Source organism: Tetrao urogallus, assembly GCF_951394365.1.
Source record: "Tetrao urogallus genome assembly, chromosome: 9".
Lineage (NCBI taxonomy): Eukaryota > Metazoa > Chordata > Aves > Galliformes > Phasianidae > Tetrao > Tetrao urogallus.
Genome location: NC_136822.1, coordinates 13,327,104 through 13,457,211, shown reverse-complemented (window position 1 = coordinate 13,457,211; position 130,108 = coordinate 13,327,104). Strand labels below are relative to the sequence as shown.

General features: G+C 47.1%; 4 protein-coding genes across 4 annotated transcripts in view; 1 reads left to right on the top strand and 3 right to left on the bottom strand.

Moving 5' to 3' along the window:
* Nucleotides 1–9,200: 9,200 nt before the first annotated feature.
* P3H2 (prolyl 3-hydroxylase 2) lies at nt 9,201–63,000 on the bottom strand (the record flags this gene model as incomplete). Its single annotated transcript, XM_079539567.1, has 15 exons — nt 9,201–9,293; nt 10,004–10,144; nt 10,337–10,412; nt 10,877–10,994; nt 11,481–11,631; nt 11,708–11,803; nt 12,129–12,256; nt 14,499–14,593; nt 14,985–15,025; nt 15,246–15,335; nt 16,514–16,656; nt 17,536–17,667; nt 20,118–20,307; nt 21,154–21,300; nt 62,557–63,000. The coding sequence occupies 15 exons, from the start codon at nt 62,998–63,000 to the stop codon at nt 9,201–9,203; spliced, it is 2,085 nt and encodes a 694-aa protein (XP_079395693.1).
* A 32,690-nt stretch (nt 63,001–95,690) lies between these two features.
* Nucleotides 95,691–104,217, bottom strand: CLDN1 (claudin 1; the record flags this gene model as incomplete). Its single annotated transcript, XM_079539755.1, has 4 exons — nt 95,691–95,853; nt 95,979–96,063; nt 96,210–96,374; nt 103,995–104,217. 4 exons carry the CDS (start codon nt 104,215–104,217, stop codon nt 95,691–95,693), a joined length of 636 nt encoding a protein of 211 aa, XP_079395881.1.
* Nucleotides 104,218–116,450: 12,233 nt separating this feature from the next.
* On the top strand, nt 116,451–122,809 carry CLDN16 (claudin 16; the record flags this gene model as incomplete). Its single annotated transcript, XM_079539958.1, has 5 exons — nt 116,451–116,594; nt 120,312–120,414; nt 120,672–120,836; nt 122,144–122,335; nt 122,670–122,809. The coding sequence occupies 5 exons, from the start codon at nt 116,451–116,453 to the stop codon at nt 122,807–122,809; spliced, it is 744 nt and encodes a 247-aa protein (XP_079396084.1).
* Nucleotides 122,810–129,335: 6,526 nt separating this feature from the next.
* Nucleotides 129,336–130,108, bottom strand: part of TMEM207 (transmembrane protein 207) — a gene marked incomplete at both ends in the record, with an annotated part of 3,944 nt that continues 3,171 nt past the window's right edge. Inside the window, one exon of the mRNA XM_079540000.1 lies at nt 129,336–129,481. Coding sequence (XP_079396126.1) covers nt 129,336–129,481 — 146 coding nt within the window. The remainder of the gene's footprint in view (nt 129,482–130,108) is intronic.

Genomic DNA, 130,108 nt, shown 5'->3' with positions numbered 1-130,108 from the left:
ACCTTGTGAGTGTCCTGACCTGCAAGCTGTCTCTCTCTCATCCAGCAATCCCACTTTGAAAAGCCGGGATGGTTAGAATAAGTTTTAAAAAGCCCCATTTAAAAAAAAAAAAAATCAAAAAAGAAAAGACCGAAGTCGCTAAACCCCAAACTGACAGCTCATCCCAAAAACCAAATGGGAATTGGTCTGCTGAACATTGCACTTAAACAGCCTCTTCCCACAGAGCTCAGTGCTCTGTTCATGTGTAATATTCTCCAGCGGAGACAGCACGTGCACTTTGCTGGACAGGCCAGCACTTACGACCTCCTGCAACCCAATTCTCCTAATTCCTTTGTGTTCTACAGGGAAAAAAAACAAAAACAATCTGCTGTCTTCTCATCTTGAATGTAGACTTCCTTGCATTTCCTGGTTTACTTATTTCAGGATATAAATACAAATACAGCCGTCAGTAACTCAGACTTGTCCCCCACCCGTTGTTCACCATTCTGTACTGCTACTGACATTTAAGCTAGGGAATTAGGCTTTGCAACATATGCTGCCTGGTTAGTTTAGCAGAAGGATTTGCCTGCCTGTCCTCCAGTTGAACAGAGGACAAAACAGAAGCTGCACGCTGATTGCAGGGCTTTGGCCACCTTAAACCCAGGCAGTCCTTCACATAGATCTTGTTAGATTGGTTTCCTGCCAGTTAAAGGTAGAGCTGTCCTTAGCGATGCCTGCAATAACTGGAGTCTGTTCTGTTGCTGGTGACTACATGATCAAGCAACTGGAAGTGGAGAGTAAATAAATATTTGTATCTTTTCCAACAGCCTTGGAACAAGCACCAGTTCTTTGGTACTGCTACTGCAAAAAGTCCTGTTTACATGAACTGAAATGATTTTTCTCTTTTTCTTCATTGGTTAAACAGCAGCTGTGCTCTGAGGCATTTCCTCTATGACTGCCAGTGTCTGTGGACAAGCAACTGAACAGAGTATGTGTTTTCACATTTATATTGGCCAAGGTAGTGAGGCTGACGTATGGAAACAAATCTAAAGAGGCTCAACTAAGCACGGCTGCTTTCAAGTTGGCTTTTACTGCTAACAGTAAGTCTGAGGCTTGTTTGCCGTTTGGTTCTTTACTGGAGAAAGATAGAAAAAGCAGCTTTTAAATAACTTGTCCTCTTACCTTGTTACAACCAACGAATCTGGTTTCAATGCAGAGGTGCTTTTCTGGGCCCTGCTGTGTGCCTCTACGTGGATGTAACACGGTTAGCATCCTCTGTCTGTCCTTTGTGCCAGGTTGCATTCAAAGACTGCCTTTTGGTAACTGTGCAAGCCTAGTTTCGGATGCAAGATGGTTACCTTGTAAAGTGTGTATATATATATTTTTGTATGTGTAATTTGTTTCCTACAGCATAACATGCCAATTTTTTTAATTTTTTCTTGGGCTACTGGGTGTGACAGAACCACAATAAAATGTTTTTTCATTTTTGTTCTGTTTTTTTTTTTTTTTAATTATTATTTTTATGCCAAATGCTTACAGTATACTTTGTAACAAATGACTCGTCACTCGACAAATATATTTGTATTTTTCATACTGAGATTCCTGTGTTACTTTGCAGTTGAGGGGAAGGGGCAGGCAACTGAGAGCCTGTTTTATCACTTTGTTTTGTAACACTTCAAAGAGGAGCGTCCTAGATTTCAAAGTATTTAACGTGCTCAGTGTGAAAACTTACTATGTCTTTTTTTTTTTTTTTTTTCCTAATATGCTACAAAAGAAGCGAGTCAGCCTCCTGACTCCACACGAGAATTAATTCAGCAGGGCAGTGTTAGGCAGGGCAGTGTTAGTGTGGGTACTCTGTAGGTTCCTGGCAGGGAACCAGGTTTGTGCCCTCTGTGGTTTTGCATCTCCATTGTGTAATCCTTCGGAGCTGCTTCAGTATTGTAAGATATTGATGCAAAAAGTCCCTTCGTTCTAGGAACAAGCTTCTGACTTCTATAAAGGTTAATGCTGTGCCCGCAGTCTGGGCACAAAATCGTCACTATCTGCTTTTCAGTTCAGCAGTGAGATGGAGCTTTGCTGCTGCATCACTAGTGATTAAAATATATGCTGTGAAAACTTTTCTATGCACCACTATGGAGCGCACTTCTGTGTAACTGGAATCTTCAAGCGAGTTTGAACAGCTGCAGCTTTTACCCTCCCCTGTAGAGCTGTGATTTTGTTGTTGGTTTTTTGTTGTTGTTGTTGTTTTGATACATCAAAGCCTATCGGTTAATTGAGCTGAGAATTTACTGATGCTTCTGGTAATGACAGTGTTTCCTCTACCAGGTCTTGTGTCTGTTTTGGAACGCCTTGTTGTTGAAGTCAATGAAAATAAAAGCCAGATTGAAAACGACATCCCATTCCCAAGCAGTTTCTTTTCTTGCCTGTGCGCCTCCTTGGAAATGAGCAGGAGACTTTGTCGCTTATCCAGCTGAGCAGCTGGGACTGTGACAGTGTCTCCTGTGTGTGCGTGCCCTTTAATCCCTATAGGCACTCCTTGGTGGCTGCTTCTGCAGTCCTAACTTGGCCCAGCGCAGGGGCTGTGGAGATGGTTTTGTGCTATCTCATATTGGGCCCATTTAGTTGCACCAGGAAGGTGTCTGCCTCCCTGCAGATACTCCAGAGGGAAAATTCCCTCCGTGTGCTTGCCTTGAGCTGACTTCCCTTTCTCCATTGGAAGTGGGTATGTCTGCATGTTTGAATTTTGTGCTTCAGCTTCCACCTTTGGTCTGTCTGGAGTGTTGAGTCATATGGAGCTTGACAGTAACACCATCAGTGGCTTCTGCACAGAGCTCATATCTGTCTCCCATGACTTTCTGAGGTTGTGGAAGGGCTCAGGAAGGCAACAAAAAGCCTGTTTAAAAACAAACAAACAAAACAAAACCACCCCGACAAAGATCTCTCGAGAGGAAAACTCCATTCTTCCCTATGGGAGTTAATTCCATGCTTACCATTACCCAGGGAATACCTCTCTGATTTCCTTCATTTTCAGTTGCTTCTGTTGCTGTTCTTGGCCAGAGAAGCTCCTGTCTTTGGGTATTGCTGCCTGGAGGCATCGTTCCACTCTGGGTTCTGCTGTGACAGCCAGGGGGTACTCAAATGTGGCATTAAAAAAAAAGCTAATAAGCTGCTCTCAAAGAGAGAAGTGCTGCTGGGAATGCAGGAACTTGCTGTTTCAGCTCCATGCCTCCCGATGAGCTAACTGAATCAGGTAAAAGAGGATTTTGGTTTCTGTGAACCAGGTAAGCTTGAAATGTGTTTGCTGTTGATTGCAGTAGCTATGAACCATTGCTGGATTAATAACTTTGGCTTATATTACAGCAAGGGTTTATGTGCTGAGGAATCCCACGCTGCTGCTTTTCACCAGCCATATATATATGGATCTGCTGGAATCTTGTCTTTGGATAATGGGATAATTCCTTCACAGGTATGAAGGGTTTTTTGTTTTTCTCCTTTACTACCATAACCACTGCAGCCCTTGGCTCTTTTGGCTGTGCCACTTCCTCCATCGCTGGGGCTGCATGCTCAGACACGAGGTGGGTGCATCCTGGCATGCTTAGTACTTATCTAAGGCAGCTGGGCTGCTACCAACCATGATAGCATGTGAGGGGGATGCTTACATTGTCTCTTCCAACAGCCAGCAGCTGGAGATGGGGGGCTTTCATTCAGACAGAGGCTTTTATTTTTCCTTTTTTTTCTTTTCCCCTTCTTCTCTTCTCCTCCCCTCCTTCTTTTCTTTTAATTAAAAAGAAAGAAATGGGTTGCTGCCCCGTCCCTGTCGTGCTGACCCATTCTTTTGCATGGGTTCCGTACCGCTGCGGAGCGCTACGGTCGGGGCACCACTGCCCTCTGCCGGGGCCGCACTCGGGGCTCCTGGGGCCGCTCCTCCTACAGCAGCCGGGGACAGCCTCCCTCCCTCCCACCCTGGAGGCTGCAGCCCTCCACGGTTCCCCCATGCAGCATCACCTCGCAGCAACCAGGCTGAAATGTGAATTTACCTTCCCAGCCAGGAACTCCCACAGCAGCACCTGGCTCTGCAGCTCAGTGTGGGGCTCCCACGGCAGCACCCAGCTGAGCCAGTCTGGGTGGGGAGTCAGGCACCCTGCCAGGGCCCACCTGCCTGCAGCTCTGTACTGTGCACCTGCAGGGTGCTGCCACCCTGGGGCTCCCTGCCAGCTGTGTGCTTTCAGAGCTCAGCATGGCTGTAGTGTGGTTTTGGGGAGGGAGAAGGGCAAAGGGGAGAGCTGCTCCTAGAGTGGACAGGTGCCCGCTGCAGTGTGGGAACGGAGATATTTTATAAGGAGGAGATGGGGAGAGAGGGAGGATGGCACATGCTGTGCTGGGAGGTGGGCAGTGCAGGTGCTGGTCTCTGATTTCCTCCTGTTTTTCCTAAATGGCACCTTGGGGATTCAGCTGCTTTCTTCCTGTTTTTCTCCTGAAATTGCTTTTGTTTGTTGGCAGGGCTGTTGGGTTTTGTTTATGGTTGTTTTGTGTTGGTTGTTTTTATTTTCCCAAATCCCTCAGCAAGCGTCTGATTAATTCAGCTTCTGATTCCTTGGAAATGGCCTCTGGAGATGGTGCTGAAGATTTCTACACATGCCATCCAACTTCTGGGCTGCATAGCCCTCAGCGCTGGAATTGGGTAAGAAATGTTACAACAGCTCCCAGCACTCTGCAGTTAGGAAAGAAAATATTGCACAGTGCCACATGGAAAAAAAAAGAAATCTGATTAATTAAAGGTGTGGGTGGGTGCACAATTGCATCGAATTATCCATGCGTCATGGCGAAATGGGAGATAAAGGCATGGATACGGTGTGCCAAGGAGGCAACCAAGTGCCACTGGTTTGGGTATGGGGGTGGTGAGAGCTTGAGGGTCACATCCAGCATGGGATTAAGTGCCCATGTGCAAAAAACTGGTAAGGAAGGCAGTGGCTAGGAGCTTCCAGCAGCTGTGCTGTGCACGGAAGGCTGAGGGCTGGTGGTAAAAGTGGTGCCTAAACCACATGCGTGCTTTGGATTTGCTCAACTGTAAGAGTGGTGACTCAAGTGGAGGGGTGGCTGGATGTGCCCCACCTGCCCTCACTGCCCCCAGGGGGAGGAGAAGCTGTCAGCAGGCAACTGTTGAGGTAGGAATTGCGGGGTCTGGCCACAGGCAGTGGCTGTCTGGGGTTACAGAGGTGCCTGAGGGGGGAGGAAACTGGCTGTAACAGAGATCCCTGCCAGGGACACCAGAAGGCAGGCAAGGACAGTTGGTGGGTATGTTGTGTCCTGTGTAATCTCATCCTTTTGCTGCACAGAGAGGTCTTGGGAGTGGTGAGAGCTGATTCCCTCCATCTGTGCTGCTCTGGAAGAGTATGAGCATCCCTGTTGCGACTGAAGAAGAGCAATGCTGACTGGGAAGCCATGTGGGACTGGTAGAAGGGCAGGGCAGCTGCCTTGTGGGTAGTGGTGGAGGGCCCTGTATCTACCCACAATTGTCTGTTGCTCCCTTCAACCCAATAGATCTTCCCAAGAGAGTGGTGAGGTGCTGGAACAGCCTCCCCAGGACGGTGGTTGTGGCACTAAGCTTGCCAGAGCTCAAGCAGTGTATGGACAATGCTCTCAGACACAGGGTTAGGATTTTGGGTGGTCTTGTGTGAAGCCAAGGGTTGGACTCAATGATCCTCGCTGGTCTTTTCCAACTCGGGATGTTCTATGATTCTAAGAGTGCCAGGTCATTGTGCTGCAGTGTCCCAGGGCCATGGTGCATGGCTGCCTAGAGGACGAAGCAAGGAGCCCTGATGGATTTTTCCCAGAACAGGAAGTATTTCGGAGGAAAACAGCAGTGCAGGGAGGGATCTGCATGGCGCAGTTGAAGGCATCAGGGAGAGCTGAAGTCAGTGAGCACCAACACCGGTTGGAGCCTGGTGAGTGTAAGGCACTTCTGCTCAAGCTAGAGTTTATGGCAGACCTCCGCGTGCCCCATCCCCTCCTGCTTCTATGGGCTGCATCAGGGAAAGGCTTCCTCTGTCATTTCACACATTTGGAATGACTGCCTCACATTGGAGCTGTTTTCAGGACTCGCTAGAGAGTGAAAAAGGAAGAAGAAAAGTGCAGTGGGGAGAGGCTGAGGGCATTCCTTGCCCAGCGCCTTGCTCAGAGGAGCTGTAGGCAGGTAACTGTCACCAGGAGACAGACATGAAACCATGCAGCTCCTGCTGCCTCACCCAGAGCCAGAAGGGATTTTTGGAAACACAAATAAAGGGAAAAATCAGTCTCCACCCATCCACCCTAGTTGGCCAGCAGCTCACATACAGCAATCTCGGTGCTGGCAGCCCTGCTGCAGCACACTGCCAGCTCTGAGGTGTTGAAACGAAAGGAGAGGTGAACAAACAACCCCAGGTGCCTTCGAGGTGCTGATGAGTTTTGTTTTCCCCTGTTGTGGCCTCCCCAGGAGCAGGCAGCTGTCTCTGGGTGCCAACTATGGGCTCCGGGACCCAGGTTGTGCAGAAATGATGGGCATTAGCTCCACCAGTGTGCAGCTGTGAGGCAGCAGGGCTGTGTGGGCCATACCCACAGTGCAGCACTTCTCTTGCAGGTAGGGGGCGAGATGTGGGCTTCCAGTTGTGGAAACCAAAGGGAGGAGTGCTTTTTTCTTTCTTTTCTAACATAATTCTTCTCCAAAGTGGGACGAGCCCATTTTCATCTCACTGCCAGTGTTAACACAGCCAGCTGTTTTGCCCCCTTTTCCCCAAGGTAGGACAAGGGTGTGGATGGATGGCAACAACTTCTTTTTTTTTCCCCTCCTTAATGATGGTTTTTCATCCCAACTCCTTCAGCATCTCCTGGCCAAGGCTCAGCCCTGAATGAAACTGCTGCTCTCCTTTGGCTCCTGGGAAATAAAGGGGACAGGTCTAACTACCTCCAGGTAAACAGACAGCTCCCAGTGCTTTGGCCTCATCACTGGAGAATTGCACTTGGAGGCATCCATTCCACCTTCTGCTGCCACAGCCCTTGGTGTGGGGTGACTGCTCTGACTCATACCAACCAGAAGGTGTCAAAATCAACCCCAAAGTGAGCATCTGCATCAAACAGCACCTCACAGAGCAACAGCCACACACAGACACGCATACACAGAACCACTGGTTTTCAAATACTTTTAAATTCTCCTATGTTGATTCTTTTATTATATATATATATATTTCCTTTCTCAGCTGTCATGCATCAGCCCTGCTCATCCAGCCTGCCCTGATGATTAAGGCCAGAAGGGGCACTCTTCTATTAATGAAGAGAAATGAAGCTGTGGGTGCAGCTTTGGGGGCTCAGTCAGGGTTGAAGGAGCAAAAATGCTCTCAAACACACATCAGCCACATTTGCAAGGCACGGGTAGGGAGCTGCTTCTTGTAGGGGCTTTGGGGAGCAGCTGGTAGCAGCCTGGCAGGGGCAAGAGCATCCCAGGGAGTAATACATGCACAGTCCAGGTTTTCCTGCTATCTTGCATTTTTCAGAGACGTGGCCGCCCTTGGGGCAGACTGTTTCCCTCGCAGCCTCCAGGCCTCTCTACTCACAGAATTAAAATCTCAGGTGCCAGGTTGCATTGATGCAAGAGACTCAAAAGCCTGCACTGCAGTTTGGTGCATGTGCCAGCCTTACGCTAAGAAGCCTGGCCTCCACCTCTGCTATTGCTGTAGAAGTTAAAGTTCTCCTCTGAAGAGAGACTTCACCAGAAGAAAATGCTGGAAAAGTGCCTCTGATTCATGGCACAGAGCAGCATGAAGATAGAGCCCTGGGTGCCCAGAGCTCTTCCTCAGGCTTCAGTGCTGAGGAATCCTGTGTTTGCAGGCAGGTTCCCAAAAAGCTGAACTCTCTGATGATGCTTTTCCAGCAGCACCATGTGTGTCTAGGGAAGAAACCCTGAAGTGAGCAGGCCCAGGAGGAGCCCCGCTCTCCCCCTCTCATACTTCGATAAAGACACGCAAGCCCAACTTTGGTGTCTCATTTGTTTTATTTGCCCTGGATTTAGGCACAGCTCAAGTTAGCACTGCAGCAGCAAACCAGCTCCTGGGAGCAGCACAGACCAGGGTCAGGGTGCAGCACAGGAGCCAAGCCCAGGGTGTGATGGGGAGGGGATAGAGGGGACAACAGACCCTGTGATTCTGCTTTCCAGCTGCCACCCATTGCTTTCCAGTACCTCCTTGGGCTGTGTTAAACAAAGGGCTGGTAAGTAATTACCAAGAGTCTTTTCTTGGGAAGGCAACCTGCTGCAGCACTTGAACAGCCTCTAGGGATGGGAGGTGAGGTCCAGGAACCAAAGCACACCAGCAGCCTGGGGGCACTCACAGTGTTCTCGCCTGCTAGTGCAGCAGCTGAAGAGGTGGAGCACATCAACCTTCCATCTTCCATGATTTCCATGGGGTAATGGCATCTCCTCCCGAGCCTGGCCAAGTGTTTATGCAGAGGGCACTGCAGGGGGTTGGAGCATGGAGCTTAAAGGTTCCTTCCAACCTAAGCCATTTGATGATGATGAAAAGACCCCCCTGAAAAGACCATCCTTGCCCCTGACAATGGGGCCAGTGAGACGAGGGAACAAGACCACAGTTAAGGCTGGAAGGTTGGAGGGGGGTAGAAGCTGAAAGAAGGAAGAGCAAAGCCTAAGTCTCCACCGCCTGTTTTAATGGCAGTGCTGGTTGAGAGGAGCAGAAAGGCACTGAAAAGACACTGAGACAAAGCAGCTGGGAGCAAAATAAAGCTCCTCAGGGAGGTAAGCTCCAACCAAGACCCTGGCAGTGGTTTCTGTGGCAGCACTGCTAGGACTCTAGCCACAGCTTAGCAAAGAGAGGGAGAGAGATCCATCAGCACACCTGAGACATTTCTCTAGCTGAGGCTAAAGAGAAGCAGCTGCTTCTGGTTGAGGAAGATAAAAGGGGTCCTCCAAAGGGTTACAGCAGGGCTGAGTGGGTCCTGACCAGTGCTCAGGAAGGACAGGGAACCCCAGCAGCAAAGACAGTCTGAGCAGGAGATGCTGGTACAGGGATGAGGGGTCCCACTGAGAGCTGTGCTAAATGCAGAAAAGGCACTCCCAAAAACTCCACGATCATCTTAACCTGTTAATTTATACAGCATCTCTGTACAAAAATAGAAAAGGTTCTAATAAGATTAACAATATTAAATAAATATTTAATAGAAAAAGTCTTTGGCCTAGTTCATAGCTCGTCCTTTGGGTTGATGTTCATTTCACTGGGTCCTAGGTGCTCCTGGTCCAACATGGCGATCACTTCGTCTGCCTGGATTCGCTCCTGCAAGAAGGGAAGGGGAGAAACCACAAAGCAGAGCCTCAGCACTCACCCAGCACAGCACACATCTCCTCCCACAACCTTCAGTGCACAAGGAGGGCATTTGTGATGAGGATTTGCTGGGCAGCATGAATCCAAGCCTCTGTTCACCTCAATACCTAATTCCTTCCTCCCTCCCTCCCAAGGTGCTGTGGTGAATGGAGCACAGCTGACATACTGCAGATCCCTTATCACCATCCACCTGGCCTTGAAAAGCTCCAGGAAAGGGGCATCCACAACCTCTCCAGGCAGCCTGTGTCAGTACCTCACTGCCATCTCCGTCAAAAATTTCCACCTAACATCGAATCTAGCTCTCCTCTCTTTCAGTTTAAAGTACTTCCCCCTTGTCTTGTCAGTATCTACTCCAGTAAAAAGTTATCTTCCCTCCTGCTTATAAGCTCCCTTTATCACCCAGGCTGCTCCCGTGCATCGGATTATTGGCCACTAGGTGTCAGGAACGGACAGCCCCAGCCTTACACACAGCCCTCCAGCACTCTGCTCACCATCCCATGCAGCATCCAAACCCAGCCTGAGAAAACTGCTCTGGAGTCCCTTAAGAGCTCCTTGTGTCCTCGTGTCCCTCGTGGGAATGGAAGTAGACACAGAGGGACCGAAGGCTAAGGATGCTCTGGGTGCCTGCTATCTCCCCCTCAAGCTGCAATGGAGAGACTCACCAGCTCTCTGTAAAGTGGGTCCAAGGTAAACCACAAAGCCACAGCACATCGCTGGCCTTTGGTAACTGCCTTCACCCCGTGTGGATTCTCACCACCCGACGAGAAGCTGACCATTCGTCCACACTTGGGCTTGATGGATGCCTGCAGGAAAAACAGGCAATGAAGGTGGCACGCACTGGCCATGTCTGCATTCCATGTGGCTCAGGGCCCTGCTGGGTGTCTGGCCCCCAGACCTTGTAGGGTTCCTGCACAGTGCAGTCTCTGAACTGACCAGGAGGTATCTCAGCAATTACCTGCTGCATTCAGCTCAGCCAGGAAAGGGCACTGACTCACCGTCACTGTTTTGGCATCCATCTCAGTGAAAATGAATTCACCGCCTTCAAAATCTGCATTCATGTAGAGGAGGGCACTGTGGAAAGAAGGAATGCCCTGTGGAGATTACTGCTCTGGGTCTATCATAGGATAGAAGGGTGACAGCTGTCTCTACTTCCTCCTACATCAGCCAGAGCAATCTTGCCCAAATACTGCTGGTTTGGAGCCACAGCTGATAATCAGCATATCAGCCCTGACCAGGAGACAATTCTCAGAATGTCCCAAGTCGCACCAGGCTTCCACCCTTCCATTTTGCACCAAAAAAGCCTCAAAGACATACAGTCCTGAAGGCCACACTGAGTCCTCCCTACCCTAAAATACTGCAGAGCTATTACAGTTAAACTCCAGCTTGCAGCTTAGCCATAATGCTTGCTGCTATCAGCAAGGATCCACTGGATGTCACTTCTGCCATCACTGGGATGCACCAGCTTTAGGGTTTACAGACTTGCAGCAGCGTGCTCAGCCTGGGGAAAAATCCAGGGGCAGCCCTGTCCTTCCTACCTGTAGTCCCGAAAGGTGTAGGCAGGAGGCTCCTTCCAGCACTCATTGGCCTCAGGGTCCAGGAGGCAGTTGTCAGCATGGATGGGGTGGCTCAGGTCGTTCCTCCTCTCCTGCTGGCCTAGGCAGGGCCATGGGGAGGAAGGGGGGAAGAAGGGTGGATGAAGCGGCAATGCCATGCTGTGTGAGATCTGTCATGGAGGCAGCATGCCCTGGCCCCGCTCCAGGTGGTGTGGACAAGCAAAAGGAGCAAAGAAAATGTTGGGGAGAAAAGGCAAACCTGAGGAGTCAGATTCGCACAGCTTTTCTTGTTTGTGATTGATGGGAAGAGAGATGGAGGGCTGGGAGACAGAAAGGAGGAGGGACAGCAAGACAGAGAAAAGAGAAGAGAAAGGAGGAAGAGTTGGAGACACGAAGAGCAAGAGAAACCCCAGCTTGTTTGGGACAGCAGTGCCCATACTACAGATGTGTGACTTCACCCAGCTCTTGGCCATCACTTCAACCACCGAACAACAGAGAGAGAATCCCAAACTCACGTTCCCACTTGCCACACCATCACCCCCCCATGGGGGACTCAACACCAGCCCAGTGCCACCCCAGGGCTCACCAGAGAGAGCGGTGCGGCACACCAGGTGTGTGTAGGAGAAGTAGAGCGTGGAGTTGAGCATGAAGTAGGACTCGACGATCCTGCGGGCCTTCTCGCTGATGTCGTAGAAGAGCCGGGCGCTCTTCAGTGGGACACGGCCCTCAAAGCCATACTGGGCAGGGACAAAGGGTGAGGAGTTAGTGCCGTGCCAGCTAGAGGGGGAAGGAGAGGAGAAAAGGGGACTCTACCTTGAGGGCTTTGAGGACAGTGGCACCTTCAAATCTCTCATTTGGGGTATGGGGAGAGGTTTTGCCCCTATAGCCATCTCCAGCCAACATGATCCCCTGCTAGGACAGACGCAAACATGGGTGATTGTGAAGCAGTTCCTCAGGAGTGTGTGGGGGAAGGAAATCTGCAATGCAATCAACTAGGACCCTCTTCCCTAATCCCCCAGGACCAGCCCAAGGAGGACTAGCAGCTGCTCTGCTGGAGCTAAGGGTATATTATCAGGATAAGCATCTGAATGCCCTCCACCAGCATCCCACCATTTGCAACGCTCAGGATCAAGGAGCAAGCCCTGAAGCCACCTCTGACAAGTCAATCATTTGTGAGACATCTAATACCGACCCCACAAGACAGCCACATCCCCCACAGACACAACCCACTCACACTGGCCACTCTGTGAAGCTCCCGGCACTGCTCCTCTGAGATGACGTTGTCCAGTAGCACTCGTTGGGTGCCATTCAGCTGCTGTGAGTTGTAGACAAACTTCACATCACTGTAGAGAAGCGGACCCCCTGATGGAAAGAGAGACACAAAACAACCCTGCTGAACATGACCCGGCCTTACTGACATCTTGTACCATGGCTGAGGGCCAGCTGAAGTCATTGGGTGTGCTTCCAGGGAAATGGCTTTACAGCAGAGAGAAGAGCTTGGCCTCACATCAACAACAAAAGAAACAGAAGCAATGGAAACACCCAGAGGTGAGAACAATTTGCTGCAAGAGCGTCAGCACTTCCCACATTCTCATTAGCAGTGCCTTGCAAATGCATCCTGAAAATGCCAGAACCCAACAGGATACAATAAGAGACACTGGCTAACCTCGCTCTCCTGTCCATTGCATTTCCTTGTGTGACTGCTGATGGCTTGGCACACAAAACCACTCTCTCTCTGTTATCCTCAGTGGGTATTTTTGCCTTTTACTCATGTAGAAAACCCAATACATGGGTGGTTTGCAATAAACATCACTTCTGCTTGATCCCACTAGGGAATTTAAGAGCCAAGGGACCCTGAGGACAATCTTTGCCTCCTGCAGCAGCCATGGAACTGCCACAGTTGTCCATTCAATGCAACAATCCCTCACTCTTGCCTGGATCATAGAATCATTAAGGTTGGAAAAGACCAGTAAGATCATCTTGTCCAACATGTAGTATCATTCCTCTTTCTCAATCGCTCTCCAAATAATAATAATAATAATAATAATAATCTGCCTTGGAAATGGGAACCAGGTGTCCTGGCTTTTATATATAGATCTCTCTTCATTTCCCAATATTATAATTAGTTTGTATTGTTCAGTGTCGTGTCACTTAACCCTTTAGTTTTAAACACAACATGATAATGATGATATTTTATGATAACATTTCCTAATCCTGACTGCCCTGAACCAAACAAGCCACAGAACCAACACCAGAGCTCCTCTACCCTCCTCCAGTCACGTTCCATTCTGCTCTGCCCTGGTTCAGAGCACATTAACCCATGGATCAGCCCCTGGCAACCACTTTCTCACTGTTCATTTAAAATAGGAGGGATGGATAGGGATTATTTAAATTTATTATTTAATAAAAGCTGGGCTGCTTTTCAAGAAGCCAGAGCACGCTCCAGGATCCGTGGTGCATTATGACCTAGCGGGCTTTTACATTTCCTAAGGATAAAATTGCAATAGGTTTGTTTTGGAAAGAGAGCCACGGATCCAGGGTTGAGATCAAAAGATCCACATGTATGCTCTGTGGGAAAAAAAAAAAAAAAAAAAAAAAAAAAAAAAAAAAAAAAAAAAAAACACCCCAAAGATACCGTGGAATTCTTTGGGCTTTTGGAAGCAAAGGAACCAATAGAAGAGGGGAGGGGTGAAAGAATTCAGTATAGAAGTGAAGCACAACATTAAAGCACACTTTTCTTTTCCTCTTCTGACCTTTTCTCTTTCCAAGAGAAAAAGGAAATAGAAAGAAATAAAGCAGCAGGGTAGACAAAAATCCTTTCCTTTCTTTGAAACGTTTCATTTTCTCTGTAAATTAACCAGCAAGAATAAAAGCACAGCATAGAGAAAGACACAGTGAAATTATTTCATTACAAAGGCAAACAAACCAACAAATACAAATAAGCAAGCTTATTGCTTGGCTTAAGCAGCTCTTCAGTGTCCTCCTACTTTATGTGCGTGGCTAAAGAAGGGGAAATGACTCTGAACAAGATACTGAGCAGCAAGAGAGAACCCGGGCCACAGAAAGCTGTGAATTTCTTCCATCCATTGGATTACACAGAGGTTCACCTGCCAGCTGCCGTGGAGCTGGCCCACAGAACACCTCCTGGCCTGAGATCCTGTTGTTTTGCAGTGAGGAGCACGTATTGGTATTTGGCCACAACCTAGTTTTTCTAAATTGTTACGAGGGAAACCTCATCTGTTAGCAGAAGATGTTATGGTATTTTCTGTGGCTGCTGAGAATGTGCTGAAATCAGTTGAAAACCCTGCCGATGGGAATTAAAACTAAGTCATTTGGGGGAAGCCAAAGTATGATGTAACAAGCCAGTCTGCAAACAGAAGTGGTTGTTAATGCAGTGCAATCCAGCCCATTTAGCAAAGCCAGTGTTCCCCAAAGCTAAGGCTGACAGCATCCTCCTGCAGCCCACACAATAGTGAACATCCTTTAAAAGCACCTGAAGGAAAGCTTGCTGCTCAGGTAGGATTGGCCATCATGCTCAGCTGCCAGTCTGTAGCAATAGTAAAAGCATTCTCTGATTTTACTGACACATTTGCATTGGACTTACCCTCCTTCAGCTCTCGATCTGGTTTTGGTGCAGGTTTCTTTGTTAGGGACAGCCGGGGCCCATCCTCTGGCTCACTGCTAATACCTGATGGGACACTGAGAAGCAAGAGAGAAGAGGAACATTGTGACTTTGGTCACAGGTCTCCAGGTCTAGGAGTTATGTTGCTTTGCATATATCGCAAGCCACTATGTTAAAAACAACGCAAATTAACATTTCATACAGATGTCACAAGTAGAAACCCAATGGAAAACCAAAGGGTTTTTTTAGTAATGGGAATAACAGTTTCCACCAGCAAAGCAGAGCTACCAACAAACCCTTCAAGAGCAATGCTGGCTTTATCCACCAACTTCCCTCTGCTCCACTGCTTGTTTTGAGGAACCCAACTGTGGGAACACCCGTCATGGCCATGCAGTGTGATGGGGTGGCTGTGAATGGCTATCTCCACCACAGCCATTCCACAGGGACCTGAATGAGGTGCTGGCTCACCTGTGCTCATCTTGGCGGGCACCGTACCTCTTCCAGTAGTTCTGAGGGAAGAAAGAAGGCTGATCTTAACTTGACATCCACACACAGCCTTCACTCCTGGCTGCCTCCCTTGCTTTGCCATTTCCCAGTAATGGACGCACCAGCCCAAGACTCAGATCCTCAGTCACCCACTCGGGACTCACTTTACAGTAAGAAGAGGTCCAAGATGGTCCTATGGCTGTGAACCCCTGAATGCCCCACAACAGCAGACCCAGGCCTTACCGGCTCCGTGTAGGTGAACCCCAGGCCAACTGCAGCCACCCGCAGGAGGTGGGACTCCAGCTTGTGCCGACGCAGTAATGCTTTTGCTTCCTGAAAGGAACAGGAGAAGAGAGGATGTTGCAGATGGAATCTCTTCCAACTTGGGATATTCTGTGATTCTAAACTGGGGGATGCTTAGGTCATGCCTTAGAGCAACCTCAGGAAGCATAACATCCCCAAATACATATAAATAGCACCATGGAAAACCTCTGAATAGCTGAAGAAGATAGTGACCAGGGGAACCCAGAGCAGGAGGAAAGCCCAGGCTGCTGGAGCAAGGGCCTTGGCTGGGCTGTGCCTCAGTTTCCCTGTCCTTCTCACAGGCAGCAGCATCGCAGCCTGGGATACTGGATAGCCATCATAAAGGTGGAAATCATCCAGACAAGGCTTTCTTTTTTAATGAAAGTCTTATAAACAAAATACTGGGCTTTATCCTACTTTGCAAAGTAAAAGCAATTGTCACAGAAAGCTTCAAACCAAAGGATAACATTGAAATGCTTTTCTCAGCATCTCTTTTTTTCCCTGGATCTGCTTTCTGAGTAGAGACAATGATTATTCTTGTTTTCTTCTTTAACCTCTCTCTTTTCCAGCACTTCACCAAATTCCCTAAGGAATGGAACACCCAATTCCTGTCCACCTCTCCAAAGGGAACGAGCCTCTGCACGGCTGTGATGGGACAGGAGGAACTGCTTTTTTGTACCTTGAGAACAGCAGCCCTGAGCCTGAGGATGAAGATGCCCTGAAGCCCATCCCTCTGGATGACTGAAAAACACTGCCTGCTTGCCTGACCCCAGCCTCATCCTGCTCACTACAGGACAGGCTGAGCACTCAACTCCAAGGCAGCAACTCGAGCATTAACACTGGCATCCCAAACTTTCCTTGGGAAAATATTTCCCAGCACTCTCTTAACAGAAGTTGCCCTCTACTCAGTGCCTCGTTGCATTCCTCCTCAACAGAGGGAAGGGAAAGCTTCTGCTTGAGGCACAAGGACGTTGCCCTCACCGCCCTTTCTCAGGCTTTGCTAAGCCGACGGTTCCATTTACAGAAGATCCTGCTCTCCAGTTTCTCCCTCATGCTCTGGACTTGCATCATAACAATCAGCATATCTCCACCTGACCCAGAAACTCCACATTTGCTTTCAAAGCGATGCCTGTGTGGGAAAGCTGCCAAGCTGCTCTAATTCCTAGCAGATGGTTTTGTTAAAACCTGTATGGGATACTCAACCTCACCTTTCTGGGCTTGATAGTGGCTGGATCCAGGGTGCCTTCCAAGAGGCCCTCATAATAAGCTGCGTTCTCCAAGACATCTTCATCATCTGGGTGGAAGAGGAGGTAGGTCCTGGCACACTCCAGGGCTTTCACATAGTCACCAACTGGGAGATAACACAGCAGGTATTAGGGGCACAGCCTTCCCCACGTGCAGCTGCTCTCTGGGGGGTTCTCTACCAACTCATTAAACCTCTCATTTTGGAGAATAAAGCTTTTTAAACAGCTGCACACTATGTGTGTAACAATACTGACTCCTCCAGCTCTCTTCCCACTGCACTGATGAATGAAGAAGCATTTGATTTGAACCTAAATGTTGACCCTCACTCATTCTGTCCTTTTCAGGAAAGCATCCACCATATGTAATAATCAGAATTCTGCCTAGGCTTTCTTTTTTAGAACAGAACACAACAAAATACCAGGCAGGACCACAGAACTGATGAAAAAGCACAGCTAATGGTGGTGACTGTGTTGAATAGTGGTGTTCCACAGCTGAGAACCTGCTCTATCAAATAGCATTACTGTGCTTTTTGTTGTACTTTCCATGGAAATAAATAGGAGGCACTACTTTTTGGAGCAACCTATGTAAATCAACTTATAATTCCTTATGGGTTTCAGAAAGCTGTGAAACTTATATATCCCCAAAATTTTAATACTGAAAACCAAATGAAAGGATCCCCCAAAAGAACAGCCTCTTTTAGAATAATCATGTTTAAGCTTGGGCTTTTAAAACCTGGCTGGTGGTTTAAAATGCTTTTAGTATTTTAATGTAATACGTAACAGTGCATTTCAGCTCATCTGAGAGGGAAAGGACTTTGAACAGAGCTTTCCCTACCCTTTGCTTCCTAATTCTTTCAGACCACGCCTCTGTATTGCGGTAGCACAGACATCATGGGGAAATATCCCGATGTCCCATGAAACAAATCATACCTGAACAAAGCCCAGCAACACACAGGAGCTGTAAGGAGCAGGAAGATGAGCCTTACCTCTGTAATAGGCAAACTGGAGGTAGTCGTAGTGGAGGGGAAGGAAGTTTTCGATGGGTGAGATGCGGCCCGAGCGCGTGGCGAGTTCTCGGACGCAGTCATGTTTGCAGGCCAGGACTTGCATGTAGTGATCTGACAGGAGAAAGAGGGAAATGATGATGCTGGCACCAGTACAGACAGCCATCACGCATCTCAGGCTGAAGGACATGCAGTCCTGGCCCAGCAGCAACTGAGCACCTAGAGAAACAAGCTCAGCTTCCTTTCCAAAGCCAACAGAGAGCCACAACCACATTTTGCCCATCCCTGAGAAGTGCTGTTCTCCTTCTGCCAACTGTAGAGGGAGCCTGAGCATCTCTTTTGCGCCCCAGGAGATGCCACCACTGCCCAGGAAAGTGCAGGGTCTGTGACAGGTAGGGGCTCAACCCCAAGAGCCAACTCCAAGGACAGCCACAAAGCAAGAAAGGTGTGAGGACAGTGCGACCACTTTCCCAGCGCCAATCAGCTCACGCTGGCAGCAAAATCCATGCACTCATTGCTCCTCAACGTTATCTCCTGGGGTAACGAAAGCATGCGGTAAACATCTGCCATCAGCACGTTTTCTGATCGGTGGGAGTACACAATTCAGGCACTGTACCAGCTGGATGATGCCGAAGCCAAAGCTGACATCTGATTCCCGTTTGGAGCCTTTGCTGCAGTGTATGTACAAATCTACTTTGCTCGCTCTGTTTCTGTATGCTATTAAAAAACTTTCAGAAACAAACACAGGCTTGAAAAAAAAAGAAAAAAAAAAAAAAAAGAAAAAACCCACCACAAACACGTGCTCAGCTACCAAAGCACTTCTTGGAGCTGCCAAGAAAACAGCCAGAGGAATTTGTGCTGAAATCAATTGGAAACTCGAAACAGCCCCCATTTTCTCCAAGCAGGTAGCCTGAGCAGCTGTCTGATTTACAATATACATCCAGGGTTTGCATTAAGGAAAGCAAGAAGACAAGGGACATAAATAATTTTGTTGTCATTTCAACCTCTTTAAGCATCCCAGACCTGCAAAAATCCATCACTGACAAGCACTGTTTTCAGTCAGCACTGTCAGGGTACCCAGGGAACAGGCTGTATATACTGGAATCAGTGCACTGAAATGCATCTGTCCCTGGGTGGGGAGGTGTGAGTGTTTCCATCCCTTGCAGAGGCACAGCAAATTAGCTGAAAAAAGAATGGGGCTTTGGAGAGATGTAAACACTCATCCTGTTCTATAGCAATAATCCATAGGTTTAGGTTAGACTAGATGGCCTTTTAAAAGGTCCCTTCCAACTAAGTCCTTCTACCACTACATCAGGCTGCCCAAAGCCCCATGCAGCCTGGCCTGAACACATGGAGGGAGCACAATCATATGTCAGTGGTTTCTCATCTTGGTAGGTTCCATTAGATTTCTTGTCGCTAGGCAAGCAGAACCATGCAAAACCAAAAACAATCTGCATCTGAGTGAAATACTTCCCATGAAAGAAGCAAAACTCCAATGTATGATACAACTCCAAGACCAAGAGCAGATAAATAAGAGCTCTGCCAGCAAACAATTCTTAATTTATTGCTCTTCCACCCCTTACAACTAGTTACGTGTAATCTTATTCCCAGTGATAATAAACAGTTTTAATCCCCTCTGGCTCACTCACATGCAAATCCAAAGATTGCATAGCCATGCTCAATTCTGTCCAGAGACTTCAGACAAGATCATACTTAGGTGGGCCTCCACTAATGACAAATCCATTCCTTTGGATGGGAAGGAATCTACGTCCTGAGCCTTTTTTGGCAACTTTCCTGTCCATTGGAGCAGGGCCAAGACAACTCAGCTGCTCTCTTCATACACACTGAAAATCAGAGTAAATATAACCAGTAAAGTCTGGTTATTAATTGCAGTGAGACTATGTACAGGGGGAAACCAAGGCAGTTCATGCTAAAGCACCTTTACTTCAGTCCTAACTGAATGCTGCTGATGCCCCACACACCTGAAAGCATTATTCTTCCAGTTCAGTTTCTTCTACTCATGACCAGAATGAGATGCCCTGGTTCCCTATCCTCTACATTTGCATTTTCTGGTCTTAATCCTGCAGCATTACTCACTAAAAGCAGCAAGGGAAGAAAAGACATTTCAGCAAACTCAGCCAACAGCCTGTAACGTAAAAACATGACAGAAAGTATGGCAATAATAGAGAGGTGGCAAAGTCCCAGACTGCAGCAAATGGGGACAAGTCCAGATACAGCAGCCATGTATGCAACAACAAAGGAAGAAAATTTGCTTACTTTTGGAAGGCCTCAGATAGGCAGGGATCTCCAGCAAGATACCCTCACCTCCACTGCTAACCCTTAAATGAGGTCTGGGAAGGGGTGAGTCCTGGCTCCACACCCTCTGGGCACTCAGGTACATTGCATGCACCTGAGATTCCTTGGGTTAGTCCTGCCTTCCCACCAGGTGCTCAATCACCAGTTCAAGCTGTGACTTAGCATTTCTGCTCCACAGCCCAAACTCAACAGTTAAAAACACTGACAGTCCATTGGGTGAGAACCAGCAAGATGTGAAAAGATCTCACCTGCAATAGCTTCGTAGAGGCCAGCCTTATATTCCAGGTATTCATGTTCCTCAAACCTCTGTGGTCCCTCACACATGATCTGGCAATCCTCATCCTCAGCATAGTACCCTTCCAGTGCACGCTCCAAGTAGGCGATGGCCAACCCGTACTCCTCCTTGTCATAGTGCCTGACCCCAGCACTGTAATCCTCCTGAGAAACCAGCAGGAGACAGGACAATAAGCAGATACAGACCACAGCAACCTGCCCCTGAACCATAGGTGCTTTTTGGAAGAAGTACAAGTGGGCAAGGACGAAACGGTCTCCTTAGTTATCTACCAGGCGTAAGCACTTGCACCAAACCACACTTAAGCCAACAGTGGACTTTTGGACCACCTGTATTTTGTAGATCTGCCTAAATGCTCTTCTGAACTCCTCTATGCTTAGAGCACCCTGAGAACCACTGCTGGATTATGCACTCTTTTCTCTGTTATAACCCTTTTACCCAACAATGACAATGAATGCCAATGGAAAAGGCAGTCAAGTTGCCACTCCAGCTTCCTAGTATCTTGTGAAATCAGAAGGTGGAGATGGCTCTGGTGTTCATGTTGGCCTTTCACCTTAGAGAAGCACAAAAAGCTGTCCCTTGTCTGTCACCATGCACTGTCACCAGCACAACTGTGCCCTGCCCAAGTGGGGGAACCCAGCCTGTAGGAAACATACATGAGCCAGGATCTGCTCATTAGTGCAAAAGAGGGCATCCATCAGAGCTTCTGGTATGTAATTGACACAAATGACCTAGGAGCTCCCTGAAGGGAGGGACTGAAATGGGGACAGAGCCATCACAAAAACAGTAGGCAGCGCTGTGAAAAACAGGAGCTGAAGAAAAGCTCTGAAAGAGGCTTAAAGAAAAGCTCTGAAAGAGAAAGTTTGTTTTGCTGTATTGTAACATGGACCTTGGCAAGAATCTCTCCATTCATAGACGATGCTCTCTTGGCCTCCAAATCTCCTTAGTCCAGACTGACACTTAACCCAGGCACCTCTTCAGCTCAGACTCACCATGTGCGGCTTGGCCTCCCGGTCGATCAAGCTGACTTTCCCCGCTGTTGTTTTGTAGTTCTCAATGTCCTGCTGTATCTCCATGTGCTCAGGGTTTGCCATGAAGAAGGTGTGAGCTGCGTTTGCTGCCTCCTCCAGCTTGTTCAGCTGTAACAAGGAAAGAAAGACCATTCAAGTTGGTGATGTACCAACTTGTTGGTACATAAACTTCTGTTTATGAGAGTTAGAACTAGATGACCTTTGAGATCCCTTCCAACCCAAGCCATCCTTTGATTCTATGATGCTATCTGCTGAGAGATGTACCTGGACACCTTTTAGACACAACTGGGCTGGGCAGTGAAGGGATAAGCAAGGTAAACCTGAATGCAGAGTCTACAGAAAATGGCCGGGGACTTGAGACCATTTATTTTGCTCAGATGTGTACAGTTGCAAAAGACTGAACTCTGCTGATAATGACAGAGAGATAAGAAGGAGTTTACCTTGATGCATAGAGTTATTTTGGGTTTTTAAGTTCATGAATGAGACCAGACACTAGTGTCATGACAGAGAAAACCTCCTAAACAAATACAGACACAGTCCTCCACACATCCACAGCTGCAGGAGCGCAGGGAGCAGGTCAGATGTTCAGGTGAACATCTGCATGACCCATCACGACAGATGCCACTCGCACAGCTGAGACACTTGCTCCTGAAGGAAAGCAATGCCTCTGCCCAACAGCAAGGTGCAGAGACAGGGGCAGAGAACATCTGCATGCTGAGGAGGTTTCCTCAAGCCCATCCTGCTTGAGGCATGCACATGTGTCCAGCTGACATCCAAAATGGCAAAGCCGTGGCTTCAGTTCAGCTGGGCAGGGGGAGTCCCTCTGGAAGCAGTAAGTACACATCAAATCACTCAGCAAATCTAATGAAGTTACAGAATTGTAGGATTGTTTGATTTGGAAGGGACCTTAAAGGCCATCTGGTCCAACTCCCTGCACTGAACAGGGATACCCACAGCTCCATCAGGTGCATTAAAATATAAAGTAGGAAGTCTTGGGATCACCAAATCCACCAGGGGTTGTGAAATTAGCTCTCTGATATCGAACGAGCAATCGCTGTCACAGTCATTACTCCCTGGGACTTGGAGATACTGGGACAAATATTAGCAGCAACATCTGCCTTGAAGAGCAGTGTGTGTTCCTTCGTAAGCCCACGGCTTTCAAAGGGGACAGCCCAGGGACTCACAGACACATGAAGACCTATGGGAGGAACAACCAGTCCACCTGCTCTGCTGTTTTGCTGCTCAAGCACAGTCCAAATTCCCAGCAAGGCCAGGGCAGGGCTGGCTGAGGATGCACGCACGAATACCTCTGACAAAGAGCTGAGATCCTGGCTCCCACCCACCCCCAAGAGCTGCTCTTTGAACACCGAAGCACCACTGTGCTGCACAGCCCAAAGAAATGCAGAAAATTTGCCTTGTGCAAACTTTAGAAGATTTCCAGGATTAGCTCTGTGCTGACAGTGGGTACAGAGAAGCTTTTACTGCCAGGAGAGGATCTGTAACAGTTCATCCCTTGGCATTTCCTACCAGCAATTCTGTTTCTTCTGTCTCACAGATACCTTAAGTCATTTTCCCAGTGTTGAACCAGAAACTGGAGCAAAGATGAGAACCGAATTCAGAGACTCAGCACCAGATCTCTCTCAAGCTCTTGATTCTCTGACTTCCCAATGCTAAGAAACTCCTTTTAATGCAGATTCTGACTCTGGGGTTTCTTTTAATTGCAGGCTGCAAAACACCCGCATTTAGTTCCAGAACTGACTCTGCCTAAGAGTGTTTCCCCAGGATCCACTCCGGAGAATAAGGCCTTGACTTCTCAGCAAGAGGGCAAAATCACTGTAAGAATGTCTGAGCAGAGACAGCACAGAAAAAACCCCAACCCTTTCCATGTAGAAATAAAAAACAAATTAAAAAAAGAAAGAGAGAGAGAAATTCTTATTCAGAAATGTATATCCCATCCTCTAAAAACTCATTTCAACATAATCCCATCCTGGAAAAAGCACATCTCAGCTGGATAGTGTCTGGTACGTATAAAGTACTGATCAGAGCATCTCACAGTGGGAATTTTCAGGTCACGCTGAGTGTATGCAGAAGCGCCACTGCAGCCTGCAATCAGAGAGGCTGTAACACAGCAACAGGTTTGTTGGACAGAGCTTCTGACCTGATCCAGAGGTTGCTCAGAGAAATTACATCCTTCCACACCACAGATGTCTCTTCTGTTCTGGCAGCATCCTGCACACGCAGACTTAAAAGAGAGCAGACACTCAGCAAGGGGGGGCTCCCATGAGAGGCAAGTTGTGTCAGCTGGTCGTGGGATAGACCATCCTTTCCAGAAAGCTGCTGAAAATTGTCACAGATCCTAGGACGGGCTTAGCTTTTCCTGGATAAAACTCATCCCCATGAGTTAGGCAAAGTCTGATTTCTAGACACAACAGGACTCCCTTTCCCTCAAAACAAGGCTCACCCCATGCCTCGTCCCACTGACTCCTCACAGCAGAGATGACCTTTTGATTTTGCTAAGCGGACTCAAAGCAGAGCATTCCAACTCAACACTTCTCAATTTATCATGTCCCACACTTGCCTTAGAAAGACTCAAGCAACACAAAGAAGCCAACAGCTGCTAAGGTTGGGGGAGTTACTAAGTGGATGTCTGTATATAAAAGTAAATTCCTAACTGGTAAGTAAGACACGTTCAGAGAGTTGCACTGACATTAATTATGAAACACTTTGGGGAAGCCTTTGCCAAATTCACTAGGCACTGAAGGATATTTTGGTGTTTAAAGGCCTGGGCTGGGACTCAGGGCACCTGGACTCAGTTCCTGGCCCTGTTGCAATCTCATTGTGCAGTCACTGGAAAAATCACTTTGTTTTCCTTGCGCCTGATTTTCCATTGTTTTAAATGAGTAACAATATTAAAAAAAGAAAAAAGAAAAAAAAAAAAGTATTTATCCTACAGGGGAATCATATTGTTTATTTAGATGCCAAGTAACCCAGGGACTGTAAGAAAAGCACGTTACACAAGCGGATTTTGATCTTTGTAGGGCTCTCTGGACATAATGTAAATGTAAAACATAGCATACTAACCAAGCCTGAAGGAAAATCAGCAAGGAAAAAATGACAACAGTGGAAGCACAACCTTGGTATGTGCTCTAAGATCTTCTTGTTCATATTACTGGGATGAGATCTCTGGAATGCTGCTGCAACTTCGCACCAAGCCCTGGGTACGTCAGCCAAAGGAGACACACCAGGTCAGAACATCAGTAACGAGGCAGACCTGGAGCACCCTGTCCATGTTGACTTTGCCATGACAACAGACAGAGCCAAGAAGGGGAAAACATAATTTTTAAGTGTTTCTGGGTTTTGATACTGAAAAACATTTTTTTTTCCATGGAAAAATTGAAGATGATTTTAAGAAACAAAACTTAAGATCAAAGAAACTGAGCAAACTGCAGATGCTTATTCCATTCCTATGAGAGACATCACTGGCCTGGACGTACCAGGCAGCACAATCTGTGTCTCAGCTGTACCTCAATGCTACTGCACAGTTGATTCATAGAATCATAGAATCATAGAATCACCAAGGTTGGAAAAGACCTAAAAGATCATCCAGTCCAACCGTTCACCTATTCCCAATAGCTCCCACTAAACCATGTCCCTCAACACAACATCCAGCCTTTCCTTGAACACCCCCAGGGTCGGTGACTCCACCACCTCCCTGGGCAGTCCATTGCAGTGCCTGACCACCCTTTCTGAAAAGTAATACTTCCTAATGTCCAGCCTGAATCTCCCCTGCCGTAGCTTGAAGCCATTCCCTCTGGTCCTATCACTAATGACACGAGAGAAGAGGCCGACCCCCAGCTCACTACAACCTCCCTTCAGGAAGTTATAGAGAGCAATGAGGTCCCCCCTGAGCCTCCTCTTCTCCAGGCTGAACATTCCCAGCTCCTTCAGCCTCTCCTCATATGGCCTGTGTCCCAGACCCCTCACCAGCTTTGTTGCCCTCCTTTGAATTCTGCCTAGTTGAGAGAAGGGTGATGGTACATGATATAACCAAGAACTCAACTTTTGACAATGAATTCCCACTCTACTGAACCTGTTATCAGACAACGGCAATTAGAATCACAGAATTGTTTGAGTGGGAAGGGACCATTAAAGGTCGCTGGTCCAACTCCCCTGCAACAAACAAGGACATCTACAGCTACAATTGCAATCACAGAATCACTGAATTGCTCAGGTTGGAGAAGACCTTCAAGATCATCAAGGCCAACTCAACCTTAACCATACTACCCTAACTCTAACAAACCACCTCTGTATCATATCCCTGAGCATCACATCCAGACGGTTTTTAAAAGACCACAGTCATAACTCAACCTGTTCCAGGTATCTTCAGCATGCAAGACACTTGGAATTTAAACTTCTTTACTGGGAGTAAAAGAAGCTTTACACACTGGGAAATGGGGCAGATCCCCCAAAACCCTGCAGTTTCTGTAGGGAACCTCAGGGAACAGCTCTGTGAGTGAGTTTGGTGTGGAACTCCAGAGAACAAATCTCAAACCACTCACCTGACCCTGAAAGGTCTCAAACCTTCCGGCCAGCCCCTGATGTTGTTTCTTTAAAAAAACTTTTCCACAGTTCCACTGCTGCTGTGTTTTATCAAAGGCTTAGCACACAGGGCTCTGCTTTCAGGAGCGGGTAAGCACAGATAACAAGGGGAATAAAGGGTTTGGTGTCGTGAAGGATTAATCTTGCTGTGTCTGTGCAAAGATTACTGCCTGGGCGAGTAGAAGCAAGTAGCATGAGATGGCTATAAATAACGTGTGACCTCGTCTCAACTGTTTTATTACTGCAAATGGAGGAGGAGGAGCTGATCAGGAAATTTTCCGTCTGCTGATGGACGTGTATGCTGGCAGAAAGGTGCCTGAGCTGCCCGCAGACCCCGTCTGGAGAACTGGCACAGGGGGAACGTCTCACGAGAAAGGAAACCTAGGAAGTGTTTGGGTTTCTTTGTTATTCCAGCAGACAGTTTTTCAGCACACAAACATGTGGATTGGTAGTGCATGGTCAAAAGAGCTGACTGGATTAATCTAAAGCAAGTGGCAGATACTTGGAAACTTAAAACTGAGCTGAGCAAACCAACATGCTTCATGGAACAATTTTTTCTTTCAATTAACCAAGAAAGAAAGCAGACATTCTAACAGACCTCCTACTTGAGCCACACTGGTGCTGTTTTATATAAGTCTTCACGTAGATGTGCAGAGTGGGCAAACCGCATCCGCCAAGTGCCAGGAGTGCACTGTGAAACACAAGAACTCTTCTCTGCCAGAGATCTTGGTTAAGATTAGCACTAGAGTGCTCTTAAGTTATAGTAAGACAAACTCATTTTGAAGCTCAGAGCCAGAAAGCACCTTGGTCCCTTCTTTCCAGCACATTGCAGAATCATAGAATTAGTAAGGTTATAAAAGACCACAAAAATCATCCAGTCCAACAACCAACTCATCCCACCATGCCCACTGACCACATCCCTCAGTGCCACATCTCTACAGCTCTTAATGCCTAGAGAGGGTGACTCCACCACCTCCCTGAGCAGCCTGTGCCAGTGCATCACCACTCTTTGGAAGAGCGGTCATCCCTCCCTCCCTCTCCAGCACACTTTTAAAAACTCTTCCCAGACACTAATAACAAAGATTTCAGCATGTTTGTGCTGCTGCATTATATGCTTCAATGCACCCATGGTACAACCAACACCTCATGTGCAGCAGGTCATTACTCATGGCAAGTGACTTCTTGCTAAGCCATTTCCCAGCAGGAAAGTCCCTTCCCACACAAATCCCAAACACACTGATGCACTGCAGAACTCATCCATGCAGCAAGCAGTGGGAAATGTGCTTGTGTTTACTGAACTTCGGCCTGACCCACTGTGAAAAACACTTCCAGGCAAATTCTGTCCTATATAAACACTTGGCTGCATTTAACACACTCTGATGATGGCTATGCTGTGTAAGAAATAGCATTCTTAATGAGGAAAAATTCCTACAATACAGTGTGGACTCTCCTGGCAAAAAGAAGAAAAAAATCAAAATCTCTACAACAGAGTTTTCAAGGTTGGGCACAACCTTTAAAACAACATCACATTCTTTTTCCTTTCCACAAAGTCTTCCAGCCTTAGCAACCCAAAAGCGTTTGATGTGGACCAGAAACAAAGCCAGCTCATCTGTGAGGAGAGAACTGAACAGATGCGACGACACAGGGATGGGACAGGAGGCACTTGGAAGAGGATCAAGGATGGTGCTTTCGCAGGCAGCCTCACAGTACCTAGGATCAAATACAAGTGTCATCCACAACACAGGGATCCACATCTGCATGGAAACAAACTTGCAGTGTTTATAACAGTGAAGGCAAAGGCGAGAACACACTGCAGCATGTCCCATCAGGAAAGGAAGTCATTACAACACCAGCAGTATGCAACCTCCTCCCAACAAGAGGATGGGGGTTACGCTCCTGGGACTGAAGTGATGAATAAATGCTACACAGGTGGTGGCTGTGCCTGACAGGCTGATGCCATCCATGTGCTAAGAAGAAAGCACAACAGCAGCTACTTCTGCCTGTGTAGCACCAACAGCACTTCCCTGCTATGTATGCAAGCATGCAGCAATGCAACTCAGAGATCAGATCCAAAATGAGCAGAATGCCCAGGGGCTGTCTCCAGATTCTTTGTTTTCCTGTTTTTCTCTATCTTCCTTCTTTGAGGCCCACAGAGCAGCAGCCTTCCAGTTCAGATGTGGATTTCCTCTTGCATCCTGCTGCACCCTGGGACACTGCAACTGCTTGATAACATCAAGCACTGCAGCAGACTCCTGACAAAGCTGCTTCCCCACTGATATCTCCATAGAAATAAAAACGAAAGCACTTCAGAAAAACACAACACAAAAATCTGAGACAAAAAGAAATCTGAAAGCAGAAATTTCCTCCCTTTCCAGGCTTTAGCAATGGCTCAGCACCTTCTAAAAGCCTTGGATGTGATGAGCTGCTGAATGCCCATCAGAGGCCAAAGCTTTCCTTGAAAATGAATCTACTTGTCTGCTGTTACACAAGATCCTCCAAGCAGCCCTGTTTGCCCCTAGAAAATGCCTGCCTCTACATGAGCATGCAAGGATTACTCACGACCATCCCAGAGTCAGAAAGCCAAGCTGATATGGCGGACAAAATGATGCCCATTCTTGCAGCCCAGGAGTTTTGTCAAACAGTTTATTGAAACCCTGTGCTGAGCCTGAAGTCTGCCTCTCCCTGCTTTTCTCTTTTGCAATAGAAAGGCTATTTCTTACAGAAGGCACCAACCACTCCCAAAAGTGACTGAGGTCACATTATTTTATTAAACAAACAAGTACCAGAGTATTCGTTTAAAAAGCAGGATGCGTAACCCTGGGGGTGGGCTGCAAACAGCACTGGGCCATATCCCAGAAAGAGCTTTTTATCTCCCTCTGCACCAAACAACTGCAAGACAGCACAGGAAAAAGGAAACAAACTAAATCCCAAAGAGAAAACAGACTCATAGCATACATACATATCCCCACCACATCCCAAAGCCTTGTAAGTCTTTAAGGAAATGTTTTTGATGACCATCTTTTCCCCTGACACAACATTTCTGGAGTATCTTCTCCAGGATTGGATTATTAACCAATGGATTATGAATCCCAATTGTTGAATGCTTGGAAACCATCATGATGGTGCTGGACAATACAGCACTGCAGGCCTCATTAAGCAAAACATCACATCATCACTCCAATTAAATGAACATCTTGAAAAGACTTTAAAAAAACTGTCACTTTTTGCAAAGAAACTTCTATGCTGATCTGACAGACGCAGCAGTCACTGGGCCAGCATTCCACTGCATTTAGCAGGAAGCAAAGCTTGTTGAGAAAGGGAAACGGTATAAAGAGGGAAATGAAAATATATCCACAGTTCTGCAGTATAACCTCAGTTGTTTTGGAAAATACGAGAAAGGTCTTGCAAAGTGCACTGCCTGTATGGGCTGCCAAGCTGGATCAGTCTAAAAGCTCCCAGGAGAGACCAGTGCACCAGGATGGAGCAAGTACATGGGGACCTTCACACAGAGCATCATCACTGCAAACAGCAGCTCATAGGTTTCCTGAACTGGGAGCTGCCTCTATACCACTGTGCTTAAAGCCACCCTTGGACCTATCCTCCACTGAGCTGCGTAATCCTTTCTGGAAGACATTTATATAAACTGCAATAAAGAAGAGATTTGGGAGATTTTAAGACATCAGTGTATTATTTCCAGCAGAGCAGATGTACAGCTGAGCAAGACTTGCTGCTAGGCTACATTAGAGTTTTCAGAAGATGTGGGGTTGTTGCAGCTGAGGTTGACTTAGGACAAAACCATACTGATAGAGCCATATTTCTGTGCTTTCTCCATCAACTTACCCAACATTGCTGAAGAAGCAGGTATTTCACTTGGAGACAACCTAATCCCATTCTTCCAAATGTTACTCTTACCCTATTCCAGCTCTGCAAGCTCTGCTGACCACTAATACTAATTTGAGAAATTCTGGCTTTGAGAACAACAACACCAGCCTCCAGAATGACATCCCCATCCTCACCCAGGGGCACAGACAGCTCAGATTCATGGTACAACCCTGCTGTCATCTCTTGTGGAGCTGTTCCAGGGTAAATCTGGCTCATACTGCAGCCAGCAGGGCCACATACCATTTGGACAACTGCCTCCATACATGACACACACCACAAGTCTCAGCTGGATTTGCCGTTTCTGAAATGAAAACACTTTGCTTGCTTTCCCCAGCCGTAGCTTGGTAATCATTGCTAAACACTTATCAACTAGACGGGCTTCATTTCCTGAGAGCCTGGACCTAATTACTCCAGGAAATGCTCAGGCTTTTGTTCAGACAACGAGAAATGGTGCTTTCTGAGCCCTCCTCTGCAAAGTCAAACTTTGCTCTGATTAGCAGAGGGTAGAGGATGGGAAAAATGCAGCCAAATCCATAGGCAAACCAGAGTGATAATTCACAGAGATGTCCTGGCTTTGCTCTACATCATTAATAATAAAAACAAAATGTCACAGCTACTTCATCTCCCTCCCTCCTTTATTAATCCTAGCTGAACCTGGAGGGCCCCTGAAGGGGTATCACTTTCCCCAGCTTGTAGGTAAGGAGTCCAGCGTCTCCCTCAAATCACAACCAGATCACAGGGTTGCCGGCTCTGATCTCCAGATTCATTCCAGGAAGGAATGAAACCAGCCCTCTAGGCTCCATCTTTCCATCATGACATTTAATCCAAGAGGGGGATGAGAGAGCCTTTGCCAAGTGACCTGCACACAGAGCAGCACTTTCATGCCTCTTGTTGAGCCACAGGGCCAGGATGTTGAGTTACAATTGCCTGTTTGTAATGGAACACGACATATCGCCTTCAAATCAAACTGCTGGTTAATTAGCGTACAAAAAGCCCTACAATTGCACAGTAATGGACTTATAAGATCTGCTGCTGCATAGGTTTCACTGTGTGAGCTGCTGCCTGCCCTGCTAAGAGCAGCCCTCAGCCAACATGCCCAGGGGAGTGGGGCTGTGGCCCTCCCAAGTGCCTCTACTTGAGTCCAATTTTTAAGCAAATCTGCAATCCAGCAGCAGGAAAATTCTTCCTGAAGCTACACACAGAGCAGGGCAGACCCCTGGCATTGCTCACAGCCCCTGCAGTGCCATGCAGCATGGGCCTGCCCACCTCAGCTCATCAGACAGCATCTGCAGGTCTCTGCAGTGGGCTTGGAGCTCAGAGAGGCTGCCGAGCCCCTTCGAGGCCCACACTGCACTGTCAGAACAAACAACAGATAGAATGCCCTGACATCTGCTGCTGAGTGGATAGACACTTTGCACTGATTCTTCCATCAGGGGCAGATATAGATGCAGCCAGGCTGGATACCAGCCACAATCCAGACAACCGTGGTGTCACCAAGTCATGATTTCACCAAGGAAAAAAATCCTGCTTGACCAACTCTATTCTACCGTGGTTTAACTGCATCAATGGACAAGGGAAGAGCCACTGATGTCATCTGTATGGTCATCATTAAAGCCTTTGACACTTTGATTATCCCCACTGGCTCCCCAACCAGTGCTGGCCTCTTCATTTCCCAGCTCTCATTGCCACAACATCCTGAAGGATGTGTGCATGCCCTGCAGGAATGAAGCAGGTATTTATTCCATCACTGCTTACTCCGTTCCGCCTGCCCCACACAGGAGAAGGAGGCTGTGGGACAGCTCTCTGCCTGACCAGCTGAGGACACAGTTGCAGTCAGCATCCTGTAAGAAGTCACTGTTTGAACACAGCACTGGGGCCGGGCAGCCTGGATTTCTGCTTTTAATTCCTGGCTCGGCTTCTGACTCGCTGGGAATCCTTCAAGAAGTCTCTAAGCTTCTCTATGGTTCAGTTTCAACGTCCAACAGCAGCGCAAACCTCCTGACTCTGGTAGCTGGGAGGCTGAATGACAGCATTTAAATACCTCAGATGACATTTCAGGACTTAAGACATTGCAAGATTTTTCTGTTCATCTAAAATTACGCACTGGTCTCCTGCAAGAGCTCCCTCAATCCTTATAAGTGGCTCTTTGTCACTGTTCCCATCCCCACCCGGGTTTCTCTTTGAAAGGCAAATACCATAAAAGACTGTTTATAGAGACACAGATCTACACAGAAGTCAAATAGGGTGAGGTTCACTACTGTTCTGCTGCCCAGCACTGTGGCCAGGAAGGGGCGGCTGCCTACTCCCCCCTAGTCTGTCTGTCCATCCATCCAACATGGGTGGGTGACTCCTGCCCTTAGCAGAGAATTGCTCCATCTCCAGTGGAAATAGCCAGGACTGAAAAGGCAGATGGTGCCAGGATTAAGTAAGAGAATTAGGAAAAGTGCGAGCATCCTTGATCAATCACGCCCAGACAGTGAGGGTTCTATCTGCACAGATACTTCACTTAAAATTTTTTGCAATTATCCACAAAGAAAAAAAGAAAAAGATCTGGTGGCTGAGGGAATTGCCAGATGTTGATTCACCCCTGCTTTCTGCAAATGTTTCCATTTGTTGAAAACCAATTTTGCAAAACCAGAAACCCTCAAAAAATTATTTTTTTTAGTAATGAAAACACTGCAAACAGCTCCAGTGACAGCACATGACGTGAATGAAGTCATAGGAACTGCCTCTCTCGCTGTCTGGTACCAGGTCTGGGTTTTCCCTAGCTTAAAGACACAGATGCAGCAGTGCAGGGATTCTGAAAGAAAATAATGCTAATTATATGTAGTGAACCTAATCATTGTTGAGTTCACCAAGTTCCTATAATTTGCTTACTGATGACCACCAGGGCTGCAACTGAGTGGGGCACAAGATGGAACTGAAGTAACAGAAAGCAGCGGGGCAGCTTGGAGCTAATGGCACCCACAAGGCTCACCCCAGGGCTCACTCCCTGGTACATGCATCTAACCATAATGTTGTCTTTAATTTCTGGTTTTCTTTTTCTTGCTTCCTATATTATTTTTCTTTAAGAATCACTTTGGACATTCTTGTCACAAGGTCTTTTTGTTCAATGCGGTGAACAACAGCTGTTCATTTCAAGAAGCCAATGGAAAACCTTTCATCTGCTAGACTACTAAAAAAGACTACTTAAAGAGTGTACTTCCTATAAAAAATGAAAAGAAAAAAAGCCTTAGAAAGTATAAATATGGAGAACTGTTGACAAATGTGTTTTGGTCATTGCTGAGGCTGACTCAAAGCATAAATCATCCCAGGTGTAACTATGCTGGAAACATTCGGCTTTCCATCCAAAGTAAATCTGGGCCACAGAACAAAGCCCACAAGACCTAAATGATGATTTGGTCAGTCAAATGGATACGTGGGCAGAGTGGCATAACTATCACCAGCTCTGCATTCAGCACTGTGGGTTGCTAGCTGCAGATGTTTGAAATGACAGCAACATTCCTCCCTTCTCCCTGGCACTGCTCTGTGCAAGGGTGTCCCTCAGGGGTTCATGCCGTGTTTGTGGGGTGCAGGATGCTCCTCATGATGAAGAGTGAATGGAAAGTGGGGATTCAAACACTGTCATGCCACTCTAACACACGGGTTCCCTTTGGAGGCTCTCCAGTCACACTGCCCATCTCTCCAGCCCTGTGCTGAGCAGTGTCAGAGCTTCTGGGTCTGCAGATCGCACCCAGCTGATCTGCTGAGCTCCAGTGCTGGCACACTGCAGAAACATCTCAGGAATGAGGCAAGCATTAAAAGAAAATATATGGTTTCCAGTGACAGCAGCAGAAAGCTCTCCAGCTGCCAGACCACAAACAAGTTGGAGGCATTTCCTTCCCTCGTCCTACTTGACATAAGACCTGAGCCAAGCTCCTTCTTCAGCAGCTCTCCAAAGACGTTTAGCATGAGACTGTCCATATGTCTGATTCCCAGTTGCACAGAGGGACTTGTCCTGATGCTGGCATAGTGAAAAGCAATGATATATGGGACAGCAAAGCAGAAAAAATGCTGTCTTGTGTCAGAAGAAAAAACATCCACCTCCAATCCTTCAGGAAGCCTAGGCTGGATTTTACATCAATCTAAAAACAGTAGCAGAAGCTTTTGACCCTTCTAGCAGAAAAAAAAAAAAAAACCAACAAAAAAACAGTGATGCTTTGTGTGAAGCATCACAAAAAACCAGTGGCTCCAGCTGAGCCTTCACACCTGGCATCACCCGGGCATGGATAGGACAACGGGCAGCTTTCTGCAGCTTGATATTCACACTATCCTCCAGGCACATGCTAAGGCTGCTCCACCATGCCTGGATACTTCAAACCAGGGCTTCAAGACAACATCCACCTCTCACTTGTTTGTCATACTGCTCACTTTTCTTTTGTGTCCAACAGGTCAACTGAGCTTGCAAGCACTTCTGGTCTCAGGCTGCACGCAGAAAGTGGTCAGACTTCCAAGTCCACTAACTGCACAAGAAAGTAGGAGTCCTTATTAACCCCCCAATGGAAAGGCTGTTATTTATTTATATTATGACAGTGGCCTAGAGAGAGCAGGTAGAATCACAAAATCCTTAAGGTTGGAAAAGACCATTAAGATCATTCAGTTCAACCACCAACCCCACTATGCCCACTAACCATGTCCATCAGTGCCACATCTCCATGGTTCCTGAACACTTCCAGGGATGGTGACTCCACTACTTGCTTGGGCAGCCTGTGTCGATCCCCCACCACTCTTTTTGAGAAGAAATTTTCCTAATGTCCAACCTGGGCTTCTCCCTGGCCAAACCAACTGAAGGCTTCAGGGAGTCCTCATGCTGCAGAGCTCAAGAATGCAAAAAAGGGAACGTTCCAGAGACCAGTTGGGAAGAGAAGGACCAGCAAGAATCACAGAATCACAGAATCACAGAATCACCCGGGTTGGAAGGGACCTCAAGGATCATGTAGTTCCAACCCCCCTGCCTAGCAGGGCCACCAAACATACACATTTAGATCAGCAAGGACAAGAGGCATACAATAAAGCTCAGCTTTTGGAAAGCACATGGGCCCAAATAATGTGAAAAGGCTTTACGACTCCTCAGGCAGGAAATAAGTGATGACATACAGTCATGTTGCTGTGTCAACAGCTGACACATCGCAGCAGGGTAATTTCAGACTCCCACATTACTTGAAAAGCTTTCTTTGAAACAGCAGCGAGGAGAGAGGGCTCGCTACCCACCCTGCTGAGCAATGGCCCCCCACAGGACCTGTCACTGTGGGTGACCCCCATCCCTAGGGAACCAGCTTACCAGACAGCTGCCGATACAACACCAGATCACCAGCCTCCCTTTCCTTTCTCCCACCATGAAAACAGTATTCTGTCCCAAAATGTGCTCAATAGGCACAATGTTGTCTGTCCAGCACACGCCAAGCTTGATGCTAGCCTGGAAATCTTCAAGATTGTAAGCTATGGCACTTCTCAGTCTGCAGCCAGCAGGATATAACTGCCCCTCTGTACTCAGCATGTCAAATAAAGTGGACCCCTCACTACTAGAAAGACACTGAGGCCCTGGAGTGCGTCCAGAGAGGAGGAATGGAACTGGGAAGCACAAGCCTTATGAGGAATGGCTGAAGGAACTGAGATTGCTCAGTCTGAAGAGGAGGAGGCTCAGGGCAGACCTTATGGCTCTCTACAAATTGAAACTGAAAGGAGATTGTGGAGAGGTGGGAGTTGGCCTCCTCTCCCATGTGATGGCAATAGAATGAGAGGCGATGGCCTTAAGTTGTGCCAGGGGAAATTCAGGCTGGATATCTGGAAACATTTCTTCTCAGGAAGAGTGGGGAAGCATTGGCATGAGCTGCCCATTGAGGTGGTGGAATCACTATCCCTGGAGATGTTCAAGAACCATGGAGATGTGGCACTGAGGGACATGGCTAGTGGGCATGCTATGGATGGGTTGACTGTTGGACTAGATGACCTTACCAATCTCTTCCAACTTTAATGATTCAATCGTTCTATTCTACAATGCTACTGCCTAGAACCTAATGCTGTCTCCCACCTGGGCAGGGCAGGATGCACTGCAGGAGCACAGAAAGGAGACTCGGTACAGGTGAGGGGGTGTTTCTGCTTATCAGGCTTGGTACAAGACTTGGTAACAGCAGAATGAACAAAACCTAGGGGTTTTATTGAAAGGATGCCCCGAATCAGCACAAATTCTACCAAACCCATCCCACCCCTAAGGAACAACTCTGTTTACAATCTGGTTTAATTTTCCAGGACTTTCTCACGTTAGAGAGAGCCACTGCACAGATGTGTCTCCCACACACTTTTGCTTCTAGGAGTGGCCCTTCCTTTGGGAGCAGTTTGCTGGGGTTACACAGCAAGCTCACAGCCCTCTGGTTGGAAGGCAGTGTAGGAGGAAGAACTCTGGGCTCATACCAGCATAGGTGCTCTGTTCTCAGTGTACTCATTTACTCCCCCTGCTTCCAGGGACCTGTCCTTCTCCCAGGACTCGTCCCTGCTGAGGCACTGGAGCTCCCTGGTTGTGTTGCCCAGCACAGCAGCAGTGCTGCATCCAAAGCAGGAGACAGGATCACAGCCCATGGCCGTGACTCACCCACTTGGCCCTGCCAAAGAAGTAGTTCTGGAGCGAGACAGTAACAAGGAGACTTAAATTAGAAAGCTGGTGAAATAAAATGAGAGAAAGCCCTGCACAATGAGCAAGAAGGTGCCTGTCTTGCTCTCGAGCAGAGAGGTGGCTCTGGCAGGGGAGAGGAGATGGATGTGCTGGGTGCAGGAAGTATCAGCGCTGAGCATCACTGCAGTCACCCCGGGACAGGCAGTATGGTAGTATAACGATGAATGTTCTTGAGTCCATGTACAGATGCAAGAAAGCATCAATACTTATAACCAGTCCAGACAGCAGCAGATCTCCTAAGTCTAAAGGTACAACCATGGGAAAGCAGATGGCACTGCTCCTGGGGGTTCCTATGCATTGTCTGTCCTCTGGGGTAAAGGCTGACTCCACAGCTTACGTAGTGCCAGGTAGAAATCCATATTTCTCTTATTTTAAGCATCATAACAAATGACCCTAACAAGGATCAACTGCTTTTAGCTGGCAAGACAACAGCTGACAGAGGATGCACATCTCATGAGCAGTTACAGCAAAAGGAAACCTGAACACTGTTCTATGCTTATGTCCCTGGTCCAGGACGCTTCCCACAAGACAGAACAGTAAATTCTGCACCCACAGCTATACCTAAAATGTTTGCCAAGTTCCAGCCCACGTCTGAGACCTGACAGCCACGAAGCAATGTGGGGTGATGTCAATTCAGGGCAAGGAGGCTCACCAAGCCAGAACCATTTTTTCACACAGCCCTTCTGGGACAAAGAAGTGGGACAAGCATTGGGAACAGAAGCAAGATGCTGTCCCACAGCCCTTGGGCCATTCCTGCACAACTGGCCAGAAGTGCTGGATCATCTCCCAGGCTGGCAGGGCAGATACTGTCATGGGAAGAAAAGGTCTGATTAGGTCTTTCTACTGCTGCTAATATCAAACCCATATATTGCTTTCACTGGCAGTCAAGCGGAAAATGATGCAAACAGGAAAAATCCCACGTGAAACAGGCTGGAATAATGTGGTGTCTCCAGGAATGTAGATCTCCGAGTGTCCTCAGTGCTCAAAGCTTTCATTTGACCACTGGGAGGTCCACGAAGCACAGGCTATCAACTCCTACCTCCAGCTCCTGGGAATCCTCCCATGCTTCCACCTCCACATTGCTGGTGAATTGGTGTCTCCTCCAGGCCACCACCAGCCCTTTGAGGCATGAGCCAGAGATGCTGCTTCTCACCCACTCTGCTCCACTGGAAGAAGAACAGCCCCACTTTCCACCTCCGAGGGCCACTAAAACACACTTCCAACTACTGTCAGGCAGCATTCAGCTCAGTGACTGATCCTGCAATGTATCTCATCTCCAGAAGTCAGAGCTAAGCAGAGTCCAAAGTATTTTTCCCTTTTCTTCTCCATGTTGTCTCCTCCTCCACCATCCTTACCACAAGAAAGGCTGAACTGAAATTGCCTGTTTATTTGCAGGAATGACTGAACAAACAAGGCAGCTGCAGGCCCTAAGAATGTCCCAGTGTTGCAGTAGACTTGCTGTAAATTCACTTGCTGTGGACTCTGCTCCCATCAATTATGCACTCAACATGCCCAGATACTGGGCCAGGACCAGTGCTCCCAGATGCCAGGACTGGATGGTTTCTGATGCTTTCAGTAGTCCATACATAGAACTGATGTCCCTTCCATACAGAGAACAAATTATCTCCTTGTTTTCAAGGAGAAACTTCCCTCCCACACATCTTCCTAATGTACACTTAGAGCTCCTCAAGGGGAAGGGAAAGGCCAGGGACCCCCATCCCACACTGGCTGAGTAGGAGGGGAAGGGGAGCCATCAGAGCCAGGACTTGGGTCACAACTGGCAGTGCTTCAGCAGGCTGTGCTGGAGGAAAAAGACAAAATCTTACCAAAAAGGGGGAATGGGGGCTGGGGAGTTAATGTCATTAAATATCTGACAGCTGGAAAATGTGAGCAGCCATTGTTTGCAGCCCCCCTCCTGCTCCTCCTGCCAAACAAGGCTGCTGAAAGCAGCAGTAATAAAGCATAAAAGCCAAGGCTGGAAATACTGACTCCCCTCTCTTCCCTGCTGCTCCCAGCATGGGAACAGGACAGCTCTAACCTCGCCCTGCTCCAGCCTGGGGGCCCCCCCCCATCTCTTATGCCCCTGGCCCCGTGGCTGCAACAGAAGCAGTTGTCAGCAGCTAGAGCCACGACCCTCACGCTACTCCTTCAGCATGCATTAATGTTTCAGGTTTGGCTGCAGGAAAAGGGAAGAAATGCAGAGTTGAAGACACATGCACCAGCGGGTGGACACCAGCAGTGGTCAACAGCTCTAGTGATATAAACAGCTTGCTTATCTCTGAATCTTCCAGTAGTTGAACTGGAGCCCATCTATAACCTTGCCACTGGTCATTTTTGAAGGTAGTTTTTGATGTTTTTTTTGTATTTCTACTGTCCAGATTTCAAGCTGAGTAATGGCAGCGATAGGGTGAAGGTCAGCCAGACACCACTCCTGGCTGGTCACAGAGGAAGAATTTTTTGGCCAAGGCAGATTTTCCCCCTTCCTACAAATTTGCTGACTGTTGGGTACTTGGAAAAGAGCAGAGTGGAACCATGCCTCCTCCTTGTGCTCAGATGCAGGTGCAGACTTCATTTAAGAAATAGCCCACTTGAGGAACACAAGTCTGACAGAACCCTGTAATTTGCAGGCTCAGATGTTCCTTAACTGGAATTGCAAAACCTGAGGTCCAGAAACAACTGAAAAGAACTTAAGACTTTGACAAGGTATTTTCACCTTGCTGTGTCTCTGTGAGCTGGCAATGTCCCTTAGGAATTTGGTGACTACGCTGCACAAGCAACTGGTATACCAGAATCTTGGGTGGGAAAGCAATAACATACACACAGCCCAACAACTTTCTTATTTGGATTAATCCAGCAAGATGGTGAATGAGTCCAATACCCAACGACCTTAAGAGCTCATTACATGGCATGTCATCAGATCACACAACTGCAACACATCTACAGCAACAGCATGACATACACACACATGCAATCAAAGTAACAAGGATCTCAGACAATCATTTTCTCACCACTTCCTCTGCTGAGTCCCACACGCTATTGCAGGGAACAGGAGGATTCTGATCAAGGCCATTCACATAAGGACAAACCACACTTTCCCTGTCATCTCCCTTGCTGGGTGCTCACCAACTCCAAGCCAAGAAGCAGAGCACCTCCCAGCAGCCTGTTTCAAAGCCATCACAGCTCTCCCCAGGCCAGCTGCCTTCCTCCACCTTGCCCTTTGTCCAGCTGGGAAACGTACCTTTAATTACATCCATTTACATTCAAACTGCCTACTGAAAAATAAGTAGATTAAAAGCTGATCTGGAAAAAGAATAAAACCTACTGCAGTGTAGCCTGCGTACTCCAACAGTGATGTAATGCAGGCACTGGGATTCCTCCCAAATGAGAGACATAGGGAATTTTGAAGCTGCACCACAGCCAGACCCACTACCTGTGATGCATTCAGCAGATGGCAGAGACCCACAGCCTCATTCATCCATTTACCTTTGATCTTATATCTTCATCCTTCCTTCCAAGTCTAAACAGCCATTTAACGACGGCGAAGGCCGAGGGTATTTCTGCAGATGGATCGCAAGGTTAGTGGCTGCATGTTTGTCTCCAGAAAGACAAAGAGCACACCGCTCATTCATACCTCTTGCTCACTCCACAGCCATCCAAGAGGCACATGTGGGTGTTCAGTTCAAAATCAGCCTCCCCACCGCAGCTCAGCACACTGGATGGATGTAGGTGGCCATGGAATTTGCAGTCCAACACCTCCCTGCTTGCATTTCCCACCAGTGGCCACAGCCAGGGCTGCTCAGCCTCCAGTTCCCAGGAGCAGACCCTGCAGCCAAGCCCAAAGCAGTGCAACCTATCCTGCATCTGGGTCTCAAAGTCCAACTGCACAAGGTAGGAAAATCCCATCAAGAAATTAAAAAGTCCTATGACATAGGCCTGGAGAGCCCTTCCAATCTATACCAGAGACAAAAAAATAGAAGGCACAGGAGAAAGAAAACTTCACACCTAGTGAGGAAGTTCAACAACATTGGGCAGACCCACACAAAACCACGTTTCTCCAGGCTTCCTGAGCACCCAGCTTTGCTTCCCCCTTCCACAGCATAGCCAAGAGGCAGTGCTGGCACACTCTTCCTTCCAATTAAACAATAGCAATTAGGCAACACATTTTTTAAGCTCTTCTCTCACAGCTGAGATTGCTGTTCCTTGAGAAAAGGCTGGCTTCAGCATGAAACCAGTGACTCTGGTTGAGTGCCAAATATGCTGGGTCAGAAAGGGGAAGCTTGATATGTAAACAACCTGGTCACTAATTACCCTGTGCCTCCAAATGAATTTCTGCAGCTTCACTCCATTAGAGCCTCTGCTTCTGCACAGCAGGATAAGCAGGGATGCTGGGAGAAGCAAGAGTGATTACTGCAGAGCCTGGATGATAGAAAAGGAACACCACCACTGGAAGTTTAGTGGACTGGACGGGGCCCTATCTGGTGGGGGGCAACCAGCCCACAGCAGGGGGTTGGAAGCAGATGGGCTTTAAGGTCCCTTCCGACCCGAGCCATGCTATGATCTATGCAGTCAGGGAAGCCATAAGCAAAATTCAAAGAGATTTCATGTTTGTTTGTTTGTTTTCAAACCACTGTGGCTGCTCCTTCTCTGCTTCAGTAAGGGTGAATATTGCCAAGGACACTCAGTAAATCTGTCACACATCCATGCTCCACTTCTCTCTCAGCTGAATATTTACAAATTTCCAAAGTGCTAAACCTCTTCAAGCTATTCATCTTCTGCTTTTATCTGCTATATCTACAGCGATTCTGAGATTTTCCTGCAGCTATCCTAAATTAATTGGGGCCGGAAATTAGGCTTCATCTGTAACCCTGGAGGTCAACCACATCATTTTGCTTCAACGTGCCAAACAGGCAAGAGGAAAACAAACACGCGGAGTTTCCCCAAGGAAGATGAATGATGAGCACTGTCCCAAAGAAATGCAAAAGCCCTAAAGTGAGAAAGTCCATTTCAAATAGTTATCTGTCTGTCTAGATTATGGCAACGCCTCAACACTTAGTGCTAGTAAGATACAGGAAAATCCACTTATCATAGAGTATCCCCATTGGAAAGGACCATTAAGATCACTGAATCCAGCTCCCGAGGTATCCTGAGGTACTTCAAAAACACTGCACGCTATTTTGGGAGAATGCTACCACAAAGGTGAAGAAGCACCATGAGAGTTTCTCCAGGGACCTCACTCTCCTGCTCATCAGCCTTCTTCCTGTGGCTGCTGGCAGCTGTGCTCCTTGGTAGGGACTCTGGTCACAGCTGTGACACGGCTCACAATTCCCAGTTCGTTCCCACCAGCACAGTGACAACCTTACTTCCTACCAACAGCTGAATAAAATATTTCAAAGTAACCCCTCATTTCTAACCCACGTACTGCCTTTAATGCACTTTTCCCCAAATCTGCACGTTCTCTTCTGCTTAACGCACTAATTTCCATGACCTCAAGAGGTATCAAATTCCAAACCTTTGCCGCAGCTTCAGGTTTTCACACTCTGCTTGCAGACACCTCATTAGCTGCCCCACATCTGGCCCAGCATACAAGGTGTTTGTCCTGCAACATGCCAGAATCAGTCAACACAACAGTCTGATTACACGCAGGCTCCAAAATGTCTCAGAAAGAAAAAAAGAAAAAAAAATAGGAAGAAGAAAAAAAAAGGAGGGGGGAGGAGGAGGGAAGAAATTAAGCAGATGGCCTGTGGAACACTGAGATTCACAATTTTCTTCCTGGAAAATTTATGGTAACCCCAGTTCCAAAAATAATATTAGGAATAGCCCTCCAGTTGGGAAGGAAGCATTTTCTGAAAGTCTTTGATCTCTCTGTTTCAGAGGAGGAACTGACACCTTAATTGCAACATACTGCTAAATGGGGTTGCTGCGTCACACCATAGGGTAAAACCATAGCTGGTATTCGAATGTTGGTGGCCAGCTCCTGAAAGAAATTTACTGTGTTGGCTTTTTTTCCCCCCAGGATCTTTTTTCAATTCACAAAGCGTATCAAAGTCAGCTCTTCCATTAAACCCTATCACTTCACCCCTAAATCACCCTTCAACCCCTACAGCAATTTATTTTGAACCCAGAGATTTATGCAAGTTTTTATCTGACACCCAAGGTCAGGCTGGATGGGGCTCTGATGGAGCTGTGGGTGTCCCTGTTCAGTGCAGTGGGTTGGACCAGATGGCCTTTAAGGGGCCCTTCCAACTCAAATGATTCTCTGATCCTATTAAATTCCAGCATGACTACAGAACATCTTAAATGTTACATGCACAAGTGCCCTCTTCACACCTAGGTTTCACTGCAATCCAGAGTTTACAGGAAAAACACCTTTCAGATAGACCTGCTGCACCTTCCTTGCCACAGCTGCTGGGGGACATCAATGGAAAATACCCATTCCCATCCCTCTCCTCCCAAAGCCTTTGTCTAAACAGTCTAAGCAGCGTGAAGAGCCCTTCATGATTTCATGATGGGGCTTCCCAGTTTTGGACATGGCATAGTCAGGTTATCATGCCAGCAGCAGAGCTGCAGCCCGGCCACGTGAGCATGCTGCAGAGCTCACGTCCTCTTATGGAAGCCCACAAGCTGACAGCACTCATTTGGAAACTTTTCTTGGATCAAGCCTTGCTTGAAACACTGGATTTTCTCCACTTCTTCCACTTTCCTTCTGTAACATGAAGTAATCATTTTTCCTCCTATAAAAACTGAAATTGGGAGCATACAACCTTAATTTCAAAGCATTTATAATTTTTGGCTTATGCAGGCTTCACCCTGCCAAGCACTACTTGCTGCCTGGAAGGCTGACAAAATGTGCTCACCATAAACAAATGAACTTTAACTCCCCTATCATACCAAGGAGAGGAGAGGAAAAAGAAGAAAAGAGAAAAAAGGAAAGGAAACTTTATCAGCTCTCCTTGATGTCACAGATAATAGAATCTATTTTTAAGGAGAGCTCATCTAAGAGGTTCAAATTACAGGAGCACGTACTCTGTGTGGCTTTTTCCATAGAAATTATTAAAATAGAGATGCATGAGTTGTGCAGCTTAACGATGCTTACATCTGAAAAGGGATTTAGGAAAGCATAAAGCCAGCTATCCAATCTGGACAGTTGGAATTTGGCACAATGATCCGACCTATATTAAGTTTCCATCCACTTGAGTACTATTTGGAGCACATTTTTAACAACCGTTCTTGTATCCCGTGCTCTTTGTTTGTAAAACAAGCTAATTTATAAAGTAACTGAGTTACCTCAGAGGAGGAGAATGATGAGAGACTTCCTCTGTCTGGATCTGATAATTCATTATCCAGCAGAGGGGAATTTGCTTGTCAGGGTGACCACAGGCAACTCAACAAACTATCAAGGCACTCATCTGTGCTGTGCTGTGTCCTACCCCATGAACCAGGGCTCAGCAAGGCAGGAGAGTCTGCTTGCAGAGCAGTTCCCCACAGCTCTGCCCCTGCTCTAGACTCCTCCTTAAGCATTCTGCTTTTTTCCAACCTGATGGAGCAGGCATCAGCATCACATCTTGTGCCCATTGGCAGAGCAGTCATTGAACATTGCACCATTAAAGGGGCTGAACACAACCAACTTTCTCACCACAGGAATGGGAAATTCCTGAACAATAAAAAGCATTAAATCAGTATAATCTCTACAAAACACACACGAACAAAAACTACAATAAAGCACCTGCAGGAGTCTTGCTTTTTTGGCCCTGAATACAACTTCTTCAGCAAATCAGTCATCTCCAGCAGGAAGTGCTGCCTTTGTCCTGTAGCCTCCAAAACATCTGTGCATTCACACGTATTGTCAGCACTCATAGGTAAGCAGCATCAACCCTGGGTCTGCATCTGCAGCAGGTCCCTCAGTAAGAAGAGCCCTTCCTGCAAGTGTTCTTCCCCAGGAAATGTTACCTCTTTAGCCCTACCTGTTTTTAAGCTTAAGCCACAGCTAATGCACCTGCAAAAAAATAAACTGTTTTCTGCAGAAATGTAAACATGAGAAGAATGTGAACAGTGTGGGCTGCTCAAGCAAACAGTGTATCCTGGGGTACCAGCAACCCCACTGCAGGATACAGGACCAGAAATGTAATGTCTGTGCTTTGGGAAAAGTGAACACAAATGAAAGAAAGTCCACTGGAGTATCAAAATCATATCATCAAAGAATACCATAGAAACCTTGAGATTGGAAAGACCTCTAAGATCACTGAATCCAACTACCAACCCATTTCCAACATGCCCAATGACCACGTCGCTCAGTGCCACATCTCTATGGTTCCTGAACACCTCTAAGGATGGTGACTCCACCACCTCCCTGGGCAGCCTGTGCCAGTGCACCACTGCTTCTTTCTTCACTGTGAGAAGAAACATTTCCTAATATCCAACTTGAACCTCCTCTGACACAACTTACAGCCATTACCACACAAGAGGAGGTGACAGTTTCAAAGGCACAGTGGCATGTCTTCATACAGAGCATTATTTCACTTGGAACCCCTCCCCAAAGGAGGCATGACTGCAAAACCTTTAAGTTCAACAGCAGCCACACAAACTCACAGAGGGGAAAAAACCCACAGCCACAAATTCTAGAGGCCAGTGAGAATTTGAGGAAAGCATCACATCTTCTCTGTTCCAGTCCTCTGAATGCCCACTGCCAGACACTCCTAGGGACCTTTACTCTAACTGCATACAGCTGTTCTGTCAGTTGCCTAAAAACAAGACAACAACAACAAGCCTCTCCCCCCACCCCTCCATGACATTAATCATCTGTTTTCCAGTGCACACAACAGTGCTGTTACTAAGAGTAACAGCAGCAATAACAAAAGCCCTGGGACAAAAAGGTTTTCTCACCAGAAAATTCAAATGTGGTTTCTACACCGCATGGTAACAGTCTGCTTATTGCAAGGAGCTTCAAAGGAGCAGGATAGCAGGGAGGAGTTTATGACACATCTGGAATGTGGCACAAGTTTATCTGAAAGGGCTTTTAACTGAAACAGAAAATTCCCAATTAAGATTGGAATCCCTAAGAAGGTTCCCGCCATCCAAACTAGAAAGTCCAGGTGGGAAAATGATTCTCTTCCAACTCTGACTCCTGAAACCAGAAGGCAAAGGAGTCCTGACGTGGCTGGGCAGCGCATGACCTCTGATTTCGTGCTGCGCAGTGCACTCTATGAACCTATGAACTGCAATAGGCGTGGGAAAGAGGCTGATGAACAGCAGTTGCTTAATTGATGCCACGGGTATCTTTGAAAGAGAGGCAAATTGATCTGTAGCGCAAGATCAGTGCCTCAAGCTCAGTGCTAGTGCAGCAACATCTCTGCACGCTAGGTTTATCATTTGTACATGGTCATCTATACATTGTGTGGCTGGGATCCTGACCTCACTGAAGCCACAGGCATTGCTGTCTGCATCAGCCTTCTCCCCAGCTTGTACCTGCAGCTTCAGCCTAACTCACTACTCTCCCCAGAGCTGCTGTGGGGCCTCCATCTGTTCCCTCACCAAGTCATGCTGGGACATCTCCACAGTAGTGCCTATTGTTGAGCAGCATCAACAAGTTACCTGATGAAATTCAGATTAGCACTTCACACCTTTCAGGATAAAAATAGCCAAAAGAATCTGGGATTCATCCCAAAGAACACTAGACAATGCACATTAAGCAGGGGATGATATACCTCACTTCCAGCCCTTCAGTTCTTCTTCTCCAGCAAGGTAAATGGCAAAGAAAAAACCCTCTCCATTTTTCTTCTGTAAGGATCCAGTTTCCATGAGACTAGGCTGCCCTGGCTGGGACATGAAAAATAAACCAGAGTTCTGCTCTTTCTCAAGGGGCCAACGAGCAGATGAAGGGGTAGTACATAATCAAAAATGAAAAAGCCAATGACTATATTTTCCAGGCTCCATTCCAGGTTGGTTGCCTATACGCAAAACCGTGAAAGTATAGCTCCTCTCTTCCTGAAAACAATCTCTTTTGGACAACAGACACGATATAGGCATCTTCCACCATCTTCCCCATCTACCCTTCCATTCCAGCACTGCATTAAGTTCCCAGCCCAGCCAGGTTTCCTAGTGTCACAGACAGTTACTTTCCAAGGCTGAAGGCAGAGGCCATCACCAGGGTTCGCCTGTGGAACACCAACAGGAGGTGCATGGAAGCTCATAGCTTCTGAAAACGTACCTAGTTGGTGTCCTAGAGGATGATACGCCAAACTTCAGGTTTCTGGCTTCAAAACATTGTGAACAAATGGCCCTCCGTAAGGGTATGGTCCATTCTGCAGCTTTCCAGAGAAAGCCAAGCTGGTATTTCTACTCTGACCTATTATTCAGTGCTGCCTCCTTGACACAGTGCCAGTAACAGCAAGGCCCATATCCCAGTACAGGGCTAAGAGCTGGAAGCAGTTACAAGATCCCATACATCGCAGAGCTGCCTGCCAGAGCTTCAGATGATGAGCTCTTGAAGTAACAGAATCAATCTCCTGTTGATCCTCAACTTTCTGTGCTTCCTGCACAGAAAATACACAAAAAAAACCCAGGATCCTCCTCTGCAATTTCCCTGAGGGAAATATCTGGGGATGAATCAAGGCCCTTAAATGCTATTTCTGGCTGAAGCCGCGACAACCAACTGGGAGGTCTGCAAGTCTAAGATGCAACCTCCATCATCTCTGGGCTGCATCTGTTTGACTCTGCAAGCATCGAGGGGGTATGACAGCATCTATGGCCACCAAGAGCCTCCTCCTCTCCTTGCAAAAATGTGCAATTGTGGCATAACCAGATTCTTAACAAGCAGTCTAACAGGAGGCGAAAGAAAGGTGAAATAAAAATATCTTCCCTATCTAGTAGCTTACAGCAAGATTTTCTCCATAGGGAATCTGAAATGTCAGCTGATCTACGGGAAGCAGTTCCCGAATCTACTGCCAATGAAAGAAGTGGCAAACCTCTATCCTGGAAGTGTTAAGGAAAGACACAGAGTTGTGCCCCCTTATGTCCTGTTTGGATTTGGCTCAGTCACACCAGAACTGGTATCTGGAAACAGGTTGCTGTGCTTATCAGAATCACAGAATCATTATTAACCCGAGAGTGGCCAGTGTAGGAAGGAGAGCCAGAAGAAACACAAATTGCAGGCGGCAATTCACACCTGCTGCCCCACAACCAGGTTAAATCAAACACTCAGTCTGCTAATGAAGAGATAATTGTTGTCTGCCTGAGTCGGCACACAGTAAAGCCTGATCCCTAGGGCACGGTAAAGCCTTCCCTTTCCACAGTTACCTGCAATGAAAATGTGTCAAGCAAAACCTCCCACCTGCACATGAGCTGGAACAGCTGTACAAAGAGGACAGAAATCAGTTTAAACACGAAAAGAGAGAGATGGACTTCAGGTCCTTGAAGAGACCCATTCTGTCTGCAGCAGGGTACAGAGCAGCCCCACGGGTCAATCTGCCATTGCTACCCTGCTATGCCTCATTTCCACTTTGCATACTTTATGGAAGGCAGTTTCCTAGGGTCTTTTATTCTAAACTGGATAATTCTAACAAGCATGGTGTGACAGATAGCAAAGCATATGCTCAAGCTTTCAACTTCTTTGGACATTTTCACTTTACTGAGGGGTGGGTGGCTGATGTCAGGCAGGCTGTGCACCCAGTCTCAAAGTGAGATCCATTCCTCATTTCACCTCTCAGCAGTTTATCTGCCACATCTGTGCAAGCACTGCTGAGCCCACCAACTCTAGAGGTCTGTCAGCCCATTATTGGCTCTGCACAGGTGACAGATGAAAAAATCATTAGCTGGGGGGGGGGGGGAAATCCACACCAAAAAAAACATCACCAGCATGAAATGGAAAGCTGTTAGATGAGCTTTGTGTGCTTATTCACTCAGTTTAGGAAACTTCCAGCATTATATCCCCTGCAGCACATACAGTAGCAGCACCTTTCCTTTCTCAGTCTTCTTCTCTTTTCCCGCTTCAATAACTTTGTATCAGATACGATCAAATAACATCAATCATTTCCATCTGATTGCTAAGTTGCTGCTTAAGCCACAAATAATGTGATTAATGAGTCTCTGAGGGAGAAAACAAAGGCTTTCATAAACATAAAGCACCAGCTAAGCACTGTGAGATTTTCTTAAATTCCCCAAAAATAGAGAGCAGCTGCCTGGCACCGATTCCCCCGGCAGCAGTAACTGCAGCGCTGGAGGCAGCTCTGGATGCTTCTGAAAATAGGAATGATTTTGTGCCAAAAATAATAATCCCTTAATTTTATAGGTGTCTGAACCAAAAAAAGAGAAGGAAAAAAAGCCTGAAAATGAGAGTGTGTGAGGAGACACATATCATGCATTGTCTGGTGTCTAAAAAGGGCTTTTTCTTTTCCTCTCTCTAGCACAGAGAAGTTGACTACATTTAAACTGAGAGTTTGGGGGTTTCGGTGTAAACCTTTTCACTTGATGATCATTTTGCCATTGATTTCTGTTGTCTAGAAGGCAACCTACGTGTGTGTATATATATATATATATATATATATATATATATATAAAAAAAAATAAAAAAGCCTACAAAAGGCCAAAATTAAAATCATCCCTGATGCTAAAGAGTCCTTGCAGAATCCAAGTGAAAGGAAAGGTCCCAGCAGCTCAGTGTATCGGCTGCTGGCAGAGGCTTGCCTCAAATTTTCAGAAAGAGATTTCAATCTCTCCACATAACAGTGCCACATATTGTCACCATCTCCTGGGATGAAATGGGCTAAAGCAACAGGCTAAGCTTCTCCTGGGTAGCTTTTCTGGTCTGTGTACCAGTAGCAGGATGAGCCATGTTGGAAACAACCTGACTGGGGCTTGGTGAGCGGCAAGAGGAAGGACACTGCTGCTCTGCGTAGGGCTGAAGTCTGTCTGCAGGGAAATGAAGCTTAGAGGGCATGGTAGTGGTGGGTTGACAGCTGGACTAGATGTTATTTAGTAGTCTTTTCCAACCTTAATGATTCCATGTTGCTCCTTCAGATTTCATGGAAATCGCGTGATTGCCCAACCCACACAGACCCTGAGATGAATCCCTAAAGCTATACTTGACTCTCTGAAGGTCTGCAAGAAGTTTCAGAGAAAAGATGGGGAAGAACTCCCACTGGAGCACAGGAAGAAGCTCTGGGGTTATTTAAAGCATGGAAAATACCCATGAAACAGCAGCTGTTCAGGACTGGCCTTTATAAAGGCCACTCCAAAAAAAGCTAAATATCCTATTTATGTTGAAAATTATACAGGCTTTCTTCATATTTAGTGCAAGGTTGTCCAGACATAGCCAAAGGAAAAGACACATTCGTATTCTATCTTCAGCATGACCACCACCCAGATCCATATGTGATCTTGGCCTTCTACCCTGTACTTAGACTACAATAAGCTGTGTTCTGCCTTCTAGGAAAAAAAAGAATATGAATCCAGACCTTTGTGGTGAAGATTTGAGTGAAAAGGCAGCCGCTTTTCTGTGGTTACTGAGGTAATAAGACTTCAACAGGGGCTTACACAATGTCAGAGTGGAAGAAATGTCAAGCATCTACTAGAAAGGTTTTAAGTTACTCAAAAGCCTTACTGATGAGATTTCAGAGCCAGCCATGCTATCCGGACACCAATGTGCAAGCGAACACGTCTTTCAAAACCACACATGGCCAGACTATTCATACAGCCTTGTTCCCTGCCATTCACGAGTAGGAGCGCGAGGCAGCAGGGCAAATCAAACAAATGACTTCATTCCTCCAGGGATATGAGCAAAGGCAAACAAAGAAGCAAACATTTACAAATTCACATCACCATATTTTTGCCAAGTTTTCCTCCAGTAGGGAACTCTGAAGGATTCAAGGAATACAACTGTTATTTTCTTTCCTAAGGTTCTTTACCCACGAGTGCACGTGAATTCCTATGTATGAGCAAGCTCTAAGATCTCCCAGATCTACAAGACTCCCAGCCCAGCTCTACAAAATCCCTTACAGAGCAGATTACTATACTGACAGATCTGTAACTGGCTAGGGCAAAGCAGAGGACACTAAGTCATATACTTCTTGGAACATGGTGCCCAGGGAGGTGGTGGAGTCACTGTCCCTGCAGGTGTCCAAGAACAGGATAAACATGGCTCTAAAGGACACAGGTTAGTGGGCATGGTGGGGATATGTGGGGCTGGACTAGATGATCTTACTAGTCTTTTTCAACCTTTGTGACTCTGTATCCTTTTAACTAAAGCAGAGGCCAGAAGCCCGTGGAAACCTTCTTTTGTAGCAGAAAGGGTGTTAATGAACAGGTTAAGATGCTCTTCCTCAGCTGCAGCAGAGCCCCGCCTGGCCTCTCCCATCTATATAATGAACCATTATACCAGTTTCTCTACACCAACTTCAAACCCAGCTTTTCAGCAAGTTTCTCCTTCCAGGACAAACTGCATCCATCACCACTTTTCTCCAGAACCCTCAAAACAGGTGAGTGCCCCTCCGTGGGAACCACCATCTCCTTTTTGGGTTTGGCTCAGAAGTATGCTCCTTTCAGTGCAGCAGCTCCTCTCCCCGTGGATTTCTCTGCGGTTTCTGTACCCTCCTCCACTTTTCTCACATTTCTCTTTTTGCTCTCCCATGGGGGAAAGACAAACTGAGACGTGCTCCACAGCTGAAATTACAGTTTATTCCACGGATGTGAAATGAAGCAGAATATCTACTTTCCAAAAAACTCACTGGATGTTGAAATAAGTATTTTTCCAGCAGAGACTTCTTTTTTCCCCTCTTTTAAAACAAACATAAATGAAAAATAGGTATGTTTTGCTGTAAAGGGAGAGTCCCTCGTAGTGCCCATTCTCACACAGCACAGAAGCAGATGGGATAAGCTGCAGCAAAGGAGTATGGTTCTGCCTGTTGGCAGCAGGTTGTGCTGACTGCAGGGATTTTGCTGATAAGGTTCAGCAAGAAAAGAGATACAAAGGCCTCTCTAGGCCACTTGCATGTTGCCAGTTTTTGAGCTGTAGCAGCTCAGAGCAAAACATCTGGAATAAAATAAAAGGTGCCAATGTCAAAAATATCTCTGTAAAGGTAATCAGACTGCCTAACAACTAGTGTTAGCTGATTGCTGCCAAAACACAGAGGCTGTAAGGTGTCTACCTCCTTGGTAAAGTGTCCACCAAATGGGTTGTGTCTGAAACTGGCCTGTGGCTCACGAAGGTCTCCTGCTTTGCAAGGTGTGAACAGTCACCTGTTTCTACCGGAACGGCCAGGTCACACTTCCCTAATAAACCAGGGAGAACTTCTGACTTGGAGCAAACTGATTCCATAAATTGGACTTGTTTCTGTAAGAGCAGAACGTTTAAAATTCATCTGTTCCTGCTTACGCACGCTCTTCCTCTTGGAGTTCAGTCACAGCGTACACAGACATCATGCAGTGCAACCAATGCTCTCCAAACACGCGACACTGGTTATGTCTCCCAGTGCCAAGTGTGTGGTGCACAATTCCTGCACATCATTTCACTTGATGAGTAAGTGAAGGATGGAGCACTGCCTCCTCACCTGATGAACCTGGGCTGGGTGGGATCAGTCCCAGCCATTTCCATCCTAGTCACAGCAGCATCCCTCTAGGACACCTGCTCCCACAAAAAACAGGGTAAACACTGCAGACTGATTTGCATTGATTCTTCCTCCAGCTATCACATCACACATAACATCTAAAGGGAAATCAGCCTCTCATATCTCCCTTAGCTTGCAACCAGCTGCTCAGCATCCTTCATTCTGTAGTCAGACCAACTCTCTTTTGCAAGGGCCACCCTAAGGTGACCAAAGCAACCTCTCCACCCAGCTAAAGTTTTCTGAACCCAGAACAAGCAGAGATGTTGGTGGTAAAAGATGCAGAATGGAAACCCAGCATTCAGTGCTGGAAACACACAGCTCAACATACTGTGCATTTGTCGTGCTTCAGCACATCATCAGGCATCAACCCAAGCCATTATAAGTGACGCAAGTCCTCAGCTGATACAGGTACCAGCTCAGCTAGGTCTTTGTGCATAAGCTGAGTCACATTCCCTTCCATTTAAACTACCAACATCCAGCTCAGTGCCTTGAGATTAAAGAATAGATATACCTATGCCTTTACACAGCACAGCACCCCAGCTCCATGCATGTCTGAGCACATGGAAAAATCCCACATGGAAAGAGCCTGCAGATGCACATCCAAAATGTGCAAGAGCAAAATTGTTCACCCCACTTAGTGGGACTCTGCTGCTCAGCACAGGCTAGCTGCAACATCAAAGAGAGCTCTGCCATCTGACTGTGCTGACTATTCCACTATGGAGCTGAACTCTAACATTTCTAACAGCAAGGCAACAGGAATGTAAACAATGTGCCCCAAGTATGCAAACCTTTCCTATCTGATACTTCTCAAAAGAAACATGAAGGGCAGGATGGCTTTTACGCTGCACTTTTGAAGATCTGGCTGCTGGCAGAGCCGTGACAGCTTTAAGCACTGTAACTTTCTAAGAACAAAATCCAGACACATGGATGGTTATTCAGGTCTCTCTACCTGGTTTCAGAAAACACTAAAGTCTAAATATGGTATATTTATGATTCTATCACCTAGTGAGATTTCAAAGCTGGTATCCAAAATTCCATTTATAAAACAGAAGCACACTGATTAAAATAACAGTGACTTGGAGCTACAAACACTCCTGTGGGAAGCCTCTTACTGCAGTGCAGAAGTCATTTTCCAGAGGTTTTGGATGTGAATGAAAACAATCTAAACAGCAGCCAGGCTGGAGCAAGCCCCCACGATGGGGAATTCCCTTGGGTTACCCTCAGACCTGAGCTGGGCACATCCCATCCCCACAGCTGCCACAGTTCTGCAACTCACATTGCACACCATTGCCATGGCTCAACTGTGTGGCACCGAGGAACAACTGGACAATCACCAGGTTCAGGTGGACACTGATGCTCCATGTTTTGTCCTAATTGCACCCAGGCCACTGGAATGAGATTCTAGTCCAGCATTAAAACACAGTGGCAGGCAGCAAATCCAAGCAGTGGGAAGCATGGCTGTAAAAGCCCAGCACAGAAATAGAAGCTGCAGGGAGTGCTTCCAGCTGGACACCCGCCGAGCATGCAACAGCAAGCACCCAGCAGCTCACAGCACAGCCGGCACTGCGCAGAAGGGATGCACAGTTGACAAATGCTGCTTCCTACAACCACACGCTGCTCTTTTATTTGCTGTTTGCCTTCCTCATAAAAGGATGCAGACTGAGATAATGCTTTTATTAGCAGGAACAATACAAGCCAAGGTGGCCAGAGGAAGAGACACCCTCGAGCAGGCTGACCTCGCAGAGTCAGCTCCAGAGAAGCAGCAGTGCTGCCAGAATCCAGACACCAGGATGCAATGCTTATGTTAAAAGAAATGGAGTGAAGCTGCCAACCAAGGGAAGAGGGAAACAAGCAGCTTCCAAGAGACGTTGGTATTTAAAGCAAAGGGAACAGAAGTGACCAAGCATGAGAGTGATTCAACTCTGTGCTGGCTGCACTGGGAGCCTGGGCATGCAGTGAGAGGAGAGGGCTGCCTGAGCACACCCAGCCGCCTCACTCCTCACCACTGCACCCGCCCTGCAGACACAGGGCATGAACACATCAGCCAAAGCAGCTCATGGTTTGCATATAGGTGGCTCTGTGGCTAACAGCAAGGCATAGCTTGAGATGCCCCAGCATCACTTGCACAGGCTGCAGCAAGCCCTGTTCCAACCCCCTGCCTTCACAAGGGACCACAGATTTGGGAACAGCTCCAGGAAGCAAAAAGCCTTTCCCAAAAGCTACGTGATTCTCCTCTAAGCAATCCTTAATCACACTTACACAACTCCAAAAGTCCTTTCACCATTTGTTATCCCTAGAGAGACTTCTGAGAACAAATTGAAATGTTCTGTTTAATAAGGCATTTCAGGAATACCAGTGTATTCAGGAAAAAAAAAAAAAAAAAATGCTTATTACACAGTTCTGTAAGGAAAAAATGGAGATAAGACACCAGGATCTTTCCTGCCCATCTCTCCAGCATTTGCTTTATCACAGACCCTGGATGACACCAACAGCCCTGCACAGGGCTGGTCTCCAGCATCACTGCAGTGCAATGCAGGGCCAGTCAGTGCTCTTTCTTTCAGACTTTCACTGAAACTTCACAGATTCCCATCTGCTTCCAAAGAGTAACTCAGGACACGGATGCCCCAGAATATATATATATATATATATATATATTATACACACATATGAGCCTCAGAACAGGCAGTGCCTTGGCAAAAGCCACTTTAAAAACATAGCTTTCTAAGCAAGGGAATCAACAGACTCCAGCTTAGTCCCTGTGCAGTCACAGCAACACCTTCAGCAAATATTTTCAAGCATATTTTCCAACCTCTTTCTCTCTGTACCACACTGATCTTTTCTGGGAAGGGACACTGTTGGCTCCATCTTCAAAGGACATTGCATCCCCTGTCCTGCTGCTGGCCTGGGCAATGCACTACAGCACACATCCTCATCACTCCCATTGGAGTCTGGTCCAGACCTCAAAGCGCTACATGTTTAAGCAGTGCCCTACCCAATCTTAACAGGCTCCTGTTTCTGTGGGGACACAGTACAGTATGAGATCATAGCCACAACCAGAGCTGACCTGAGAAAACCAGGATGGAAAGCAGCACATTGGTGTTTTTGTTGTTATTTTCCTGATCTTTTTCTTCCTCCATCACAAAATCTCCCTGTTCTGAATAGGTGAGAAGCATATGCAAGATCCAAGGCAGTTGCATGCTCCTCTTTGGTGCAAAACTCCATGAAAAGGAAAGAGCAGTGCTACTTGGAATAGCAGCAACTCTTCCTCATGGCCACGCTGTGTCCAAGCCCAGTTACACCAGTAATGTGTTATAGTAACTGTGCTCACAACACTAAAGCAAGCTCAGACACGTGCAGTACACTTTTGAACAAAGCAGCACAGCACCTTGCACTGGTCCCTGCAACCAACATCATCTCCAAAACATGCAACCAAACACTGGAAGCAGACATTTTACAAGGTGTGACAAGAGAGCCAGCATCCATGTGGGACAGTGGCAGCTGCCAGCACAGAGCTGACCTCAATGGCCAGCCTGTCCCTTCTGTGCTGCAATGGACGTGCTCCTTGGCATGGCAGCAGGAGCAGCATGCTGTCCCACACCCTATCTACTTCCCACCTCAGCACGAACACAGACTCAGCCTTTCATCCAATCTTGAAAGAACGTGTTTTTCTCTTTCTCCCCACTCTTCAGCTTTTTTTTTTTTTTTTTTTTTTCCCCTCCTTTTTTAATGAGCAAGAAGCTACAAGCAAGTATTTGGCCTTCGCAACTGATGGGCTGCAGCCAAACTCTGCCATATGTTCCAGCTAATACATGTGGGTTTTGCTTCCCATCCAAGAACAGGAGGAAAAAAAAAGGACATTTATGAACAGGGATTCAGCAGGAGCGTGTGGGAAGGAAGGGGTGGAGAGGGGATGCTATTTTTGTTGCTGTAATTATTCAGTGGCCAAACCCCTGACCCTTGACGTCAGCTCTGGAGAGTCTGTTCAACAGTCCAGTTGTCATGGGAAGGAGGAGGGCTGGCTCAGAGGTACAGGCTGATGAGGAGCAGCTCCTTGCTGCCTGAACCCACACACAGGCAAAGCCCCTGCCGTCATCAGCCATCACCCTCCATGGCCAAGAAGTAAAAACGTCAATACCTTACTGCCAATACGTTGGCTAGAAATGAAAGCATCCAAAGAACCTCACACCCTCACTCCTGCCATCAGTTACTGCTAATAAGCACAGGCCAAATTCTGACCTCAGTTTCCACTGTGTAAATGGAGATAAACTCCATAGGCACCAGCTGGGTCACTGCAGGTTCATGTAGATGAAATCAAACTCAACATGACCTCTGGTCTGGACTACATGCAGAAAAATATGCCCCATGCAAAGTGCAAAGGTCCCTACACTGTGGGCACAAGCCCAATCACCGTGAACAATTTAAATCACCTCAAAGAAAAAATAATTAAAAAAAAAAAAAGAAAAAGAAACAAGGATAATGAGCCCCAAATCCCTTGCTCCAGATGTCAAGCACTGCCTGCACCTCCAGGGCCCACTAGCAGGGCTCCTGCAGCACTCAGCACATTGGCAGCAGGCGGCTCAGTTACTGAAATGATGGCTTCTCATTACTGCCCACGCTATCCATGATGAAATCACCACTCATATGAGGAAATGGGAATAATCCTTGTTGAAACTTCAGGCACAGCTAGTAAGTACTGGGCACAAATTTGCTTAGTAGGGCTAAATAGCACTTCTCATTCACATGCAGCTCATTATCAGCTGCCATTAGTTATTCCTGTGGCCAAGGACAACAAGAGGGCTCAGCAGAAGTCAGAGCAGGACTCGCTAGGACATACAGAAGAGAATTAACAGGCAGTGCAAAAAGGCATTTAATGAACTCCAGGGTGCATAGAGCAGCCCAGCAGCGCCAAAAGGTTCTCAGGAGATGTGTGAAGGGCAAGGGGCAGGAAACCTGGGGAAGCATGGAGACAGCGCAGCAGGGAAGGGCTTGCTTCCAGATGATAACATAAAGCCTCACACAGCAGGACTTTGGTCTCTAAAGGCAAAGTGTTCGTAAGTGCTATTGGTTCACTGCTTTGTCTGAGGTGGGATAGCAGCCCAGCTCCTGTGCTGGGATGCTCTCAGGACAAGGCCCCAAACGATCCAGTGAAACTATGCAAGCCACAGCACTGTCTTCTCCATCATCCAAGGCCCAGCACTAGAGAACGCCAAGAAATAAGGAGGAATCCAGATTTACCTTTTTTCCTCTCCAAAAGACAGATAAGTTTTGCAGGCTGGGTCCCGCCAGCAGTTGTTTTGGAGTCCTGGCACTGCTGCATAGCAATGAGGTGAGAAAGAGGAACTTGGCAAGACAAAAAAGTAGCTCTGGCCATCAAATGGCTCATTACCAGGCTGCATAAAGTGAGCTTCATGGGCCTAAAACCAGCTTGCACTAACTGGTTGCATCCTTCCACCACCAGCAGCAAACCATCACAATCACTTCGTCTAACTTTTACTACAGCACCAACCTGAAGGCTGGCTGCATTTAGTTTCTGTTGGAGCCAGAGCAGAAATAATCTGAAAAAGGAAGACTGACTTTCCTGTGAAGACAATGAGGCAGCCTCAAGTAATTTCTAATTGGTTCCACCATTTCATCAAAGTGAAGAATGCCGAAATCCCCTTCCGAGCATCTAAGGTTTATTAGTTTCACCACGAAACTCATAGTAAGAGGGAATTTATTTACAGCTCCCACAAACTCAAAGCAATGTGGTATGTCACACCACAGGCAACCCCACTGGAGTCAGCAGCTCCCTTCACAGCAGGTTGGTGTAGGTCAGCAAGAACAAGCATATTCAGACCTGCCCTGAGCCCAGAACACTGACCCCACCATTAAGAATTTTCCATCCTATAAACCGAGTTTATTTTTGTCCACATAATTTTAAATGCCTGAGCACTAACATTTACCCTCTAGTGAGAGCCAGGAATGCTCTTTCAGAGAAACTAAATAAAGGGAACTTTGAAAGATTACTCCTGGGATCTATTATATATCCTGTATCTGAGTAACACCAACTTTCAAGATTAAAGATAAATAAATACCTTCAGCAGTAATAATCCTAATAATAATGATTATCTGACAGCTCTATGATAGGTCTTTGTCTGGGATGTGCCATGTAAACCCAGTGAAAACAAGGCTGACCAAACGGGGACACTGCACATAGGTGGTGGCTGGAATGACAATTGGCTTCTTGCATACAGAGACCTGTACGCAGTGGGATTTTGTACCTTATTCCACATCACTACCCATGAGATGCCACAAGTGAGATTACCACCCTTCTTCCACAGGCTACAGCACATCCCAAGACAGTACCCTTGAAGTCCACGTGGAATTGCAGCACACAGAAAACTGAACAAACTTTCATGGAAAGTTTCATCGGAGCTTGAGTGAAACAAGCCAAATTAGCAAGTAACCACACTGGTGCTGATCCAGATTACTCCACAATTCCTAGGTGAATACTCCAGATTTCTGTCAATGAGACAAAAGACTCTGGCACAGCACAACACCTCAGAGACAGGCAGCAAGGAGCTACCTGAGATGGAAAGAATTTGGTAGAGATGTCTTGAAAAGAGCCTCAAGCTCACTGCAAGTGCCTGGACACAGCCGCCCAAGTGTGGCTGATAGCAAATCTCACATAAGCACTGGCAAAAGACTGAGAGGTCAGCATGGAGTGGTCAGAGGCCTAATTTTATATGTACAGGTCCATGCCTTGAGTTTGAATGTCCACAAACGGAGTTTTAAAAAGGCAGAACTGGAGAAGGGCTATAACCTGTACTACAAATCTTTCCAGGAGTTCAAACTCCCACTCTGCTCCTTCCTTCCCGTTTATCACCTTGCCCCCCCCCCTCTGTGATCTCATCAAGTCATTGTTGTGTCTATGTTGCATTTTGGAAGTCTTACAGCAGTACAAGCAGGCAAGAAAATATGGTACAACCCAAGGACACACACCTGGCAGAACCTTCAGCACTGCTCAACTGCTGAACTGGAAGCCCAGCAGAGAAGACTGCAGTTCTCCCCACCCACAGCTACTAGAAAGATTAAGCTGCTTGTATGAAATCCATATGAACAGTGAAAGATTTTCAGAAAAAATAAGCAACTTTAAAGAACAACTAAACAGTCTCTTCTACAACACAAAAAAAATATAACCGCTAATGTTTAATGTTTGCAATGTGTGAAATTCTGATGATAACACTGTCTAGGAACTGAAGTAAAAAGACAGACATGGCAAGGAGGAACTCGGCACAAAGAATAAGCAAGACAGGGTCAGAGTCTTGCACCTTTTGCTCCATCATGACCTGGCATCACTCAGAGAAGAGCAACAGGCTGCTGAGTCAGCAGCCCCACTCTCATGGTGTGTGGCTTCCTCTTCTGCTTGCTCTCAAAGCTAAAAAGCCCAAGAAAGGGGGTGGCTAGAAACATCACAGCCTGCAGGCTAGGTTTTAACAGAAACAGGATGACTCAGGCAGCAAAGTGAGGAGGATGTGATTAATAAAAATATTTCAGAGAGCAGAGACACCCCCTCACACCCATCTGCCAAGTCTAGAGGGTATTTCATTGAATACTACCAAAGAAAGCCATCCGCATCAGGCAAACTATCCTTCTGCCTTTTGGACATGACAGAAGCTCACTGCAGGAAATAATTTAGGGAACTGATAGGATGGCACAGATTTAATGACTAATAGGTCATATCCATAGAGATAAGAATATAAGCATCTGATCTAACCATACCACCCCTGCTTCTCCGCAGCGCTCCATGCAGCAGCATCTCTAGCACTACTCAGCAGCAGGAGCAGCACAGCTCGGGGCTGCCACTGGTCCTGGATGCAGCAAAGCCCCCAAATCTAAAATCCTACCATCAGTTCTCCACCAATTCACCAGTCCAGAGCAGTGATGGAGCTGAGGCATGGGTAGAGCCATGGTTCTGCTACCCCAAAGCACCCAGACTCACACACTGCAAGCCAGACCTTGGCCAGTGCATCTGTCCAGCAAGTATCAAAGCCTTTGCTTTTCATACCCCCCAGGAGTGCTGCAAAGCTCATAGCTCGTATTTATTCAGCACCATTTTTCAAAGCACTGCATGAGTGTCAAACCCTTCCTTTTTTTCTTCTTCCCTTTTTTTTTTTTTTTTCTTTCCCTCTCCCCCCTTCCATTCTTTTTCCCTTTTTTATTTTTAAATCTACTCCTTGCTGTGTCATTCCCTCCCAAAGGGACACATCTCTCTCCTCCTGAGAACCAAACAAACACAGAGCCATTGGCAGAGGGAGATGGAAAGCACACTGTAGGCTGCTCCTCCTCAAACACATCAATACCATCATCTCCATTCAACCAGCCAGTCCTCATGTGCATGCCCACTGGCCAGGGCTTCTCATACACCCTGTAGAGGGACCAAACAGGACACAGAGCAGGATGTTCAACCTTCTCTCCTTTTCTTTTTGGTTTCAAGAAGCAAAATAGGGGTCAAGCAGCCAGGGAGAGGCACTGCCAGCAGTCATACTCTATGCAAGCCCTTTCTTGCAGCACACCCTTGCAGCCAGAAAGCCAAGTGGATGCTGCAGCAAGGTCTCCCTGTAGGTGCTTCCCAGCCCTCAGGGGACATGCCAAAGCGTTCACTCAGCCTTGGCACAGGAGGATGGTTTGCATCAGAGCACACGCTGGTGCTGGATGTAAGACATTGTGTATGTGCAAGCGCAGACAAACCCAGCATGGGACATTTTCTCCTGCATGCAGAGCTGCTGAGGCAGGTGGAAAGAGCAATCCAGATGATGTGTGACAAAGTGTTACAGCTTCCTCAGAAGGACAGAGCTGGTCCCAGCACTGCTTACAAAGCCAGCCAGGACCCCAAGAGCAGCTGGTGTGCAGAAAGAGTTAAAGAAGAGGTACTAAAACAGAACGGCTCCATTCAAACAGTACCTGCCTGACACCTGGGCACCCATGCAGGTAGCAATAACAGCCCTTTCACCATCAGAGAGGGGGAAGGTCCAAGTGTTAGAATTAACATAAACCTCCAGACACTCCAAAAGCAAATTAAGATGACTTATACACAAGAAAAAAAGGCTCTTCTCAACACGTTGCTTTGATAAGTTTACAATACATTTTTAAATGAGAGAATAAAAACATCAGATCCAGAAGTAGAAGACAGACCATGACTCAAAATCGTGTGGAATTCTGTATACCAATTTTAGCTTATTTTGTTTCCTATTTCAGAAATCTCATTCCCTAGATCAAAAGAAAGTTGTTTGATGAGCTTAGCATGAGCCAACCTTCGTGACTCTGGGAAAGGTTTTGAGTTCATAAAAATAAATCATTTTTATCATGACAAATTTAGTGTCACTTCCCACACACAGTGACACTGCACAGCCAGAGCATCTTTCAGGGTAAGGACCTCAGGAAAATTCCACTAGCTTCACTTGGCCTCAGCGCATGCCAAATTACAGCTTCAGTTCTCTCCCAGGATTTCTTTCAGGAGCTCTGCACATGCACACCAGAGTTAAAGCCAAGGCATTTCCATCCTCTGACTTGCAAAAATGACATTAAGGCAATGACAAAAAGGAACTATAGCTAAAGCAACACAGCTGTTGTATTTCAGAAGGTTTTAAAAAGCAGGAGCCGATTCACCTCCTTGTTCTACTGCTGTCAGTCACAGCACTAGCACTGCCTAAGACAGAGGTTTACTTCTCCACTGGAAGCAGATTTCAGCAGACCCCTCCTCTCCCCGCCTTGCTCAGCTGTGCAGGTCTTCACCTCTCAAGTTGCCTTTAGCAACAAAAAGGTTATGACTGTGCTTAGATGAAGCAGAAATTGAGGAGGAAATATTCCAGAGATGTTTTATACATTCGGCTTGGCATGAAATAAAATTCCCACGTGGACAGGAAGACTTACTGCAGGTACTTGCCTTATGGAGCACAGGTTCTGAACTAGAAAAGTCCCTTTAACTACCCAGCTGTGAGGTTTCTTCGTCAAAAGAAAGGGGAAAAAAAAGTAGATGAAGAATGTCATTTTTATGACAGAAGGCAACATCTATAAGGCAGAAGTGATCAGTATTAGGGAAGGATACTTCAGATGACAGAGGCTGCTAAATACTGACTGCACGGCATCACACAAAGGATTCTGCATCACACAGCGGGATGAAGACCATTGGATAGCAGAGCCTGTATACCGCGCAGCCACGCACACTCCTCACTCTTGGAGCAAGCACGGCATCAGCTCACTTTGCTTCAGAGGCAAAGTTCCCCTGCACGGGCCATCGGGGTGTTGGAGTGGAGCTCTGTGGGGATTCTCTCTGCCAAGCAGCCAAAGGCAGCCTTTTCAGAATTATACTACACAACACTAAAGCCAAACAAAAACACTCTGAGATGGAGAAACGAAGCACATCCAACCAAAAGAAGCACCAAGACTGAGACTGAGCTGCGAGCCCCAGCCTGTGCACGACAGTGAGAAGGGACAGGGACAACACCTGGGCTCGACGGAGCTGAAGGCGAGGACAGCACGTGAGACGCGGGAGGACGGAGGCGAGGCCATCCCCCGGGGCGGGCAGCGGGTGCCTACCTGGATGTAGGCGCGCTGCAGGTAGCTGTAGGGCACCCTGCGCTGGAAGTCAGCGCGCACCTCCTCGGCGGCGCGGTGCCGGGAAGCGGCTCCCAGGCGCGGTTCCTCGCAGCTCCGCAGGCAGCCGGCGCGCCGCAGCAGCGCCCCGAAGAAGGGCAGCTCCCCGGCGGACCCCGCGCCCAGCGCCGCCAGCCGCACCTGCCCCCGGCAGCGCCGCCGGCACCGCAGCCGCTCCGCCCGCAGCTCCCGCCGGCTGCGCAGCGCTCGTTCCAGGCACCGCGCCGCGCCCGCGAAGTCGCCGCCGTAGTACGCTTCCACGCCGCTGGCGTACAGCGCGTCGAAGGGCTCCAGCGGGCCGCCCTCCTCTCCGCAGTTCCCGCACGCCGCGGGCAGCGCCGCCGCGAGCAGCAGCACGGCCCCCCAAGGCCGGCACCTCGGCGCCATGCCCGCCGCACGAGCACCGGCTCGGTGGCGATAGGAGCGGCGCGGCGGTATCCCAACCCGGCTCCCTGCGCGCCCTCCCCCGGCCCGCACCTCTTAAAGGGCCCCGCGCCGCCGGCCCGCCCCGCCCCGGCCCCCCCGCAGAGGGAGCAACCGCGGCGCAGAGCATCCCTACTCCACGCTCTGCAAATCGCCCTGATGTTTTCCTTTCCTTTTTCCTTTTTCCCTTCCTTTTTCCCTTCCTTTTTTCCTTTTTCCCTTTCTTTTTTCCTTTTTCCTTTTTCTTATTTCCTTTTTCCCTTTTCCTTTCTTTTTTCAATTCATTTTTCCTTTCCTTTCTTCTTCGTTAAATTGATAACCCCTCCCTTTCCCCCCCACAGTGCAGCACTTCTTAGTGCTATGATTCTATGATTCGATTCTATGATTCTATGATTCTTCACTCCTCTTTACCGTTCTTGCCCCCTCTCCTACGTCCCAGCATCACTGCTTGCAGGATGCCCTTCTGCGAGGCTTCTGCTTAGAGCCGTTTCTCACTGTGCCCTCTTGCCCCGACAGCCTCCTGCTGCTGGGAATTCTGCAGATAAATCATCGGGGATGGTCACAGCGAATGGCTGCTGCAGCTCTTTCAGCTCCCAGCTGCGTGTACGTCTCGCTTCCTCCAGGGTTTCTCTCTTCCAGTGCTGGAAAACCCTGCCATGCCAAAATGTTACTCATGTTTGTATGAATTTTAAGGCATTCTTGTGACGAGACATTTGGCAACATGGCCCTGTGACACACACACACATCTTACTTGGCATTTTCAATAAGCTCAGTGTTGAACACCTGTCAGCAAGATGTCTTTAATATTAACAAGGTTAATTTGGCTGAAATCAGCTTTTCCTAAGTGAGATTGAATGGGCAAATCCTTCATCTCATTAGAAGCTGTTCTGTGCTTGAATGCTCTAAAACCTGTGCAGACCTGTGCACTGTGCTCCATAGGGTGTCTCACCAGGGACTGTGGCTATAGTTACTGCAGACATTTCAGGAACATCTCTATAGCAGCTGGCTATCCCTTCACAGACTGAAATAGCAGCAAATGGGAGATGTCTCAAACCCATTTGGTCCAGTTTTCATTAGTGCATAGTACCAGGTGTTCCTGATGGTCCTGCTGAGCTTTTCCTCCTGCTGTTCTTGTGGCTTCAGTCACATTGTTCCCATTCTCTGCTGCTACGTCCAGGATCAGAAGCAGGATTCAGCATTCTTTATTTTGGGCAATACAGCACATTATGGAGCCTTGTTCACAATAGCTTCACATCAGGAAAGTTTTCTTCCCACACAGCTGAAAATTTACTTAAGTTCTTGGTGAAGAGCTTTCCCATCCAGCAAAGCTTTCACAGTGCTCTTCCTTGTTGCTTTCTTGCACCTTGGCACGAAGTTTTGGGTGTCCTTCCTTCTGGAACCAAACACAGTGAAGGAGGTCCCCTTGAGAAAGGTATGTGCTGCAAGCACTTGCCCATTTAGTATGAGTTCTTATGTCCAGATAAAGCCCTTCCCAAGGAAAGTGTAATCAGCACTCCTGGGGCATGGATATGAGGTTATAGGAAGGCTATTTCAACCTTCTCAAAGGTCTCTGTGAGGATTTGCTGCATAGATACAAGACAGACGCACCACTGGTGAGCATGCAAGTTTAGATTGGGGTCATCTGTCTCCCAAACACAGTGATAAAACACCTGTCTCCTTGGCTGGGCTTTGTGAAAGATGCAGCCGAAATGATCTATCTGCAAAAGTACTGTATGTAATTCCATGTTGTTTCCACATCAGCAGCATCTCTGTGTGTGCAGTGATAACACTGAGGCCCTGCGCAGGAAGGAATGCAGAAAGTGCATAAATGAGTGGAGAGAGAACAAAACGAAACAAAATGCTTTATTTCAGCCGGCTACATTTTCTGATCCAGATGTTTCTGTCATTAAAAAAAAAAAAAAAATCCTTTTCAGAACAGTAAAGAAAAATTCTTAGTTCTGACATCCTGTAGTGCAATTCCACTGCACACTCTCAAAAGTGTTTCTCTGCAGACTCCCATTCACTCTGGCACCAGTCTCCCCCGACCTCGCTCTGCAATCCTTCTGCTTAAGGTCATGTTTTCTTTGTTCACAATAGTTTGTGCTTTTCCTCACCTTGATGCTTCATTGCTACCTAATTGCTCAGAGCTCAGCACGAGTTGGCACACAGAAGGAACCGAACCCCAGGCGTCTCAAATGCAGTTGTTGGAGCAATCACTGTTTTTTCCATGTGTCTATTCACCGCACAAATGGAAAGGCAAACATTAGATGGAAAAAAGTTTGGTGGTCCTCGGAGTGGGTTTCATCTCCTTGCAGAAGATCTGAATCATACCAATTGAGCAATGCAGCTGCTACAGCCACACCACAGTGGCACTGGAAATGGTGGGTTCACCTTAGTATAGTCCTGTGTGGCAGCAACAGCGTGGAAATGAGTTGGAATTAGAAGCTTTGCATGTACAAGGGCAGGATTTGACCCAACAAGGCAGTCACTGCTTTAGGACATTTCAACTCCAAATCAGTCCCCAGGATGCCTGAGATAGCCCTCATGCCTCTAATGAAAGGAATAATTCTAAATATGTTACAACTCACCCCGTGTTCAGATGTTGATCCTGGCCCCTGTGCAGTTGTTTTGAAAGACTTTTTCCTGCGTAAATAGATTCATCTGAAGCTTTTTTTAATTATTATTTTTTAAGGAAAGTTCTGATATGTGGGTCAAGCCACTGATGACTTGGCAACAAGATAAGAGCAGATTTTAGGATGTCTTTCAAAATGGCTTTTCAACATGCATTTTACAAGCAGACCTATGTTTCAAGCCCTCTCTGTTTCATTTGTAGGCTTGCCTTCCTAGTTAATTCATGAACAAACTTTATAATTCCCAAATCAAACACAGGTGACCTCTTCAGCCATGTACTTTAGTGAGGGAATTTTGAAACAGATGGAAAAGTACAACGTAGCCTCGTTGAAGGGCTTTGATCCTTGCATAATATATATAGGTACAGGTTTTATTGAATATATCAAAACCATTACTGAAGTACTTCATGATTTAGACCTAAAAACAGACCTGAATTCTGTCAAATGTCTCCATCTGCCCATCTCCTTTCTTTATTCAAGGAGTGGGAGTGATTGTGGATGTCAATGGATGACAGGAAATGAACATCAGAAGATTTATTGCAGTAATAATTGTGCACCACATTTTGGGACTATTTTTCTAGGAAAAAAAATCAATCGTCAGTAACAAAAATATTTTAGCTTCAGGAGGGGTGAAATAATGAGAAACCAAAGGAAGAACATTCTCTTTAAGTTATTATTCTTATTTATTGCAAGATGAATGCTCATTGCAACAGAACAATGTAAGGATGGAGAAAATAGAAGGTGCATGGCCACCCCATCTCCTCTGAATTGTATCTGTTGTTTCATTGATGACAGCTTACAAATCTGCTTCCCCACCTGCCTCTTGTTCCATTCTTTCTTTCAGTCTGTCTCTGACACGTTGCTTAGGATGGCTCACCAGTGACTTGAGTTCAGCACGGGTGAACAGGAGGTCTTTAATTTTTCCTCCTTACCCTTTTCACTTTTACTTCCTTCTAGCAATATGAAATAGACTCCTTTTACTTATTTCTAGCAATTTTTCTATTTGATCCAGGCTCAGGATCTGTGAACAGCTCTCTTTGTTTTTCTTCTCCCAAACATATCTAACCTGTGATCAAACATATGCTCTGCTTCCATAACCTACAATCAATCACAAGCACCTGAGACATCCTCTGCCCTAACACTCCTCTGACCTGACATTACTTCAGTGTATGTCCTCTCATATTGAGCTGCCAACAGTCTCTTTTTCATGACTTCCCACATTACTTTTGCATACGGATGAAATGATTGCCAACAAAGCTTTGCTTACACTTACATTGCTCTAAATGCATCATCCACCTGTGTATCTTTCCTCACACAAACTCATGGCCATCTCATATCCTCCCTTTCAGCACCCAGTGAAAGGTTTGCTTTTCCACTCTGTGCTACACTCCATTGTTAATACCAGCCTTGGCAGCTCATTTGTTTCTTTGTCCTGGCCCAGCCCATCTCTCTGCTTTGTTTCGTGGGACTTACTGTACATCTGCCTCTTTTGGAATAGGTTTTTAGCTCTAGAATCCACCATTTCTTCTTTCCTGGAGCACAAACCAAACCCCCAGAGCCATCTCTGCAGCAATCCCTCTATTGTGCCTCTCAAGGCTGGGAACATGTGCTTTACTTTGCAAGCGCTTTGTGGTTTCCAGATATTCACGTGCTGGATCTGTTATACAAACCTTTATACAAGAGCACAGTCATGTACAACATAAGGCTTGTTGCTGGCACTCAGCAGAGAAATACAATAATATAAATCGTATGAGCAGAAGACTCTTGTGTCTTCCCATGTGTAGGCAACAGTATAACCTTATTAAATTCCAAGTGCTTGTACACTTTGCTTACTCAGAAACTTGGACTGTACTTTACTGCCATTATAAATTAAAAACCAATAAAAATAAAGTTCAAAAAGTATAAAATATACAACCACAGGCGCACTGGTGTCTCAGAGAAGTTGGCCACAAGCCTACGTCTTTGAGCTTGGGTTTAAAATACCTTCATGGACTGTATTATTTAAGACGAAGACAATTAATACAACACCAAGGAGTTACTATTTTCTGCTCTACGTAGCACTTCTACTACACTGGCAGCCTAAAATGTTTCCAATATTGAGAGTCGCTGTTCTGAAGAGGAAAAAGCATTATAAATGATATAAATGGAGAAAATCACAGAATCATGCGGCGTGCTTATTTTCAGTGCATAGTGCAGAGTTAATGAGACGTGTGAATGGTTTCATTGTATAACAGTCTGAACTTTGGCTGTAAGCTATGGCAGTTTCAGAGTGTAAACAGGGTCCAATTCATGACTGGTGTAATTGGGCTGATGTCAGTGACATTGCCAAAGGACGGGTTAAGTGCTGCACGTGTGCACACAGATGGAGCCCAGTCATAGCTTTAGGAGGACCCATGCAAAAGACTGGATGCAGGTGGACTGACTATTGGCCTGTTTGAGGAAGGTGTGAAGGTTTCATCCAGGAGGGACAGAGCCACAGGTGGCATTTCCATCCAGCAAGTGCACTGTGCCCACGGTGTGAAAGGAGACAGAAGAGACACATTACACCCAACAAACCTGCTTTGAGGTTTTTTATCAGCACATTACAATTCATGAACATGAAAATCTTTGAAGTGAGCACCTGTTGGCTTTGCTTCCCAGGTCTCCTTGTGCTGGCAGCTGTGTTGCTTGCAGTGGGGCAGCTTCTGCTGGCATTAAGGACTGAGTTGCTGAGCGACACAGAAGAATCACATTTTTGCATGACCTTATGCTTATTTTTCCTACACACCACTGAATAATCTGGTCACCTTAATGCACTTATTATTTTTGTCATTGCCTTTATCGCTTCTGGTCCAGCCTCAAAATGTCATTCCACACTTAAAAATGTCCTAAAAACAATCATGTAAAATCTCTGGGCTGCCAAGCCAGCTCAGGCAGATGCTGCAACCTGCTCCAAACTGCAATTGCTGGCAACAGATTTTCATCCACAGACATTTCCCCTAAGCTGTCTAGCAACAACTGGGTCTCCAGGGGTAAATATTTCCTTTCTCCACACACTCCAGACCCCAGTATAGTGTGGGAAGAATGAAGGAAATGCCAGGCTTGAAGAAGAGGCATCTGAGAATGACATCTCTACACAAGTGAGCAGAGAAGCGTAGCAGCAGGAACCCAACATCCTAGACACAACATCAAAGGAAAGAAGAGAGCTCTGAGGGAAGCTCAAGAAGTAGCAAAAATGCACAGAGGAAACTAAGCCTGAATTTGGCCGTGGCAGCGGGTGCTGCAGAGGAACTTGCTGGAAGAAGCCCATCCAGGAGCACTGCCAGGCCCAGCAAGCAGCCCTTGGCGCAGGCAGAGTGGGAAGCCCGCGTGCAGCTCTCGTGCAGCCAGACCTTCCCCGTTTTCATCTTTATGATTCTGTGAGAAGGCAAGGGGATGTGGGGGTGTTGTGAGAGGCTATAAACAACATTGAGCTCATTTATTTCACTAGGATCGAGTTTCCTGTGGCTTCCCTTTTACAGTCCATCTTTCTTGTGCACTGATGCAGCTCTGACTAATCCAACCAAGAAGCGTAACTCAACATCCGCTGGCCAATTCTCCACAATGCAGGAGAAACTGGAAGAAACGGCATGTGCTTGTGTACCAGCCTGGGTTGCTCTGTGTCTGCTCCCTGATCTCCTCAAAAAGGAATAGAAAAATCTTAATGAGGGTGATTTGGGGCAGATCACTGACATAAAAGGTTGAAAAAGACCACTTGTTCAAGATCTTCTAGTCCAACCATTAATCCATCCCCACCATGCCCACTAACCACATCCCACAGTGCCACATCTGCAAGGCTCTTGAACTCCTCTAAAGATGGTGACTCCACCACCTCCCTGGGCAGCCCTGTGCCAGTGCACCAGCACTCTTTCTGAGAAGAAATGATTCCTAACATCCAACCTGAACCTCCCCTGGCACAACTTACAGCCATTACCTCTTGTCCTATTACAGTTATCTGAGAGAAGAGGCCGACCCCCCACTTCACTACAGGCTCCTTTCAGGGATCTGTAAAGAGCGATAAGGTCTCCCCTGAGCCTCTGCTTCTCCAGACTAAGGACAGATATAGGCCCAGATCTGGTTAAAACTAAATAGTGCATAGTGCATTTGGCAGAATCATTTTTACTGCAAGGTGCTAGATTTATATGGCAGTAGTTTTCATTCTAGAGAATCCTAAAATGCTCTGCTAATGCTATAGACATAAAACTCACTTCATTGCAGCTGCTCAGCAGACAAATTGCTGGCCCACTGCTTCCCATCCAGATGTTGAGGGGGGAATAACCAACCCAGGACATCCCCAGAAAAAAAAATATCTTAAAGGAAATTACCCCTGGGAAAGGAAGCAGAAGTTGAATTGCTAGCATTTGGTGTAACCCACAGACCTCCCAGGGTCCTGGTCTCTCCTCACATGGGTGTAATTCTGGAGATGAGGTACCAAAGCCAACTATGTGGTCTGGGGACAATTAGAGAAAAGCTGAGTATTGAAACATGGGACTGATGCATGATGGAGCAATGGTGTAAGGATGCATAATGATGCCAGTTTTCTTCTGATCTGAGAGATCAGAACCTGCCTTTATCTTTCCTGGTCCACCTTCTCCTTCCCTTGGTAGTGCCAGGAATGCCAGCTGCACACTGGTAGCGACACTGCATTAGGTGACTAACATCAGCTAGGGAGTGTATGGAATTAGCAGCAAGTCCAGATGGTGATAATGAAGCAAGAGGATGAAATATCCTGTCTCACTGAAATGTTTCCTATAATTAGAGAAATTACAGAAGAGAAACAGTGCTGAAGAACAGGAAGAAAATTCACCTCTGTTCCCAGCTGCAATGTCACTGGATTAACAGCTATTTCTCCAAGGGAACAGATTCCCAACACTCAGGATGTTGTGCAGCAGGACTAGTTGTCCTGCTTCTCTTCCCTGAGACCTCACGTGGTGAAATCCCTTACAGAGCCAGACACCAAAGGAGAGCAGCCCAGATGCTCTCAGGGCTGCGTGGCACAGGGTATTCACTACAACTTCAGGAGTTCTTCCAGGACCTTATTTGGCTGAGGATGGTTGGGTGGCAAGGGTGGAGCACATCTCAGGCTTATGCAGCCACTAAAAATAGAGCTCAGAGTGTATTTTCTCCCTCTCTCCTAGACTGCATTACTTCTGGAACAGGTCCAAAAAGAGATTCAGTATGGCAGCTGGGGGTAGAAGACCTCTGAATACAGTAGCAAGGGCTCTGTTTTCCTTCATTTTCCAGTTGCTGTAATATAGGGAAGGAAAAGTAAGTTATAGACAGTGCTGCTTTTGTATCAGCTCCCTGAATCAAAGGTTTCAGCTGTTAGAAATTAGAGTGTGCTTACTTCTTTGACCCCTCTAATTTCTGTAGAGAACAGTGATCTGGTCTCACAGGCATCCCCCCCTAGCCAAGCCTTCAGGATTAGGAGTGAAGTTTCCTCAGTGTGCCAGGCCAAGGGTGCCGTTTGAAGTAGATGCCCAGAGAAGGAGAGCTAAAAGCTTCAGCAGCTTTTGCTGCATTAATCCATCATCCACTGACAATCGGGTGGCTCAAGAGGGCTGGAAGCTTTATGGAAGAAGGAGGGAGGTTTCTCATGAGAAGTGGGATTTTAACAGCAAAAGAGATACGTGAAAGCTTTAATCCTTGTGCCAGGGCGTGTTTCTGTTTAAGAAGGTTCTGACCTTATCCTTTGTCAAGAAAGATGGCTGTGAACCCAGCTCTGCAGCTGGCTGAACTGTGTATTTATTTCTTTGAACAGCCCCAGTCGTGACCAGCCAGAAGGATAACTGAGCTGCAGCTGCTTAAGACCAGAGGGTGCTCCAAAAGAAAGGTCAGCACAGCAATTCCAAACAGAGCGTGTGGCATTCCCAAAGGGTTAACAGCTGGGAGGAGATGAAACCCTTAAAAAATAAAAAAATAAAAAAAGCCCCAAACCACAGCTGGATACTGATCTTTGGGTACCTCGTGTGAACACAGCTAGTAGCTTTTGAAATAATACATGCTTGGAAATGCTGGGTTTGATGGTGTTTGAAAGGAGCACCGCCAGCAGACTACGAGAGTGCTACTCTGACCCAGAGAGAGGAGAAATCAGTGATAACACAGTGTGTGATCATACCTATGCTCCTTTGGCAGTCTGAACAAGCAGTCTGTCTGCTGTTCTGTAGACAGCAACGTGTTACAGGACCTTCAGGAGCAACTTGTGCTAATTTTCCAAGCTTCTGGGAAAAGGGAAGCGCAAGGGGGATTTTGTGCCCCTTTTTTATGGAGTGCATTGAGTAAGGGTGGATTATTTTCCAAGCTAGACGTTTCAAACACTGCTTTGTTTTCCTTCACTGGGGATGCGGGGTACTGTTTTACTGCCTTGTGTAAATTGCTCGTTGTTTTATCGAAGTATAAAAACTCTTGGCAAGGCTACAGCGTCCCATTATCTTTCAATTGGGTGGGCAATAATTGCCTAAACAAACACAAAATCTTATTAAAACTCACAAATGCCTAGAAATCAAAACAAGAACAGGGACGTCCAATACGCTGTTATGAATAAATGAATGCGGTTTTTAACTGCTGAACATAACAAAATTTGAAAAAACACCTTGAAAGCTAAAACAAAAGCAGGTCTGACATTAGTGCTGCCTGCAGCGTTTCCCTGTTTTTCTGTCTGCTTCCATCCCTATTAGTGTGCCACATAGTTGGCTGTCAGCACTGACCAAATTCCAAGGAACTGCTGATATTTTTGCTTCCAGATATAAACTCAGTATGGATAGGTGGTGAAAGGAGAAGGTGGCAGTTTCTTGTGTTTGCCCTTGCCACCATGCCTGTGCTGGACCTGGCGTGCCTCTTCCTACACACAAGGAATGGCAACCCAGTTAACAGCTAACCCCCTCTGCGGCATTTGTCCTTTATGAAAGCTGACCTCATCTCAGACAAACCTCAGCACATTTGTCACCAGGAATTTGTGAGTCATGCCTGAGAAGCCTCAGAATCATATACTTTGAAAATAAGCTTAATGTTGTGCAAAGGTGGTTGCTGTGTGAGAAAGCCCCATTCCAGACTCCCAGAGGTGGCTGAGACAAGATGCTATATGGATGGCTGCTAAATAAAAGAAAATAAATAAGATCACTACATAAAAAATGAAAATGTACTGAACAGATCTAGGACAAATTCTATTAATGTCAGCTGCATCAGTGAGCCCTCAGCATCCACAGGCAATGCTGACCTGCTGAGCAAGTGCTACCAAAAAGTTTTCAAGCATCTATAACTCAGCCAAAGCTGGAGAAAGCAGCAAATTTCATTCTCAAGGTGATCACATCCTGCCAAACCTCCAGGCTTAGGCAGCATTTTGTTTCCTCAACAGATCAGAGAGAAGAATGCTCAAAACCAGATATCTATCCCAAATCTTAGCCACAGAAAATAGGATGATTACAGCTGAAACTTCCCTAAAACGCAGAAATGCCTGAGGCAGACAGCCCACATGGAAACCTTTAGCTCAAAGTGCTCAACAGAGATACAGAGAGATCTTCTGCTGGGAGGTGCTGCCCATTCATGCAGGAGATGTCCATCCTTCGTGCTGAAAGGAGAAGAGCTGGAGGACTGGACATGCTGCTTTCCCCTGAAACATAAAACAGTTCCCAACCATTCTTCTCATTTGAAACAGTGACTGTTTAAATGCTGCGCAAATTCCAGGTTGGGTAGCATCATTATGCCCAGTTAAATGATGATGGTGGTTTTTAATTAAACTCATAATTCTTTTTGATTGCCTGCAACATCACCAGACACTAACAAAACCCTAAGAGATCCCGTGGGGGGGTGAGGCAGGCTGTAAAGTGCACTGACCCTCCTATGGCCATCCTGCAATTGTCATCGCATGCGTCCCTTTTACAGCTGGGTTAACTGCCACTAAAGCATTTGCACAGCAGATGTTGGCTATTCTGAATGCAAGCAGGTGCATCTGCCAGGGTGGTTTATCTCCACTGAAGGATGATAGCTTCAGAACAAGGGCAGTGAGGTGCTGGGAGTCCTGCTTCAACTATCCTCCCTCTGGTTTGATTTCTTCTAATAAAAGGGCTCAGTTGGGTGAATGTGGGACCACACTGATGCCATCCCAACGGGGCCAAGCATTTCCAGATCAGGCTCCATCCCAATGCTGATGGTTTAGTGGATGCAATGATTATTTAGTGAGCACAGCGGTGATGGTTTTATAGTTGAATTTTATGATCTTAGAGGTTGTAACACTAACATGATGGCAAGTACAGCAATAATAGTGAGGTGAAAAAGTCTTTGGCTGCAGCAAATGAGGACAAACCCAAATGCAGCAGCCAGGGATGCAGAAACGAAGGAAGAAAATTTGCTTACATTTGGAAGACTTCAAGCAGGCAAGGATCTCCAGATGAAATACCCTTGCTCCCACTGCCAACACTTAAATGAGGACTGGGAATGGGTGGATCCTGGCTTCACCCCTTCCGATCACTCAGGTACATTAGATGCACCTGAGCTCCCCCAGGTTGGCCCTGCCTTCCACCAGATACTCAATCACTATTTCAAGCCATGACTTAATATTCCCACTACAGAGGACTTTTACAACCTTAATGAGTCTATAAGGGAAAGAAAGCAAGGTTAAACAAGCGGGTATGTATGCATATGAGCCCTAGATCCACTGATGGCACCTGAGCCCAGAAAGGCAGAAGTTCAACGCAGTTTCCAGCAAAGAATTCTCTTGCCAGTACGCCTCTTAATTACCCAGGACCTGTGCTGGGCTGAATGGCACAATTTCATGATCCACCCCAAGACCCAGCATTTCTGCTGGGACTGCAGGCAAGTAGCCAGGTTGGGTACCATTTCCTAGGCAAAGGAAGTTGCTGCGTAGCACAACAGGCTCACATTGTGGAGCAATAACTTAGATGTCTTCTTCCTGATGGTCTTGCATGACATCCCTGATGAATCCTGAGGACAGGCATCTAAGAATACCATGAGATCATGGTATCCTTAGCCTTATTCATAGCCTCAAGATCCTCAAGATAGCCCTTCCCATTCTCCATCCTGGAAGGATTACAAGCAATCTGATGTCCAGACCTTATGGGGTCACAGCACCACTTTCTAAAAGAAGCCTGTTTGATGCATGGCATATTTGGGGTTGTGGAAAAATTTATGAAGTGCTTGACAGCTTTTTCCAGGAGGACTTTGAGTAGATTTTCTGCCAAGAGTTTGCAGCAGTTATCGTTTGGAATATGTGATGTCATGGCATTTGTATTTACACCTCTCACTAAACCTACTTTTTACAGCATCGGTATCTCTAGGTTACTGTGAGGCACCAAGTGAAGTCACTGTAAGGTCACTCACGGGATACTGCCTCCTACACAGAACACATCAGTTTGGCTGCAGGACAGCAACAGCTGAAGCTACTTTCTGTAGCTATGAGCTGAAGAAATACAAGCAAGGAATATTAAAGTGATGAAATAATAATAAAAAAAGGAAAACACACTATAGGGAAAACAATCCTCTGGCTGGGGGCAGTTGCAAGGATTTGATAATGGAAAGAGTTCTATCACCTATTAGAAAAATGTGAAGTTCCCTGAGAAAAAAAATCTTGAAAGGCACTTTCTTTCATGACTTTAAAGAACTGCTTATATCTAATAAATAAACATTTCCTTATCAAGATATTTCTGTATCTTGCCCAAGATTCCCAAGCTCTCCTGGAAACATCTCACCCCACCACACAGATGACCCCCTTGTAATGACTTGCCTCTCAATGTCACAGGAGGCAGCGAATCAGCCTCATACCTTGCAAGAGCAACTTTCCTTGGTTAAAAAAAAGGGAAAAAAGGAAGCCAGGCATCTCTCAAAATTGTACTTCACTAAGCTGGGACTGAGAAGATGACATTGCAAACAGAAACTCACCTCTGACCCAGAAGAGAATGGAGCTTTTGGCTCCTTTGCTGAATAATTAGGAATACGGTGGTGGCGATGGGTTGACAGTCAGACTTGATGATCTTAGACGTCCTTTCCAACATTATCAATTCTATGATTTCAAGTCTTGGCTCAGAATAGAAGTACCAGCTTGTCTGATCCAGGATGGAGTAAAGAAGCACCCTGATTCCCAACAAATCACTACTTCAAGGTGACCCACAGCTCCCCAAATGCCCAGAACTTTAACAATTAAAAAAAAAATGTTTTTTCCTCCTATGCAAGATTTTTTTTTTTTTTTTTTTTTTTTTTTGCATAAAAGACACCTGGGTGATAAATACATCCAGTTTCAGAACTCACTGCTGCTTATTATTTTCCCCAACAGAAAACCTATGCCTCCTTCTACTTAAGTCAGTTGGATTTGTTCGGCCAAAAGATGCAGAGGCATTCCAGCACCCGCTGGAAGCAGTGGTAGCTATCCCACTGACATCAATGGGTGCAAATATTCCCAAGACTGGAAACCCCAAATTACCTGCATGTGTTCTGCATGTTTCTGAAGCCTTCCAACCGCTAATAAGACCATCATGTTGCAATAATAAGTATGGCTATGTGAAACATTAGTGAGATTGTGTGTCAGTCCTGGTCTACTCCAGTTGATTGGAGAACTGCCATAAGTAAATCAGGATTTGGCCTCAAGTGTGATGAAAGCTAAGGCCAACTTTTGCTTGCTGCATGCACATGGAGCAAAGCTCGGCTTGGGCCAGATTGGAGCATTGAATAATACACTCCTATTACTCCTATTTCTATAACCACTCAGAGTTTGAATGCTTCCCACTCACCTTGTTCTCAGCCTCGTGGCTACAATGGGTGCAGGGAGAAAAAAGTCATGGCACTTTGCAAACTGCAGCAGCAAAGTGCACCTTCAGAGGAAGTATTTGTAATTTATGAGCATCTTACTCTTCTATAGCTGTGGAGCTGAAGGAGCAGCATGCACTGGAGCAAAAAAAGAGGAAAAGCTCTTAGCTGGTTTACTGCCATATGGATGGTTCCCAGTGCAAGATGATAAATGAATTAGTCTCATTATTTCTGCCTATTTTTCCTGGCTCTCCTGGGAGTCTCAGCTTCAGCTTGTAGTTTAACTGAGTGTTTTGTGTTGTGGTTTTTTTTTCCCCCACAGGCAGAGCACAAGATTTCTGGATCAGGCCCTTTGGGAGATGCTGGTTTTGTGTGGTCCATGTATGAAAAGCACCTTCCAAATGGAGACACAGGTGCTCCTTGCAGAACTGCACCCCCAACACCTCTAGCAGCTATCTCTATCCCACAGGAAGCAACAGTGTCTTCCCTCCCTTCCTTCAAACAGAGCCTAGGGCAAGAGGATATAGGAGTGTATAGCAGGTATGTGGGGAACTGCTAGAGACAGACCAGGGTAGCAAACAAGAAAAAAGTTTGTGTTGCAGGAAGAACTTGAGATGCATTGAAGAGCAGTGATTGTAGGGGAACTTAAGTGATACACTGCCCCCTTCCCCAACTTTTGCTGCAGCTCTCTCTGCCCATGATGCTGCCCTCCTACCAGCTCCTCCTCTGGGGCCGATTTCATAGGGAAAGAGAAAGCAAGGGAGAATTGCTTAAAATAGATATCAGAGCAGGGGAAGGCCAAGAGAAAGCTGTGAGGATCCCTCTGGGGGCAGGCAGAACCCCCAGACCTGAGGGGACACCAAAACCCCAGAGTGTCACAGGCAAGAGCAGGCCATGGGGGAGACCTCCCACTCCCAAATGTGGGTACGCACACTTGGCTCTGGTCCTGGTTCAAGGCTCTACAACACAGGGCCAAAACCCCACCCCAAGTTTTCCACATGCACACATCCCACCCAGCACTGTTCCATCCTGCCAAAGCAGTGAGACAGTGTGGAGAAATACCTCAGCCCTTCACTCCACTGCTCTGTCTTGAAGCATCTCACTGTAACAGGGGAATGCAGAAAGGAAAATGAACTTGATTGGACTATAGGGATTATGTTTGCATCGCTCTTGTGTAACAATACTCAATGCTGTGCAAGGCAGACAAAACCCAGGATGAAGGTGCTCTGTCACAGCTCCATGCCAGTGCCCAGAGTTCCAGCTGGCAGCCCCTGGAAAAGCCAGTCAGCATTACAAGGGACAAAGCAGCCCGGCTGCACCGAGGAGGCAGAAAACATACTTTTAGAGCAAAGTCATGCCTTTTATTGACAAGTGTAGGCTTAAGGGGATTAGCAGTGCACAATGCCTCCCTTCTGGTTCAGTCGCCAGCCTTCCATTCCCTGCAAGTCGGCTTCACAGCCGCCCCTGCATTCAAGTGGGGAATGCAAGAACAGAGGGAAAGCAAGAGGCCAAATGGGCTCTATACAAAATCCTCCCCTCCCCCTCGGCTACAGGCTGGGAACTAAGTAGAGATGAAAAGCTGCTGCTAGTGGCATGCCCAGGGTTATTTAGGACATCACCAGGCCCTGTGAGCCAATGTAACCTAGGCAATCACTGCTGCTTGCCTTGCAGTCTCCTGTCCCAGCTACAGCATAACCATGTTGCTGCCTCTGCCTGCCAACCCTGCTCCTCTGCTGCTCCTCTGCTGCCCCCCAGCTTCCCCACAGCTCTGCCCAGGACGCTGAGCAGCTCCCTATCCCTGCACTGAGCAGGCATACCCTTATCCTGCTGGCTTGGGCTCGTTTTCTCACCACACAACCTTTATAACTGCATTCTTTTAGTTCTGAAGCTATCAGAGCTCTGCTTCAGATCACTCTACTTGGATTCACTGTGTGTGAAGTGTCAGTGGAATGCTGCTGCTCGTGTGCTTCTCACTAGCCTGCCACAAGGCTAACAGCAGCCCAGTGTGCCAAGTACAGCACCAGGCTCAGCCCAGGGGCCAGAAATCCACACGATGGGATCTGGGTCAGACACATGAGCTGATGGAAGAGCCACGCTTGACTGCTAGAAAACAGGGTCCCATCAGCCCCAACAAGATCACATACACAGAAGGGCACAAAAACTCTTCTGGGAGTCCTCATGAGAGATGTCATCTTTAAGTTAAGAAAGAAAGTGAATATCATTTGCCTGCACTGGAGACAGTAATATTATCATTCTATTTCAGATGTCTACAGCACATTGCAGGGATTAACTAGTTAACCCCCATAACAGATTCAAGCAAGTGATGCTTAAGCAGAAATATTCCCCATTTATATCTCACAAGTGGTGATATTACTCCAAGCCTAAACTTCAGAAACAGCAGATCCCAAATACAGGATGGGAATAGGAACTCCTGCATGCTCCTTGGACTGCCTTCCTATGTCCCTAGAGAAACCCAGCAATAAGAAAACTGCTGGGGAGTTCAAAAACATGGATGTGAGGGTCTCGCAGGGAGCAGACAGACCTGAGGGTCGCAGACAGGAGGGGGCCATGGGGGAAGACCATCCAGTCCTAGGTGCATGCACACCTGGCAGGGGTCAGAACACCACACAGCCTTCCTCTCCTCACAGCTAGATGACTAATATCTCCTTAATGTCCTGCTGAAATTCTGTCTTGATACGGTCTGAAGGATCTGAGAGACCAGTTCAAAGGGCCTGACATGCTATGCAGATGGTTGGGACAATTGGAAACAGCACCTCTGTGTTGCAATAAGGGCAAGGACTCAGCAGAATCGTCCAGACAGAGCATGCAACTCCTGTGCTGATTAACAGCCCAGCTGGAAACCTACGCTCCGGAGAGCCAGTGCAGCATCTATGCAGGATCAGCACCTGCAGATGGAGCTATACAAGCAGAGCAGGAATACAGGCAGCACCCACTATGCCCACAGGCCTGGAGAGGAACTGGGCAAGGGATCATCAGGGTGCAGGAGAGGCAATGCTGCCTTGGTCACAGATTTTGGCACAGGATAGTTGAGGTTCCCCATTTGTGCAGAGACTGTTTCCTTTGGAGGAAAAAGATGACACTTTGCTGCTGGTCTTCTAAGTGATATGGAAAAGAAAACCCAACAAACAGTGGGAAAAGTGCCCTGCTAAAAGCACAAGTCCTCATACAAATAGCCACAAAACATGTCAGCACACCTGCTCAGGAAAAGTGCATTGCGTACAGTTTAAGGCAGAGAGCAACACTGCCACAGCACGGAGCTATAAGGCAGCCTCTCCTCACCAGGCTTTGCAATCAGCGTAAATATTCAGTCTCACTGACCCAGAGAGGCTGACCCTGACCACAGGAGCTGCTAGGGGAGACCTTCTCCTCAGATTTCTGTCTCCTCCAGCAAAACCCTCCCTTCCTGAATCTTATATTTTTCTTAAAGGAAAGGAAAAAAAAACTCCACCTGCTGCCACGAATCTCTGTGATCTTTGAGGAAGAGGAAGGGGGAAAAAAAAAAAAAAAAAAAAAAAAAAAAAAAAAAAAAACACCACAAACAACCACGTTTTGTGAAGAAACAAAGGAAAAAAACCCTACAACTCCCAGACCCCTCTCCAGGCAGCACGAAGCGCTCAGCCCGGCCCCGCACGGAGCAGCCGCTCCGCTCCAGCCGGGCGCAGTTCCGCGGCCGCCCGGATGGCTGCAGTGTCCGCTCTGCTTTGGGAGCAGCGGGAGCCCAGCATTCCGGCGGCAGCTGGGAGCAGCAGGCTCACGCATCTCCAGCAGTTAGCTCCACGGGCTCGGCTGCTCCGCAGCATCCCACTCCTTGGGAGGCCACACAAGGGAGAAAAAGGATCTGGGAAGCCTCTTGAGCTCAGATGACCAAGCGGCCGCTATCACAACAGTTATAAATCCTCCCATACCCTCACCACAGCATTCTCAGGCACTCCCCCTCTTGCTGGAGCTGGGCCTGGCTTTGTAAAGCATGTCTGCACTGGCCAAGGTTGGAAGGTAAATACACAGCTGGCTGTCTTATTTATCAGTTGGGTTCATTTGGCTGGAAATGCAGCCAAACTTTAACCAGAGCAGATCAGGGCACAAACTGGCTGCCTGGCTTACCCAGCCCCACAGGAGCAGCAAACCTGCCCCACTCTCAAGCCTCACCAAGTTTGGTGTGGACCCTACCAGCTCATTCCTTAATTAACTGCTATTAACTAGGATGCACCCTTTCTTCTACACACACAAGAGCTTGTTTCTATCAGCCGCAGAAGGACATACATCAGAGGTGGATCCTGCAGCAGCCCCACACTCTGCTTTAACCTTTTCACCCTACACCTTCATGAGCATCATCCACTTCAGCCAAACCTCCAGACTCTGCCCCTCAACCTTCAGCAAAGCCCATTCCCTCCCTTCTAAGATCACCCTCCTCTTTGTGCCCTATCTCCATCACAAGTCCCTTCTTGCTTGGTAATTTCTCAAGATAAGGTTGCCAAGGAGGCATAGGAACCTGCACCCCATGCAGGGGAAAGCCCTGCAACAAGGCACATTACCTTGGCTTGCTATCATCCATCTCGGGTCAGTACTGAACAGGGAGACCCCAGCAAGATCCAAGGACTAGAAGCACACAAGCACCCTACTCACAAACTGCCTTAGCTGCTAAATATCCTGGTGTTTTATATATGTGATTGCTAATAGGCATCATGGGGCTTACCCACCGTAATGGCACAACAAGCTGCAGAGCTCACGAACCACACCTGCTGCAGCTCCCAGCTCCTCCTCTACCAGATGGAGAAACGAAAGGCACAGCTGAGATAGTGCAGATAAGGTGACACAAGCTCATTGCTGCTTCCAGATGATGCCAAGGGATCACCCATACAGGTGACAGGGTTTGTTGAAGGGATGGCACAGGAGATGCTGTGTCGGATGGGTTGGCTGAATCGCACCTTGCTGCTGGTTTCTTCCCCTTGATAATCACAGGAGCCTTGATGGCTGCTACAGATACCTGTACCTGTGCTGGCGGCTGAACTCTCAACCATTTGTGGTGGGCTCTGCTCTGCCACAGGATCACCAGCTGGCCTGTCACCCTGTGGTAACACACCACACAGGCTCAGGCTACCATGAGTTCACAGCCCTTGGTTTAAGGACCCAAGAGCCCCTGAGATGGTTTTCAGAGTCTCATGGCAATTTGGTTAAGCAATGTCACTATGTGCCTGGCATAGCTTGTCATACAGGGAGGTGTTCCTATGTTTTAAATGTGGATTTAAATAAGTTTTTTACAAGAAGGACAATGAAACACTGGCACAGGTTGCCCACAGAGATGGCGGATGCCCCGTCCCTGGAGACACCCAAGGTCAGGCTGGATGGCGCGAGCACCTGATGGAGCTGTAGGTGTCCCTCCCTGTTCGTTGCAGGGAGGTGGAACATATGGCCTTTTAGGGACACTTACAACTCGAACCATCCTATGATTCTCTGAAGAGGTCTCAACCTTTCCCAGGGAAACGTCATACCAGGGCCACATCCACAACTCTTCACCTTGTGTAGTCTTTGCATTCAAGCTGCAGCTCCCTCTTCTGTTCCCAGAGCTCATATAACCCCCCCCCATCTGTTGTTTTTACCTACTTCTAAAGCCATCCGTTTCCACTGGCAGAACAGTCGCCGGGTTTGAGGCAAAAGCAGTGTTTAGCTGCTCACACTTCTGGAATGCACCCCCAGACTCCCCCTTTTTTTTTTTTCTCTCTCTTTTTTTTTCCAGGAATGTTTTAAGTAAATTCAGAGCTGAATAGCAGAGCAAATGGGAGCCCTCTGAGCTGCCCACGTTACAGGTATGGTAATTCCAAACTGATCCTCCTTTGTGCTGATAACAGAGCTTGCTATTGTTTTCCTGAAGTCCACATGTCTGAAAACACTGCCGGTGTAGATAATCGCAGTGAGCACATGCTTTTGGATCTGTTTCTAAAACAAGCCTGGGATTTCAGCTTTTTAAAAATCATGGCCCTGATTATGTTTGGGTTGTTGCTTTTTTTTTAATGCAAAAGGAAAACTTCCCTTGGTTCAGAATGAAGAAGGATCTAGCTCTTAAACATAACGTATAAAGGGGCAGATGACCCCTCCTTCGCCTGCTTGTGATGAATGAAAGCATGAAAGCATGAAAGCTTTCAGCATTTCCCCGCTTGTTATTTTTTCCCTTTGATTTCATTTCCTTTTTCACCTGCAGAGGCCGAGAAATGTGAAAATGTGTTTGCTCTTTGACTCCAGGGTGATGCCTTGTTAGGTTAAGCTAAATCTCTGATTTGCTTTTAACTTTGCTTGAGCTCATGATGGCCATCCCTCCATCCATCTCTTTTGCTGTTGTGCGGCTGTGCAGCCAACATTGCAAATCTCACAGAGCTAAAGAAAGAAAACGAGCAAGGGCTGTGTCAGTGAGCAGTGTGCTTCCAGAGGATATTCAATGGGGATGCTCTGGCATCTTTGCTCAACAGCTAGGCAGAATTGGCTTTCTTGGGCTCTGGACCTTCATTTCATCTTTGCTTTGCAGTCCCTTTAGCATAAATGCACTTGATGCACAATAGAAAATGGGGAAAATCCAAAATATACTTAGGTTTGGACAAAAGAAAGAAAACATCTCCCCCCTACATCCTTCTCGCCCATCTCCTGGCTCATCTAGCACAAACATGGGGCTGTAAACATGTTGACTCTTGGGGCCTAATTCCCCATCCTGTGACACTGCTGCGGTGCTGCTGAATGTCCCAGTGCAGAGGGATTGTAATTACATCTCACCTTACTGAGTGTTTCAGCTTGCTTGCCTCCTATTGCCTCCCCAGACCTGCCCGACTCGTTCGGCTGCTGCTACCAGACCTGCTTATTATTCTGCACACCCACCCACTGCCCTTTCATGTGCATTCATGTTTGTGCCTAAAAGCTGCAAAGGGACATTTTTGGGGTGGGGGCGGGGAGGAAGCTGATGAGGTTTTGGTGCTGCCCCCTGCTCTGGACTCTGGGGCCAGCAAGGATGTGTGCTCCATTTGGCATACAGTGATGGCAAACAGAGGCTATGAGGGTGAGTCACGCTGTTACAAAACACGGAAAATTTAATGAGATGCTTCCTGAAACTTTAGTTCTGCTCCCACAAAGCCTGAGAGCGAGGGCAGACCAGACAAGAGCAAAAGAATGGGTTCAAGGCAGGATCCCTGAACCTACCCCCTTCTGCCTCCAGGTATAGACAGAAGCAACCTCTTCGGTTGAAGCTTTGTTCTGTCCAATGATGCTGGCTTCCAGGTGCCCTGATTCTGTATCCCCATACGTGGTAATGACACTGAAGAGGGTTCTTACAGAGGACGGACAATCATAGAACCATTTGAGTTGGAAGGGACCTTTAAAGGCCATCTGGTCCAACCCCGTGCAATGAACAGTGACGCCTACATCTCCACCAGGTGCTCAGAGCCCAGCCCCTTGACCCTGAGTATTTCCAGGGACAGGACACCCACTACCTCTCTGGGCAGCCTGGGGCAGTGCTTTGTGGCCCTACACATTGCAGTGAGTGTTGCCATTCAAACAGTGTCCCCAGACGGTGCAGCGTGATGTTTGCACCCAAATCCATAAATCCCAGAGCGATGCCTCCAACCACTGTCTGATTCAGCTGGGTTGGAAGCAACACTGTGATGTACAAGGAGCTTCTCAGTGCAGGTGAATAGCGGAGTGTAGTTGAGTCAGCCATGAGGACTGGTCGCAGTGGGTGGGTATGGGTGTCCCTGCAGCCAGCAGCAGCCTGAGCTGTCACCAAACTGTGCTATGGCACAGCACAGGGTCTCAGGAACTCAATCCCAGCCTCTCCCACAGGTGTGCCCAAAGCCAAAAATAGGGCTGAGTTGAACAGAGAAGCACGTGCAGGGGCTGGTGTCCACGTGAGAGGTGGAAGATTTGCGTTCCTCCTCTGGCTGGCTCAGAAGCTGCAGATGGGTTCCTGAGGGAGTGCCCTCACCTTGGGCTGGTGGCAGTTCTGTGTCCCCCGCTCCAGGTGTGCCTGTTTGTATAAAACACCATCATCGCATGGACCACGTCACCCCCAGTCTGCTTCACCTGGCTGGCTCCAGCAGGTGGGATTTCTCCATCGCCACTCCCAGCTCCTTGCCCTGTGCTCCTGGACCAATACTTTTACTGCACAAAATTGGCTCCCTAACTTTCTATTTAAGTACAAACACACAAGGGGAGTGGGGGCTCGTGGAGGTTTCATCAGATTTCTGAGATGCTGGCATTGCAGCAAGCCTAAGCATGACCCAGTGAGACTCTTGGGACAGCAAATTCCAGAGGAGGAGAAACTGAACCAGAACAAAGGGAGTTTGTCTGAGAACAGGAGCACAAAGAAAAGTCCTCATTGTTTTAGCTGGAAGAGAGATATGAAACTGTTTCTAAAGTTAGGTGAAGCTCTGAGCCTCGCAGCCATCCCTTATTTGTGACCCAAATTACAACGAGTCCTGGGGCAGCACCTACCTTTACCAAAATGAGTTTATTTGCATCAGAAAAGCATCGTTTAAAAAAGAAAGCTCAGGCAGATGCTGCTCATCTGGCACACCTGAGCTCCTTTAGCTGTCCAGGGGAGTTGTCCCTGCCTTGCTGCCATGTGACTGAGCTCACAACCAGTGTGAGAATTGCAGAGGGGATATGGCAGAGAAAGATGTGGGCAGCTTTCCTGCAGCCCTGTGCCAGCTCTGCTGGGCACCTTGCCTGCTCCCACTGAAACTGATCCTGACCTTAACAGAAAAGGGGAGCGTCCTCCTGGGTGATTCAACAGTTCCAAAGAGTGCATTGAGAAATGGGCAGCTGACATCAGTAAATAAGCTTGCTTTCATTTTCGGGAGTGACTGCTATTCAAGATGGGGATCGGGTGGCTTGGTTATCCAATGGAGATAGGGCTCAGTCAAAATTTTTGGTGAATGGTGAGAGTCCATAGCCATGGGCTGCCCTGGGGCACCTTCAGATCTGGAAACATGATGGCATTTTCCAGCAGTAACAGTTAGGAGAGATTGGGATCTTTTCTGGATGCAGACTGATGAGAGCTCCAAATGGAGCATGGGCTCACCACGAGTACTGTCAGAAGCTCCTCAGCCACATTTGGAGCAGTTCTATGGCCAGAACCAAGAGAGTGACCCTTTTGTGAGAGGGACCAATGCACCTCTTCCTGTACTGATTTGGGGAAGGTAAATGTGCTGTGTCTTTGATCTGCTGTTTTGCTTAATTTCATCTAGATAAATGCAGCTGTGGCCTGTAACTGTTTACCGGATGGTAACTACGGACAAGAACTTCACATCTGAATACAAACCTCAAGCAGCTGAGGAAAGGGATGCAATGACAAAGGTAGCTGTAATAGCAGGATAAAAGGAAAGCCTCTTCCCTTCCTGTGCTGTTACAACAAACAAGTGGATTTAGTCTTTTCCCCAGTGGGAACACAACATAACAATAACAGAAATCACCCCACAAATGGCAGCACTCCCAAGTTTCCATACCCTGTTAGTGCTGTTAGAAGGCCTTTTTGAGCACATGCTGTGACTCTCTCCAACCTTCTGGCATCTGCCCTTGCAGAGTGAGCCCAGCATATGTCCCCACACGTGTGCACGCTGGCACCAACACACTTGTAGCCCTGCAGGTCCTGCTTGGAACAGGAACCTGTTCCCCACTGCAAATTGTTCCACCTCACCCTGCTGGAAGGCTGCCCGCACACACAGGCACAGTGCTTCCAAAAGATGGAGTTGTCCTGAAAGTCTAGCTTAAAGTTTTACTGATTGTAACAGAATAACTGGTTTTCACAGATGAGTAAGAGCAGATACTGGTGCTCCTTTTAATTGCTACCATCAAGCTTTGTTGTACTTTCGAGCTGAATGAGTGTAAGTATACACAGATGGGTGTGGGAACATGTCCCAGATTGCACCTACCACATTCTTCCTGTCTTCTTTGGAAGAGATATCGTCATCGTAGTAACCACCCTTCACCACCCCACAGGTTTGTGGCTGGGAGCATAGAGACTCCCTTCCCACCTGCCTGGGTCAGCCAGTGCGTGGGCAGCTGGCATTGCCCCCACCCCATTCTTCTGGTCAGTGTGCATGCAGCAGCCTCCCAGCACCAAGCTTACCACTTTTGGCCAGAACTAAATTCATATGTAAGCATCTACTTGGAAAAAATAAATGTCTGACACTGAGGAGACCATAGCACCAAGGGATATGGGAAGGATGGGAGCACTGGGATCAGAGCACAGGGGGATGCTCCCTTGCCCTGCTGGGTGCTGTTCCCAGTTTCCCCACTGCACCTTAGGTACATCCATCAGCAGCTGCATCTTCAGGTGTCATCATTCAGGTGTGGTCAGTCATTCCGAGAAGGAAATCACCATCAGAGATGCAGAGAAAAAACAGCCTTTCATAGGAAATCACCTCAACTGCTCTCGAGTAGAAAAGGCGCTGCCCTGAGAGGAACCTTTCTGGTTTCGGTTTGCTGCACTGTAAGTTGTTTTGCAGATGAATTCCAAGGGGAGAGGAAGAGTGATTGTTCTGCTTTCATCAGCATTTCTTCTGAAAATCTTTCTGTTCTTCTGAAAAAGAGCGGAAAGTGAGAAGTTCTGGAATAATCTCCCATGGGAAGGCATCGATGCTGTAATCACCACTTCCAGCTCCTATTTGTCCAGATTTGAATCAAAACTGCCCATCAAAGTGGAAAAAGGACCGCAGAGGCCTTTCTGTAAATGTCTTTATGGAACCACTTGTAATGCTCCATTTGTAAATCTCCCCTCTGGCAGGAAGGGAGCAGTGCTTGCCCTGTGCTTCGTGTGGGATCTGCAACTATTCTGTAAGGAATGCTGCACCGACTGAACTGGGGATGGGCTGCGGTCAGGACACATTCCTAGGAGCCACAAAGGGTTTGCTGATAGGGATCGGGGGTCATACAGCCCCTGGCTGGGCTCCAGGAGTGACCACACCATGGCCAGAGAAATGAGAGCCCCCAGCCTCCAAGTTGCCCAAGCTTGCTCTGAACTGTTTTCAGTAAACCTCAAAGGACTGATCTTCTGCCCGTTTACCTTGTCACCAATAAACTTGTTGTAGCTCAGATGTTATTGAATACCTGGCACACAGAGGCACCTTCTCACCCCATTTATCCCTCCGCACTTTATTTGCTCTCATATCCCTATAGATACCATTTCTTTACCATCAGTAGGAACAGCCAAGTTACCTCCAGAAAGGGAGTCCAGGTTCATGGTGTGTGCTCGGGGTTACTGAACATCACCAGTGCTGTTATTGGCCTCCAGTCATGCATGAGAAAACTAATTGAAGTGCAGACATTTGGTCTGTCCCACCCTTGATACATTACTTATTTTTCCAGCTCTGAGTTGTTTACACAGCACCTGACAAAGCTAAACTGAAGCAGTGGATTGATGGTCTGGGGAATGCTGCTATTCGTATGGTACTGGAGGAATCAGGGTTAGCAGGGCACTGATGGGAATAACTGCCAGTTCACATACAATGTGCCACTGCCCCCCTTCAGCACAGCACAGATTTCATTATCCAGGTGGATAATAGGAGGAAAGGGAGGGCTAACCTCTGGAAGCCAGAACACAGATAAGCGTGCTCGCCTGTGTTAAAAGGGGGTGAGCTGGCTTGGACCAGGTACTTTAGGAATCAGCTTGAATCTCCTCCAAACCCTGTGTTTTTGGGCCCAGGCAGACAAAGCAATGCAATCTTTCAAGTGTTCTTTGTGTTGACACACACTGCTAAGCTTTGTGCATGCCAAGATAAAAAGAGGCAGCCTCCACCAGTCCATTATTCAGTGCTAGACAGCTTGATTATGATGGAAACAAAAGACACTTTTGCAATATTGACATTGTGATCTGTGGTAACCAACAAGTCCTGAGAGGCCTGCCACATTTTGAACTGCTGTTATTGCTGTAATTAACGTTTTTAACTCAATCTGATACACCTTGCCTGTCTTCCTTGGGAAAGGGTTCACACAAAATGTGATTCTATCGCAGCAATTATTGTCTGCTCCCAACTTGGGTCATGATGTCATCACATTTCAGAACTAGTTCTGGGGAAAGATTGTAAGGAAATTCCTATTAAAGCATGGTGGTGTGGAGATAAGAGCTGCTCTGTGTCAGGAATAATTCATGCCTTTAGCAGAATTAGGTGTGTACAAGGAAAGGCTTGTCATTTTTCTGCAGCCTTGGACCTTCTCTCCCCTAAAACACCAGACAGAGTTATTGTTTTGTTCCAGTTTATGAGAAATTCAGCAGAAAACCTGAAAGGTTTACTGACCTGCAGTTCTCACCAGTGCCACAAGCATGGTCCTCTTGTCTTCCTCCCCTGAGATGAAGGTTAGAGCACCAGCACAGGTGACATTTAAACTAAAAGGGAAATTCAGCTTAGACATTTAGGCAGAAATTCTTTGCTCAGAGGGTGGTAAAGCCCTGGTACAGTTGTTCAGAGAGCTGTGGGTGCCCCAGCCCTGGAGGTGCTCAAGGCCAGGTTAGCTGGGCCCAGGGCAGCCTGAGCTGGTGGGGGCAGCCAGCCCATGGCAGGAGTTTGGGCAGGGTGGGATTTAAAGTCCTTTCCAGCGCAAGCCATGCTATGATTCTGTGTACTTGCTCCAGAGTTGGCATTTTCTCAGTCTGTGGGGCTCAAGAGCTGCAGTTGCATGAGCTCAAGCGCAGCACAGGTGTGTGTAATAACTGATTTATTAACCTGGTAGGCAAATGAAGAGGACAATACTGTATCCCAGAACAAGACCAACTTGCAACACAGTAACTATTTGCTGTCTGTCTGTCTGGGCAATAGCTCACCCAAGAGCCAGTGTTTCTGCAGCAGATGCCAGGGAGGCACTCAGTGCCCAGCTGGGGGCTTGCAGTCTGTTCCCCTTTAAGGCAGCCCTGGTAGGCTCACTCCCAGCCCAGCTCCTGCTCTCCTGCCCCGTTATTTTTGCAAGGCTAACCCAGCCCAGCCCAGCCTGTTGTTGTTTTTCACGCTGATAGAACATACTGCAGCTCCGATGTGAGCAAACATGTTAGTATCAACAGAGCCTTTTCCCCAAGCTAAACATATTATGGCATCAGCAAATTACAGGGCACTGTAAATTAGACTCCCTCTTGTGCAGGCTCTTCTTGCCAGGCCAGGAGCACATCCCTCCCTGAAGAAAGTCAGCTCCTCTGCTCCTTGCATGGGGCCACATGCTCAGGCATAGTCCTGGTCCCATCACAGCGTGCTGAGTGCACCCAGGGAGCTCTGCAAGGCACGGGACGTGTGTCTCCAGGCATTTGTGCAGGGAGATGTTTGAGCACAGGTGTTTCTCTGGGGGAGGACAACCTCTCCATCCCATGCATACACTGAAAGCTGCCTTTTTTCATGTTAGCTTGTGCCTACAACTAAATGCATGAAGGGAAGTGTGGGAATCTCCACGCTGTCCCCCAGTTTCTGAGCACCTGAAATGAGGAGCCGCTCAGACAATTCCCCAGAGCACCTGCTGGGAAGTCCTGAAGCAGGTAAACAAGCAAGCAGGCTGCCTGGCAGACTTGTTATGGTGGATGTGATTTCACCAGGCCTTTTCCACAGAACTGAGAAGTGTGGAGAAATGCAATCACAGGTCTGAGGGAAGAAAAAAAAAAAAAAAAGAAAAAAAAAAGAACAAAAACAAAAGAATAATTAAAATGAACTGTTAAGCTCTTTTCTCTGAAAAAAAACAACCGAAGCAGCCCACGCTCTCCCATCCCCCTCACTGGCAGTGAGCTCTCAGGAGCAACCTGAAGCTATGGGCTCCCACACTGCCCCACGGCACCGCTCTGCACACACATCTCTACGCAACCAAAGTCAAGAAAAGTCCCCCCCAGAACACAGCACACACAGGTAAATGATTATTTACAGCTGTGGCACGGGAAGTGTTACACAAGCAGAGGGTGGAGCGTGTTCCAGCACCCGTCCAGGGCTGTGGGCAGAGAAACCTATCAGGGCTGTGCTGTTTTTACTCCCCTAAGACTGACTTAAAGCTGTTTACCTTGTAATAAGAATGCTATTTCTTGCTTTTTTTCCTCTTGGCTGAAGTTGTTTTCACAGCCCCCCTGCTGCTGTGCTGCTGGGGAACTGATACAGGGCAGGCGGGAACACAGGGCTGGGAGTGCAGCATCCCACCCTCCCACCTGCTGGACCTTCTGTGCCACTCGCAAATTAAAAATAACATTAAAAATAACAGGAGCTTTTGGGTAGCTGAGCCTCCTAGGAGGCAAGGAAGTGAGAAAGCTTGGAACCAGCTGTATTCGCCTCCCTGCCTCCTGTACTGTGGTCTCAGCTTTTTCACCATGAAAAGCTGTCTGCAAACTGTAGGGCACAGAGAAAGGCTGGCTTTGTAGCTCTCAGTTCTGGGAGTCCTTACTGGGATTGCTAGAGCATGTTGTAAGCTATGATGAGATTATTTGTTCTCAGCCTGATGTGAAGGCACAGTCCTTTGTCAGAGCAGAGACATCCTCCACCTTCCTAGAACATGATGCCTGGAGGTGGTGGGTGCCCCATCCCTGCAGACACCCAATATCAGGGGAATGGGGCTCTGAGTACCTGAGGGAGCTGCAGGTGTCCCTGTTCATTGCAGAGTTGAATCAGTTGGCCTTTAAATCCTTTCTGTCTAAAATGATTGTGACTCCTGGACAAAAGCCCACGATGCACCTCCCAGAGTTGTGATGTTGTGGTGAAAGCACACCAGGTTAAGAAAGAACTTGTGCAATGTCCCATAACATGACACACTGCCACAGCCCAGTCTGGCAGCCCTGGGCAAGGCAAAAATTGAAATAAAAACAACAAACCTTTATATGGGAAACTTTACATCAAAATTCAGGTCCCTGATACAAAATTGGGACTGACTGATGAATCAGGCAGGAACAGAAGGCAGTTCTTGTGCCCAGGGCAAAGCCAGCGGGCTGCCTGGTGCACAGACCCACAGAAGTACCCACGGGTTCTCATGGTCAGGGGCTCCTGGTGTCTTCAACAAGTCACTGTAGGAACCACAGACCCTAAAAGCACCACGTCCCTGACACAGCATGCTAGGAATCCAGGCAGGGCTTTTCTGGAAAAGCTGTAGGAGTTGGGATATATTCCAATCAAGCACATGAGGCTTAACAAAGGAGTGTTTTCCACTTTCTGCTCAGTGATGCTTGATGCCATAGTGTGCAAGGCTTCTGCAGAGACTGCAGGCAGGGTGGAAAGCAATGGGCTGCAGAAGTTCTGATTCACAGGCTGGGCTGCTGTAAGCAGGGGAATAGCAACCAGGCAAACCGAGCAGCCTGTGGGGTAGCAGGAATGAGGAAATCCTTGCAAAACTTTTGGCATTGCAGTCAAATGGGAGTTTGGAAAAAAAAAAAATCCAGGTCAGACACCCAATTGGGTGAATGGCTGTTCTGAGCACATAACTGCAGCACTCTGAAAAATGAGCACCCCTGGCCCAGCTCTGTAAAGGGCAGCTGTATTCCCCCAGCACCAGCCACCTGAGCAGAGTGGCTGAGAAAGGGAAGTCTATTTGAATGTGGTAGTATGGCTTACCAAAAGCTTAAAGCTACTTTTACTCCATTAAAAAAAACTTCTGAGTTTTTTTTGCAAACATTTCTTATCATCAGCTATCACCAGCTCCACTGGTTATTTCTGGGCTCTCCATTGTCAGAGTTTTGAATGCTTGAAAGCGCTATATGTATTCTCAGAGCAGTACAGAAAACAAGGGCAAATTTTTTTTTTTAACAAGAAATGTTTGTGTAAATCAGAAGCTGAACCTGATTAAGGCATTTGCACAGATGGTTTTCTTAAAATGAGTTGCAGAAGCCAAAAAAACCAAGAGGCTGATGCTATTCCAAAAACATCCCGAGCAATTCTTTGAAATACTCAACCAGCGTAAACGAGCATGAAATCCCCACTGACAGCAGAATTCAGCATTCACAGCTACAGCACCACCTGAGTAATAAATACAAAGTGGAAGATGCCAAGCAGCAAAGTTCCCATTGTCTCTACAAACACCATCATTTCAGTACAAGATGGCTACAGCAGCAGGATGTCAGAATCGCATGCAAAGACTGAGACCCAATGGGAAATTCTCCCAACACATGACTCCTTTTCCGTGAATACAGCGTAGATGTCTGAATGACTTCTGAAAAGGCAACTAAGCAGACCTCGTGGGACTTCAGCCCTCAGCTCATCTCCATCCTTGGGTAAGAGATACTGCCTCTTGTCACCACCCCTCACCTGGGATTGTGAGTCATATGGTGTCATGGTTCCCCTCAAACTTCACCTTGGCTTTCCAGTCAGCTAGATAGCACCCACAAACCTTATCTCCCAATGACAATTTGCCCATGAACCAAGTGAAATTGAGAGTATATCAAACAAACAAGCTGGCCTCTGACCATCTTATGCTGGTCTTCCACAGGTGTGAGTCTCCTGCAGTGCCCTATCTATGCCAACAGCTGGGACATCCCACTGTCTATCTGTAGGTGACATAATTTGTTTTCCACATTCTTCTGCCCAGGCCCCTACTCCTGCACAGCAAATGTCAGAGCAGAACTTGCAAAGTCCTTAGAGAGCACAAAAACATGGGGAAAAAAAAAATAATCTCAATGGAAATCCTTGACTAATTGACAGGTTGGAATAAGAATGACCATAGATCCCAAACTATGCCAGGCAACCAGTCTGCTCCAGGCACTGCAAGCTCACTCAGCCACATGCCTGTCTGTTTTGCTCTGCCAGCTTTAGGCCTAATTAGCTCTATTCCTTTTGTTTGTATCACAAAAGCAAACAGCCCTTGCAGACAGAAGGAACACAGTAGGCAGCTCCTTGAGTGCAGAAACAGGCTTTAAATGAAGTTTGCTTCTCATCATATGCACTCGAAATGATGGAAAGGATGAACACAAGAGTAACAAAAAATGGAAATGTTTCCAAACCAGGCAGAAACAAGGGGGGAAAAAAAGAACATCTTGCACAGAAGACACATCTGCACATCTCCTTCCCCAGATAAACAGAGAGAATGCATTGCTGAAACACTGAACATCCCTCCTGGGAGCACCACTGCTCCACACCCTGTCCCTTCCCCATTCCTGCAGCTCCCACTCCCCTGCAGGGAGCTATCTGCCTTCTCCCTGCCCCTTCCTGCTCCACCCAGGGTGCAGTCTGCCTTGCCGAGGAGCAGACCTTCTGGTTCCGAGGCTGCAATTGTAGCAGATTATTGGGTGAGTTTGTGCCAGAGGCCGCAACTGCCTGACTCACTGCAGAAGATCTGTCCCCACCTATGTGCTCCATCTGGGCAGGCAGGCTCCCAAAAACACAAGTGCCACTCCTGTCTTCCATACACTCTGTCCAAGTACTGTTTAAAATGTAAGAAAAATGAAACAATGCAGATTGTCGTTCCTTACAAAAATCCATTTATTGAAATTGTTTAAACACTTTATACAAGTTCCCAATACAAGCATCTGCTCCCTGGCACAGGGTTAATGCAAATACAAAAGCACAGACCTCAGCAGCTCTAGCATGACCTGAGCTGCCACCCCTTAAGACAAGGTACAAGGTCTTGCAAGGTCCCACTGTGCACAGGGCAATTCCCCATCGAGAAGTAGGAGCCATGTGACCCAGCTCAAGTACAGGTCAACATCAGATCAAGCCTGAAGCAAATGCTTTGGTTTCTTTAGTAGCTTTGATTTATGTTGCAGAGTCAGGTCAAACAGAGGTACAAGGCTTATGTGAAGCACTAAGGCCAAGGTTGCACACAGATCTCCCTGTCTACAAAAGAAAACCAGATACCTGATGCCTCTGAACACATTCACCATTATAAAGCCTGGTTGGAAGCAACCAGCTTCCATCCTTACATAAATCAAAGTTGAGCCTCGGAAGCTGATATCATCCTTTTAGGAACACCAGACTAATCTCCAGCCAGCCTTACCAGTGTTGGTCAGGCACTGGTGACAGACCGGTTTTAGGGTAAGGGGTGGGAACCCATGAGCTGCATTTTCATATAGGACTTAATATGCAATGATGGCTTCATCTTTACAAAGCTGGGTTTCTTCCCTCTTCGGCAAGCTTGGATTGAAAGAAAATGCTATAACCCTCAGGTCAGTTTCCTTGGAATTTGCCTTCATATCATGACTGAAAGTATTTGCAAGAGTAAAGATAGGGTCAAATGACAGTACAAGAGGTATCCACGGGGAAACATCAGGGAGTGGCACTGCATTGTTTGGCTTAACATTTTTTAGCCACATAAGGCAAACAGATCAGTAACTTATAACTAAGCCCAAACTGGAATGACTCAAGGAAAAGAAGGCAACACTTGTTAAAAGGTGACCTGCAACAGACATGGGGATATAGCTTTGAGCTCAGCCAGGCTAAGAACATCAAGAAATAACCATCAACAACAGAGTCTAAGGAACAACACAACAGCCCCAGAGTCAACAGTGAGAACAGGGGATTGTTTCTGTCTACCTCTTCCCTGGCACCAGGGAGACCTGCAGCTGGTTGGGAGTTTGCTAGCTGTTGTAGCTGTATTACAGCCCTTGGCCAATACACAATCATCTTACCAGATCTTGTCAAAAGATGACACACAGTTAAGCCAAGCTGTCTTACACTACATCTTCTGTTGGCCAACAACACATGCATACAGTTACAGATTTCAGTTTAAGTCACAGCAATTTAATTGTATCAGACCCTTTGCACAGAAAGGAAGGTGCTGAAGATGACACCAGTAACAGTATAAAAACAGTTTAGATCTCTTCAAACATTCCTACCTGTAAAGTCACTTCCCCAAAATTATGTTTCCCCTTAAGCTATTGGTCTTCTCTTTGTATATAGTGTTTCTTTGATTTCTACACACACCACGCTGGGCTCTAACTTAATGGGATATGGGGACTGAATTGTTACCATCTATTTTTAATTAAAAAAAACTTTTTTTTAAAAAAAAAAAAAGCACCAACATCCATCTAAAAACAGTATCATTTTCCCTTTTACTCCCAAATACTAAATTTAACCCAAGCTTGGAGGCTTCAATCTTTCCAGTGGCAATACCTACAAGCTTAGGCTAGCCTTCCTCCACGGGCTGGGAGAGAAAGGAGAAGTTATGTCCAGTAGCAAAGAGGATTATAAAAATATACACATTTCTGGGAGAAGAGGAAGGCAAAACCTAGAGTCTGAACTCTGCTCAGGACAGCGGCATTGTAGTGTCCTCTCCAAATGCTTTTACTACCAGTGCTGGTGGCTCCTCTTCGTCATTTCATTATACGTAATCCTTCCCTGTGGAGGGTGCATTTTTGGGGTAGCCCCGACTGGGCGGGTAGGAGGTTTCACTTCGAGGGCAGGAACAGCAGAGGAAGGCTCCCCCCAGCAAGGCTAGAGAAGCAGCTGCCCAGCCAATGAAGAGGGCCGATCCAAATTCAAATCTGGGGAGAAACAAGGAAAAGAGCAAGAGTTGTAATTCCCTCCTGTGTTCTGTGCCACCACCACCCAAAACTAAACCAAACACCTGCCATGCTGTACTATAGCATTATATCAAATGGGTCAGTACCTGGTGTTAACAGGGGTGAAAGGGTCATAGAAGGCTCGAGCCACTCTGTTGCCGTACCATGATGTGGCCACCAGTGCTGCCAGACCTGCACATAGAGGGAACACAATGCCATGTTTACTGTTAAGTAACAAACAGTCAACAAGAAAAAAAGAAATCACATCAGAAGCATGCAGCAGAACCAGCACTTGGAACAACACCAATCTGTTATTAAAAAACTGTAATGTTACTGACCTGCAATGATGAAGATCACCCCACCGAAGACAGCCATCCTCATCTTCTTCACCTGGTCATCCTCCATGCACTTCATGCATTTCATGCCAGTCACAGCAACAAACACACCAACCAGGCCCAGGAGTATGGCGGCCACCATCAAGGCTCGTGTAGCCTGCAGGCTGCCTGCACGACATCAGGGCTTGTGTTACCACAAAGACAACTCAAGATACAAAACAAGAATACAGGAACTCAGATTCCCAGGGTTCAGTAATCGTCATGGAGCTGGCAGTCACCATCCCTAGAGATTTTCAAGAAAAGGGTGGAGGTTGCACTGAGTGCCATGATTTAGCGGTATGCTGATGATGGGGGGTGGGATGAACTGATGGTCTTTTCCAAACGATTCTAGGATTCACTTTGTGGTGCTACACCGGACACAGCCAAGAGATTCTTGCTTTAAGCTCCAGGACTGTTATGCATGAGGATCAGAGGACTCTCAAGTCTCCTCTAACATGCACGGGTAACAGGGTATGCAGGAAATGACCTGGGAATTACCCTCAAACATCTTTTGTTCCCGATCATTTGAATCTCAATGGGAAGGACATATCTGTTTATCAAAAGAAGTATTCAGATTTGGGCCCTACCTTGACAAAGCATTTAGCTGTGTTTTAATACGAATAGTACCATACATATGAATAGTCCCACAGCGGGCAGCAGGAGCCCTTTTATTGCTCAACACCTCCAAGACCCATCTTTTGTACAAATACCTCCATGCTGATTTAGACTCTAAATGGAAAAGTAGCGAGTCCCAGAAGATTAAAATAAAAATCACTATTGCCACAGAAAGAGAAATTTCCCCGGAAAAGTGAACAACTTTTTGTCCTTAAGTATTTAACTTAGACTCAATACAGAATGTCTTAGGAACCTCTTTTGGTTTTGAGGAATTGTAGCAGAGGACTATGCCTCCCATTGGCAAAGATCACACTGGCCTGGGTTCTCAGCAGACAGATTTGATTTATTTCCTTATCCAGGATTTGCCTTTATGTTAACTCACCTGACGGCACACTAACCATAACACATTTACTACAGAACTCTGATTTTATGGATAATGAAAGAAAACCAATTTTAGAAATTAAGCCATTACTGATTAAAACTTTCAGGTGACAGAACAACGAAGAGCAAGCAGCAGTAGAATTAGCCTGAGCTTTTACTGCCTGGCAAACTGGGCTTGTTTGAACAGCACACCATTTCATATACAGTCCTGGAAGCAAACAGGGCTGGATAATCACAGGAGCAAGCTCCCAGGAGCACTGTGACTAAAGCAGAGCTGTCCCTGACATGAGTTACTTAGCAGCAATGTGTGACACATACTGTTTTAGCTCTATAATCCATTCCCAGGTGTGCAGCACACACCAATGCATTCTATAGGTCTGGGATCACTGGCAGGGCATGATTTAAGCCTAAGAGGTACCACAGAGCACCTGCAAACCCTTCAGTCAGCACAGTGCATCCCCACAGCACTGTTACCATGCATTCATCGGAGCTGGTACACAACAAAAAGTCTCTGGGCTCAACCTGAAGTAGTTTGCACAGCCAGGAGTGCAGTCCTAGAGGGTTGCGGAACACACACTTATCCCCTGGTGCTGCTTTATTTACTGTGCTTTGCAGGAAAATTCTTCTGAGCCAAGCCAACAAGCTGCTGGCCTCTAGTTCTACTTTAAAACAAACAAGGACCAGTCTCCACACACAGTACAACCCTGCTGTTCTGGGAGTAGCTTACAAAACCTGTTAGAAACAATATAGTACAGTAATACATAGAGCAATAGGAAGTGACACACTTTCCTAAGAAACAGCTTTCTTAGGAAACATCCCACCATGAGCTTGGCAAAGCGACATCTCACCTTCTCCAAAGGGGGAGGTGATACATCTCTGCACCACCCAGGCATGAGGCAAAACCCATCTGCTGCTTTGATTGCAGAAACCCAATTGCAAACCATTTATCACTTCAGCATAAAAATCACAACAACCATATCTGAAGACATTCTTGAAGAAACTGCTCTCCAATCTCAGAGAATATACATTAAAAAGTAGCTCCTAGCTTATAATTATGCCATTATAAAGACTTCTGCTTATGGGTTGCCACCTGGAAAACCAATTCAGCTGCCATACATTTAGGGCAAAGCCTTACACAACAGCTGCAGCTCTGGAGAGGCTGGATGGAGCCATTCACTCATACTTGACATGGGAAAGGACATTTCTGCAGCAGCACCAAATCATTCCAGCAAGTCTGCAGTAAGCTGGACTTAGTCTTACTACAAAAAAAAAAACCCAAATCCAACTCTTTCAAACTTGTACAGTTTTTGTGAAGCTAAAAAAAAACCCCTATGGAATGTTATCTGGGTGCATGCCATGCCAGCTTTGCAAAAGTAGCTGAACAAGAAAAGAAATCCACATGTTCCTCAAGGTAAGGGAACAGACTGCAAGAGTTCTTCCGGGGGGCTGCCTGCTTTCAGCAGCAGCCTGAATGCTCCTCACCCTCAGCACATTCCTCCCTGCTTTATCCACTGAGGGAGAGAAGTCATTTAGGAAACTTGGAGAACCAAAGAACAAAGCAGTGTGATATTGCAGCACTTTTTACCTTCCCACCACTTCTGCAAGTGTGTGCAGTACATCACTGTGGTTAATGATAAAGCAAGCAATTAGTTATTATGTACTCGCTTGCAACGGAGTTAATGAAAGCTGCACATCCTGAGGATGAGAGCACTAGTTTAGTATTAGCTCTGCTGTTCGCGTGGGCCTTTCCAGGTGCTTTAAAAGTGATATAATTAAGCTGCATTATCTTAAGCTGCTAAACAGGACAGGTTAGCAACAGCACTCTACAACAACTTTCTAGCTGCATTATAGTGGAGAGAAGCAGGATTTCCCCTGTGATCCAGGACCCTCGGAGTGGTGTGGCACCCAGAACTCCCACTCCACAGACCAGGAGCCCTTAGGACAGAGCAGCCCCACTCCAGGCTGGCCATACACTATCAGCAGAGGTCAGATGGCCACGTTTTGTCAGTATCAACCACTGTTTACTCAGAAGCCAAGCCTTTTTATTACTAGTTAGCAACTGAGACCTGGCTCTGAAAATGTCCATGGCAAGAAAGAAGTAAGCACTGTCAAGAGTCTTAAAACTACTGAGAAATGTTAAACATGAATCCTACACGCCACGGTAAGATATACAGCTCTTACTTGTTCCACCCACACACTGAAATCAACATTATTTACGTGCTGTCCAACGGCTTTGACTTACAATGGCATTTGGACAAACTACTCAATACAGTTTTATCTGATGTGTAACTCACATTTTCCCCTTCTCACTACTATCACACAAATAATTGCTGCTAATTCCTTGGTTACAAAAGACCGAACTGGGGTCATTTTTCAATCATCACACTTCCTTATTTATTCTGTTTATATCACCTATGCTACACAACTACTGGGAGACTTTTTTGTAATGCAAAACTGCTGTTATGGCTCTGTGTGCAGATAGCTTTCTGACAGGATGCTCATTGAGTGCCTTGTTTGCATACTTTGTATGGACTTCTTCCTTCCCAAGGGCATCCATGCAAAGTGATGGCAGAACAGGTGACAAGATCCTGCGCAGCTCCTCTAATCTCTGCAAGAGAAGCTCCTGAAGACTTACATACAGCCCTGTACTGCAAGCAGCATGTTACACCATCCACCTCAAAAGCAAGCCAAGCAGCATTCAGAGCCTTCCTACTGGGATTCCATTGAAACAGAATGCATTTCACTGAAGGAGCTGGGTTTGAAGTCCTGCAGCTGTGCCACACCAGCACAGAAGCATCACTCCCTGGATGCAGGCAGTGAGGTGAAGATCTGAGCAAGTAGTGAGACCTTCAGAGGCAGCCCAAGACCTGCTACACTACAGCCACACTGGTGGTGGACCCAAGAAGCCTGCTGATGGCTTGAAGGCTTTCAAACCCATTGCAAACCCAGCATGCTCATTATCACCATGAGATGTTCCCATCTGGTCTCCTCCAAATCACAAATCCAGGAACCTGGGCAGAATGCAGACTCAGAACCAGGCTTCCCTGTTGAATGGGAATGCTGACAAAGAGCAAGCAACAGAGGCCTTGTACTCTGCCTACTCCAAAGCAAATAACGTTCAAGGTTCTTCTACTGCCACTCAAACAGCAGGGGAAAGCTGACTCAAATCAACCCAGTCCCACCATTTCCCGATCCTCGGTCAGGAGACCCAGGCAGCCTGTTTTCCCATAAACCTGGAAATTCTCTTACCAACAGATTTAGTAGCAGACTAACTCTAACTACTAAAGCTGCTTAGCAGAAGCTGCTTGTGGAGCAATAAAGCCACTGTGTTGCAACAGACTCCCATCCCCTCTACAGACACAACACAGCACCGAACAAGAACAGCCTCGGTGGCATTCCAAGTAACCTTCTACCTTGTCAAAGCACAGCACAAATGAGACTGCTTTATCACTCCATCACGATTTTTCATGAGGCAGGAACACGGATTGAGAAACACAGGAGAAAATTAACCCTTAACCCACATGAAAGCACACACTGGTAGGCTCTACTTGCTTACTCCAGATGAAAAGAGGTGACAAAGGATTAGGACATCCTTGTCCCTCCTGCTAACTGGAAGACCAGTCTGACAGCCCCCCCCTTTCCACCACCAGCAGAGCGGCAGCAAGCTGGGGATGAACCTTTGTCCCCCCCCCCCCCCCATCATCATTTTCCCCCTTCCCCAGCTCCTGGAACATGCTCAGCTAGAGTGGTAATGTGGGAGGGAAGATTTCACATTGCCATAGTGCTGTTTGACCCAGAGGGCATCCAAACCCTTGTTTATTTTCTGGGCTGCAGCACAAAGGCTCATTGCAGATCTACTAGGTTTGGTGATGAAGTTGCAGATGAGTCTCAGCTTGTCTCAAGCACGGAACATCTCCATGCAACTCATCACTTGGTTGATGGTGTATCTCCAGCTGGAACAGCCTAAGCACAACCCAGAACGACCTCTGCTTTGAGCAAGAGATCAATTTGTTAGGTCTGAGAGGTTCCACAGCTAAAGCCTAGGCATCCCTCAGCCTCCTGCCTGCTTCCATTCCCCTGAGACCTGGAGGAGCCCAAAGCTGACCTAGCTCCATGGACGATGCTGGAGGGCTACAAGAACAATGTGCAACAAAGCCTGTTTGCAAGGGTGGCTTTTTCTGCCTCTATGTCTACATGTGGCCACGCTTTTCACCTCAGCTAGCAAAACACAGCCTTTCTATTGCCTGAATGGGAGCATGTCCCAGCCTGACATAAGCCCCTAGCTGAATGCAGTGCGGGAGGAGTGCCAGCATGGTGCACTCCAGCAGCATAGCCACATGGGAAGCTGAAGGCCCCTCAGTTGGCTAATAAAGCATGGCAAGCTTGTGCCAACCCCATCTGACACCCAACCCAAGCAAGCATGGGTGTGCATAGAGAAATGGGAAGAGCTCCCAAATAGCCACAAGCTTGCTGACAAAACTTCTCACCACTCCCACAAGAATGAATTACAGCAGGTGATGAGAGTCAATCCTTTCTATGTGGGCAAAGTAATTGCAGGATCAGAGCCTCTCCCATCACTGCACGAGGCTCAGACACCTGGTTCTGAGCACATGCACGATGCCCTGGCAAGAAAGCAGAGCCAGGAGAAGTTCCGCAGCCCACACTGCTCTATCTCCACCACATCAGTGAATACAGGAAGGGAGCTCTGCTGCACAGCTGCACCTGTACCAGGGTGAGGTTGCCAAACCGGGTAAGAGCTGGTCACATCTCCAGCCAAAACAGCGTAACAAATCACTGCCCAAAGACCTCAAGGGGAGAACAGACAGGAAAACAGCAGAAGTCACAGTGTCCTTTCAGATGAGAGAGGCTCACCTGAGAAAGCTGGGGTGTCAAAAACAAAGAGCATTTAAAAACCTTTGTTGACCTTCCTAAACAAGAAAGTATCCCCCCATGTTCCCTTATTTCTTATGCTGCCTGGAAATCTTCAGGTCCCTGTAGGGCCAGGGCCTCTGTAAGGGGATAAAGGACAGCGTTAACGACTCAGGCTCAGCCTCTGGAACCTCACTCCCCCCCCGAAGCCTCGGAAGAGCCACCATTGTCCGCAGAACAAAGGTGGAGAGAGCAGCCGCTATTGAATGGGGCAGGTCGGGAGGTCCCGGGGCAGGTATGCAGACAGGGCTCGGGACTTGGTTCTGCAGGCAGTCTCATTTACAGCAGAAAGGGCTGCAGCCAAAGCCCCCAGGCAAATTTTACCTTTCGCAACCGATTCAGGGGACAGCCGGAGATTGCTCATCCCCATCGGCATCTTCGCCCCCCGCCCCGAGAAGAGAGATAAAAGGCTTAAAGCTGAACTTACATCTGAGTATCACTGCACCCAGCCCGCACCGTGTGCTTAGCCCAGCCCTGATTACCCACAGCCCTGCACCTCGATGAGGCTGAATGGGTGCACCGCGTTCCCGAAGGGCGTAATTTGCACCTGTGGGGCCCACATTGCTGAGGGAACAGGAGACGCTGCTGGTGTTGGGTAGCAGTGAAGATGGGCAGCATCATGGAGTGACACGGCGGGGGAGGGGGGAAGACGGGGCTGGTAGTATGTGAACTTGGGGGCACTCCCAATGGGCTCTCTGTGGTGTTATGTGAAACGACACGTCCGTTTCTTTGGAAAAGAGAAAGCAATCAAGGTGGTGGTTAGCGTTATATTAATTAGGGAGGGAGAAGGATGAAGACATTCCAGGATAAACCGATCCCATTGGTCCCGGCTATGGGGGGGAGAGCGTTAGGAAGATATCGAGAAAGGATTATTTTTTAAAGCCCCTCTGGATGTTAGCATAAACTACAGTTCAAGAAACTGCCCCAGCACTCAATCCTCCGGAAACAGCCGAGATGGGAACAGATCAGTGTGACAACCACTATCGAGCAGGGTGGGCTGTGTCCCTGCGCAGCCACCCCGGAGGGAACAAAGGACCTGGCATTACCTGGGCGGACTGCTTTGCCTAGAAGCCGCAAAGAGCGCTGCCTGGGCTGGGAGCCAGCTTACCTGCCAGCCCTGTGCCTAAAATCCCCGCAGCAGGAGCGGTGATTTTCCCAAGTAACATTTCCCAAAGAACAAAGTTATCCCCTCTAAACAGAGCAAAAAAGAACAGAACGCAGAAGGATCAGTGCTTGAAAAGCTGATTTCTGTAGTGTTTTAATTTACTTTGCTGTTTAACTAACTTTAGCCATAGCCCAACAAAAACAGTCCCTGCCCGTTTCTACCGCCTCAATCTCTCTCGCACTCACGGCACACGCGAGGGACCCGACATCCCCTCCCTGAGTGCTGCTCTGGGGACAGACAAGAGAGCGGGTCCCTAGCCCTGCCAGGTCCTGCCACACTGAGGACACGCACCTGAGCCCCGATGAGACGAACAACGAGGCAAAGAAACTCAGCAGGACGGGTCACCCTAAGCCCTACACCATCACCCCGCTCTACACCCTGTCCCACTACCGGGACAGGTAGTAATAAGGCGGAGCAGCTTCAGTGAGATTGAGCCCTAACACTCCATAGGGCAGCAGCCTCAGCTTATTACACCTAGCGCTGTCGGCACGCCTGTCAGCGATACGGAGAGAGCCCGACGGCACCGACACACCTGCTCCCAGCCCTTCAGCCCGAGCCCCGACAAAACCGACCAGCGTACGATGGAAAAAACCCGATGGGACGGCCACCCCTGCTTCCATAGGCCCCAGCCGCCGCCCCCCAGAACGACCCCGACTTACTCTCCAGCTTGAGCAGCGAGTCGTACACCTTGCACTGGATTTGCCCCGTGCTCTGCATGGCGCACGACATCCACAGCCCCTCGTAGAGAGCCTGGGCCGTTACGATGTTGTCCCCCGCGTACGATGCCATCTTCCACTGGGGCATGGCGGTGCTGATGATGATGCCCATCCAGCCGAGGAAGGCCAGCACGAAGCCCAGGAGCTGCAAGCCCCCGCTGGCCATGGCTGCGCTGGGCTGCTCCGCACCTGCGGAGGTTGGTTGCGATGGAAGAACGCAGGAGCGCAACCTACAGCGCACTGGCGCCCGCGCAGCGCTGCGCGCAACTTTTAAAGCCGCGCAAAGTGCGCCCCCTGGTGGCCGCCCCCCCCAACCGCCCCGCCCAGCGGGGGTTTCCGCGCTGCTCCCACTCGGCGGGTGATGCTTCGCATCTCTGGGGCGCTCCGCCTGCGGCCATCGGGAGGGACCTGTGGAGGTGACACTGCGCCAGTCCCGTTCACGTTGCCCGGATCCATGTAAAACACCTCCCCTGCAGCCCCCCCCAGCACCAGCGCTGCGGGGCGAGGGCACAAGGCATCTCCCACCGGGCACGCAGCAAGAGAACAAGAGAAGCAATGGAAAATACCGTTTTATTTCTGATTTTAAAGAGCTTTCAAATGCTGCCGGGACAAACGATCCAAAGTTTTGATTCCACCATTTCAATAAGGACCATTCTCTCTTAGATGAGAAATGTACCTTTCCGAACGCTTCAGTTAGCGCAGTGATTTTAAAAGGTGTATTGAGCCAAAGGGATTACAGACCAGGAAGAATTGTCCTCTTTGTCAAGCGCATATTTGTCTACTGACAATAGTTTCCCTTTCTCCTGCATGAACGTTTGGGTATTGACGGTTCCGGATTCGATGAGGGAACACTGTGTCCCTTCCAGGGCCGGGAATTGGGGGGGGGGGGGGGGGGGGGGGTGGAGGCATGGTGGAACTGGGTGGTGCTGCCCGACGGTCAGCATGGGTCTGCCGTAATTCCAGCTCTGAGATAAATAGGTGATAACTACCGATAAAGGCTCTGCTGGAGGTGGGGATGGGGCTGCATTGTTTTGACACCGTGGTTTTAGAGCGTTCTGATGACTGAGGGGATTTTGCTGGAGCTGCTTCCTGAGGTTGCACACAAACAAGCAAGCTCGTGATTACCTGACCGGTACTGCGCAACGCGGGGGGGGGGAGGGGGGCAAAGGGGAGAAAACCAACTGCAACCCGACCACAGCCGACAGGGACAAAGCCGGGCTGCTTGGCTCCGAGCTCTCGCAGCTGCCCGGCTCACTGGTGTGATGAAATCCATCCTCCTCACTCGGTAGCAAACCTACCCAGTCGTGGCGTTTTTCACTTTGAAAGCAATTAGGTACCTGTGAATCTGCAGCTGAAGGAATGGTGTTTTTCTGGGACTTTGGAGTCTGGTTTTATAGGATTGGGAGGGAAGAAGAAGAAGAAAACAGCAAAGTTTTCTTTGGCAACGCAGAGATAATAAAGTAGATGCATCACACTGCGCTTTCATCAAAGGCTCTCTTACAGGGAGCAGAGAGAACAGGGTGGTGCTGGCCTTCATCTGATCCCTGGGAGAAGCAGTCCCTGATGAAGAGACACAGCAGAAACCCTCACTCAACCGGGGAGAGCAGGGCTAGGAGTGTCTAGACATTGATGTCTGGGTAGTGCTATCAGTCTGATAATGTCCACCTGCAATGCAGAGTTCCTGAGTGCTTCAGAGCACTGAACCGACTCACCCTCTCCTGACCATCCCACACCTCTCAGGTACAGCAGGCAGCTCCTTGCTGCACATGGTCAGCTCTGGGCAGGAGTGCAAGTTCCAGAAATGCTTTCAGAGGGCTTAGAGCCTTTGCCTACAGGCTCCAAATGGCCAGGAGGGGCAACAGAGCAGTGCTGTGTGGGAAAGTCTCAGACCCTCCATTGGAGCTTGCAGGAGAGCAGCGGGAGAATTCCTAGGTAGCAACCTTCTGAATGCAGTAGGAGTGAGGTTGAGGAGAGACATGCAGTGTGTGTGAAGCACACTGTCTGTCACAGTGATAGAATCATAGGATCACAGAATCATTAAGGTTGGAAAAGACCTCTAAGATCATTTAGTCCAACTGTCATGGAGCGCTGACCGTGCTGCTGGCTCCTTGATGGGAGTCAGTGATGGGAGTGGATGCAATCCACACTCACCCCATACTTGGGAAAAGCTGGGCTTAGTGCATGTCTTGGTGGCAACTTTGGGCCAGTTTGTGCTAAAGCTGTCTGGGTGTGAGGCTGGCTGCTTGGACACATAGTAGGACACCATGCATCCTCAGTTTCTTCCTCTTCCAGAAAGCCTCACAGCTTAGATTGAAGATAGCCTTATTCTGCAAGGGATACTGTGGGATTTGAGCCTGGAAATGGATGCTGTGCTTCTGTGGGGCTGTGCAGCAGTCCCATTGCCCCCTATCTCCAGTGAGTACTGCATTGAGCAGCATTACTGCATGAATATATGGCAGAGTTGGTTCAAATAAAGTTGATGTAAGGCCATACTGAGATATATCCATGTGCTGGGCTGCAATACAGGCTCATCCCCTGTGCTTTTGTACTTTCTGGGCAAAAGCTCTGTGCTCATGTCTCTGTTTGCCCATGTCTTCCCTACCTCATCCTTCTTGCCTCTTTGACCATTGAACACCCCTGACAGTTAAACACCTCATACCCAGAGCCTCACAAACCCCCAATTCATATTTTGCTTTCCAGGGTCAACTTGAAATTGATAACTTCTTAGTCATGTTTCATGAATGATTTCAAAACCCAGCACCTCTTCCTGCGGACATCACAAGCAATTTACACATCAAGATAAAACACCGAAACTCTGCATTTCCCCTTCATCGCTCATCAGCATTCTCAGTGCTCTGGAATTTGCTGAGATTTTTTACAACATTGCTAAAATCATCAGGTCTTCTCTTCTGGGCTTATTCCTTTCTTTGTGTATTAGATAGCTTTATTCTCTCTTCTTCAAATCGTTTTCTGCGCTGGCTCAGCAGGCAAAATAAACACTCTCTTACACAGTAGTCACTGTCTTTCCTACTCTGCCTAAGATTCTTTTTTCACTGAAAGTCCCTAACAGTTTTCACATGCTAGTACCAAATCTTTTTCTACCTGCCTTATGAGGAAATACCTTTCCTTTGCATTGTTAATCTCAGCTGAAAGACCTGGTTTTGTCCAAGATGTTGCAATCTCCTCTGTATTCTCTAGGGTAGAGGTATTCCTGCACTGACAGTGTTCATGATTGCCTGTTCTTAGATAAATGTGTGAGTCTTCCTTTTACATCCTTTACAAATGCAGGGTCAAGTGAGAAGATACTAAAGCATATGTATATAAATACATACAAAGTGTGAAGTTTTAATCTGCAGGCAGACATGATGCTAATTCTTCATCAAGATTTCCCTCCTGTTGTATCCTTGCAAATGCTTAACACTGTGATTGTTTTGCTCCCTTGGGCGGTGTCAGGCAGAGGACTCAGCAGAAGTTTGTGATCTGTGGGTAGTTAATGATACCTGTTTCCTTTTCTGGCAAAAACAAGCTTTCACACTTGCCAGGACTTGCAGCCTGGTTTCCTTTTTCTTCAAGACATTTATTGGCAAATGTCTTACAGGTGTGCAGAGCAGGCACGGCCACATGGACTAGGTTTCAGCAGAAAGATATAAGCTTCACACTGGATCAGAAAATGGGATTGACCAGACACTGTCTGCCCATCCCACCATCTCTGGGCACTCAGTGGTGGGGCTAATACAAAACACGTAGTGAACCATCTCCAAGTCACGCTGCAGCCCACCCTGATGGTACAGGTCCTGTTTGTCCATATGTCAGAAGCTGCTGCATATCTTCTGTGGGATTAGTCAGGGACTGTGTGGGAATGCATCCTCCCCATCTGCACTGTGTTTGACCATGGGAGCAGCTGAAGCAGCCAAAGATCACAACCTGCAGGGCTGTAGAACTCAACAGCATGAAAGTTTAACCCTGCATCAGCTGCTCACTACATGCAGGAATTCAGCACCAAGTTTTCATGGAGAAGACCAGCTCCGAATGTGGCTTATTGGCTAAAAGTCAGCAAGAAGATAGAATATCCTGCACTGGACTAGATATTAACTAGAGTATCCCCAGATGGGACTCAGAAGAATCATTGAGTCCAGCTCCTGGCTCCACACTGGACCACCCGAAATACAGCATTACAACTGGAGATTTTCCCTGCACGCCCAGATTGAATTTTCCATTTCCAGAAGAGAAGTTCAGATTCCCTCATTGGAACCAAACTTTGCAGTTCATGAAGGAAGCGCCAGGGATTTGTTTTATACTGACTGCCCACCAGGAATACTTAGTGAAAACTGGATTTGAAATGGGCTGTGTGAATTGTTCCTTCTCAAATTTTGAGTCAGAAACACCTTAAACCACTCAGTGTTTGGTCAATAGACATGACCTGGAATTCCTAATCTGCTGGAGATAAACCAAGCTAATAATCAACCCTCTTCTTGCAGCCATTCAAACATTGACATTTCCTCACTGGCTGTAACAAAGGTGCAGTTCTGGGAGTAGTTTCACTCTGCTCTTCACATTATTGATTTCTTCTGGCTCCATTTAAAACATGGTCATATTCAACAGATGGAGGTTGCGTGGGCTGGAGGCTGGCTGTTGTTCTGGCTTCTCCTCCAAACCAACCTCCAATGAGGGCTCCAGATGGGATCCTGTCTCCTTGGCTTTTTGGTGTTTACCTGTTGCCATGTTTTTCCCTCTCCCTTGAATCGGCAACCCACAAATGACCACAGTGCCTGAGAATGTTCCCCAGAAAGCCCAAAAACACTGAAATCACTCTCATCTGTAAACAAGGTGGTTTTGGTATTTATAAAGCTGCATCGTATCTGTCGTTACCTGCAGCAGCACTCATGAGTTAATTCCCAAAGCAATCCTGGGAGCTCTGATAACGACTCTATGGCAAGAAACCCATCCCATGGAGGCCAAGAGATTTGACCCGTAGAGCAGGATTTGTTTTGCTTTGGATTTTTCTGTTTTAGGATTGTTCTTTGGCTGGATATTCTGTACCAGAGGTCAGAAAGAAAACAAAAGTCAAACAGTCAAATTTATGGAAGTGATGAGCTTTGCAGTACTATAGAGGTGAGGGAGTGAAAAGCAGGGAGTTATTAAACTGGCTTCTGTGGGCTCTTGGTAGAAGGTAGCTCTATGTCATATAATAAACAAATGTGTATAACTCTAATCCTGGTGTTAGGTGGTAGGATATGCATGGTGGAATCATCTAGGGCCTCAACAGCTAAGCGACAGATGGAGAATTTGCCTTGTTGGAAGAGGTGACAGACAAAGGTGTAGAAATTTTCTTCCTCTGGGCCTCATGTGCCAGAAGGTGCAGATGCAGCACTGGAGCTTCTTTTTGTAGAATCATGGAATCATTAAGATTGAAAATGACCACTAAGGTCATCTAGTCCAACCAGCTTGGAGTCCTGGAGCAGGGAGCAAAGCAGTGTGAGTGGGTGAGACCCAAAGAGGGAGAGGAAACAGATCTGCGTGTGTGAGAGTCAAGGTCCAGACAAGTACCGTGGTCCCGACATAGTAAAATTCATCCCTGGAACCTGCATATTCATAGAAGAGTTTTCTAAGTGCAGTTACAAAAAACATCTCTCAGCTCCTCCAAGGAATGGAGTTGTAGCAAGGAACACATTTCTGCCCATACCTCTCCAAGTCTCTGCTGGGGGTTTGTGTGTGACTTTGCTGGCTACGGAATGAATTTCCTGAGATGAGTGAAGAAGTGAAGAATCCAATCACCTTCAGGATCACCCTCTGAAAATTTTTTCCTGTTCCTCAAGTGACTCTTCATGAAATCAGAAGAAAGAAGGAGGAGGAACTGTAATGGAAGGAAGATACAATAAGGAGACTGAAAGAGGAAGAAGAGGAGGTAGCTAATGATTAGGTCTGAATCCCTCTGCTGGAACTGCTGTTAAGCTGAGACTGGAGACAAAGTCATCACCATGAAGCCAGAATTACCACCATTCATGTTGCTCACCCAGTAGAGTACCTGTGAGTCTGGTTTTGGGGCAGCCTTCATGTAAAGGAAAAGCCCATGCTGTAGTCAGCCTTTTAGAGACTGATCAAAGATTCCCATCCCAATGTATGTCTGTGTCTCATCACTTTGTTCCCAAATCACAACATCTATCCATTTCCTCAGCCCTTGTGATAAGCCAAACAACTGATGCCAGGAAGATAAAGCAATCCATGGTCTTTCTTTCCTAGAAAGGCTGTGCCATAAACTGCTGCAGGAGTTGTAGATCAGGCTGTTCTAGCTGTTCACGTGCAGTATAGAAGCTGGAACATGAGTTTTCAGGTCATTTGGGGCTTCTGAACTCAGCTATTAGCACAAAATGTTAGGAAATGTGGGTCTGATGAGCCCAAAGAACTTAGCAACCTTCCCCGAGGTGACAGTGCTGAGCTGACAGGGAATGGCCTCGAGTTGTGCCAGGAGAGGTTCAGGTTGGATTTTAGAAAAAAATTCCTTCTCCGAAAGAGCGATGTTGCATTGTCACAGGCTGCCCAGGGAGGTGGGAGAGTCACCATCCCTGGAGGTGTTCAGGAACCGTGGAGATGTGGCACTGAGGGATGTGGTCAGTGGGTGTGGTGGGGATGGGTTGGGGTTGGACTAGGTGACCTTAAAGGTCTTTCCCAACATTAATGACTCTGCGATTCTATTTGGGATGTACTTGAATATTGAAGCTATTTAAAGTACACAGATTACTATGCTGCATAAAGTCTTATGAGAGGCTGGAAATGGTGAAAAATTGCTCACCATTCTCATTGTTATGTTCGACCTACAATAAATAAATTTCTGCATAACTGAACAGAACGTTAGGATGGGAATTGTAGGAACTGGTATGCTTCTGTCCCCTTTAAGACACTGAAACCAGAGTCAGGTATTTCCGTAGCTGCTCCTTAGGCACACATGGCTGGATTTTCCAGTGGGGAGCAGGGTCAAACCTGCAGAAATCTTTAAATACAGCCAGTTATTGTATTGTATTGTGTCAACCTGGAATTGAAACTCTTGAAAATCCTTTGCTAAGTGCAAGACTCACCTGCATGAGAAGCAGTGTGTGTGTGTGCACAGGTGTGCAAGGCAGAGGAGGGACAGAGCTTCACCCGCCACTCCCCCCCCCAACTACTTTCTGACGCATGGTTCTCGTTGTCTCGTTGTCTTTAGGGCTGGGAGAGCACACTGGCAACACAGGGTCATATTTCAGTGCCTCAGGGAGATGAAAACCCCAGTTACCTGGCTACAGTCCAGGGGCTCTACGTGCTTTTCTCTCAGCTTTGTCTCTCTGTCACGAAAAACCTTCCCAGAGCCCGTACACACAAAAGGTTTGGTGACTCCGGAGTGCTCTGGCAGGTCCACGCCCCTATGAAAGCACCTACAAAGCATGAGAAGAAGCAGATGAAGAAACTCCGTGTGCCTAGTGTCCTTCCTCAGTGAAAGCAGGGACCCACCGGGCTGCAGGACTGACTGTCAGTGTGGCCGGGTGAGGGATGTGGGAGATAAATGAGGTGAGAACAGTGTGAGACACAGTGGGACCTGTGTAGGCGAGGGCCAGGGATGATGCAAAAGTGAGAGGAACTTCAACACTGGGAGGAAGGAGTAAGGATGGGAGCAGTGCTCAGTGAATGGGCAGTTTGGCCCAAGCCTCTGTTAGGAGAGAAAAGTGAGAGCCCTCCTCACTTATTTAGGATTCAGGGTGAGGGCTAGGGTTAGGGTTAGGGAGTGTGGAAGACCTGGGTCAGTCCCACATCTGCTCTGGGCAGATCTGTGTGTCCAGCACGGGGACAGAAGTGAGAACTGGTCCCAGGCAGGTGGGCAGGCACCCACATCCCCCAACCAGCCCCAAAAGCTGCCCTAAGCTCGTGAGCTGTGAGTCAGCCCTCTGCTTTCTCCGAACTTCAACTCTTTCCCTTCCACAGCAGATCAAACATCTCGTTGCCACGCTAAGCATTTCTCAGCAGCCCCTTTCATCCCCCCTCTCTGAGTCCCGGGAGGGTCTTTTGTCACTCTCTGATAAGAAAGCTGGCTGAATGGGAGTGAGGGGCACGGCGTTCCAGAGTGGATGCTTCTTGTGCAGTGACTCACCAGGCTGCAGGGGACAGTGGCAGGTCCAGGGACACGTCCTGGCTTACTGGGACACATCCTCACCCTAAAGGGAGCCAGCTTCCTGGGAAGCATGAGCAGTTTCCACCACGTGACTTCTCTTCCTTTGCTTTTCCCTGAAACTGTGGAAAGAGCCAGATGTGCACTCTGTGCCCCATGTACTTCCAGCATGACTGAGATTGGAAGCACAAACCTTGTGCTTCAGTCACCTTTGTATCATGGCAGGGGAGAATTCAGGCTTATGCTGGGAGACACATGCTCAGAAGGGGATGAGGACACAGGGAAGTGGCAGGGCACCAACAGCCCACGGGGTGCCTGGGGACGAGGGCTATTCGCGGAACTAAGGACATGCCAAGAAAAGGTGTGTCTGATCCGCTGCCCCACTCCTCTGCCCCTACACGCCTGTGTGAGCCTGGTATGTAGCGACGGCACTGTGTGTTCTTGGTGGCTGCTTTCAGGAACCCTGAGCGGTCACACATGTTGAGCAGATAAAGATCTCACCACTCCCACGTGGAGAGTGCAGCCACTGTGTGGCAGGAGGAGCGGGGCTGTGACTCCTCTAAGTCACTTGCTTAGTCACTGCCTCAGTTTCCCCAGCTCTAGAATGGGGTTAGTAATACGTCTCTGAGATCGTATGTTCCTCAGGTGTGGGGTTACTATACAGCCATAAAATAAAATGTATCATAGAATCATAGAAGCATTAAAGTTGGAAAAGACCACAAGGTCCATGTAGTCCAATTGTCAGCTCATTCCCACCATGCCTACTAACCCTCAGTGCCACATCTCCATGGCTCTTGAACATGTTGGCAGCAAAGGTGGGACCCACTGTGCTCTACTCATGGGACTGCAGCCTCACTGGGTGTTGTTCTAAGAACAGTTTTGTGGATGCGTGGCTGAAAATCAGCCATGATCCTCCCACAAGTAGCAAGAGTCTCTGTCACTTTCTGTAAGTACATCTGTAATGGAAATGAGAACGTAATAGCTTGTCTTTGACAGGGAACACAGTCCACTTTGTGCTAATGGAGTAATAAAAGCAATCAACCTGGAGCATGCTCATCTTATTACTGGGAGCATGCGAACCAGGTGATAAGGTTGCTGTGTTAGCCAGGTTGTGCTGCTGCATTGTTCCCATGCAGTTTAAGAGCTCTACAAGGCCAAGCCCTGGTAATTAAATACTAGGACACCCAAGTGCTTTTGTTAGCCTCAAAGTACTGTAAATTTTAGAATCACAGAATCATTAAGGCTGGAAAAGACCACTAAGATCATCAGGTCCGGCTGTCAACCCATCACACCATCCCCACTGACCTACATCCCTCAGTGCCACATCTCTGTGGTTCTTGAACACCTCCACGGACAGTGACTCCACCACCCCCCTGGGCAGCCTGTGCTACTGCCTCATCACTCTTTCTGAGAAGGAATTTTTCCTAATATCCAACCTGAACCTCCCCTCGTGCAACTGAAGGCCATTGCCTGTCTTTACATAGCTGTTGCCTGGGAGAAGTGGTCGATTCCCACCTTGCTCCAACCTCCTTCGGGTAGTTGTACAGAGGGAAGGTCATCTGTCATGCTGTGCTGGGAAGGCAGAGTATAAGAAGATTCAGCCTGGATATTAGGAAAAATAACTTCCTAGAAAAAGTGTTTGAACCTGGCACAGGCTTCACAGGGATGTGGTGGAGTCACCATCCCTGGAGATGTTCAAGAATTGTGGAGATGTGGCACTCAGGGATGTGGTTAGTGGGCAATATTGGTAGTAGGTGGATGGTTGGACTAGATGACTGTCTCATGTCACATGCTCTGTAGCAGTCTTACACCAAAGAAAGCTGGAGGATTCTGGCTTGCTCCCCAACAAGACCAGGATGCTCCTACGCCCCAAGCTAGATGCAAATGGCCAGTGTGAAGCCACTTCCCATCCCCAGTGACTCAAAGTCAAAGAAGCACTGGCATCCTGCTCCAGGAAGGGTCATTCACTTCCTTGCCCTGCAGGAAGGGTGCACACAGGAGTCCCAACACATGGAGTTGGGACAGCAGCATGAATCTCTAGGCATGCGGAAAATAAACATAATATTGCCAGGACTGTAGAGAGATGTAGCAAGTCATGGGTGCCATGGGCACCTGAACACCTGCCTTCAGCCTTTCAATGGTATTGCTTCTTGGACATCCAGTGAGCTAAGCTTAGAACAAAAGATTTGAAACACTACTCTGGCTATTAGTGTGGTCCTACTATCCTTCTGAGAGCTTCTTCTTTCTGCCTCATGTTTGTGTTGGGAAAAATGCCTGTTCTCTCCAAATTGTGTTTTTTTTTTTTTTTCTCTCAGAGAGTTTGTATGGGAGTTCAATACAGTGAGATATATGGAGATACATGTAGTATTGCATTGGCACAGGCTGCCCAAGGACGTGGTCAGTGGGCATGGTGGGGTTGGGTTGACCTTGGTGATCTTAGTGATCTTTTCCAATCTTAAAGATTCTCTGAGTCTTTGATATGTCTGTAGCACATTTCTTGTCCAATCCAGGCTCTGCTGGATTAACAGCAGTCCTTAACAGCAGGACAAGGGGAAATGGTTTTAAGTTCAGGGAGGGAAGATTTAGGTTGGATGTTAGGGGGAAGTTCTTTGCTATGAGAGTGGTGAGGTGCTGGAACAGGCTGCCCAGAGAAGTTGTGGATGCCCTGTCCCTTGAGGTGTTCAACGCTAGATTGGATGGGGCCCTAGGCAACCTGGTCTAGTATTAAATGAGGAGGTTGGTGGCCCTGCATGTGGCAGGGGGGGTTGGAGATTCATGATCCTTGAGGTCCCTTCCAACCCTGGCCATTCTGTGATTCTGCTGCTTGCAAGCTCTGCTCTTGTCCTCTATAAGGATTCAGTTCTGTTTGTGGGAAGGCTCACTACAGCATCCAGCAGAGAAAGATGAAAAGTTTTGCAGTGGTTACCTTCTAAGGATGGAATTATAAAACACAAATGAGATAAGGTAAAGCAGCACAGAGTCCTGTAGAGCATGGATTTTCGACATGGGCATTTTGTTCTTTGTGCAGCGTCTCCCAGAAGCACATGCTGAGGACTTCTCTGTAGTGTGACCTATGAAGAACAGAGTGATCCTGGGATTAGGGCAGAAAGCTGACTCTGGTAGTAAAACTGCTCCATGAGGCTACGAGAGGAATTCTATAGGCCACATACATCACTGCAATAATACATTTGTTACTGCTCTTGTATTTGGAAGGCGATCCTGGAGCAGGGAAAGCAAGCTCTGAGCAGCTTTGTAAAAGTACCGCCTGGCTCCATCTGCAGGTGGCAGCTGAGATGACAGCCACGCTCGGTTTGGAGGCAGACAGCGCGCAGCTGAAAGCAGAGCAAGAAGTTGCTCCTCAGCCCTGTGCAGAAGACTTGTCCACTGAAAGTGAATCTCCACTCTTTTATGGTTTCTCTTTCCAAAAGTAAAGATTGTTGAGTCTGTGCTGATTTTGTGCATTTGGACCTTTGGAATAGTCCTGCTCCCCCCTGGTTTTTCTGGAAGATTCCCTGGAGCTTGGATGGAAAAGTTCAGGATTCCCATGTGTGATCTGCAGTGAACAAACTGATGAGCAGGGCATGAGGAGTTTTGGGTTTGTCTCCACACCTGAGTTGGGATGGTTGCTGGGAGCTGTTGGTGTTGGCTCTGGGGATCCACAGCTGCTGCCTGTTCCCTTCCCTTCCTAGCGACGTTCCTGCATCAAGCTCCGTCATCGGGGCACTGGAGCCCCATAGAGGAACAGAAGGGCCTGGGAATTACACTTGTACACATTATAGTTTCTCAGAGCTCAGGCATGAACAAGTATGGAGGAGTAAATGTTAACATATTGCATGCATGTACCCGTGGATGCTCTTGAGTGTGACCATAGCAGTGCTCAACACTTCTGCACTGAGTAACAGCTTTTGATTCTTTTTAGAAATCCCTGCTTTCCCAGTCCCTGCCATCATACTTTTCATTTTTTCCCCTCAGAGGCCCAGGACTCCAGTTATCTGTGTGCCACTCCTGCTCAGCCCTATTTTCTCCAGCCAGGCATGACCAGCTCCAGCCATGTGGGGCTGATTGGTGGCAGCAGCTCTGAGCTCCCTCCTCCCATGCTTACTGTAGTCCAGCATCGCTCTGGCAGCCATTCTCCACATGTGACATCTACAGAAGGCAGGAATTCCTTCTGCTCATGGCCACTGGAACAAATAGAGGCAATCTGGGATGCTGAGGCTCTGCCTTTTGCCCAGCTTTAAGAACAAGACCTGGGCACTGCTTTTGCCATGCCGCTGGATGTACCAACACCTGCTGGGATGAGGTTTTTCCTCCAGTATGCTGGCTGTTTTTTTGCTTTTTTCTCTACTGGCTTTTTGATAGCATCTACCTGGACAGACTGCTGGATGGTGAATGCTGACGATTCCCTGGAGGTAAGATCTTTTGGAGAACCTGATCTCCAAATCAGATGTGTCCTAGAGAGTTTGGTTTCTGGCATCATTGCTTCCCTTTCATCTACATTTCCCCTGTCATGCAGGATGAAAGTGGATGAAAATGAGATGAATGGCTCTGGCAAGAGCTGGGGGACAGGAGTATTTTGTGTAATCCTTTCTGCTGGATTCCACTCTCAGGAAAAGTTTAGAAGCTTCAGATTTAAGTGTGCATGAACTAGAGTGTGTTACCGTGCAGCTCCAGCCTGCAATGGGTTTTTTGGAGATGTTTCTAATTTTGTAGGCCAGACTTCTTGGTGATAAAGTCCAACATGTGCACAGTCATTTTTCTTAACAGCCACTGAGCTATAGAGCTAGCAGAAGCCTATGGGGTACATAGGGACTGCTGTCAGGTCCAGCTCCCAAAACTATTTTCTTGAACTTGTGCAGACATTAGCACTTTCATGTTAAGAAAAACAGCATAATCCCACTGGTGTGACTGGGATATCACTCTTTGCTTATCTTCCTAATTTGGAACATGTTTTAGATTCATTTCAGGAAGCTGTGAGTCACCTGGATTAAGCTGAGGATGCTGGTATGAGCAGAAAAGCCAAATGGGTCACAAATTAGAGTAACAGAATCATAGGATCAGTAAGGTTGGAAAAGGCCACTTGAGATCATCTAGTCCAACCATCAACCCATCATTGATCCATAATTTCTTAGCAAAATGGAGGAGGAAAACCCAACTCCTAAGTAAAGTGAGTCCAGAAAAGAATCGATCCCGGTATCCTGAGGCCATGTAACCTTGTCTTCTTGTCAGGAGGCACCTGTGCTGGGCTGTCCCTAAGCATCCCATTAACACCCTGTGTGGTTATTAGCAGGCACCACTCTCACATTCCTGCTCTGAGTGTGAATACTAAATAATAGAGCAAAATGCCCCCAGCCTTAATACCTGACTGAATGAGCTCCCTAATGGCCCTAATGACTCACTGCTTCTAGGAATATGGGAATGCAGGGAAACCACTCATGGCCAGAAAGGTCTGCAGTATAAAACTGCTGGTTTCAGCTAGGCAAGTTTTGACTTCAGGAGAAATCACAGAATTGTGAAATCACTGAGGTTGGAAAAGACCACTAAGATCATCAGGTCCTGCTGTCAACCCATCACACCATCCCCACTGACCTGCAGCCCTCAGTGCCACTTATCTGTGGTTCTTGAACACCTCCAGTGATGGTGATTCCACCACCTCCTCTGGTAGCCTGTGCCAATGCCTCACTGCTCTTTCTGGGAAGGAGTTTTTCTTAAGAAAGGACCTTTGTTCTTCATTATGGAAATCCCTTGGCCTCCAGCAGCACATCTCTGCTGCAGGAGTCAGGATCCAGCAAGATGCTGCAGCACAGAGCAGGGCTCGTGCTCATGCAACTGTGAGCAAGGCTGGGGCAGGATTTGCAGTGTTTTTTGCTGGTAAAAGCCATAAACTGCTTCCTAACAAGCACTGTTGTGTCAACTCAGTCCCTCCCTGTTGTAGCTGGATTAAAAGAATCCCCACCACTGTTAAGCACTGCCTGGTTCACTCCTGTGCTCGGCAGTCACTGTGTTGGCACCTTCTACAGTGCTGTAAAATACCACGTGCTTTCCCCAGGTTGGTGAGCCTGTGATTGTTCTTTCATTTTTTATTTTTGTATTAGAATTATTTTAGTAGCAATTATACATTACGCATAGGATATGATTATATGTATTGCAGTCATTACGCAGTTGATGTTTTACATGCGTACTTGTGCTAGGGAAAGCAGGTCGTGGCTATGTGTTTCACAATCAGAGCTGGAGATGGGAGTTTGGGATGAGATGTGCAGCTCCTTGGGGAGCCCTTGGCTGGGCAGATTTGCTATGGGAGGAAGGAAAAATCAGAAATTAGTGCTTGGGTTTGCCCATGTTCAGTGCTAGCAAGAGTAGGTAACAGCTGAAACATCCCAAGAAACAAAGAACATTCATCAAGTTTTTCCCAATCTGGAAAGGGGGTTGATTCATAAGCCAGATCATTGAACATAGATTTTGTATCTCAAAGACCTGCTTCTGTTTTACGTGAAAGCAAACAAAGCCTGAAATGCTGTTAGTCTCTTTATAAATAATATTGATGAGGATGCTGCTTGTAAGACTTAAAAAACAATACTAATGTGAGCAAGTGAGGAAGTACATGAGAGTAGCAGCTGAATACAGAATAGTGTGAATAAACCCACAGAGATTTAGGTTGAATATGAAATGGAATAAACACAAGCGGAACAAAATGCAATTTAATAAAAATATGTTAATTTCAAGTGAAAACTAACATCTATGCAAATTTTTTACATGAAACTCTTCCCTTGAAAAATAACAGCCAATGAAACCATATCTTTTTCCTGCATGACTCCTCATTTTTGTGATATTTTTCATTTGACTTGCCCCCAGCATTCTCAGAACTTGCAAGTAGTTTTCATCTTCAGAAAACAAAATATATGGATTGTTTTCACTGAAACTTGGGCAATAACTTTTTTTACCTGTCTGAAATAGTGAGTCATTTTTAGACATCTGTAATCCACCATTCAGTATCACAGAGAGCGTTACAATTTGGCTTGTACACTGTGTTATGGAGACAATGCTGTGGTTGGCTTCAGGCTTCAGTACATCCCGAGTTAAACTTCATTAAGTGTCTGGTGTGCATTATTATCTGCTTTGTGATTTACAAAGCATAAGAAAAAGAAATTTCTTGCATCATCCATACCAGTACAGCTGTATCCCCTGTATAGACCCATTCCCCAAGTACTGTTTCCAGTGGGGTGCCCCTGGCAGCAGCAGGGCAGACTGGAGCCCCAAGCTGCCCCCACATTATCCTCACTCCTCCTATGAGCAATCCTAGAAGTGTTTCACAGGTGCTGATTGCTATATTTGCATGGGTAATGAAAACACCTCCCGTGTTAAAGTGATTTATGGAAAGCTGGGCCAGAAACGCTATCTAAGGCTTCAGAAGGATGGAAACGATGAGCCATGATGCGACTGCAAGCTGTACAAAGCCTGGATGTCTCGACGATGAGTGTGATTGGTCCCACAGCTGGCAGTGTGCAGCAGGAGCCCCGGGGCCAGAACCAGCACTGGCTGCCCTTGCTCTTCCAGCTGGTGTTTATGGCTGAGTCATTTGGGGCAGCCCTTGAGAAGTGTCTGGGAAGGGGCTCACACCTCCACTCTGCACAGAACACTCCCTTATCCTGATGGGGCCACCTCCTCCTGGTACGAGGCTGGTCCCTATGAGTCATGGGCAGCTCCATCCTTAGAGCCTTCTCTGCAGGGAGATGGTTGGAAGGGAGTGGAATGACAGATTCACGGGTCATCCGGTCCACGGCCCTGCCCAGCTCAGCCTGGACAAGTAACTGGCAAGGGCTGAGCAAACCTCCTCTTAGATATCTCCAACCAGCCACCCCTACATCTTCCCAGCATTTTTCCTCAGAATTTGTATCCTCCCCAATAGGATTTTTTTTTTTTAAATCTCATCTGAATCTCTTTCATTCCAATATAAAACCAAGAGCAGAAATAGAAAACACTGCCTTTTCTCTCCATCCTTCTCCTTTTCTTGGTACTTCCTACCAAATAACTCCAATTAGCCATCAAAACAGATGAACCAGGACATTTACTGAATCCAGATTGGTGGATATACTAACCTAGGGTCATTTTTCTCTCTCCTTGACCCATAGGTGAGTACAAAATGCCGTGGTCTGTGGTGGGAATGTGTCACAAATGTTTTTGATGGGATCCAAACATGTGATGAGTACGACTCCATCTTCGCTGAGCACCCTGGTATGTAAGAGGGAAAGATGTTTCCATGAGAGCTGGGGACACCTGAGCATAGGACAGGGATCAAAAAGGGCATTTCTTCTATTCAGTCACAGATAATTTGATGCACTTATATACTGTGGCCGTATTTCTCTCAGTGAGGCATTAGTCCCAGGGAAAGCTGGAGGAAGCTTCACCCCAGGAAAAGGTGTTCCCACAGGACCTGACCCAATTACCCACCCACATGTCCATTCCTCATTTGTTCTGCTTCTGTTCTGCAGTGAAGCTGGTGCTGACCCGAGCCATGATGATCACAGCAGACATACTGGCAGGATTTGGATTTCTCTTCCTTGTCCTGGGTCTGGACTGTGTGAAATTCCTTCCAGATGAGCCACTTATCAAGCTGCGCATCTGCCTGGTGTCTGGAGTTACCTTGCTCATTGCAGGTATTCTTGGACCATTCCCCACTTTGCAGGCATCCTTCAGCAAAAAGGAGGTTTAATACCTTCCCTTATTTTGAAGACACAAGCTGGTGATTTTCTAGAGGGCAAACACCAAGGAAGGATGTTTATTTGCTGTGTTTGTGCAGTGTAGCTTCCAGGACTCTCTGCCTGCCCCTAGCAACAAATAGTTGAGTCTATCTTTTTCCATTTCACTTATTGGCTAGATTCCTTGGTTGCTGAGGTGACTGACTTCCACTTACTGTTGATTTACTGTGAGGAAGTCAGCATTGTTGAATGGGGCAAAGAGGCAGAACTGCCAGAGGACTAGAAATGCCCTGGCACCTTGATTCAGTTTCTGGCTCAGCCACAGATGGTGTGGCCTTGGGCAAGTCACTTAGCCCAAAATCTTTTCAGCTCATTTGTAACAAAAGGGTAATAACACAGCTCTCCTTCTCAGGTGATAAATACTTTACTGACTGAGATGCTTTGCTATTACAGCCAGTGGAAGAGTTTTAAATACAAAAATAGACTGCCAACAGGTTCTGAGTCATTTCATTTGACTTTATGACAATATTGAGCATCTACCTCCGCTTCAGTGTATGTAGATGTAACACGAAACTCACTGCAGCTACTGGGTGCACATGTGAAGTACTTAGACAGGTTCTTTTAAACACCCGCCGTGTTTAAACACGCCTCACAAAATCAATCTGAAAAATGTTGTCAAAGTTCAGAAAGTCAAAAGAGAAAATTAATATCTCAAAGCAACTTTACAACAAGAAGAAGCTGAAATTTTTGCCATCTAATGCAGAAATCTGTGTGAGTCATCGAATCATAGATGTTGGGAAAGACCATTAAGATCATCAAGGCTAACCATCAACCCATCACACCATGCCCACTAACCCACATCCCTCACTGCCACATCTCTATGGTTCTTGAACACCTCCAGGGATGGTGACTCCACCACCTCCCTGGGCAGCCTGAAATAATATCTCACTACTCTTTTTCAGTAGAAATTTTTCCAAATATCTTACTAATATCCTATAAAAATGCTACAAACTGGAGCTGTGGGTATGAGATACAGCCCTTGTCTGGAAAGGCTCAAGACAACATCATCAGGGGCCAGGGTGAACAGCCAAATAGAGCTGGGACAGAGCAGGGGCCAAAACTTGACGTCCAAGGAGGTTCTTCCCATCCTGAGGTCTGATCCAGGAGACTGAAGGCTACAGCTCAGGGTTTTGTACTTGTGGTCTCCTCATGATTACTGTGGTCTGACTGGCAGCTCTGTGTGGCACCTCCCTCCTGTCCTGCAGGTCTCCCAGGCATCACGGGATCAATGTGGTATGCCATTGATGTCTACGTGGAGCGCACCTCTTTGGTCTTCCACAACGTCTTTCTGGGCATCCAGTACAAGTTTGGCTGGTCGTGCTGGCTCGGCATGGCGGGATCACTGGGCTGCTTCTTATCTGGGTCCCTGCTCACCTGCTGCATGTACCTCTTCAGAGGTGAGGAGCACGGGCAGGTCTGAAACACAGTGAAGGGACAGAGACATTGCTCAGGGCCTGCTGCAGGCCCATAGAGTCCGGAATGTCCTTCAAGGACATCCTTCAGGATAGTTGCTCATCCTTCATTGCAACATCTTCAGCTGTAAAATGGGGATAGTGTTATTTCAGCAGCACTATATAGCACATCAAGGGTTTTGGGTGGGAGCTGAGGTGCAAGTATGGCATAAAATGTTATTATTTCATATACTGGAGTGCTTCTTTCTCTGTATTTTGAGGGTTTACAGTCTGAGAACCTCTGCGCACTTGTGAGTAGATCTCATTTCTCTCCTCACAGAGACCAGCTCTGGAAGGCTCCACTCTGCATACTCCTTGAGGAAAGGCTATTCCTCTGCTGGGACGATTGTAACTAACGTGCACTTGCCATCCTCACAAACAGCAACTGCCAAAATGTATGCCATGGACACAAGAGTGTAAGAAGGAGGCAGAGACATCAGAAGGAGCTCCACTCCAGTGGACTGTGCAGATACTTGAGCTCCTGCAGTTGTGGTATAGATGCAAAATTGAATTTTGATGTGTGTTGTATGCTGTGCTGTTTGCATTATGACAGCTTAAAAAAAAAAAAATCCTTCAAAAAAATAACTTCCAAGAAGATCTTGCTTTAGGGATTCCTGATGTCTTCAGTACTGAGGCTGCTTGCATGAGCACAGACTGGAATCACCAACACAAACTCTTCCAGCCTTTGGCTCATCTCTGTCAGTGTGAGTGAAATAAATCAGCTGCTCCCATGTCAGCCACCAGCTCTCAGCATAAAGAACCTCAAACTGTAAGATGAATCCCAATAGATGGAAGCACGAGTCATGTGTGAAGTGATGAATTCTTGGATTACACCAAGAAGGCACAGAGAGATCTGGACATGATGGGCATTTCTGTTACTCCAGCTTCCTGAAGTAGAAGTAGAGGAGGAGCAATCTAGAATCACCTACTAATGCGGATTTACTTGCAGATCTCAAACCATTGATTTCTCCTGCTCCCTTCCTGGAGTATGTTGTAGCTGGGGAGCCTTTGTCCTAATGGTCTTCAGCTTTTTTTAGGGTGGTGGGAGGTGCTTCGTGACTTGCAACACATGGGTCAAGCCAAGCAGTGGCTCAGAGGACACTCTGGGGCTGACCATCCAGCTTTGTGCTCCTGTAGGTGTGCCAGTAAAACGTATGCATACCCCAAACACTGGCTTAACTCAGGATGCAAATTCCTCAAATATACATGTATACAGAAATTATTACATAAACATTCACAAGACATCTTTGCCTTCAGTGTGCATGCAGTATAAGGGTTAATTCTGTTCTCTGCATGCTGTTAGCTTTGGAGGATCCATCTCCTGTACTAGAGGACTAAGTAAAGGTCACGGCAGCACTTAGGTTTGCTGGGTTGATGTTTTGTAACAACCAGTCCAACGCTGAGTTGCTTCATTCAAATCCTGCTGACAGTCTAAGTGATGTTTTGATCAGTTGTTAATATGTAATGGTTCATGCACTGATTGATCAAACTCTGAATCTGATTTCATGACTGCAGTGTGTAGTCCTCATTAGTTCATTGTCGTGCCTTGATGCCAATCTATTTTAGTTTGGGTCCTTTACTCATTAGCAATAAATCCTCCAGGAAGAACATAGGATTTCATTTCCCTTTCAAAATCACGACCTAAGCCTAAGGACATTGCAGGTGAGCTCATGTATTAAGGTGCTTTCTTTAGTTCTTCCAAATTCCTATTGGGGCAGCCTATCGGGGCTCTGGCTGGTTGTAGGCTACAGAGGGTAGCAATGCCTTAGATCTTTGCTAAGATGATTTCATGCTCTACAAATAGATATTGATTACCCATTTTGATGCATGCAAGCAAGAGAAAGATAATAAAATGATGACATCTACAGTAGGTGTCCTTTCCTGCCTGCAGTATATTGTCCTTTCACTGTCTTGGTCAGCCTTGGCCAGAAGGGCTCTTACTGCAGCTCTAATTCAAACTCACTCTTTGTAAAGGTCTTTGTAAGAGACAGACAGGAATAGTTTGCTTTTACATGGGAAGGTGTGCAGTTTACTTTTATGCCCCTCCCCTAGGAGTATCTTCATTCACTGCCTTTGCCCACTGTGCAATGGCACAAGAACTTGAATGCATCAGTCCTAGAAAGGGACTCAGAGTATACCAATATATTGATGATGTGTTGTTTGGGGGCCTTATGTCTCACCTGACTGGGAGAACATAACCTTCTTAAAGACTGACACCTGCATTTGAAAGATAACAAAGGGCTGTGGGATGCTTGACAAATAGCATTCAAGGCCAGTCTGGATGAGGCTTTGAGCAACCCGGTCTAGTGGAAGGTGTCCCTGGGTTTGGAACTAAATGATCTGAAAGGACCCTTCCAACCCAAACAATTTTATGATTCTATGATTCTGTTAATCTATTTTAACTTCTTGAAGGGAAGCAATATGTGTTAGTAGGGGTTGAGATTGTGTCAGAGTTGACCCAGGCCAAGCAGTCTCAGGAGATAACACTGTGAGGGGTTTGAAGCTCTAGTTTAGCTGTTTGCCCAAACCCCAAACAATACAATCAAATAATGGGAGTCAACTTACTGACAGGCCTGAGATGAAGACATTCAGTGGGTATTCCACACCCCTTATTACCCTTAAGCAAATGTTATCACAGTGGGATACAAATAAACATTTGCTGATTGTTAGATGTCATTTCACCTTAATTTAGCCAGAGAGAATTTTGAAACTTCAGTGACCCTGATCAGATCATGAAATTCTTATCCTGTCCTTGTCAACTAACGTATCCTCATGCAGGTGCATGGATATTTTCTAAAACATGGATTTTGCTACTTTTCACACACATTGATTTTTCTGTGAATTCAGTCTATCTGAACTATTATTTTCACTAGATAAGATTGTTTCTTTAGAATTCTATTTTCCTTACATTTTGTCATATTTCTGAGATACAATAAATACAGTTGCCTTTGAGTGCCATCTTCCTCTAATGCCTCTTCCAAGGAAGCGTTTGAATAGGTGATCTGCCCAAGGAGGCGTGATCTGCCCTCATTCCTGGGAGGGAAATCACTGCTTTCTTGAAAGGAAAGCAGGTTTTAGGAAGGTGGGGTGGGATTCCAGACCTTTGCTAATACCGACAGATGCCATAGCCCAGTGCACATCAGTAGTGGCAGCAGCGCTTTGACAGCTGGCCAACTCTATCCCTAGTTTTGGCACATCTATTTCTCATCAATTTTTTAAACTTGCAAAGAGAGAAAAGTATAATTCCACCAAGAAAACTAGGTTTTCTCTCTCAGATGGGGCAGGAACCCCACTGTTTGCTCTTTTACCACTTTTAAATACAGTGAACAAAAATACTCTGTCCAAGCACTGTCACAGGGAGCAGAGGACAAATTTCTTTGGGTAGCTATTGAGTTCCTGCTGTAAGATGCTTTTGAGCAAGAAAGGAAAGAGCCTAAACCATGGAGTTACCCAGAGAGTATCTGTCCCCAGCCTCATCCTCTTCCTCCCTATATAAAAGCCTGTAGCCCAGAGTCTTCAGATGACAATCAAAGAAGAGATTAACTAACAATTCTAGTTTTTTTCACAATATTCATATGCAACCCTCCTGGCAGCCCTGGCTGATTCCCTGCTATAATTCAGCCACCTTCCTTTTTGCTCTATTTTGTTCAAGAGCCAGTTAATGACTTTATTATTCAGCTGTTGACATGTGGAGGTGAAAGTCCAACTCTGTGCCTCCCCATGTTCCCATTGTCTTTTGCTTCCAGATAGTCACCAAGCAATTATCTACTCTTTTCTGCCCCTGTTTTCACCTGTGAAGGTTTTTTGATGAGTGTCTTCACAAATAAACCTGCCTTTCAGTATTTTCTGGACTTTTCTAGAGCAGCTTGGTATTTCTTCTCAAAGTCAGTGGGCAGTACATATTACAAGATGAGAGGAAGTCAGAAGGTCACAGCAGAACATTTTCAAAGTAGACCCAACTTCTAAGGCAATGAGTTGTAAAGAAATAGCTTATCTTTCCATATAGCTTAGGAAACATCAGCCAAACTGCAATAATTGACCTTGTTAAGGGCTGAGTGCTCACAAAAGCATAAGATTCCATGTAAAGTTTCTGCTTCTGTAAAGGTGAAAACACTGGTCTACAGAAACCTTGACAGGTAACAGCCTTAAGTTGCATCAGGGGATATTCAGGTTGGATATTAGGAAAAGTTTCTTCCCAGAAAGAGCAATGGTGCTCTGGCACAGGCTGCCCAGGAGGCGGTGGAGTCACTGTCCCTGGAGGTGTTCAAGGGACATGGTTATGGGCATGGTTGGATTTGGTCTTTTCCTACCTCGGTGATTTTATAATTCTGCCAGAACAGCAGGGAGTAAGGATGCATGCAGGCTAAGAGGGGTAACTTTCCTGGAGCAGCGTTAGACTGATGGGCTTCCTGAGTATACTTATAGAAGGAAGGAGCTCATCCCTTTCTTTGTTTTCACAGTCAGAAAGCCAAGGAGCAGGACAGCTCTTCTCATGAGCTGGGCTGCCCTGCCCACTGAGCTATCAGATCTTTCTCAGGGTGCTCCGCTTCCCCACCCCAGGCCAGCAAGGTTGGTTTATTAAAGAAAACCCACCAACTCATCCCCTTTCGCACATAGCTGCCCAAGGCTCCCACTGCATTGCAGAAGTGACTTGTTGACAACCAGAATCTCGCTTTATTGGAAACCACTCTTCACAGTTTTGATTGAATCATATCTTTTTGCCTGATGAAATCACCCTAGACACAAAGCAGAATGCACACTAGTAGTGCAGGATCAACAGCCTGCTGCCAGCAAAACTCCTGCAAGAGCTGCAGCCGCCTCGCAGCGCTGCTGAAAGTCTCGCTTGCCCTCTGTTGGGTGGTTGGGGAAAGATTTACCTCCTTGAAAGTGAATGCTGCTTGCTAGAATTTGTGAAAGAGGGATTCAGAGTGATGAAGGCACTGAACAGAGCTCTCTTTCTTGTTAGCCTCTCTGGTCATCTGATTAGAAGGTGACATTCAGTGAAATTAGGGGATGGCTGTGTATTTAGGGGTGAGCAATTAACAAGCAGAGGAGGGCAGTGTTTTATGCAGCACGTAATGCAAACAGCCTGTGGAGTGCACTTCCACCAAAGGGTCACCGCAGCAAATGCCACGCGGAGGTTGGAAGGAAGCAGCGGCTGATTTAATGCCCACTAGCAGGCTGTGCAAGCTGAAGTGACAAACATAATCAAATCTCATGCTTCAGGGCATAAATTGAAGGGGCTGAGTAGTGGAAGCAGTTATGTGTATAAAAGATCTGTTCCTGAGAGATGCTAATCACCTGCAGTTCAGCAAGGGAAAGGACACTCAGGGACTGCTCAACTTCTCTGCTGGCTGACTCCGTACTTGCTAATTTTCCTTATTAATAAACCCCGTAATATTTCAGCCCGCTGGCACAAGCATTCATTTTGCTACAGTAACATTTATTTCCTCTCACACGAGAGTCAAACATTAAAGCTGCTTCTAAAATAAGATTTTATGGAGATAATTTGTAGTGGTGCTGGCAGAGAATTTGTCTCTCAAAATATGCTATTATTCTTTATCTACCTGAGGTACTCATATAGCCTCATTAAGAGGATATGCGAGCACTTCGTAACCTTCGGTGGATTTATCTTCCCAGTTTCCTCCCTGAGCAGGGTAATGGGTACTACTCCCACCCTAAGGCTGGGGAAATGCTCTTGGGGATAGGATTAATCCTTTGTGCCACCTAAAATGAACCCAGCTGCTCTGCTTGCAGTTCCCTGGGCACATGCTGAGTATGGCATTTACCTTTGGCTTCTGCACCACAGGGCTCTGAATGCAGCCACCATTGAGAGAGCAGAGGAAAAGAGGTCAAACTGACCCCAGTCTTAGTGCTCATGGAAAATAAAGGAAATCTTTGCTTTCATCTGGAATCCTACTAAGGGGGAAATTCTGCATCTTTTCTCTACAATTTGAGAACTAGGCAGGTTGTGCCTCCTAGGAATGGCTTGGGTAGAGCTGATTCTGCTTGGGAGCAAGCCAGTCTGGAGAGCTTCTTGAGTTCTCTCCCCACTGTCTGCAGTGGTCACCTCAGCGAAAATAATAACAGTTTTTTTCCTAATAAATTCCTGTGACAGAGCATCAAATCCCTGACTCCACAATTCCTGTCCATGGGGAGAGACTGTGTGGGTACTGTGTGGGTCCTGAGCCATACAAGGCCTTTAGGTACAGTAGTGTAAGAGTTGTGAATGCAGGTCAGTGACCATTAAATTAAGAATAGCTCAAGTGAGCAAACTCCCTTTTTTTTGTTTGTTTTGCAGCTGCCAAGATTTCCCCTGTAATTCCCATCCTTTGCTTTCCTTCTCCTGGCTGTAAATTTTGCTGCCTTCTGCAGTAGATAAATCTGATATGCTGTGCTAAATATTTTAAATGTGGCAAACGATTCTTCATCGCAGAGTGGCATGATTGCATTACAATGTATTAGAACAACATGACTTTGCCAGAGGGTGTTTGCTGGCACCGCGCCGAATGAAGGAGGCAGCTCAAGTTTGAGAAGTAACTATCGAATCATTTATCAACATTCATTCCTAACACACATGGGGCTGCACCAGCTCGAGAAAGAAATCTGTGGGCTGAGCCAAAAACCCTGGGCACAGATCTTTCAGTTTGAGCTTCTCAAAATTCAAGAGCCCAATCAAAATGTCAGCATGAGCCCCTGTGACAGATTCAACACACGCTTCTGGCATCTATTGTGTTGCGTTTGGTCTCCCTTCTTAGGCTCATGTGAAATATGTGCTGCTTTTTAGGATCTTTGCTGATTTTCTCTCACTACTGTAACACGATGGAAGTTCTCTGATGAACCAGGTGGAACAAGAAGTTGGGTGCTATGATCCCCATGGGTCCCTTCTTACTTGGGATATTCTATGATTCCATAATGCTACAAACTGCAGAAAGACAAGTGGTTTCTAGAGTTTATTTTCCTTCATTATGTCCTCATAAGATGGAGGCAACTCAGTTCCCCCAGGGCTGAGCTGCAGGGCAGGAGAGGACCTCTCCACGTTCACGCAAGTGCTTGGAGATCTGGAAAATGGGCACTGAGGGGCTTCACTCGCTGGGGAGAAAGCAAAACAGTAAATGTAGAGCAGGCAGAGAAGGACAAGCTCTGGGGAAAGAGGGGTGAGATGGGGATGAGCTGTCAAACCACTCGGAAACAAGAAAAGCATGGGTGTGATTTGTGAATCACAAAGCCTCTCACCAAAGCCTCTCAAACTCCAGATGTTAGAAGTGAGAACTGAGGAATCTGGGTGGGTTTGGGTGGATCCTCCCCATGGAGACGTTGCTCATGACCACCCAGAAAGCAGGCAGTTCTTCCTCTGGGAAGGGCTTAGCTTAATCACAGAATGAGCTTAATTCCTCTTGGAGAGGCTGGCGCCTGGACCAGCCTGCTGGCAGTACTCCAGGTCAGCTCTGGGCATTTACACACAGTCCTTATAGCCCCTTCCCCAAATTCTGGATGTTTCTAGGGGAATGTGAGGGTGGTTACTGCAATAAGCAGCATCTACCAAGAAACTTTCCTGACAGATATCAGCCCATTGAGATACCTGCTGGGATGGCTTATATTGACCAGGGAGGTGAGAAATTCAATTCGCATAATGGGAGGGGCTGCCAGGTGCCAAGGAGAAGGTCCTTCATCCCTCCAGTGTCAGAATGGCCAAGCCCCAACTTGGCATCTTTGGGA